The sequence below is a fragment of the Megalobrama amblycephala genome, linkage group LG16, assembly GCF_018812025.1.
Source record: "Megalobrama amblycephala isolate DHTTF-2021 linkage group LG16, ASM1881202v1, whole genome shotgun sequence".
NCBI classification, from domain to species: domain Eukaryota; kingdom Metazoa; phylum Chordata; class Actinopteri; order Cypriniformes; family Xenocyprididae; genus Megalobrama; species Megalobrama amblycephala.
Genome location: NC_063059.1, coordinates 6562523 through 6706701, shown reverse-complemented (window position 1 = coordinate 6706701; position 144179 = coordinate 6562523). Strand labels below are relative to the sequence as shown.

At 38.4% G+C, this 144179-nt stretch overlaps 5 protein-coding genes, 1 long non-coding RNA gene and 3 pseudogenes across 8 annotated transcripts; 1 reads left to right on the top strand and 8 right to left on the bottom strand.

Moving 5' to 3' along the window:
* Positions 1-15507: 15507 nt before the first annotated feature.
* On the bottom strand, positions 15508-18063 carry LOC125249106 (annotated as a pseudogene).
* A 19467-nt stretch (positions 18064-37530) lies between these two features.
* Positions 37531-59377, bottom strand: LOC125249496 (C3a anaphylatoxin chemotactic receptor-like). 2 transcript variants are annotated; one of them, XM_048161800.1, is made up of 2 exons: positions 58980-59377; positions 37531-38867 (listed from the first exon to the last, which is right to left on the bottom strand). In XM_048161800.1, the coding sequence occupies exons 1-2, from the start codon at positions 58981-58983 to the stop codon at positions 37981-37983; spliced, it is 891 nt and encodes a 296-aa protein (XP_048017757.1). In that variant the 5' UTR covers positions 58984-59377; the 3' UTR covers positions 37531-37980. The 2 variants fall into 2 exon arrangements, with proteins under 2 accessions (XP_048017757.1, XP_048017756.1); XM_048161799.1 differs by lacking the exon at positions 37531-38867 and adding an exon at positions 54870-56157 and having other exon boundaries at positions 58980-59304.
* Positions 59378-66381: 7004 nt separating this feature from the next.
* On the bottom strand, positions 66382-67426 carry LOC125249401 (annotated as a pseudogene).
* Positions 67427-83139: 15713 nt separating this feature from the next.
* LOC125249612 (C3a anaphylatoxin chemotactic receptor-like) lies at positions 83140-84117 on the bottom strand (the record flags this gene model as incomplete). The annotated part of the gene is made up of 1 exon (XM_048161931.1): positions 83140-84117. A coding segment is annotated over one exon (867 nt), but the record flags the coding sequence as incomplete, so codon positions are not given.
* Positions 84118-93912: 9795 nt separating this feature from the next.
* Positions 93913-97738, bottom strand: LOC125248222 (annotated as a pseudogene).
* Positions 97739-102578: 4840 nt separating this feature from the next.
* Positions 102579-112578, bottom strand: LOC125248759 (C3a anaphylatoxin chemotactic receptor-like). Its single transcript, XM_048160866.1, has 2 exons — positions 112044-112578; positions 102579-104387 (listed from the first exon to the last, which is right to left on the bottom strand). Exons 1-2 carry the CDS (start codon positions 112045-112047, stop codon positions 103510-103512), a joined length of 882 nt encoding a protein of 293 aa, XP_048016823.1. The 5' UTR covers positions 112048-112578; the 3' UTR covers positions 102579-103509.
* LOC125248760 lies at positions 105910-107348 on the top strand. Its single transcript, XR_007180365.1, has 2 exons — positions 105910-106123; positions 106197-107348. It is a non-coding gene; the product is annotated as an uncharacterized LOC125248760 (long non-coding RNA).
* A 2828-nt stretch (positions 112579-115406) lies between the features above and the next one.
* Positions 115407-134540, bottom strand: LOC125248758 (C3a anaphylatoxin chemotactic receptor-like). 2 transcript variants are annotated; one of them, XM_048160865.1, is made up of 2 exons: positions 134264-134540; positions 115407-117026 (listed from the first exon to the last, which is right to left on the bottom strand). In XM_048160865.1, exons 1-2 carry the CDS (start codon positions 134265-134267, stop codon positions 116023-116025), a joined length of 1008 nt encoding a protein of 335 aa, XP_048016822.1. In that variant the 5' UTR covers positions 134268-134540; the 3' UTR covers positions 115407-116022. The 2 variants fall into 2 exon arrangements, with proteins under 2 accessions (XP_048016822.1, XP_048016821.1); XM_048160864.1 differs by lacking the exon at positions 115407-117026 and adding an exon at positions 119194-120782 and having other exon boundaries at positions 134264-134533.
* Positions 134541-137420: 2880 nt separating this feature from the next.
* On the bottom strand, positions 137421-143577 carry LOC125248968 (C3a anaphylatoxin chemotactic receptor-like). The gene is made up of 2 exons (XM_048161140.1): positions 143324-143577; positions 137421-139376 (listed from the first exon to the last, which is right to left on the bottom strand). Exons 1-2 carry the CDS (start codon positions 143325-143327, stop codon positions 138442-138444), a joined length of 939 nt encoding a protein of 312 aa, XP_048017097.1. The 5' UTR covers positions 143328-143577; the 3' UTR covers positions 137421-138441.
* Between the last annotated feature and the right edge of the window lie 602 nt (positions 143578-144179).

Genomic DNA, 144179 nt, shown 5'->3' with positions numbered 1-144179 from the left:
GAAGGACAAATCGTTCAATGGAATAAGAATTGCATAACTAAATGTCTGTCACACTCCACTCCTCTCTTCATCAGAGCTATCCAGGCCGCCAAATCCCCGGAAACCATCAAACCCACTTCTGATCTCCAGCTACCTGACGAATACCAAGACCTATCCCTGGCTTTCAGTAAGGTACTCGCCTCTCAACTACCTCCTCATCGCTCTTACGACTGTGCTATCGATCTCATTCCAGGAGCGACACCTCACCAAGGGTCGTATATTCCCGCTATCACAGCCTGAATCTGAGGCCATGAAGAAGTATATAGAGGAAGAATTAGCCAAGGGATTCATCCGTCCATCTACGTCACCAGCATCTGCAGGGCTTCTTTTTTGTGAGTAAGAAGGACGGAGGTCTTTGTCCTTGTATTGATTACCATGGTCTGAATGATATAACTGTCAAGTTCCGTTATCCTCTGCCTCTATTGCCTGCAGCACTGGAACAGCTTCGCACAGCCAGATTCTTCACCAAACTCAATCTTCGCAGTGCTTATAATCTGATCCGCATCAGGGAGGGGGATGAGTGGAAGACCGCCTTCTCTACTGCAACTGGGCACTACGAAATATCTTGTTATGCCCTTCGGGCTAGTCAATAGTCTGTCTATTTTCCAAGCCTTCATTAATGATGTGTTCCGGGACATGCTTAACAGATTTGTCATTGTTTACATAGACGACATCCTGATTTACTCCGACAACATGGAGGAACACATCCAACAGGTCAGACAGGTTCTCCAAAGACTGATTCAATATCAACTGTCTGCCAAAGCTGAGAAATGTGAGTTCCACCAGACATCTACCTCATTCCTCGGATACATCATCAGTCCCGAGGGCGTCGCCATAGGATGAAAAGAAAGTCACCACCATTCTCAACTGACCACAACCCAAACTCTCAAAGAAATGCAGCGATTCCTGGGTTTCTCCAACTTCTATCGACGGTTTATCCGCAACTTCAGTACCATAGTACTGTCCACTCACCAGCATGGTCAAGAAGGGTCAGCACCAACTGAAATGGACTCCTGCGGCCATTAACGCATTCCAGCAACTTAAAGAACGCTTCACCTTAGGCACCCATCCTGCACCATCCAGATCCATCACTCCCGTTCCGTCGAAGTTGACGCATCCAGCACCGGTCTTGGGGCAGTTCTCTCACAAAGACAAGGTAACCCACCTAAACTGTACCCCTGTGCTTATTATTCCAGAAAACTCACAGCTGCAGAACGTAACTACGATGTCAGCGATCGGGAGCTGCTGGCCATGAAGGTGGCATTTGAGGAGTGGCGCCATTGGCTGGAGAGAGCCACACATCCATTTGTCGTTTTGACTGATCATAAAAATCTCGAATGCTTGCGTACTGCCAAGAGACTTAACCCCCGCCAGGCCCGTTGGTCCCTGTTCTTCTCTCGATTTGTCTTCACTGTAACCTACCGGTCTGGTTCTAAGAACGTCAAGGCGGATGCCTTATCTCGCCAGTTCGAAGGTGAGCAGAGTATTCAAAGCCCTGAAACGGTGTTACCTGCATCTCTCGTTGTTGCCCCCGTACAGTGGAATATCATGACGGAACTGGAGCAAGCTAACATGGAGATCGAAATCCCACCTGACTGTCCCCCGGAGAGAACCTTCGTGCCTCTGGCCCTTCGCAACCGGGTCCTGGAAATGGTTCACAACTCACCTGCATCCGGTCATCCAGGCATCACCGCAACCATCCAAATTCTGCAGAACCGCTGGTAACACTTTACTTGAAGGGGTGTGCATAAGACTGACATGACACCTTCATAATCATGACATGACATGTGTCATGAACATGAAGGAGGTTTTATGAATGTTTATGACAACTGTCATTAAGTGTCATTCACTCAATTATGTCATTTTTAATGCAAAGATGACATTGTTTGAGATGTCCGAGTTATGACAACTTGACATAAACCAATACATCGTAACCTGTCAGTGTCTTTGTCATGACAACTTAACATCATTTAGCTTTATCGGTTAACATTGCATTAAACTGTCATGTAGTTGGTTTTGACATGAGGCCATTATAATAGTGTCATAAATATGTATCTTGAGCTCAAGTACAGTGGTACAAATTGAACTTGTCATTAAAATGTCATTAAGTGACAATACTCTGACAAATAATTTTATATCAGCGTCATGACTATTTTTCATTTCATGTTTTTTTTGTTTTTGTTTTTTGTTTTTTTAAGTTTCCACCAACAGAAGGTCAGATAATAGACAATTTCAAATTTCGTAAAAAAGATGACACTGTTATAAAATAATGGTAACACTTTATTTTAGGGTCTTTTAACTAGTTGCTTATTACTATTAGCATTCATATGGCTAAAATATTGGCTGTTTATTAGTACTTATAAAGCACATATTAATGCCTTATTCTGCATGATCTTATTCTACATTCTTAATCCTACCCAATACCTAAACTTAACAATTAACTATAATAAGCAGTAAATTAAGAGTTTATTGAGGGAAAAGTCATAGTTAATCGTTTATATATGTGTTCCCTATACTGAAGTGTTACCAAAATAATGTAATGTAATGTTAACCCATAAAGCTAAGTAGTTTTTTAAGTTTGATAATTAATCTGCTATGTCATGTTTATGACAGGTTATGATGTTTTGCTAATGTCACGTTGTCATGACAAAGACACTGACAGGTTATGATGTGTTGGTTTATGTCAAGTTGTCGTAACAAAGAAATCTCAAACAATGTCATCTTTGCATTAAAAATGACATAATTGAGCGAATGACATTTAATGACAGTTGTCATAAACATGCATAAAACCTCCTTCATATTCATGACACGTGTCATGTCAAGATTATGAAGGTGTCATGTCAGTCTTATGCACACCCCTTCAAGTAAAGTGTTACCGAACCGCTTCTGGTGGCCTTCCTTACCCAAAGACACAACCCAATTTGTCAAGTCCTGCCAAGTCTGCAATGTAAATAAACCATCTCACCAACTCCCCGCTGGTCTACTGCATCCTCTACCACTTCCTCAATGTCCATGGTCACACATCGCTGTCGACTTTGTCATTGATGAATAAATCTTTTTTTTTTTTTTTTAATTTACAAAGCTTTCTGCATCCCCTATTCTAAAGTGTAAACAGTTCATCACTTGTAAATGTGTTACATATCATTTGTACACCTTTCTTACCTGTTACAAATGATTTGTATATGTATATAAGTCATTTATAACACTTTCTGCATCCCATATTCTAAAGTGTAAACTAGTCATCACTTATACATGTGTTACATATAATTTGTGGACCTTTCTTACCTGTTACAAATGATTTGTATATGTATACATGTAATTTATAATGCTTTCTGCATCTTCTAAAGTGTAAACCAGGGGTCTTCAAACTCGGTCCAAGAGGGCCACTGTCCTGCCGAGTTTAGCTCCAACTTGCTTCAATACTTCTGCCTGGAAGTTTCAAATATGCCTAGTTCGACCTTGATTAGCTGGTTCAGGTGTGTTTAATTGGGGTTGGAGGTAAACTCTGCAGGACAGCGGCCCTCCAGGACTAAGTTTGGAGATCCCTGATGTAAACTATTCATCACTTATAAATGTGTTACATATCATTTGCAGATCTTCCTGTTACACGGAGTTGAAGATCCACATGCAGGTTTTATTAAAATGAGCGTAGTCGTACAGGCAGAGGTCAAACACCAGCAAACAGATACAAGAGGGCAAGGCAAAAGAGTAATCCAAAACACAGGCAATGGTCAAGGTAGTCAACAAACAAGGAAAACAGTCCAGGGTCAAAACAAAGGCAAGGCAAGGCTAGGCAAGGCACGGACAAGAAAACATGGAGACAAGGTTGGATACAGGACTAAACAATACTCAGCAATGAGTGTGTGTGTGAGTGCAGCTTATAAAGGGTCACTGATGGGAAACAGGTGTGAGTGCATGATTGGTTCCTAGGTGAGGATTGTGGGAAATGTAGTCCAGAGTGAAGTGCCTGTGTGTGTGCACTGAAAAAGTCTTAATGGTGAACAGGTGACCTCTGGTGGGGAGTAGAAGGAAACAGCAGGTGCAGGATATGTGACAGGTATAAGGGGTGAATTAGGGGCTCAAAGATATCTATATAATAGTAAAATATATTTGCATAAAAATATAATTTTTATATAAAAATATATAATTTAAATGTCAGATTCGTATAGATTTTTATATCTTTTAACTGAAAGGTATACTTTGCATATTACAAATAAATGGTAAATTTACAAATTGCAGTTTGTACATAATTTATAAAGAAGATCTGCAAATGATATGTAACATTTATAAGTGATGAATAGATTACTCTTTAGAATAGGGGATGCAGAAAGCGTTATAAATGACTTGTATACATATACAAATAATTTGTAACAGGTGAGAAAGGTCTACAAATGATATGTAACACATTTACAAGTGATGAATAGTTTACACTTTAGAATAGGGGATGCAGAAAGCTTGCTTTGTAAATGATTTATTCATGAGTTTACACATCATCTATAACAGGTGTTGAACACTTTATAATGTGTACTGCAGTGTAAGTGCTGACTGGTGAGGGTATAGACAAGCTGTCTTCTCTGACACACATGGAGTGTTTAACTCTGTCCACCTGATGTGAGCTTCAGTGGAAGGTAAAACCAGTTCAGAGGTTCACTTCATCACTAGATCCTACATACTCCACACAGAACACAAGTCTGTGCTGGTGAGTGAAAGGATTTAATATAATCGTGGTTAGTAGATATGGGAAGAAGGAGGCACTGGAATCTGGAATCACTGTATGGTCCTCTCTCGTCCTTCATATATATATATATATATATATCGCGCCGTTCCCTCATATATATATATATATATATATATATATATATATACACAGTGGTGTGAAAAAGTGTTTGCCCCCTTCCTGATTTTTTTTATTTTTTTGCACGTTTGTCACACTTTGATGTTTCAGATCATCAAACAAATTTAAATATGAATCAAAGATAACACAAGTAAACACAAAAATGCAGTTTTTAAATGAAGGTTTTTATTATGAAGGGAAAATAAAATCCAAACCTACATGGCCCTGTGTGAAAAAGTGCTTGCCCCCCGCTGTTAAAACATAACTGTGGTTTATCACACCTAAGTTCAGTTTCTCTAGCCACACCCAGGCCTGATTACTGCCACACCTGTTGGTGAGTGAAAGGATTTAATATAATCGCAATCAAGAAATCACTTAAAAATCATCAAACAAATTTAAATATGGACCTGCCTGACAAAGTGAAGTAGACCAAACGATCCTCAAAAGCTACACATCACGTTGAGATCCAAAGAAATTCAGGAACAAATGAGAAAGAAAGTAATTGAGATCTATCAATCTGGAAAAAGGTTATAAAGCCATTTCTAAAGCTTTGGGACTCCAGCAAACCACAGTGAGAGCCATTATCCACAAATGGTGAAAACATGGAACAGTGGTAAACCTTCCCAGGAGTGTCAGGCCGACCAAAATTACCCCAAGAGTGCATCGACGACTCATCCAAGAGGTCACAAAAGACCCAACAACAACATCCAAAGAACTGCAGGCCTCATTTGCTTCAGTTAAGGTCAGTGTTCATGACTCCACCATAAGAAAGAGACTGGGCAAAAATGAGTTCCAAGACAAAAACCACTGCTGAGCAAAAAGAACATAAAGGCTTGTCTCAGTTTTGCCAGAAAACATCTTGATGATTCCCAAGACTTTTGGGAAAATACTTTGTGGACTGACGAGACAAAAGTTGAATGTTTACGTCTGGCGTAAAAGTAACGCAGCATTTCAGAAAAAGAACATCATACCAACAGTAAAATATGGTGGTGGTAGTGATGGTCTGGGGCTGTTTTGCTGCTTCAGGACCTGGAAGACTTGCTGTGATAAATGGAACCAGGAATTCTGCTGTCTACCAAAAAATCCTGAAGGACAATGTCCGGCCATCTGTTTGTGACCTCAGGCTGAAGCGAACTTGGGTTCTGCAGCAGGATGATGATCCAAAACACACCGGCAAGTCCACCTCTGAATGGCTGAAGAAAAACAAAAGTCCTGACCTCAATCCAATTGAGATGCTGTGGCATGACCTTAAAAAGGTGGTTCATGCTCGAAAACCCTCTAATGTGGCTGAATTACAACAATTCTGCAAAGATGAGTGGGCCAAAATTCCTCCACAGCGTTGTAACAGACTCATTGCAAGTTATCGCAAATGCTTGATTGCAGTTGTTGCTGCTAAGGGTGGCCCAACCAGTTATTAGGTTTAGGGGGCGAGCACTTTTTCACACAGGGCCATGTGCGTTTGGATTTTGTTTACCCTTCATAATAAAAACCTTCATTTGAAAACTGCATGTTGTGTTTTCTTAAATTCACATTTAAATTTATTTGATGATCTGAAACATTAAACTGTGACATGCAAAACATTTTTTATAAAAGGACGGGGGCAAGCACTTTTTCACACCACTGTATATATGGGGCTCTGTGGTTTAAGGCTTTCGAGGGGTGCATGTGTATGCAAAGACTACAAAATCGTATCATTTGACAAACTGTAAAATATAACAAGTTGAGAGAGCCCTCTGCTATGAACAATAAAATGCTGATCAAAATAATTCTATAGATGCTGGTAGTGTGCAAAGCTACATCTGATGTAAAAAAAAAAAAAAAATCTTTCTGTAGGCCTGTGCCTTCTCCTCTGTGTCAGTATCAAATATAAGAGTGATGATACCATTAAAGAAAAAATATAGTGATAATACAAAATACAGTGCTTGACATAAGCTTTGTTTTGTGCTTATCCTCTGGAAAACTAAATCGGTCATTTACTTGTCAGAGTAAAAAAAAAAGTAGTTTATCTGGGGAAAAAAATGGATTTTTTTGTGTGTGTTTATGTTGTAAATATAATTTATTCTGAAACAAGCAACATTCTTATCAGTGTTTTATCAGGAGTGACATTTAGATCTGCATATTTTTATTTACCCTGGGGGTATTTTATTAACCTTTATAAAGGGCACCCCCCCCCCATCTAATTAAATTTATGTTTCATCTTTTATTTCAAATTCTTACATTTGATAAATTAAAATAGTAAGACACTATAGGGCTGTTACCAAATTAAATAATTTACACTGAAAAAGTACAACTGCATTCAATAATGTTATGAGATTTTTGAATATACAAATAAGAAATGTTGGTGGGAAATTTATACTTTTAAACATGAAATTAAACCACCATTAGATGGCGGCAAGTGACCATCTTAATGAGTGAGCCACTGAGTCATTTATTCAAATGATTCATTCAAAAGGCTAAATCATTCAAGAATGAAGCAGTTGTTTATGATTGGGCCATTGAATCTTCACAGAACCGATTTGTTCAAAACGCTGAATCATTCAAAACATCTGAGCGTAGATGCGAGATGCGCTGGTTCTACTTTTTCTTTAAACTATTTTCACTGCTACAATAGAACAAAAAAGGGCAATATTGCACATAAAACATAAGTGATTAATATTAACTACTTGTTTATTGAACTGTTGAAATTAGTGTCAATTTCAATCGAGGTGATATTCAGGAATTCAGCACTTTTGGTCATTTGATGCTTAACTTTATCATATGTTGTAAATAGCTAGCTATAAAAACCCCACATATTGAATTTTTATTGCAACATGATAACTGAGTATCTTTGTGAGAGCAGAGCTCATTTGTTTTGAATTCTCCTCGAGGTTACATGAGCCTCAACAGCACAATATCAACGCCAGCAGCCCCGGATGGCCCCGGCACAATTTAACCCCTGTACATAAATGTGTGTGTGTGTGTGTGTAGTTATTATGTGTAATGTATATGTATATGTATATGTATATGTATGTATGTATGTGTATAAATAAATAAATAAATATATATATATATATATATATATATATATGTCACGTTCCCGTTCATTCCGGACTCCAATTCCCATAATCCTCCCTGCCAGTCACATGCACACACTCCACACCAATCAGTAATTGCCACATACAGCTGAAGCACATTATCTGGACTATTTAACCCTTTCGCACGTAAGTTTCAAATATTCTGGCTGACCCCCCAGCGTGAGTTTTTTAAGGCGACCGTTATTTAGAACGTATCACTTTATGGTTTCCATGGTGACGCGTCATTGCTTGTTACGTGACACACCGCAGCGCTGTATGACTGATGATCTGCTTTCATTTAATTTTTCCTTTTTTATTCAAAATATTCACAAATTTGTTAACTATAGCATGAAATATCTAATATTCCGATTGCCAAATATGTGCAAGTGAATGTGTTTTGCTGTTTAAACACCTTTATAACGATCGCGTTAGTTGAGCCATATGAGCGATGGGCGCCGCCATGTTAGTTTGCGCCGCGCAGAGAATCGGATCTGTTGGATTTACAACCCGTGAATTTATCCACTTCTCCCGAAATACATGAAAGTAAGTGTGCCGGTGAACTGGGGAAGAATAGAGTAAGCTTTTAAGTTACTTTCACAATGTGTATCTGATATGAATTAAACGTGTTGTCAAGTTATAATGGAAAGGGTTGTTATTTCCGCTTCTATAGACCTTATTTACCAGAGAAACAAGCGCGCCGCCATCTTTATAAAATTGTCTTTGAACTTCCGTTTTGCGGTAGCTCTGTACATTTCTATGGCATCGCTGTCAAAGAATAATTAGTTGGTTAAGTGGATTTACTTGTTGTAGAGTTAATGAAAGTTATCATGAGCATTGTTATGTTTAAAGCAGATGTCTTAACAAATGTCAGTAGATTGGGAAGATTTTAAAACGAGCAGTTCATTCATAAATGTAATATCGCTGTGGAAATACAAACCGGAAGTCAAAAGACAACAAGCGCAACGCTGAAAAGGGGCGGGGCTACATAAGGTCTATAGACATCATTGTGTATTTTACAAACTCTAAATATATTGTTTTGTTAGTACTCATGTGTATTTAAATGTCTGAAACCTGAAATGAACATTATTTGGTTGAAAACACTGCATATATGTGATATATTAAAAGCGCTGCGCGCGTCCGTCTCTGGTTTAGCGCCAGTTAAAGCGCGCACGCACATTTGAATTTGGCAGTTGATCACGTAATGCACTGAACGTTCTAATCACACCGGTGTGATCGTACGCTCCTGGGGCCAGCCAAGACTGATCACACCGGTGTGATCGTACGTGTTAAAGGGTTAAGATTCACTCACACACCACATCATTGCGAGGTCTTGTTTACTCCTGTGACAATTCTGAGCGTTTGTATCCTGTCTGCCTGTCTGTTATTGATCCTGCCTGTTTCCTGGTTATGATTCTCTGCCTTCTGCCTTTGGACTGTTTATTGTTATCTGGACTGTGATATCTGCCTGCCCTGATCTACTGCCCGTATCCTGACCACGATTCTGCCTAGCCCTTGCTGTTCCTGTTTGCCCCTGCCTAGACCCTGCCTGTACGACCTGTACGACCACCATTGAATCCCCCAAGAAATTTTTTTTTTTCTAAATCTGATTCATCACGTTCCGTTGGCAAAAAAAGCTTTGACAGATGCCAACAGTCTCTGACAGGGGTAACACACTGATCCGACAAAACCTGACGAAGTGTCTGTTGACGTCTGTTGGTGTTGTGTGAATTGGTCTTTAGATGCAATACAGAAAGCAAACAGATTTAATAAAGAAGACCAAATGCAATTCAGTCTAACATTACAATGCTGTCATTCAAGCAGTTATAGATTATAAATGCCGCTGCACACACAAAAAGTTTATTTAATACTGTCTTATTCTGTAATCTAACATTTGTGCTTAATTATGTAATGTCCAATTTTATAAATTTGAACAATAATATCCCCCTTTTACAAATAATTTTAAAAAGTAACAGAGAGAGAGAGAGCAAATTTTTAAACTGTATGGCAAGTGTATTCATTAGAACATTTACATACAGACTAAAGAATATTACAGTGGGTACGGAAAGTATTCAGACCCCCTTAAATTTTTCACTCTTTGTTATATTGCAGCCATTTGCTAAAATCATTTAAGTTCAATTTTTTTCCCTCATTAATGTACACACAGCACCCCATATTGACAGAAAAACACACACATACCGCTTAGAATTAAGGCCAAAAAGTTCTATCTTGGTTTTATCAGACCAGAGAATCTTTTTTCTCACCATCTTGGCAAAATCCATGTGGGCTTTCATGTGTCTTGCATTGTGGAGAGGCTTCCGTTGGGCCACTCTGCCATAAAGCCCCGACTGGTGGAGGGCTGCAGTGATGGTTGACTTTCTACAACTTTCCCCCATCTCCCGACTGTATCTCTGGAGCTCAGCCACAGTGATCTTTGGGTTCTTCTTTGCCTCTCTTACCAAGGCTCTTCTCCCCCGATAGCTCAGTTTGGCCAGACGGCCAGCTCTAGGAAGGGTTCTGGTCATCCCAAACGTCTTCCATTTAAGGATTATGGAGGCCACTGTGCTCTTACGGAACCTTAAGTGCAGCAGAATTTTTTATGTAACCTTGGCCAGATCTGTGCCTTGTCACAATTCTGTATCTGAGCTCTTCAGGCAGTTCCTTTGACATCATGATTGTCATTTGCTCTGACATGCACTGTGAGCTGTAAGGTCTTATATAGACAGGTGTGTGGCTTTCCTAATCAAGTCCAATCAGTATTATCAAACACAGCTGGACTCAAATGAAGGTGTAGAACCATCTCAAGGATGATCAGAAGAAATGGACAGCACCTGAGTTAAATATAAGAGTGTCACAGCAAAGGGTCTGAATACTTAGGACCATGTGATATTTCAGTTTTTCTTTTTTAATAAATCTGCAAAAATGTCAACAATTCTGTGTTTTTCTGTCAATATGGGGTGCTGTGTGTACATTAATGAGGGAAAAAAAATGAACTTAAATGATTTTAGCAAATGGCTGCAATATAACAAAGAGTGAAAAATTTAAGGGGGTCTGAATACTATCCGTACCCACTGTATATTATATTATTATTTGATTGGTTTAGCAGGCACTGTGTATTTTCTGTACCTTAAACATTTTACTACATTCTGAGAGGTGTTTAAAAAACTTGAATAATACACATATTCAGTTCTTACCAATTTTTTGAGCTGTTAATGCACCGGGAAAAGCCGAGTCTTGATCTTGGTATGTCTTCTCAGTGTTGCTGACAGATTGTTGGTTTTATACCAGACAGCAAACCCTGATACTACATTCATAGGCTGATTTGCTGTACTGATAAGGACCATTAACAGACTTGATGAAATGATTACAGATGTATATGGCATCACAGTAGGTATTGGGCATGTACATACAGAAGAGTCTTTCCTGCCACAGAATGTTCCTGTAAAGCATGGTGCTAGAATTCAATTGGAATGCATAAATTGATAAAAATGTATTTACCTTAGAGGCATTGTAAGTTGTTTTGGTGTGACAAACAGGAAACGAAACCCAAGTAAAACAACATCAACAGTCTGCACATAGAACATAACTATTACAAATAGGCCTACACAATACAATTACCAATTTCTGGTTGTTATTAAGGCATGCATGTCAGCTACTTATACATTTATGGCACAGTAAATATATAATTTTTGTTGTTGGCACATCAGCTTCCATCATCCATCCTCACAAAAAAAAAAAAAACAATACAGTTGTGATGTTTGGAGTTGAGACAGTGTTGTAGATCCAAATGCGAGCTTTATTAAAAGAGCATAGTCAAACAAGCAGAAAGTCAAACACCAGCAAACAGAATCAGGAGAGACAAGGCAAAGAGTAATCCAGAAAACAGGGAAATATCAGGGCAGGCAGCAAACAATCAAAATCCAGGAAACAGTCCAAAGTCAAAAATACAGGCAGGGCAAGAAACACGGGTACAAGGTTGAAAAACAAAGCACAATACAGGGCTAAACAATACTCAGCGATGTGTATGTTTGAGTGCAGCTTATAAAGTGTCACTGATGGGAAACAGGTGTGTGTGTGTGTGTGTGTGTGTGTGTGTGTGTGATTGGTTCCTTGATGGGGAATTGTGGGAAATGTAGTCCAGAGTGATGCATGACTGTGTATGCCATGAAAAGGTTACAATGGTGAACCGGGGACCTCTGGTGGGGAGTAGCAATAGCAGGCACAGGATACGTGACAGAGCTTCCAGATGCTCTAAAAACGGTATCATCCTGGAGGGTGGTGGAGCGGAGGAGGAACAGGGGGAGGGACGGAGGGCCAGGACCATGTGGTGGGAGAAGGACTGAAGGCTGAAGCAGGGCAGATTCATGGGCTGGAGCGAGCTCTGAAGTGAACTCCTGGAATGGTGCGGACCCTGGTGCGGACTTGGCAACTGGGGCTGACTCGGGCACCGGAGCGGACTCTGGAGACGACTCGGGCACTGGAGCAGCCATCTTGTCCGTAGACACTGGCGAAGTGGCCATCTTGTCAGTGTCTTGACTCTGGGCGATCAGCGGAGACGTGGCGTGACTCTGGGCGATCAGTGGAGACGTGGTCAGGCTAGGCTCTGGGAGGTCTGCTGAGACGTGGTGAGGCTCTGAGAGATGAATCTTCTGGCTACCAAGTACCACCAAGATGGGGCTAAAAAGTACCCACACTATTTGGGACTTGCTCACAAAGAGGCCTGCTAGGTCCTACTTATCCAATAGCAAGTCAATGCTATCTGCTATCTGCTGGGGGTTCACCCACAGGGAGGCCCCACCAAGGCCTGCTACCTGACAGCAAACCTCTACTAGCTGTAACATACCTGAAGTGCTGGGGACTCGCTCACAGGGAGGCCTGCTAAGGCCAGCTACCCAGAGTGTGCCTTGTTGCTACAACATCCACACTGATGGGGGCTCACCACAGAGAGGCCTGCCAAGGCCTTATATTACCTTATATTACCTGGGCCTGTGCCTACTACTCCAGGGGCCTCATTTATAAAATTTTGCGTATGCACAAAACAGGCCCTGAAAGTGCGTACGCCAGTTTCTACGCATAAGTTGTGATTTATAAAAACATTTATTTATAAAAAGAAACTTGACAGAAAAATTTGCACACCTCCATGCAAACTCTGACCCATGCGTACAAACATTTTGGAGCCAGAGCAGTTTGGCGACACCGATGGTGAGCTGAGGGACTGACGGCAGATGAAGGAAAACCACTTTAAATCCTCATTATCATAAGTCATAATCATAAATACAGTACATGTTCATGATAACAGTTTAAATAAATAAAGAATGATTTAAACTCGTATGGAAACTCATGTTTTCATTTTGATCTACACATTTACATTAATATTACACTTTATTGGCGATAAGCACTGAAATTACATTATGCAGTCATTACAGAGAAGTTAAACAAAAATTATATGAATGTAGTTAGCAGATGTACTACTTTTGATTACTTTTCCTGTGACACACTTCTTTAATGACAGCAAGGAGAGCTAGGAGCAAATAATCAAACTAAACTGCAGATGTTATGAGAAAATATTTCAGCGAGAACGATTATCAGTGATTAGGGCTGGGCGATATATATCGCATGCGATTGTCACGCGCATTTCGTCAGTAAAGCCGGTTCCCTGATTACCGCTAAATCGCCATCACCTGCTTTCAAATGGAGCGGCATTTAATAGACAGCCGTAGATCACTGACAAGCTACGCAATATCGCGTTCATTATCGAAGGCGATTCATCTGCGATAATGAACGCGATATTGTGTAGCTTGTCAGTGAACTACGGCTTTGTTTGTTTGTTTTTGTGAATTGTGGGGACATTCTATAGGCGTAATGGTTTTTATACTGTACAAACTGTATTTATATATACCCCTACAATACCCCTACCCCTAAACCTAACCATCACAGGAAACTGTGCACACTTTTACTTTCTCACAAAAACTCATTCTGTATGATATATAAGCCTTTTGAAAAGTGGGGACATGGGGTAATGTCCTCATAAGTCACCTCTTTTTGTAATACCTATGTCATACCCATCATTATACAAATTTGTGTCCTGATATGTCACAAAAACGTTTCTGAGCGAGTGTGTGTCTGTACTGTGTGTGTGCGTTTGAGAGAGAGAGCAGGAGAGAGTGTGTGCTTTCAGGACACAATAAAATGTATTTTCTGGCAAAAACCATGACAATAATTTGTTGTTTTCATCCTATTGTTTAGTAATATTTATTTGCTTGGTCAGTGTCATTGTGAGTTTTGTTTTTTGCTGCTGTAGGACCTATTCAAATAACTGAAATCCTTTGTGCAAAGTGATATGGAACTGCAAGACCTGCCTAGAACTACTTTAGCTGTGTGTTTCCCTGAAAATAATTGCACACCTTAAAACATTGGTCAACCAGTCAGATTCGAGCATTCAAGAGCCCCGTAGTATCAAGCTACTTTAACACCTTAAATGAATTGGTAAATGATCATTTAAATAATAACAAAAAGTCTATGTACAATACGAAATAATGTTAAATATGTATTTTAAATATTAAAATGTTCAATTCCTTAAAACATTTTTAGACTAGCAACCGAACCCAGACATAAATACACATTTAAATTCAAAGGCATTAAAATTTTAAATACACGAAAAAAAAAAAAAAAAAAAAAAAAAAAAAAAATATATATATATATATATATATATATATATATATGTATATAAATAAAGATAATTTATAATTTGAAGAAATTCTCACATTTCTGCTGTAACTCTTTGCTAAATGTTTAGGGGTGTTTAAGGAATAATGCAGATGAGATTCTTACTTTTGTCTTCAGCTTTGTGTTGTTAAACCCACGATAACTTCTTTGCACGCGCATTTCTTCCAGGGCTCATGAAGAAGAGCATCTGAACAGGACAAGTGTTTCTGTGAAGCCACCTTAATCTTTGTCCAGCTTTAGCTTTATACAAACAGCAAATTAGCAAAAAAAAAATTTGGTTTATTGTCTTCTTGTTACTGATAAGGGCCTTTTGTGTGGTGTCATCAGGAAACTTGATCATGTGATATAGCTATCAGGCATCACAGTGGACATTTGCCTACAGAAGAGGCCTAAGAAAGTCTTGCAGTGCAACATTTTCTGTCACATGATGCATATTTTATGGAAGAGCCAAAAAAAATAAAAAAAAATAAAAAAAATATATATAGTATATCCTTTCAAAAGGTACTGCGATTTAAGTATAATATGTACACTTTGGCTACAAATACATACCTTTAACATATATTAATATGCAGTGCCCAAGTTATACTATTAAGAATTAATATTATAAATATATATATTTGGAAAATATTTAGTTTCTATAACATTACATTTTATTTTTTTTTCCCCTGCTCATAACAGTACTGTGCAGGATTTTTTTGTTTGTTTGTTTGTTTATTTATTTGAAATTTTCTTTCTTTATTTAGTTTTTCTTTTTACGTATCCCAAGTTAAATTGCTTGCATTGTTAACATTATCTTTCTAATTTATCATAATTGCATAATTTGAATATGTACCAGAAATCCTACTATAGGTTATATTTATCATTTGATTCTTCTTCTTCTTCTTTTTTTTTTTATTATTATTTTTTGGTGAATGAAGCCCTTCAATAAGAATTTGCTAAGATACTGTGACAGCATAAAATATATCCATAACCAATACATATTTTGATACACTGATATACTGTTCATTTAATTCAGAATAAAGTTCAAACATAAATCAACATAACAAAATTTGCTGTTGGATTTTGTATTTATAAAAAGTTTCACAAGCTATATAATGTTCCCGTAATCATTAGAAGTGTTATAACACAAACATGAAATATGAAATTACTGTTTTTTAAAATCATAAATTGCTGACAAGTCTCAAGATAGAGATTAAATTGGTTGTTGTAATGGTGAGATTCATATGATTGTTACAATCATTTAGAGACTAACATTTTCCAACAATTCAATTGTGGTTTTGTTGTTCTGCTTGTCGTTTTGCATCTGCCTTACTCTAAAATGATCCTCAGAAAACGCCGTCTCCAGCACCAGCAGCAGAGACTGTTTCAGCTTCTTCTTATACTCATCACACATGAACACATAGAGAATGGGGTTCAGACAGCTGTTTAGAAGAATCAGATAGTCACTGAATGCTGTGCAAAATGCTTCATTGGCACTCCAGTTATTAATTTTTATTGCACAAAAACCGCAAACATGGTGTGGAAACCAACATATGTAAAAAGTCAGGATGATAGCGATAATGACCCGGTACGACCTGTGCTGCTTCCCTATTCTGAGGCGTTTGATTCGTACTCCAACAGCAATGTGTGAAGATGCAATGATCAGGAAGGGGACGAGAAAGCCCACAACAAATTCATATGTGACCTGAAACGTATCAGAAAACACATTCACGAAGGAAGGAATGCTGCAGCTGATGGATGAAACCCACACAATCATGCAGATGATCCTGGCTCTCAGTACAGTTCGGTTATTTTGAGACCAAACAACCATTGTTGTGCACAGACATCAGTCCAGACTGATGACTACAAGAAAAAAAATGCTAGCAAACAGGTTTAGTGTTGTTGTCATTGCGAGATATAGTAAGGAAAAGCACAATGAAAAGTAGCAAATGAAAATATATATGATTAAGGACAATATGATGATGAAGTCTGCAATCGCCAAGTTGAGAAACCAAATAGAGTTGACTGTCGTCTTCATTCTGCAGCCGGTCAGAAATATGACATGCCCATTTCCAATGAACCCAACTACAAATGTGGCAGTGAAAATACATATATAAAAGATCACAAAGCTTAAGCATCCAGGCTACATAGTGGTATAATTTGTTGTGCCTCCAGTCAAGTTTTCAGGTCAAAAGCTTGTGTTTTCTACACAATAAAAAAAGAAAGAGAAAACAGGGTTGCTGTTGAGGGCTGCTTTTGGGTCTGTATCGGATGCATCATCTTAACATTGTGGTGTTTCATGTGCAACATCATTTTTGCTGCAGTACCACACACCAAAATGCCTAAAATAAAACTTTTGCGTTGTTGTTTGCAAATGTCATATGCAAATATTTTGAAGCATCAACAAAATGAAACGCATCGACTGGAGTGAAAAAAAAATGCTTTCATTTTTGATAAGAAGGATATTTAACATAAAAAAATTTGATTTGTGAATCAAAGAAATGGCTAACTGACTGTGTTTTGAAAACATGCTAAATATTGAAAAATGCACTTATTAGCAGTTCTAAACTCAAGACTTTTTGAAGGAATAGTTCACCATAAAATGAAAATGTAGTCATTATTTACTCACCCTGGTATTGTTCTTTTTTTTTTTTTTTTTTTTTTTTTTTTTTAAGACAATTCTATCACTGAATGATCCCAAATCGAAATTGAATGAATTATTTTAATGAAAATCCTGACCTTGGCTGTTGGTCTTCCGTGCTTGATTGCTTATGTGAGACTCTGTTAGCGCCACAGTTCACTCCAACTTGCCCAGATAAAGCACATAAGTTGTAAGAGATCAAGATTAACTAAAACGCGACTTGAAATACAATCCATGTTTTCTCTGAGGTAAATATATCTGTATTATTTTATTTTATTTTATTTTATTTTATTTTATTTTATTTTATTATTTGATTGGTTTAAGTAGGCACTGTGCATTGACTGTATCTTAAACAGTTTTGCATTTACTACGTTCTGAGATTTGTTTAAAAAGAATAATACACATATTCAGTTCTTACCCATTTTTGAGCTGTTAATGAACTGGGACAAGCCGAGTCTTGATCTTGGTATGTCTTCTCAGTCTTGCTGACAGATTGTTGGTTTTATACCAGACAGCAAACCCGGATACTGCATCCATGGACTGACTTGCTGTACTGATAAGTGGCCATCAACAGACTTGATGAATGAAAAAAGAAAGGGAAAACAGGTGAGGGCTGCTTTTGGGTCTGTTTCGGATGCATCATCTTAACATTGTGGTTTTTCATGTGTAACATCATTTTTGCATGCAGTACCACACACCAAAATGCCTAAAATAAAACGTGTGTTGTTGTTTGCAAATGTCATATGCAAATATTTTGAAGCATCAACAAAATGAAATGCATCGACAGGAGTGAAAAGAAGGAGATTTAACATAAAAAAAACAGTACTTCACATTATTTCTGCTGTCTGATTTCATCTTTAAAGAAATATTTTGTCTTGTCATGTATGAGTCTGTTTATACATGAAACTTTTGGCATTATCATAACGCTTTATGTGGACATTACCATGGCAATCAGTCACTTCATCATCATTGATTTTTTTAGTGAGAAGAAATTACGAATTATGAATCAAAGAAATGAAATCACAAAATTGATAAAAAACATCAAGATTAACTAAAACATGACATGAAATACAATCCATGTACTTTTTTTCTCTGAGGTAAATATATCTGCTTTGTTCATCGCAACACAAATTTATTGCATTCACATCTGTCATTCTGAGTGTCGTATACCTCTGAACACTTGGAATATAGGGCATGTGTTACACAGGATAACTCTGTGATACTTTTGTGTCTTTTTTTAAAAGCTTGATGTTGGTCGCTATTCACTGTCATTATATGGACGAGCTCGAGCTGGACATTTTTTGAAAATTCTCTTTTTGTGGTCTAAAAAAGAAAGAAGGGCATACAGCATTAGAACAAAACCAGGGTGAGTAAATAATGACTTCATTTTCATTTTAGGGTGAACTTTCTCTTTAATGCTTTTGCTGTGTAATGGTGGAAAAGGCCAATTCACACTGCACTGACAGACGCAGATCAACGGCGACAGTCACCAAATTACAGCACGTCACTTATCAAACATTTTAATTCTGATTTACTGTATATAGCATGTTTAATCGGCGAAAACAAGCTCCGACAGATGGCAACAGACTCCGACAGGGATAACACACTGATCTGAGAAAACCCTACAGTGGGTTTGTCAGTGCAGTGTTAATTGGTCTTTAATTGGGCACTAATCAAATGAGTAACTATGACAACAAACTAAAGGCGGGAAACTGAACAAAGGGAAATGTGACAAATGAAACATAAACAGAACCCTGACAGCTGGCTGGTCCCCACTTAAATGGAAGACAATATGCCATGGAGTATCTATTTTTCCATCAATTACTATTCTTGTTGAAATCTTTCACACAACATTTGTTCATTACTTTACTAAATGCTTTTTCTTTCCCTAACAAAACCCAATTACTACACATAAAAAAAAAAAAAAAAAAAAAAAAAAACATTACACAGTTCAAAATCAGTTATTAAAAACAAATTTGGGGAGAAAAAAAAACAAACAAAAAAAACATTCTTTGGTTGAATCCACCCTTCTATAAAATTTGTAATCATTTTTAACTCGTCTTTGGTAATGATCTCTTTCCATTTAAAGGGGTGGTATAATGCCACTTTTACAAAATGTAAAATAAGTCTCTGATGTCCCCAGAGTGTGTATGTAAAGTTTTAGCTCAAAATACCCCACAGATCAGTTTTAAAGCATGTTAAATTTGTCACTTTTTGAGGGTGAACACACTAAGGGCTTTGGTATACTTTGAAAGATGCGCAGACACGACTGTGCACAAGACGTGTCCGGGCACGGAAAGTGAAGCATACCTGGGGCTTTCTGCTAACGCTCCCGCTGTGGCGGTACGCACGGGCTGTAATGGCAGTACGTAGGAAAGGAGACCAGAGGCCATTACACGATAGGCTGAGAGGTGCCGCACGTGATTAAGTTAGCCGTTACGCTTCCTCCAATGGTAAGAGATACAGACACTTTTATCTCCCTATAATATACAAACTCTGGCCGAGCTTGTCTTGTGCCTCAGTTTGTAAAAAAATAGCCAATTACCATCAAGTGTTTTACATTCAGCGTTTAGGATAGTTGGGAAAAGATACATCACAGGGGAGGCTATAGCCTCCCTTGGTATATCAACCAATCATCGTAGAGACGACTTCCGGTTAAGGCGCGGTGCTGAGTGGACGCGAATCGGAGCTCCGCAACAAATGATGATTAAAATCTAACAAACTGATTCCATTCTAAATTCGGATATATCCTAATGTGCCAAGATGCCACCAACACCGACTAAAACAACACAAAAACAAGTAAAATTGACCATATCTGGAGAGGCCGAGGCAGATGCTAAATCTACCGAAGCTAACATTGAAGAGGGAGCATCAAGTGCTAACCAAGAGTCATTCTCTGCAGTTCTTGAGGCCATCTATTCACTGAAATCTGAATTTACTGTGTGATTTGATGGATTACTGCAGGCAATCAACGGAGTGCAGTGTGATCTTAAAACCCTCACAACACGGGTAACAGATGCCGCAGATCGAATAAGCACACAAGAAGATAGCATCTCAGAGTTGCAAAAGCAAAATGCAAAGTTGAAAGCGGCCGTTGAATCTCTCTCAATAAAAGTAGATGATCTGGATCACAGTCACTGTTTGAATCTATGATTAATTTTTACGATTTCCAGAAAAAAAGGAGGGGAAAGATATGTGTGCTTCCTTAGAGAAATTACTACCTGAGATCCTCAGTCCAGAAAACTTTCCTGGCCCCCTTGTAATTGAGAGAGCTCATCGAATTGGCAGACTCTGCGAAGATCGGTCTGACTTCCCTCCAAGAGCCGTGATAATGAAATTCCTAAACCACACTGACAAAGTCAGTACCCTGAAGGCAGCACTAGCAAAAGGCACAGTGATGTTGGACAAAAATAAGCTTATGTTCTTTTCTGACGTCTCAGCTAAACTGCACAAGAAACGGAAACGATTCGACACAGTGAAGGACCTTCGCAATCTCAATATTCCCGAACTGCGCTATGGCATCTTGCATCGGTGCGTGACATATAAGGGAAAGTGCCACTTGTTCAACAGCCCTCCAGATGCTCAGAGGTTTCTGCAAGATCTCAAAGATAATGCACAGCAGGATGTGTAGGAAAATATTTCCTCTTGGGATCAGTTTCATGAACATAAGCAATCTACTGGTTTTATTACTGGTAAGCTATTTTTTTTTTTTTTTCGTGATGTTGGGTTGACATTTCTGTCTGTTGCAGGACCTGCCCAGCGATCAGGCAGGTTGTTCCTCACCGAGGAAAGTTCACGGGTAGACTGGCAAAGTGCCGTAATCAGGCTGTTTCAAGAAGACCTTTGGAAGTGTTCAACTGGGGAGGGGAAGAGGAGTAATGGTATTTCATTTAGTAAAATTCGGCTGTATTGTTTTTTTTTTTTTTTCCTATGCATTTTCTCCTTTACAATAATTGTCTGTATACTTTAGCATTCTTTGCAAGAACAGTTATATATTGTATATATGCAATAATGGTTTCCCTATCTGATATTCAATTTACTTCCTGGAAAGTGAGAGGTCTAAATAAAATTGTAAAGTTAAAGCAAGTGATGAATAGACAGACAAATGAAACCTAAAATAATGTTCCTTCAGGAAACTCACTTAGTTCCGGAGGATGTAATTAGGGTAAGGAAGAAAGGGCCAGGACAAGTGTTTTCAGCCTGCTTTAATTTGCATTCTAGAGGGGTTCTCACACTTATAAATCCATACCTTTACAAATAGTTAACACAATCATGCACAGATTGGGGAGGTATATAATTGTCCAAGTTGAGATTCTATCTGTTAGACTGAATTTAGTGAATGTTTATGGGCCTAATGTGGATAATCCTGTTTTTTACAGAAATCTATTTTTAATATTGGCTGAACTGCAAGGAGATTTTGTTATAGGAGGAGATTTTAATTGTGCTCTATGTCCATAACTAGACAGATCAACTAAAACAGATCTCTTTCATTTACAAACCAGAATAGAGTTAAATTAGTATGTGCAAGATTTCAATTTAATAGATATATGGAGAAACAAAAACCCGGACAGTTTGACTTATTCATGTTACTCTAGTACATATAAAACATTTTCTCATATTGATTACTTTCTTTTATCTACTGATCTAACGTCCAAAGTTAGAGCCCCCAAGATGGCGCTTGCATATAACTTGGTTGAGAGATCCTGAATTTTTGGAGTTCATTGATAAACAGATATATTATTATTTTGAAATAAATACTAATCAAACATAAGCAGTTACAAACTGAAAGAGCCATAAATTCCATTCAGATAAAGGAGGGTGAGGTAACATTTGATCAAACTGAGATCAATGTGGTCTGAATACTTAGAGAGTGCCACAGAGAAACAAAAGGTTTTCCTGGATGCTGCGGACTTTGGGTCAACAGATTTGAGCTTCATGGTTTCCCTTGAAGATGACCTGAAGTCTGACAAACTGTCTGAGACCATTATCAGCATGAATGAAGGGAAGACCCCAGGGCCAGATGGCATACCAATAAGTTATATAAAATTTTCCATCATAAATTAATTCATCCTCTTTTGGAAATGTACCAAGAGTCACTAGAGAATGGGACTTTGCCTCCCTCTTTGAATACAGCGGTAATTACTTTGTTGCTAAATCCTGGGAAGTCACCAACAGACTGTGGCTCATATAGACCAATTTCTCTCTTGAATAATGATTTAAAGATTCTTTGAAAAGCTCTAGCAAAAAGACTAGAAATACATCTGCCCAAGCTCATTCATATTGATCAAAAAGACTTTGTTTGGGGGAGGCATGGTTTTCATAATATTCGTAGAGTACTTAATATATTACATGTGAAATCTAATACTCACGATAACGCACTTCTGTCATCAGACGTTGAAAAAGAGTTTGACAGAATTAAGTGGCAGTACCTGTTCAGAGTTATGGAAAGGATGGGGTTTGGGTATAAGTTTATGAAATGGGTCAGAATTTTGTATGCTAACCCTTTAGCTGAGATATTAACAAATGGAATAACGTCTGCCCCTTTCAGACTCTACAGAGGTACATGCCAGGGATGTCCGCTCTCTCCCTTACGTTTTACCCTAGCAATTGAACCATTTGCTATGGCAAGCCGTAATCATACGTATATTTCAGGCATTACAATTGGACCCTCAGAACACCATATTTCATTATATGTAGATTATATAATTATATTCTCTTCCAATTTAAAACAGCCTATCCCAGCATTGCTAAATTTGATTAAAACATTTGGTGAATTCTTGGGGTATAATATTAATAATTCTAAATCTGTGTTGCTATTCCTCCACAAAGCAAAAAGGCTTCTCCCCCCCAGTTCAGTCACCCTTTACAATCTCACAAGAAGGTTTTACTTATCTTGGAAACAAAATTACACCAACTGTTAATTGATTTTGGGTTAAAATATTGAATATCACAAGCCACTGTTGGATTGCACCCATATTATTTGCTGAGGGAATTTACAAGTGTGGTCACCATCATTGTTTACATTCCTCCATCAGGGAACACGGAAGCTGCATGTGATGGCATCCTTTCTGTGACATTGAATATTCAAACAAAATATCCTGGTGCCTTCATTTTGATCACAGGTGATTTCAATCATATATCATAAGGGAGACATGTGAAAAAAGAACACAGTGAAAAACAGACAGACATGTGACATTACTCCCCCCTCCTGGAAGGCACAACCTCGCTCCAGAAAGAGTCCAACCAGAGAGGGAGGCGGGCACCCTGGAGGTCGTGGGCAGGTGCATATGGGTAGGATGCCTCTAGGGTGGTACCGACTGTTCAGGGGGCCATGGCAGATCGGGGCAGTTCAGGGGGCCATGGCGGATCAGGACATTCGGGGCGCCATGGCGGTGTGGCCTCCGTGGCCTCGGCCACTCTGGCTACGGGTATATGGACTCTGGGATTGGAGCAGCGTCTGGAGCAGACTCAGGGACTGGAGCGGTCACTAGACTCTGGTCAGGGGCTGAAGCCATTACTGAACTCTGGTCACAGGCTGAAGTCGACACTGGAGCAGATTCAGGGGTTGGAGAAAACATTGAAGCATACTCAGGGGCAGGATAAGACACTGGAGCAGATTCAGGGGCTGGAGAAAACACTGAAGCGAACTCAGGGGCTGGAACCATCTCTGGGCTCCAGGACATCCCCTCATACTCCACTAAAAGGCCTAAAGGCACAAGTGAGGTGGCCAACTTGACTGAGGGTTCAGGCGTGGCGGCGGCCATCTTGACCGAGGGCTCAGGGATGGCGGCCATCTTGTAACGAGGCTCAGGAATAGCGGCCCTCTTGCAACGAGGCTCTGGGATGGCAGCCCTAATGCGAAGAGGCTCTGGGATGTACTCTGGGGCTGGAGTGAACTCTGGAGTGGCTATGATGGTCCCGATGTTAACACTCTGGAGTCAGGAAACGCCCCGGCGCATTTTGCAGGTTTTTTTCACATTGCAGCAAAACAGACTTAAAATACTCTGTAATTTTTTGTCATAGAGACATAAGTAATATATCAATTGAAACTATAGAATGTCTTCTTTTATTTGTGCACACTCAGAGTAAAAACAAAATGTTGTGCTTTTTGCAAAATAAATAAAACTAACATGATGCGTGATCTGTCGTCTCCCTCTGAACGAAGTTCAATCTGATAGTTCTCAGAAAATGAACTGTAACTAAGTTAATACTAATGACACAAAAATTAGATTTATGTCTAAAGAAACATTGAAATGTCAGGTTTTAAATCATGTAAGTCAAATCGAAAACAAAAATTCTCTGTTTATGTAATCTGTATGAAAAAAGACACGTCAAATGTCCGTGAGTCAGCTTAGTGAGTCACACGCCCACACTAATTCGCCCACGCCCACAGAGCGAACGCTATTCAGACGCAAATTCTGAGGCAATACATGTATACATCGTCGCAATCATGTATTTATTATCTTCAAAAGTGTTTATCTGCATGTTATAGCCATGATTATAGCGATCTCTGGAAGCCTCTGTTAGTTCCTGGAATGTCACATGGTATGCCTGTTCTTCACTGAGTCATTTTTGGACTAAATGTGCACAGAGTGCCCTCCGGCTACAAGTATGAATCGAAAACACCTTATCCAGCACTCATAGTGATGACAATTTAATAAATATTACTCCTCTGTATGGAAAATTGACATAAACATATGAGAATCCATCAATATTTCTCCAAATGTGCATGCTTTTAAGCCAAAAGCCTATATGAAATGCAATAGAGGTAACATGAATGTTCAAACGCTTTGCATCTGTTACATTCACCGTCTTGTCCTGGTTGTCATTGACTATCAAGTGCTCCTCTTTCACTCACAGCTGTTTGTCATTAGTATTGTGTATTTAAGTTCCTCCCTGTCTTCAGTCTAGCGTCCGGTATTGTTGTATGTTACATGTGTTTATGCTCCTTGCCTATTCCTTGTGATTAAACTACGTTATCTTCCTTGAACCTGCCTTCCTCATCTTCCCTGGAGCTACAACTGTAACAGCACCACAGAAATACATTATATTTTTATGTATATTAAATTAGAAAACCATTATTTTAAATTGTAATCATATTTCATTGTATTGCTGTTTTTTCTGTATGTTTGATATACAGCATGATGAGCTTGAGGCTTCTTTTAAAAACATTATAATAGTAATGCGTCCAATCTTTTGACCGGTACTGTAATTTAAACTATAATAGACCAATACAAAATTTTCTTCACATGATGTGCAATAATACGTGCATGCATGAGATCACAAAAATCATGTTTTGTTTTTTTTTGTCAGGAGTGGACATTACATTAACTTTAATACAATAGCTGATGTGATCCTGTTATCAGCATGTTCACAGAGGGTATTTTCACATAGCCTACCTTCACATAGCTTACCTGACTGAAAGGGCTCATTCTGTGACTGGGAGGACAGGTCATCTTCAGCACATTCCATTGGGTTTGGACAAAAGAACATAGCGAAAAACAGACAGACATGTGACAGTCACTCTGTACTGAAGCAATCTATTCATGTCACGGCTCATTAGTGGGACATTCAGACGTTCGGCTCATTCTGAGAAAATAAACCATTTTTATTCCATGATTTATTAGAGATATAATTCTAGTTATTATCTCACATTTCAATATAAATTTGATGTTTATTGACCAGTATTTTTTTTTTTTTAACTGTTTAAGACATAAAATGTCTCTTTGAGCAATCAATTGTAAGATAGCATTTATGTTGTCTCAAATTCAAGTTTGTTTATTTATAAAGCACATTATAAAGTGCTGTACAATTTTAAACAGTTTTGACAAGATAAAAGAAAACAAAAACTAATTAATAAGATAAAAATAAAACATGCAGCTAAGCCATAAACAACTAAAATGCCCTATATAACTAAGGCAACATCATAAGCTAAAGAGAATAAATGAGTCTTCAAGCTAGATTTAAATGTGTCCAATGTGGGAGAGGATCTCACATCAACTGGAAACACATGTATCTATGTATGTTTTACTGAATATTATAACACAAAATGATGCTTTTAGTTAAACCATAATAAACAAGAGTAGGCTACTTTACTTTTACATTTTTTTTTTTTTTTTTTTTTTTTTTTTTGCTGTCTACTTAAATTACAGGCTGGTAGTTTTGAGCCAGATCACATGAAAATGCGTATCAATAGTACGAGTGTGTAATCTCGTAGAATATATACGCCAAAACTCATTTTGGCGTGCTTATGGTACGCAGTTTTTCGCGTGCATATGATACGCACTTTATGGCGTATTATACATACGAAACCCCCAACCCCCAACCCCCATCCTAACCAAGAGCGTGTCATATACACGCCATAAAGTGCGTATTATATGCACGCGAAAAACAGCGTACCATAAGCACGCCAAAATGAGTTTTGGCGAATATATTCTACGAGATTACACACTCGTACTATTGATACGCATTCTCATGTGATCGTGTTGTAGTTTTAAAGGCTTTGTCAGCAAAATTTGTTACACAATTCACATGCAACATTAAGACCACAAAACAGAACACTGAGCAGTAATGCTGCAACTCAAAATATTATTTTCCTGCTAGTTTTGCATTTAAGCAAATTATGCAGAATGATCACAATTTTTTAACAACTCTTGACTTGTGACCGATATATCGTCAACGATAATATCGTAATTGTTGCAGTTGTATATATAGTATATATAATATGTATATATTATATAGTGCAGTTGTTTCAACCTGCGTTTTCAAGTTGAAACAACAATTATATTGGTCATTTAACATTTATCCTAGTTGAGGACAAAAAAAAAATATATATATTTTTTCTTGTTGTCTGGACAATCTATAAAAGTGTGTTTATGTCCACAAATAAAATAAAAAGCTTGAAATAACTAAATCACTAAATTATTTTTATTGTGTAGTAATAATTAATAAATGTTAATTTTTTATGTTAAAAATAATTTATTGTTTTGTTTTTTTTTCCTCATGGGATTTATTTAAACAATGTTGTAAAGCAAAGGCAAACATATCATAAATTTCAGTTCTAGGTAAAAGGTAAAAGAAACATTAGTTCAGAATGATGGTCCTATTGATTGTTTGAGGTATTGGGAAACCCATGGAAATTAAATATAAATACCTTCATGGTACAGGCAAGGGAAGAGGAGCCGAGGATCTCATTTGCAGCAGATTTGGTAAAAAAAAAAAAAAACAACATGATATGTTTACAAACATAAAGACAAAACAGGACCAAAAAAAAAAAAATGCTGACTTTAAACACATGGTTAAATGAGGATGCAAACAAGACTCAATAAGTAACCATATGCCAACTAACAACAAGAGCAAAGGGAACAGAAACTAAACACAGGAAGGAAACGGAACCCAAGTCCACACATAGAACATAACTGTTACAAATAGGCTTACATAATACAATTGCCAATTAGTTAATAAGGCATGCATGTCAGCTATTTATACATTTATAGCACAGTAAATCTATAATTTCCTTTGTTGTTGTTGTTGGCGGCTGTCACGGTCACTATCTGTTTCACCGTCCCTGAACTCCATTTCCCAGCATCCCTCCTCATCCACACCTGCACCCAGTCAGCTCATCATCTTCTCGTTACACGGATTCCCTGCACCTGCACATCATTAGCACTTCCAATAAATACTCACTTCTCTTGCACTCCCTTGTTTGGTCTCGTCAACGTCAACTTCTATTACAAGCTCCACGACCCTCTTACCTGTGAGCCACTTACCTGTTGTTCCTGCGTTCACTACTTGTTCTCCACCGCTCAAGATCTCCACCGTCTCCACACTCCGCTGTTCCCTCTGGATCCCCTGGAAAAGACAAACGGGCAATCTCTACCAGATAAGCCCCATATGACTTTGACATTCCCTGCCTGCTTAAGCCGAGTTCAGACTGCACGATTTTCAAAGTAGTCGGGTCACTGTTCTTTTCACACTGCATGACTATCGTGGCCAGCATTCAGTCGCTGCTGTGTTCAAACTGCACGATGGATCGGCGACAGAAGGTTTCACACTGCATGACTTTACAATAGGAAGAATCGCCGACAACTCTGTCTGGCACGCAAACTACGTTTCACAACCAAACACACGCGAGACATGACAAGGAAACAACGCGATATCATGCGTGCAAGACCGGAGTTCTCACGTGAGACTGGCCCTGCGTCTCATTCAGCTCCCTAGCTCCCTAGGTCGTGAATCAGTATATAATGAAAGTGAATGTGGCTGATACTCTGATCAGTGCCCTGACTACTGAACTAGGGAGCTGATTGAGACACACGGTGGGATTATTATTAAAAATAGTAGCCCGCAAGAAGCTTGAAATACGAATTGCCTGTGCGTTGATTTGCAGTGAAAACAACAAAAAGAAAAGAAGAATATGGAGGAGGAAATGTTTGGGCAGACTGTGGATTGTGTGTTCTGCAACGAGAGTTGGAGCTAAATGCATAACTTTTCAATATGCTTCTGTTGCAGATGGTCAAGCAAATGTTTGTGCTTTGTTTTTGTTTGATAGAATTGTAATGTTTATGTGTACAAAGCCATGCTTGCTGATATTGTGGTCTATAACTCCTCCCCGAACTCCCCGCTGCTCTGTATCTTGCTCTCTCATTGGCTGTCAGTCATTGCCGATGTAGTTTTCAGTCAGAACACTTTTCACACAGCAGGATTTTGAATCGCCGACAGGTCCAGATATTTAGCATGCCAAATATCTCACGGGTGTCGGCGACTCGTCGGCGATTCTCTCAGATCCCGTCTTTGCTCATTCACACTGCGTGATTGTCACTCGTGTGAACGAGCACCGATTTGCCTGTGATTTCGGGCATTTGTCGGCGATTTCTCAAAACCTGTCGGCGAGCCAAAATCGGGGCTAAAATCGTGCAGTCTGAACTCGGCTTTACCTGTTGTTGTTCAATAAACCTGCTGTTGTGTACATCACTTACCTCTGTGTCCCGTGTCTATGTGCTGACAGCGGCACATCAGCTTCCATCATCCGTTCTCACAAACAAAAACAATACAGTATTTTGTCTACACAGCTTCTTTATACGTTAAATTACATTAAATTTCCTTTTTTGTTAATGTAATTTAATAAATGTAATTGGATTCTGTGAATGTTTCATTTAACCCTCAAGTGTCAAAGCTTGGGTCATTTCTATTCCTGCTCCACTCTGTGAAATTTGCGTTTGTATTGGGAATGGTGCAAGAGGAGAGCCAAGTGTAGAGGGTATGCATCGACGTTACTTTCCCGCCGAAAACGCGCTCTCTCAGCTGGACTGAGTGGCAAAAGAACCTGCTGATTGACTGGATTTAACAGGGGAAACTGCGAAAACGCGAGTAAAACTAACGAATTACACTAAAGGTTGGAATTGAATGTGTTCCTTACAACTTGTCAAATAAACCTAATCCATGGATATTGACATGCAGCCTGGAGTGTTTCCTGACATTTATATGTGCCCGATTTCGACGGCGGGGAGACACATAAAGCAAATCTGCCTGTGAATATTTTATATAGGCTAACTACAATATCGGTAGGTTTAAATCCACGTACTCACTTATATCAATGTTATCATCATATTGTCCAGCCCTAAAACATATAGTTTTATAGTATAGTTTTTGTCAGTGTTGTTTATTTAACACTTAACACCCAATTATGCAGAATATAAGATGGAAAATAATTAATTGATGAGTTGTCAAACTAATATATAATAATACAATATACGGTATGATTTTACCTCAAAATGCAACAATTTGACACAAAATGATAACTAAAACATGTTTCTCTGCCTGGAATCGAGCTGTTTCTGTGAAATGCAGTGATCCATTTGCTTTTTTCCCTGTTGCTTTCTGCAGTTTTTAAATGTATACCTCAGGGTTTGTGTCAAATATTTGTACAGTCAGTCAAGCTCTTTCACGTTTTGATGTGTTTTGTGTGTTTTTCGCGACATTCACGGCGAAAACCAATGCTGCTGTTCAAGGGGCTCGCACACCGGACGCGAAGCTCATCACCGCGACACGTCTTTCAAATTCGAACGCATTGTTTTATATTTTCTGAGTCGTAGCTGGGCGCCGCGGACAGGCGTCGAATGTCGCCGCCGGTGTGCGTACACTTATAGTTCTAAAACAATGCGTTCGAATTTGACGTGGCGAGGCGCTGAGCTTCGCGTCCGGTGTGCGAGCCCCTTCAGTCTTTTGCCACTCAGTGGCCGTGACCGCAGTCGTAACGGTCGACGGTGACAGCTCGTCTGATGGGTTTGTCGCATCCATTTCATGCAACAACACTTCAATGAATTCGTGAACAGAAAAGGGAAGCCAGCAGAAGAAGAAGGCTAGGATTACAGCCAGGATAATACGGAAGGGTTTTAGTTTATTGTTTTTCTGGAGGCGCTTAACTCGTACTCCGATTACCACATATGAAGCAGAGATTATGATGAACAGGAGGAGAAAACCCATCACAAAACGGTACACTACCAGCCTCTTGTATGTTTCTAGTTTCTGAATGTCAGTCATGCACCATGTTTGTTGTGCAGAAAGGGAAAACATTTTTCGAGAGATGACTAAAGGCAGGCTGCAAGTGACTGATGCTAACCAAATAAGCAGGCAAAATTATCTTCACTTTCAGCACTGTTCGTTTGGTCCTGACCACACCACCAGCCAGGTGGACAGGTAGCAGTCCAATGTGCTTTTCATTTTCAGGCCTGTGATGTACATGACCAGTCCATTGCCAACAACACCAAACACACATTATACAGTGGAGGAAAATCTTGATTTTCCTTAAGGAATTCACAGTGACATCTGCATTTCTGGTTGATGCAGTGGCGTAGCCAGAATTTTATTTTTGGGGGGGGGGCCATCTAAAAATGAGGGGGCCGCTATATTTTATATATATATGACACTAATAATGACTACAATGACACTAATAATTCTTAATTTCTAAAAGAAATGCAAAATCAATCGGTAGTTATTAATAGAATAACGAGACACAAACCTTTACATTCAATCGCGTTTGGTCCCATTTATTTTTGATCACAGTGCATTCTACATATACAAACTTTTATTCTCAAAGTGCGCACATTTGTAGAAATACACGTTTACCTCAGATTTCATTAGATAGAATTTATAGAACATGTACGCAGAGTTTCATAATTACAGAGGTAGTTTGTTAGGGGGGTACGGGGGCATGCTCCCCCGAGAAAATTTAGATTTCCTTGGTGTACATATGTGCAGTTTTAAGACGTTAAGACCAACAAAATGGATAACAATAGCTTTAAAACCATGTCAACAAATACATGACGCAGCTTTAATCGCATGTTTGGCAATTTCATTTTCAAACGACGGTCATTGCTCGTAGTTTCTATTGCGCTTTATTTAAGCTATAATAAAGTAATTACGCAACGCGCGCCGGCGCGTTTGCGCATGCAATTCTTGAGTGCGCGCCACGAGCACAGTATAATGACTGATTTGACAGTTTTACCGACATAGCCTGACAACATCTCATCGGACCGCAGTTCACTGTTGTTCAACTGAAGCTCCCTCGTCATCACCTAACGTACCTTTTCTGCGCTCGTTTGACTTGCGCCTGGCGCTGAGGTGAAGTCGGAATGCGCCTCTGAAAAATGTCCCGTTTGTTGTGTCGTAAAGAAACAGTTATATATAAACGCATCGTTTTACTTGGCGATGTTTTAAAAAAACGATTTTTATTTTTGGTATTTTATATGCTCTGTTGGTGGTTTGTGGAGTAGCATCACCCGGGAGGGATATTTTTTTTATCCCCACCAGGGATAAAAATAATTCAGCAGAGGCAGGGATACATAGACCAGACCATAAACCATTTATAAATTAATTTTAAACAATAAAACATTTTGTCATAACCTAAAGTAAATTATCCCTACATATTGTTTTGTTTGATTGTGTAATTTGCTTTTTGAATCGTGTAAAAACGTTATTTCTATTCTAAAAACTACAGATTATCCAGACTCATAACCATTTTGATTACACTCATGCTGATATTACTATTTGATGATCAGTAGTGGTTCGCTAAATATAATAATTCAATAAGCATTTAGGCTACAATAAACACTTAACTTTAAATATATAACTTTAAAAATATAAATTAAATAGATAATAAAAATATCTAGATAGCTGGCTGACTAATGATATAATTTGTACATGGAGTTATTATATAAAAAGATACTTAATTTCTTTACAATTTATAGGTGTTATTTTAACAGTCAGTTATGTAAGTTTGATGATTAATAGCTTCTAGCAACATTAAATCCAGGAGAGAAGACAATTCTAGAGAAAAAGCATGTTTGATTTACATATAACAAAGTTTGAGCGCGCACAGCCACACACGCAATATCTGCGCTAGAGAGAATAACGCCACGGAAACTGCCTCAAATTAACTATAATGGCGAGAAGAAAGCTGTGTGCGCTGCAGTCAGAGGTTCTTGATTTTCTTGAAAAACGACTTTTTATTGGTTAAAACGAATGGAGAGTTAGGAGCCCGAGCACCCACCGGATTTCACTGCATTGAGATGCGCGTCCTGGAAACGGGAAGCCTCAGGTGCCGCTTCACATTGCCACTCACCGCATAATAACGAACTCTCACGCGCAAAGATATAACAGCAGAGGCTACGTGCAACACGTGAAATAATCAAACCAATAAGTCTAAAAACAGCTGTTGCATTTTACCGCGCAGCATATGCATCAGTGTAACAAATCAACATAAAAATTAAAAAAATCGCTCAGAAATCTGGGGGGGCCTGCATGATAATGAGGGGGCCTAGGCCCCCTCAGGCCCCCCGTGGCTACGCCACTGGGTTGATGCTGTCATATTGGATGGGGCTACAGTTTGGTCTGAAGTAAAAAGAAAAAAAACAATGGCTAGAAACAAAACAAGTATGCAGGTTCATTGTTTATCTAGCCTATTTCATTAGAAATGCAGAGAATTGCAACAGAATATTTCAAAATGTTGAAACTGCTATATCATTTTGGCAAGAACAACAGCTGTTGGCCAACTTACTCGTTTTGACAATTTTTATTCTGAAAAAGAGGCTGAAGAAAATATACACACAAATTAACCAAAATATTTGTAGCTAAACTCTATGTAAAAGAGCATTTTTAACATTTAAAGCTGAACTGAAATACTTTTCAACATACATAGAGTGATGTTTAAGGACTGTTAAAGGAACAAATTATAGTTCACCTAATTCATCTGGAACATAACATTTAAACCAAAACCTTAAGTGAGCCTTAAGTGAAAAGGTTATTAATCTTACCAGTTTTCTCAGTAAAAAAAAGTAAATAAGTCAGTACATGCAATATGCATTAATTCATGCTTAACTAATGCACAGATAATCATGTTTTAATGTATGACTCATGAAGAAATAAACCATCAATTAATGATTACTGCATCAGCAACTAATAAAGTTTATATATGATTAATAGATTAAGTAATATATGAATTGTTATTAATTAAATGTGTCATATTGTATTAATTCCTTAATAACATATTTTATTAACTAATAATGTAAGTTAATGTGTTAATTACCACAATGGGTTGAAGCCATGTACTTCAACTTCCAGTTGTCTGCTTTAATTAATCATTAGCTAATGATTTGCAAATGTATCCTTATGTTAAGACTTTACTTATTGAGACACATGACTATTAACTAATTGTTAATTGTTAAAAGTAATATGTCATTATGGTTTTGACATCTACACTAAGCCATGGATTTCAATTTCCAACTATCTAAAACTGTGATTCCACTGTAGATGAACTGCTGCATCCAGAACCTTGTTGTTCATGGCGTATGAATATGTCAGGTTGCTTGAGGTCAAGGATTCAAAGGCAGAACACTGAGAACATACTGTCAGGCACTGCTATTTCGTAACACTGTGTCATAACATTATGACACATTTTCAAATCATTAATGATTAATTAAAGCAGACACCTGGAAGTTGAAGTACATGGCTTCAAACCATTGTGGTAATTAACATATTATTAGTTAATAAAATATGTTATTAAGGAATTCATACATTATTACACATTTAATTAATAATAATTCATATATTACTTAATCTATTAATCATCTAATTCATCTAATTAATCAATTAGTTCTTTCATGAGTCATAAATTAACACATGATTATCTGTGCATTAGTTAAGCATGATTTAATGCATATTAGTGCACCTGTATTTATAAAGTGTTACCCATGTTTCTTATCATCCTCTAAAACTCTATTAAATATCCTTTTAAGGCTAAGAGAGGAGGGGACACTATTTTTGATTATACTCACTGGAAACTCAGAAGTTCCAATTGCATATTCAATTGCATAATCTGAAGTCTGTCCAAGGTCACTCTGTAATGAAACAGTCTAGTACTGTCACAACTCATTAGTGGGACATTCAGACGTTCGACTCATTCTTAGGAAATAAACCATGTTTATGCCATGATTTATTAGAGATATAATTGTTATTATCTTACATTTCGATATAAGTTTGATGTTTATTGATCTGTATTTATTTTGTACTACTTAAAGGTACCCTAGAACACTATTTCACAAGATGTAATATAAGTCTAAGGTGTCCTCAGAATGTGTCTGTGAAGTTTCAGCTCAAAATACCCCATAGATTTTTTATTATACCATGTTTTAACTGCCTATTTTGGGGTGGGATTAAAAATGCGCCAATTCTGTTCATGTACACCTTCAAGTGCTCATGCTCCCTGCCACCAAGCTCATGACTCCCAATAAACATTGCATAAATAATAGAATAAATTCACCACAGCAATCAAGCCGGGATGTAATAAGTTCATGGATCACTACTTCTAGGTCTTTCTTTGAAAGGAACTGTTTTAATTTGACGATGGACCGGAGATGAAAAAAGCTTCCTTTGACAACAGAATTTATCTGCTTATCGAATAATAAGTCAGGGTAACACTGTTTTGCAGTATCAAAGACAGGGAGCCTAATTGGTTTTCAATAGCCTCAGATTTGTCCCCATTTAGCTTCAGGAAATTTTCAGACAACCACATTTTAACTTCCTCCAGGCAAGAAATAAAATTTAAAATAGAATTTCCATTGCTGGATTTGACAGAAAGATAAAATTGTGTATTGTCAGCAGTGACAGGAGACATCATATTTCTGAAAGATAGAGCCAAGAGGAAGCATGTATAAAGAAAAGCAGAAGAGCCTTGTGGAACACTGGAGAGCTTGTTAATACGCTTTATTGGACCACTTCAGTCTACAAGGAATGAATATCTTCAGGACTGATTTTCTAAAAGCGTTGTTTTGTTGTCCTCGTTTATTAACGAGATGGTTGTGTCGTTCGTCTTGAGACCCTGTGATTATGAGAGGGCAGAACAAGTGGAAGGGCGAGATGATCGGAAATCCAGATGTTCTTTGGCAAAGGCTGTCTCCAACACAAGCAAAACCTGATAAGTTAAGAGTACTCAATTATTGTAGAAACCGATTACCTCGAAAAAATTTAAGCAACTCAATTCTTTTAAGTAACAAATTATACATAAATAAATCAAACTGAATTTATAAATTTTACTTTTAGTGTTTCAGCCCACTGTACTCAAAACTATTGTTTTCCACACGTAATGTTTCTTATTTTTCAATTATTTTGATGCAGTGGTTGTAAAACCCAATAATGTCAGGGATCTGTGAGGGAGGACTCAAACGCTGGATGAGTGTTACAGGTTTATTGACAAGACTTAAGACAAGATATTGAGGGTGAGGTGGTGAACACAGTCCATACAGTAGGAAGGGTGAGGCACAATGACAAGCACGCTGAGGGAACGGCCACTGAGATCAGCCCAGGTAGTAAACAGGCCGGTGAGCATTGGCAGGTGTGCAGTATGTGGCCCAAAGATGTAGCAGGAGCCAGACAGGATCAAACAGCACACGTAGTTAGATCCATGAGACACGATCAGGCACTGAACCGGTCTTGCTGCTTGGCAGGGCGAGAGAGTGGCCACAGGGATGCTCACCCTGCAGGACAGGGGGAGACCAGAGACACAGAACCAGGACTTGACAAGACAGGTGGTTAGATGGTTTGGAACAAGGAATGACAACAAGGACAAAATATATACAAGAAACTCCTACACAAATGCTATGAGCAGGGGTGTAGTTTGTGGGGGGGATGGGGGGAGGTAACCCCCCCAATATTCAAAGCCATCAGTTGCAACCCCCCCAATACAATACAACCATACCAATGTTCAACCCCCCCAAAGTTGAAACCAAATCTACGCCCTTGGCTATGAGCTTAGATGAACAAAAGACTAGTATACAGGCACGAAGGTTTAACAAACTGGCAAAGACATGAGGGAAAGAGTGCACAATATAAAGGAGGCAAAGAACATGAGGAACAGGTGACAACACTTAGACTAACGAGGACTCAACAAGAAAGGGAGCAGGGAACATAGGGAACAGGTGAGAACACTCATAACAAACGAGGACGGAACAATGACTAAACAAGAGGAGGTGGTGACAGCAAACAAGGTGGGAACAGAGGAGCACATGGCAGACACAAACACAGACAAAGCCATGTGCTCAGACACAACATAAACAAAGACACATTAAACAAAAACAAAACAAACAAGGCTGTCAGGGCAGAACCCAGACAAATAAATTCAGAAATTCAAAAATTATTTAATACTACACAAATCTAATCTTTACAGATAAGTGATAGTTAGCAACATCATGCTAGTATATGCTAATGTAATCATCAAAGAGAATATCACTTTTTACTTGCATGAACTGCAGTATTTATAGTCTTGACATTTCACAGCCCATTCTCGACCTAACTACAGGCACTACTCTTCACCATGATGGTAACCTTACAAAACTTCAACATCACAGAAACATCTTTACATACCAAAATAACAGAACATTAATAACACATCTTCCCCTTTATTAATCTTGTGCAAAAACACACAAAATAACACTCAATTCCAACATTTATTCCCCCTTAAGGCAGGAACACACCAAGCCGACGGCTGTCTGTCAAGGCAGTTTTTGTTCGTACACTAAGTTTCTCAGTGTGTTCTGCATTGTCGGTTAAAGTCGGTCCTCGTCTGCTTTTTTTCCGGCCAATTCGACATGTTGAATCGGTGTTGGAGCTCGTCGGTCCGTCAGGCCATCTGATCATTCTGATTGGCTGTTCAGCTACTGCCACCTGCTGGTACGGAAAGGCATTTCTTCTTATGCAGGCACAGAACAGACATGCTACTTGGCCGTCGGCTGTCGAGCGTCGGTTTGATGTGTCAAGGCAACTTTGGACACAGATGCTGCCGACGTAAGCCAACCCCACAGTCTGCTTTGGTCACCACTAGTTTGTTGGCGTTGACTTGGTGTGTTCCTGCCTTTACAGAGTGTGACGCAAAGCATGCTGGGAACTTGAAATCGGCTGCAACTGTAATGTTGAATGGACTCTTCTGATAACTTTGGTTACGTCAGTAACATCAGCAACGATGTGTCATGGATGATGTCACTTTATATCGCTCAGTAAACTTAAAAAATAATAAATAAGGACAAGGGTTTACTCAAAAATGTTGAGCTACACAAAAATAAAACTAAACTCCTCATTCAGAAAATGTAATTGTTTTAAGTTGCATCAGTGATTTAACAGAAATTAATTACAGCATACTCGATCTTTATAAGTTAGTAGTACTATCTGGGTTTACAGTGCAGCAGAGACTGTTTCAGCTTCTTCCTAAACTCATCACACATGAGCACGTAGAGAATGGGGTTCAGACAGCTGTTGAGATGAACCAGGCAGTTTACAAAAGGCCCTATGTCATCTATTACTTGTTTAAAGTCACTCCACTCATTCTCATGGGCAATTACAGTACACAGCTGTTGAACATGAAAAGGAAACCAGCATATGAAAAAGGCCATGATCACAGATATAATGACCCAGAATGACTTATGCTTCTTTCCTCCTTTGAGACATTTGGCCCACACTCCAATAGCAATGTATGAAGATGCAATGATCAGGAAGGGGATGAGAAAACCCACCATAAACCTATAAATGACCAGAGACTTGAAGGTGACTTGACTTAAATTATAAATGCATTTTTTATCCTTTTCCAAGCGGCTGATGACAAAGGGAATGCTGCAGAGGATGGATAAAACCCACACAAGTGCACAGATGATCCTGGCTTTGACCAGAGTTTGCTTGTTTTGAGCCCAAAAAATCACCCAAGTGAACAGGCAACCTTCGAGACTGATAGTGGTCAGCAAAAAGATGCTGGCAAACATGTTTTGCACCGTCACAAAGCTCACAAACTTGCACATGAAGTCACCAAAGTGCCAAACCATCTTGTTAAAGGCAGTAATAATGTAGAAGATGATGACTAAGGTGAAGATTAAGTCAGCAATTGCCAAGTTGAGAAACCAAATGGAGTTGATGGTCGTCTTCATTTTGTAGCCAGTCACAAATATGACGAGCCCATTTCCAACGATACCCAGAGTGAAGACGACAAAATATATGAATATATTGAAGATTTCAATGCTTGATAAGGGTCCTGGCATGGTTGTTGCATTGGTTGCATTATCTGCACAAAAAAAAGGGAAAGATAAACTCAATCTATTAGAATTATTCATTCAGAAATCCAACTCATTCAGTTCACAAATTCAACTCAGCAATTCAATTGTTAACAGCTCACTGGAGTTGGAAATGGAAATGGAATGATTTTCTTGAATTATATGTCTTTAAAATCATTTTTGGATAGTTATTACAGCTCTGATTTTTCAGTAGGAATCTAATTGTTGTTGTTCAAATTAGAACCTTAGTTACCAGTCCATTGTTAATCATGTTCAAGACTGGGCTAAATCATGTTTAATGCATAATCTAAATGCATAATATAAATATTGTTTTTATACAACAGTTCAAAAAACAAAACGTTCATATGAGTGAGTTATATTTTAGATTGCCTGTTTTTGCTCCATTTTGGCAATGTAAATTGTTCGAAACAAGCTACGGGACTGTTTTGCGTCTCTGAGCAACACACGGGAGATGGTCTGGCTGAAGACAGTAGGTTACAGATGCACTCTCAGACATGCAGTCAGTCTCAGGCTTTGCGCTTTTTGCTGTGACGTCACCGGCACTCACACACATAACTCGTTGGGTCACAGAATTTGGCACAACACCGGAAATAAGCTGACAGAAATCAAAAATAGATTAAGTTACCTTTACAAACAAAGGCTAGCTCATTCAATATGAGCGCTGCCTGGTAACACTTACAATACAATAAGGGTAGCCTGCTTGAATAAACATATAGCCTACTAATAGGCCTACCTGAATTAATACTTCATTCAGCATGAACTAATGATTTTTGAAAGCATGAACTAATCATGTGAACCACCTGTGCTGGGTTGCATCAACAGACGAGATGATGATAGTCAGAGATTGTCAAAAGCATCAAATTTAGTCAATATTGAGAGGATTTGGCATTTCCAATTAATGTAGACCTGTTACATTATTCTAGTCTATTGTTATAACTATTAGGTAAGGCTACTTTTATTATTAAATTAATATTATAATAAATTTGCCCCGCAATAATTTCACAGCGCATCGCCGCATAAACTTACATGCTGTAAAGATAATAATTTTCATATAATAAATTATTTGTCAGAGCGTGCAGATGAATACTAAATGCTGTCATGTTATCTTGCATTTGTGAATGCAATTGTGTGAGGCACTTCAGGGAGGGAATTAGCCTATATCAAACCACTTTAATGACAGACTTTGCTCAGGCATTACAGAATGACCAAAACAGCATTTCAGATGCTGTGCAATGAGATCGGTCATGCCATGCCATCGAAAAGCATCAAGGAATTTATTCGGTTCAAGTGTTTCCATTGTAATTTATGCGCATGTTTTCATGTCGCATAAAAAAAAAATCTCCTACTCAATTGAGCACATAATTTTTTTCATGCACATTTTTAGAATTATGCGCATCTTGGCATTTCCATCCAGCGTTTTTATAATGCGATATCCCAAAATGAGCATAATCATGGATGGAAACAGCCGAATATTGGCTATTTCCATGATGCACATCAAAAAAGACTGTGACTTTGTGACGGGACGGCATCTGAAATGCTGTTTTGGTCATTCTGTAACGACTGAGCAAAGTCTGTCGTTATTGTTTGTCAGCGATGAAGATCTTTATTAGATGAGCTGCGGATGTCTGTGAACAATAGACCCTTTTCACATGACGTCACACAGCTTCCGTTTGGACTCGAAGCAGTGGATTGCGGGTGTGCCTCATACGTCCTGAAAAGTGAAGCTGTGGGCTCTTTGATTGCACCCTGGTGGCTGGATGCAGTACAGGTCATAAACCTCGCCCTCTTCATGCAAACATTGCGGGATTTGAGTCAAAACAAAAAAATAAATTACGCTTCAAATAAAATTTTCAGAAAGATGGTTTTGGTCATTCAAGTTCATAGTTGTTATCATGCTGATATATATTCAATTGTTCGTTTTTGATCCATCTGAGTTAGTGTAGTTAGCCTACTTTATTGAGTATTTCCATTTTATGCAACTGTACACATTTATTAATAGTAAATTAATAATTAATACATTTAAGATCATCATATTTGCAGTGAACAATATATTTCAGACCTCGTGGAGTAATAGTAATAATAGTATCAGTCCACAAGATCTGAATTGAAATAGGCTAAAATTTTGTACGTTTTAATGGATCACGCTACAAACATAATGATCTTATAATACATGATGCATTGCTGTGTCCGTTATCGCATAATTTCCACTTTTGGACACTTTTGCTTTAACAGACATTAGACAACACTGCAAAATCAAGCTGTTATATTCATATATTTATTGTCCAACATTCCCAATTTTTCTGATGCATGTCCTTAATTTTAATTTCATATGTTGGTAATAATTCAGTGTTTATGAGTGTTACGTACAGAAGGGGACGGAGACACAGGTATAACGTTAATGATCTTTTATTGAACAACCAGATGTGATAGCAGAGTGCAGGTAAGTGAATGCAGGTAAAGTTCGTGGCAGATGATATTCTTGTAACTGATACTTGTCTTGTTTTTCCCAGGGAACGTGGATGGCAGGCAGACGTGGAGCAGACGAGACACAGAGACACTCACAGAAGACAAGGAGAACACTAGGGATCTTGGTGAACGCTGGAGACAGGTAAGTAGTCGTTAGAGGAGTCCTTGAGGTAAGCATAGCAGGTAGGTATGCGTTAACGAGACCGTACAGTGACTGAATGCCTGTGAGTGTATTCTTGTTAGTGTATATTCTTTGTTACAATGGAAGGAAGTGGCGTCGCGGAGTCCATCTTTTTTTACAGTCTATGGTGGATACTCACTTCTGTCAGCATAGTGGAATATAGCGTCGCTTGAATGACGTGCACCCAGTAGTTGTACATATGCCACAAACGTGGTTAGAGGATGACTGTAGTCGCCTAATTTCATGTAAATTCAAGGCGAGGTGTTTGGCAGATCTCAAAGGAACTTACTGATCAGAGAGATTTGCTGCTTGAAATCGGAGGAGTTGAATACGGAGCACTGAATCCATACACTTTCTGCTGCCTGTAGTAACTTGCAAACTTTGCTGTCTTTATTGCAGATGAAGCTGTTTATATGTATTTGTCAGTACTATTTGTGAAATAAACGCATGTTTCCGACATTTACGTGCAGAAAAAAAACAACAACTTAATTCAATGCTTAATGTACTAGGCTACTTATTTCAGTGCCTGTATGTACAATGAAGATCAACATAAGCTTATTATTTTTAAATATCAAAAAAGTCTAATTTTCAGTTTTATTTAGATAAATATGACATACATAATAAAAATTGTGTTTAATACCCTGACAGCAACATAATGTCGGTCCAGATCCGGCCCATCTGATCCGTGTGTAATCCATATGTACCAGATATGGGCCGGATCTGGGCCACACTATGTTGCTGTCTGGGTATAATACTATTTCTACATGAAGACTGTTAATGTTGTAAAAACTGACTCCTGTACATGGCATTTTTGTCATCATTCATCTCTTCATTGCAGAACAAGACTGTCACATACAAAAATATATAGAGGATTTACAACAGTACTCATTGTTAAAGCAGCATTAAATTAATTAAATCAAATTATTTCTCCATTGAATAACATTAAATGAACGAATACTTCTGTTTTGTATTTTCAATACACTTCTTACAAATTATGCAAACTGTATTGCACCAGTTCAGTTTAAATTGGTATGATGTAAAATGATCTAAAATCTTCACACTATTAATTCTTCAGAGTATTATGTGGATGTGCTACTTTCAGGTGTCCATTACTCCATCTCACAAGAACAATATCGTTATCATAGCCTACCAATTTCTAAAAATAAAGATTAAAACAAATTTTGTTTTTAAAGACAATATTCTTGTTATTCCAAATAGGCTAACAGATTTGTGTGGACACACAATCATTGTGATAAAACTCTGACAGCAATTCAAGGACACAACATTGCTAAAGTTTCCACTCGAGGAAACCCTAAGCAAGGCAGTTACAGAAAGGAAATAACGTTACCAAAAGAATCCGATCATGTAAATTCTTGACATGAACAATTTGCATTTAAAGTTATTAAAGCATTTTCCCGAGAAGTCTCCAGCACAAAGGTAAGACGGAATAACAGATCCACTGCTTTGCGGATAGTTAGGAAGTTAACTGACATCATTGTGAAAAGGGCCTATTCCACAGGTAGCTATTGATTTCATTTGATTTCAAATACAGCCAATAATAGCTGACATTTCACAACCAAACTTATTATTACACCACGATAACAAAGTATGTAGCATTTCTTCACCGTTTTTATGGACATATATATCATAATTTACACATTAAGTAAGCAACCATTGTTCAGAGAGTATGAAATGAACACTCGCTTGTGCAGTGGCGGCGCCAGTGGCCTGTTCGTCTTGAAAATTAATGCCTCTGTGAAGGTACAGTTAACCAGTTTACACGTGCCTGCAGAAATATACATTTGATTACATTTTGGAGAACAGACGAAAGAAGATCCTTTAATGTGTATTTGATCATTCTGTGTTTGTTGCAAATATATGTAATTATGATAATAATTTAAATATCTATCTAAAAAATAACATGCTATTGTATTGCTGTAGCTATACACACACACACACACACACACACACACACACACACACACACACACACACACACATTATAGGTCTATAGTAGGGTGAATTGCCCTAAAGTGGGACACTGCATAATGTGGGACACCTAAGGTTTAGTGTTTGTAGGTCCCGCATAAATACATGAATGTCAGTGAAACTATAGGTTCCCTTTCGATACTTCACTCGTACTGCGTATGGGGGAAAGGTCTCCTTTTTCCCCGTTACTGAAGCCTTTTTCAATAACGCAGTGTAACTGCATCGTCATTGGTTCACTCATAGACAAGTTGTTGAACCAATGACGGCGCGGCATAGCTGCGCGACCTATGGCGACAGAGCGCGTGAATATTCCCGCCGAAATGGGCGGGGTTTAGGGCTATATAAGCGGGCGTTTCGCCATAGGATTTTAGTTCTCTCTCCTTCAGCGACGACTTCACATCGCTCCTCGCTGATCTCCGCCTGAAGCCTTCGCCGCCTGGAAGAAGCTCGCCTGGAAAGAAGCTCTCGGCGCCGTCGAAGAGGCTCCCGCAGCGGACTGCTGAGCTCGCCGAGGAAGAAGCGCCGGCGCCCTCGTCGACTGCCGCCTCGAGCGCCGTCTCGAGCCGCCCGCTTCCCGCTTCCGGCCGCCTGCCAGCCCGTCTCCTGCCGCCATCCGGCGCGCCTAAAAGAGCGATTTTCCCGCGGTTTATTGCCGCTCTAAAAGAGCTTTCCAACAGCGGTTTTCACTGCTCTAGCGGCCCTCGCCGCTCTAAAAGAGCCCCTCAAACGCCGTTTTCACGGCGGCGGCGTTGTTACAAATGCCGCGCCACTCATGTGGCACATGCAGAGCCCCTCTGCATGACGACGACGGTCACGGTGAGTGCGTCGGCTGCCTGGGCAGACCCCATGCAGAGGCCGCGCTCACTGGGACCTCGTGTTCTCACTGTGAGAACATGAGTCTCGCCTCTCTGCGCTCGCGGATCGCCTTCTTCAGTGAAGGCGATCTCGCCGCTCGCGCCCTCCCATCTTCCTCCCGCGAGCCGGCTAGGAAGAGACGGCAGGGCAGAGCGGCCCAGCGCACGGAGTTGGATGATGTCACGCCGGCTTCCCAGCGTGCCTCACCCTCTCCCCCGAGAGAGCAGTCCCCCGTCCTGTTCTCCCGCCCTGAGCTGCGTCCCTCGGCAGATGCGAGCGACCTCATCTCTTTTGGCGGTTCTGAGGACGAGCCGCTTGATGACGTCATGTCTCTCGCGGCCTCTGAATCCGAAGGTTGGGCCGGTGATTCTGACCCCGCCCGCCTTCCCTCGCTGGAGCCCATTGACTGCAAGCCGGGTATGGATGCCGAGCTCTTCCGCATCCTTTCGAAAGCAGTAGAGGTTTTGGACCTCGAATGGGCTCCGCCAGTGGAGCCATCACGGAGCAGGCTCGATGAGTGGTTCCTGCCGGGTTCCCGCCAGGCCCCTCGTCAACGCGCCGCACCGTTTTTCCCAGAGGTTCACAACGAGCTGACGAAGTCGTGGCGCGCCCTGTATTCTGCCCGCCTATGTACTACGCATTATTCAGCTCTCACCTCTGTGGATGGCTCTGAAGAGAAGGGTTACGAGCATCTACTGCCCCTGGACGAAGCGGTGGCGGCTCACCTCTGTCCCCCCACGGCTGTGGGTTGGAAAACTAAGAGGGCCCTTCCATCCAAGCCCTGCAGGACCACTTCTGCCCTGGCTGGCAGAGCATATACGTCCGCGGGCCAGGCTGCCTCAGCGCTGCATGCCATGGCTATTCTCCAGGTGTTTCAAGCGAAGCTCCTCCGTTCTCTGGATGAGTCCGGCGTTGATGCACCTGCCTTCCGTGACCTCCGCAGCGCCACTGACTTAGCCCTGCGTGCCACAAAGGCCACAGCTCAGGCCATTGGACGATCCATGGCCAGCCTGGTCGTGCTTGAGCGCCATTTGTGGCTCAACCTGACCGAGATTAAGGAGATGGACAAGACGGCCTTTTTGGATGCCCCGGTCTCTCCTTCTGGTCTCTTCGGGCCAGCAGTAGAGGGCTTTACGGAGCGTTTTACTGCAGCACAAAAGTCGTCTCAGGCTATGCGACACTTCCTGCCTAAACGCCCTAGCTCCACGTCTGCTTCCAGCCGCCCCAAGTCTGCGCCGGCTCAGCAGAACAAACCTGCCCCCTCTACCTCTCAGGCAGCACCACCCAAGGAACAGCGCCATTGTAAGCGCTCCTCCTTCCCGAGGCAACGTCAGGGACCCCGGCCTAAGATTACGCTGGACCCGACGCCTCCTAAGCCCTCCTGATATTTCAGGAAGGAAGAGGATGGGGCAAAGTCTCGCCACAGCCGGACCACCCCAAAAGCTCTTTCGTTCCACCCCCCCTCCGCCTCGTTCAGCTCCGGGCGTGGGAGATGTTCAGTGTTGTGCTAACTGGGCCCAGTGCTGCGTCCATGCAAAACGCTATTCTTATGGCGAACACTATGAATATTCTACCTTCTCTAAGAAAGAGCGAAGTTCCTCTTCCACTCTCTCCGGTGCACGGGGCCCCGATTGGCGGCCCGTCACCCGATACCATTCAGCCCCTTGTCACGCGGGCCGAGGCCTGGCGGGCCATCCCCGGAGTGTCAAGCTGGGTTCTGGGAACCATAAGTCGAGGCTACTCACTTCAGTTCGCCCGAAGGCCCCCGCGCTTCAGCGGGGTGCTTCAGACTTCAGTCAACACGGATGACGTTCATATCCTCCGAGCCGAAGTCACGTCTCTTCTGAGGAAAGGAGCTATAGAAATAGTCTCCCCCTCAGAGAGCAATTCGGGGTTCTACAGCCGTTATTTTCTAGTTCCCAAAAAAGATGGCGGTCTCAGACCCATCTTAGACCTCAGGCTCTTGAACCTCTCCCTCATGAGACGGAAGTTCAAGATGCTAACGCTGAAGCAGATCCTCGCGCAGGTTTGCCCCGGGGACTGGTTCTGCTCGCTGGACCTGAAAGATGCATACTTTCACATCCAGATAGCCCCCCATCACAGGCGATTCTTGAGATTCGTGTTCGAGGGTGTGGCTTACCAATATACGGTCCTTCCATTCGGACTGTCCCTAGCTCCTCGCACTTTTACCAAGTGCATGAACGCGGCGCTTTCCCCACTAAGACAGATGGGAATCCGGGTTCTCAATTACCTCAACGACTGGCTCATCCTAGCCCAGTCACGAGCCGAGCTGGAGCATCACAGATCCGTGTTACTCAGCCACTTGGAGTGCCTGGGTCTCAGGGTCAACTTTGCCAAGAGCTCACTGCTCCCCAACCAGCGTATAACGTTCCTGGGTGCAGTGTTCGACTCAGTCTGTATGATGGCTGTAGTATCTCCAGAGCGCGCTCTGGCCATTCAGCAGCTCGCGGCATCGGTCAGGAACAGAGCCTATTTCCCTCTGAAGTTTTTCCAGAGGATGCTAGGGCTGATGGCTTCCGCCTCCCCGGTTCTGCAGCTCGGCCTTCTTCGGATGCGGCCTCTGCAGTACTGGTTGAAGTTCCGGGTCCCTTCTCACGCCTGGCGGCATGGCCGCCTGCGTCTCAGGGTCAATCAGGCCTGTTTGGCAGCTCTGAAACCCTGGATGAACCCTGTATGGTTCAGCCAAGGGGTACCCCTACAGGCGGTGTCCAGAAGGACAGTGCTCTCAACGGATGCGTCCAACACAGGTTGGGGCGCTCTTTGCGAGGGCAGACCGGCCTTCGGCTCGTGGTCTCACGAAGAATGCCATCTGCACATCAACTGCCTTGAGATGTTGGCAGTGATTCGAGCCCTTCATGCATTCCAGGCACACCTGACAGGGCGCCACGTCTTAGTCCAGTCGGACAGCATGACAGTGGTGTCATACATAAATCACCAGGGCGGTCTTTCGTCCAGCCGCTTATGCGCTCTGGCGAAGCATCTTCTGGAATGGGCATCACCGAGGTTTCAGTCGCTCAGGGCGAGTCACATAACCGGGAGAACAAACTTGGGAGCAGACATGCTATCTCGGAGCAATGTCCCCTCAGACGAGTGGATGCTCCACCCCCAGACGGTTCTCATGTTCCCATGTCTGGCCCAGCACCCTCCTTTACGCTTTTCCCCCGATCGCTCTGATTCCACAGGTCATCAGACGAATCAGGGAAGACAAGCACAGAGTCCTCCTGGTGGCCCCGCTCTGGAGGAGCCAAGTTTGGTCCTCAGAGCTGTTCAGGCTTTCCACAAAAGCTCTGTGGCCGATCCCCCTGAGACGGGACCTCCTCTCTCAGGCGAACAGGACGATTTGGCATCCCCAGCCAGAACTCTGGGCTCTGCACCTCTGGTCCCTCGACGGGAGCCTGCTAACCTCCCCGGGGACGTGCTGAATACCATTTCTCAGGCGAGAGCTCCGTCCATGAGACGCCTCTACGCCCAGAAATGGTCGGTCTTTGTTGACTGGTGTTCTACACGCAACATAGACCCAGTGGAGTGTGACGTATCTCCGATACTGTCTTTTCTCCAGGAGTGTTTGAATCTGGGTCGCACCCCTTCAACGCTCAAAGTTTACGTAGCAGCCATTGCAGCGTTTCACGCTCCTATCGCTGGCCAGTCGGTGGGACGAAACAACCTTGTGGTGCGTTTCTTGAGAGGTTCTAGGCGATTAAATCCTCCTCGTCCTCTCACTGTTCCCACCTGGGACCTCTCTTTGGTCCTCAGAGCTCTTAAAGGGCCTCCCTTTGAACCACTGCGTTTAGCTGACATCAGGCCCCTGACGCTCAAAACCGCTCTGCTACTTGCACTAGCATCGGTTAAGCGAGTTGGTGACTTGCAGGCCCTCTCCGTGAGCCCTGCATGCCTTGAGTTCGGGCCCAACGATTCCAAAGTCGTTTTGAAACCTAGGCATGGCTACGTCCCTAAGGTGTTCTCGACTCCATTCAGAGCACAGGTTATTTCCCTCTCAGCGCTTCCTCCCTCGTCGGACGAGCGAGAGCTGGAACTACTCTGCCCTGTCAGGGCATTAAGGACCTACGTTGATCGATCACAGCCTTTTCGGCAATCTGATCAGCTCTTTATCTGCTTTGGTGGCCGCACTAAGGGGTCTTCAGTCTCAAAGCAACGTCTTTCGCGTTGGATAGTCGACGCTATTGCTCTTTGTTACTCCTCTATGGGCCTCGACTGCCCCATAGGAGTTAGAGCTCACTCTACTAGAGGAATGGCTTCCTCTTGGGCCTGGTCTAGTGGAGTTCCGATTAAAGACATCTGTGAGGCGGCCGGCTGGTCCTCGCCATCCACTTTTGTCAGATTTTATCATTTGGACGTCCCGACCTTACAAGCTTGGGTCCTCTCGGTATGATCCAGCGGCCTCTATCGAGCTCCGCTTCATGCCACTCTGGGAGTTAACTCCCTTTGTGTAGTGTAACGAGGGTTCGACGGCTCCGGCCTTCTCACTTGTCCTCTGGTTCCCTCACGGTGCCCAAGACAAGTCCAGTCGTTCCCTGCCGTGGCACGGCGCGGTTGAATTCGTTCCCCATACGCAGTACGAGTGAAGTATCGAAAGGGAACGTACTCGGTTACTAACGTAACCTCGGTTCCGTGAGATACGGAACTAGTACTGCGTTACATGCCGTGCCACGAGGCTGCGGCTTCAGTGTCTTCGCTTCAGTCGAATGACCTGAAATCCTATGGCGAAACGCCCGCTTATATAGCCCTAAACCCCGCCCATTTCGGCGGGAATATTCGCGCGCTCTGTCGCCATAGGTCGCGCAGCTATGCCACGCCGTCATTGGTTCAACAACTTGTCTATGAGTGAACCAATGACGATGCAGTTACACTGCGTTATTGAAAAAGGCTTCAGTAACGGGGAAAAAGGAGACCTTTCCCCCATACGCAGTACTTGTTCCGTATCTCAGGGAACCGAGGTAATTGTTATTGTAATGGTTATTTACAGTGTTTTAGTGTTGTTGTGCAATAATAGAATGATTGTGTGTGTTTGTTGTTTAGTAAAATAAAAAACATTATGCCAAATAAACATTTATGCAGTTCGCAGCATATTTATGAATTTTTACTCAATGTTAAATCTAGCCTAAAGTTTGTTCAAGGTTTTTTTTTATTTATTTTTTTGCAGGTTACAAGATTTTATATTTTGCCTTCAAATAAGCCTAGGCTATATGTTGAAGAGAACATTGAAGAATTCTGACTGCATTTAATTATTTTCTATATATTACATAACATAGCCTATGAAAATAGTTGCCTAATGTCTTTACAATAAATGCATCAAAACTATCATGTTGTATTATTTTTCTGATGATGTTCAATTATCAATCAATCCATCCATAACCAAGATAATTACTAACTTAAGAAGATTTTTACTATTCTGCATGAATCAATTGATTTTGGCCTTTTATCGTAGACTTTGGCCTTTTCATAGACCTTTTATTATTATGATTATTATTATTACCATCATTATCATTATTATTATCATTATTCTTATTATTATCATCATAGATTTTGGCCTTTTATCATAGAATTTTCAGTGTCCCACATTAGGGATACAACTGTCCCACATTAGGAAACACCAAATTGTTTTAGACGACTTGCACTAAGAGCACTAATATGTCTATAATTTCTTTTATGAATGTGTTATCTCCATTTTATCTTTTGATTTGATTAGGAGACATCCTGGGGTTTTTAAAATGGTATTGTGTGTGAATTTAATGTTTTGGCTACAAATTGCAATATGTCACAGAAGTCTGAAATGCAAAAAATGTCCCACATTAGGGCAATTCACCCTATATATAGTTACAAAGTAACTAGTAGTCTAACTAGGTACTTGAGTGTTTTTTTCACTGGATACCTTTTTACTCTTACTTAAGTAACTATTATGATTATTACCTTCACTTTTACTTTGAGTAAATATTTCTAGTTGTACTTTTACTTGAGTTGCCTACAGTTTTTGGATACTCTACCCATGTCTGATTCTGAAGTGTCAAATAAAAAATAAAACGCATCGACAGGAGTGGAAAAAAATGCTTTCTTTTTTGATAAACTGACAAGAAATAGGGACATTTAACATAAAAACAGTATTTCACATCATTTCTGCTGCCTGATTTCATCTTTAAAGAAATATTTTGTCTTGTCATGTATGAGGAGTTTGTTAAAACTATTGAAGAAAAAAACTTTGGGTATTATCCTAAAGCTTTATGTGACCATCAGTATTCCGAATTGTGACAGACATGATCATGATTGAATTGTGAATCAAAGCAATGAAGTCACAAAATTGGCTAATTGACTGAGTTTTGAAAACATGATAAATATTGAAAAATGCTCTTATTAGCAGTTCTTAAACTCAATTTTTAAAGGAACAGTTCACCATTAAATGAAAATATTTGTCATTATTTACTCACCCTTGTGTTCTAATATGCACTTCTTACTTTTTTGGATCACAAAAGGAGAATTAAAAAAATAACAATGTCCCACTCACATTCATCCATAATGACAGTAAATAGCGACCAGCATCAAGCTTTTTAAAAAAGATACAAAAGTATCACAGAATGATCCTAAGCAACACGTGCTATACACAAGTTTTCGGGGGTATTTGATAAAAAAACAAATCAATTGTTTTGGGGTGAAAATTGAAATTTAATGTATTATTTTAATGAAAATCCTGACCTTGGCTGTTGGTCTTCCGTGCTCGACTGTGTGTTTGTGAGGCTCTGTTAGCACCATAGTTCACTCCAACTCGCCCAGATAAAGCACATAAGTTGTGAGAAATCAAGATGAGCTAAAACTTGACATGAAATACAATCCATGTACTTGTTTTCTCTGAGGTAAATATATCTGTTGTGTTCGTTGCAACAAAAAATTATCACATTCACATCTGTCAACTGTCATTCTGACTGTCATTTCACCAAATTACATCGTATACCCCTGAACACTTTGCACAGGATCATTCTGCTACTTTGTGTTTTTTTAAAAGTTTGATGCTGGTCGCTATTTACTGCCATTATATGGACAAGCTCGAGCTGGACATTTTTTGAAATTCTCCTTTTGTGGTCTCAAAAAGAAAGAAGGGCATACAGCATTAGAACAACACCAGGGTGAGTAAATAATGACTAAATTTTAATTTTAGGGTGAACTTTCTCTTGAATGCTTTTGCAGTGTAATGGTGGAAAAGGCCAATTCACACTGCACTGACAGACGCAGATCAGTGGCGACAGTCATCAAATTACAGCACGTCAAAAGCAAAAGCATTCGAAGAGCTTTCTTGAAATGAAAATGAAAATGAAGTCATTATTTACTCACCCTGGTGTTGTTCTAATGCTGTATGCCCTTCTTTCTTTTTGAGACCACAAAAGGAGAATTTTCAAAAAATGTCTATATATAGACATTTATATATATATAAATACACACACACACACACACACACATATATATATATATATATATATATATACACACACACAAAGAGTCAAACTAAAATTTATGCAGACACCTACATTTCATTCATTACTTCAGTTTACTCACTATAGTTTAAAAAATGGTAATAAAATATGACAGTAGTTAAACTGTGTCAGAAAATATTAATCTTAATTATGTCAGATAACACTTGAGCAAAACATGGTCAGGTCAATGTGTCTGAATATTTTTTGGTCTTTGGTTTTTATCAATTTTACTGGTAGTCCACTGTATGAAGAATTTTTGGGTATAATATGTGACAGTTTATTTTGCTATCCTCACTTACATAAATGAACTATAGTGTCCGGCACCCACTAGTAAAAATATCAAAAACAAAAACGTCTGAAAAACTTTTGGTTTGACTGTGTGTGTGTGTATATATATATATATATATATATATATATATATATATATATATATATACATTTTTAAATTGTGGCAAATGTATTCATGATGAGATACATTTACATAGAATAGTTTACATTTTATTATATTATATTATATTGATTTGATTGGTTTAAGCAGGCACTGTGCATTGACTGTATCTTAAACAGTTTTGCATTTACTACACTATGAGAGGCGTTTAAAAAATATGTCATGTGAGTAAAACAAATATTCAGTTCTTACCCATTTTTGAGTTGTTAATGCAGGGAAAAGCCGAGTCTTGATCTTGGTATGTCTTAGTCTTGCTGACAGAGACAGCAAACCCTGCACTACATTGATTTGCTTTACTGATAGGCCTTCAGCTGACTTGATGATATGATTATAGATGTACAGCAGAGTCTTTCCTGCCACAGAATGTTCCTGTAGCTCATGGTGCTAGAATTCAATTTAATTGTATAAACTGATAAAAATGTATATACCTTAAATGTTTTGGATAACAGTGCCAATGTGAATTGGATCATACAATTATGTTTCAGTGATTAAAACTGAAGTGACATAAATAGTAGGTTATGTTTGGTCTGAAGTAAAAATGAAACATTAATGACTAGAAACACACAAAGACAAGTGGCTACATGTTAATTGTTTATCAAGATATTTCATTAGCAAAGACATTTCATTGAATTTGCTGTAATTCTAAGAACCACAGGTGGATATACCATGCAAAAACTGCAACAGTTTTAATAGATAATAATTTTAGCAGTTCCAGAGAAAAGCCGGGAGCAACTCCCCCTCGGGTCACGCAAGGCTGTCAGTGACAGCATTCCCTACGGCCAACAGCCCAAGCTGAGCCTAAAAGAGGCCTCCCGCAAAAAGCCTTCCAAGGCTGCTCAAGGCATCTGGGACCAGCATTCCATGGAAAGTGGTCCATTAAAGGGAATGTGGCCAGGAAACTGAAAGGAACCCTGGCCAGTCACTAGAGGGGAATGAAGTCACTCTCAGCACCACCAAGGTGGCCATACTAATCTAGCAGAAGCCAAACATAGTCTAGGCCAGCCCTGTCTGATACACAGAATCTCCAAAGTTCATTCTTCAGAGAAGAGAGCAAGTAAGAGCGACTGCAAAAGAGCAGTGAGCAACCCACACACAGAGATGGGCATCCCGGAGAGCAGAACTCAGCTGAGCGCTATAGACCCTCGTATTGAGGGGAGTATAATCTGCTCATCCTAGGATCTACTCAGTGTCTGATTAAAGCACTGAGGAGGCCGTGCGCTAGAAAAACCCTGGTACAGGGGAGCACAAACTAGCCTAAGGGCTGGTCTCAACGGGAGACTTCATAGAAGTCTACGACCAATGACCAGCTTAGGGAGCTAAGCACAATTAGTCAACCCAAAGGGAAGTACGAAGCTCAACCTAACAGACAGACCATACTGTAGGCACATAGTCATGGAGGCCGGAAAAAGGGCCTACAACATAACTAAAGTTCTTACAAATTAACTAAATATCCCACAGAAACTCAACACATAAGGTGGTATTCCAGGGTGGCCCGTAAGGCCATGCACCTGAAAACACAGCATGCTGGAAGCACGACCAACCAAGTGTTTAAGTATTGTGAGTGGACTTAAGTTTTTTGTTTTTTCAATAACCACGCATAAAAGTTATTCCTTCAAAAACACAAACATGTACATACATGTTCCTCACATATTATTGTAGCCTAGTTTGTGCTGAATACAGTGTAATGACACATTAATACGTTTATGAACAACTGAAAAAAGCACATATGTCAGGGCATGTCAAAACTTCTCCAGGGCACTGAAAATCCTCAGACCCCTGAGGGTTAAACTCCAACAGGAAAAAGAATAACTGTTGGTTTCGTATTTGTAGGAAAGATGACCAAGTAAATTGTGAATAATTTGTGTTTATTTAATAGCTGTGGTGGTGGTTATGGCATATATCTCAGACTATACTTTCACCTGGCATCCTTCCATTCCATACAGTAATCTGTTTCATTTTCGGAAGGTGCGATGATGGGAATACGCGTGTCATCAATGCGTCCAACCACACTGGAAATCCTCAAGATATCCAGCAAGATGTTATTAACTGAACATCAATTATCAGATTAGCCTCATTTAAACCAATTTCTATGCCACTGACCTGCAATCCTGAGAAACTCATCTTTGATGGGTTTGTTCCCAACAACACAACAATTCTCAGAAAGAATGTGAGAACGAGGCATACTTTCCTTACCGCTCAGCATACAACGGCCTTTAATGTGATTTTAGACCTATAGAAAACTGCCACACATGTTTTCATGACTTTCAAAAAGAGGAAAAAAATATAGAGAATCTGATAACAGAAGAGAGAAAGATGTCGATTTTACCATCACTTCCACATTGTATTCACGGCAGCATTAACTATTTTTTTGTAATTTGATGAAAAGGTAATATAATACAAAGTACAGTGTTAAAAATGTACATAATACTAACTTAAAAAAAATAAATATAAAAAACGTGGCTGGATTTACAATGCTCATGACCGTTAAAACATCATCACAGTCTGTGAAAAGGGTCCATTGCCACAAATTGGTTGCAATGAGGAGAAACAGATCTAAATGCAGCAGTCTGTATTTTATTAACAAAAGAAACACTGAATAACAAACTTGAACAAAGTGAAGCAGAACTTACAATGAACTGAAAGAAAAACAGGGCTAAAATAGGCAGAACAAACCAATCAAAGAATCATGAAACACCATGTGACCACTTAATCAAACAGTTTGTAACCTATAAAGACTAACAGAAACAAGAGAAAACTGAGGCACAGAACTGAAATATAATACAATCCCATCCAAATTGCTGTTTTAAAAAAAAAACAGTGGTTAATGGTGAGATATATGGTTATAGTGGTCACAATCATTTAGAAACTGTTTTTCTACATATCTAACGATTCAAAGGTGCTTTTCGTGTTCTGCTCATCCTTTTGTATCTGCCTTCCTCTAAAGATCAGATGTTCTTCAGAAAACGCCGTCTCCAACACCAGCAGCAGAGACTTTTTCAGCTTCTTCTTATATTCATCACACATGAACACATAGAGAATGGGGTTCAGACAGCTGTTTAGAAAAACCAGATAGATACTCAAATGCTCAAATAAGTCAAATGCTGTCAGAAATACTTCTTCATCACTGGCACCCCAGTTATCCATTTTTATTACAATAAAAATGCAAACATGGTATGGAAACCAACATACAAAAAAAGTCAGGATGATAGCGATAATGACCCGGTACGACCTGTGCTGCTTCTCCGTTTTGAGTCGTTTGATTCGTACTCCAACAGCAATGTGTGAAGATGCAATGATCAGGAAGGGGATGAGAAAGCCCACTAAAAATTCATATGTGACCAGAAATGTAGTAGGAAACTCATTCACGAAGGAAGGGATGCTGCAGCTGATGGATAAAACCCACACAATCACGCAGATGATCCTGGCTCTCAGTACAGTTCGGTTATTTTGAGCCCAAACAACCATTGTTGTGCACAGACATCGGTCCAGACTGATGACTACAAGAAAAAAAATGCTAGCAAACAGGTTTAGTGTTACCATCATGGAGATAACATACCCTAAGGATGAAAAGTTGACAATAAAAGGAAGTATCATCATGGATATCATCATGGATAATATGAAGATGAAGTCTGCAATCGCCAAGTTGAGAAACCAAATAGAGTTGACTGTCGTCTTCATTCTGCAGCCGGTCAGAAATATGACAAGCCCATTTCCAATGAAACCAACAATGAAGGTGGGAATGGAAATGCATATTAAAAAGATCGTAAAGCAATTCATAGGCTGTATAGTGGTATTGTTTGTTGTGCCTCCGGTAAAGTTTTCATGTCCAAAACTTGTGTTTTCTACACAATGAAAAAAAGAAAGAGAAAACAGTTGAGGGCTGCTTTTGGGTCTGTTTTTGATGCATCATCTTAACATTTTGGTGTTTCATGTGCAACATAATTTTTGCATGCAGTTTCACACACCAAAATGCACCTAAAATAAAACTTTTTTGTTGTTGTTCTTAAATCTTGATCAAAGCAAATATTCTGAAGCAACAAAATGAAACACACCGACAGAAGAGGAAAAACAAAAAATGTACAGTACTACAGTACTTCACATAATTTATGCTGTCTGATTTAATCTTTAAAGATATGTTTTGTCTTGTCATGTATGAAGAGTCTGTTTATAATTTTGAATAAGAAACTTTTAGCATTTTCCTCACGCTTTGCCATTATTGTGGCAATAAGTCATTAATGTGGAAATCAGTCACTTCATCACTTAATTTTTAGTGGGAAGATAACAAATTATGAAAAATGAGTGAATTGTGAATCAAAGCAATGTCACAAAAATGGCTAATTGACGGAGTTTTGAAAACATGCTAAAATGCACTTAAATTAGCAGTACTAAATTACAGTTGTTTACAGACGTTAGAACACATTTCTCAATACTTGGGTCACTTTTGCAAAACTCTTCACACAGTGAGCACAACAGAAGTCTATGTGGGCTAAACTGAGGATCAATTATCATTGCTTTGGCACAAAATGCATTCAATGACTACATCTCTCAAATTTCATGAATTCTTTTCTCACTCAGACACAACAACTGCCAAAACTCTTTGTACGTACAGGCCAGTTTGCACATGCTTACATACTGTTTTCAAAACTGTTAAACTTATGTTCAAAACAATAACATAATACAAAACTGAATAAGACAGCAATTTGCTACATTTCTACAGTAATATTGTAATGAAATATATGCTGAATCTAAAAAATCAAATACTATCAAAGCAATTAGATGAAACTGAACACCTACACAAGCATTCGTTTTTCAATTTCATTATCATCCATTCAAAGAGGACAACTTCAGAATAATTTTATACTGTTATGTAAACAAGGTTCATGTAACAAACTGCAGTGAATTATAAACAACAGACAGTGTTATTCTTGTTTTGTTAAGAAATTTTACAAAAGAAAACTGTGTGAAGAGTTTTGAAAAAGTGGCCTAAGTATTGAGAAATGTGTCCTAACGATTGTAAAAAACTGTAACTCATTATTTACTCACCCTGGTGTTATTCGAATGTCGAATGCCCTTTTTCCCTTTCGGATCACAAATGGTGAATTTAAAAAAACAAAACAAACAAAACAAAACAAAAAAAAACAACAACTGTGTAATGGCAGTGAATAGCAACCAGCATCAAGCTTTTATAAAAAGCTTGCACATTATGTAATACTTTTGTGTATATTTAAAAAAAACTAGACACTGTCATTATGGATGAGCGCGAACTGGACATGTTTTGAAAATTCTCCTTTTGTAGTCCAAAAAAGAAAGAATGGCATGCAGTATTAGAACAACACCAGGGTGAGTAAATAATAACTTAATTTCATTTTAGGGTGAACTATCCCTTTAATGTTTTTACAGTGTAATTATGGAAAAAGACCAATTCACACTGCACTGACAGACACAGACCAACGGCGACAGTCACCAGATTACAGCACCTCACTTATCAAACATTCTAATTTCGATTCAGTGTGTTCAGTCAGCGAAAACAAGCACCGATAGATGGCAACAGATTCTGATGGGTAACACACTGATCCGACAAAACCCGACAAAGTGTCTGTTGATGTCTGTTGGTGTTGTGTGAATTGATCTTTAGATGCAATACAGAAAGCAAACACATTGAATATAGAAGACCAAATGCAGTTCGGTCTAACATTACAATGCTGTCATTCCAGCAGTTATAGATTATATTTTTTAAATGCAGCTGCATGCACAAAAAGTTTATTTACTTTTACTTTTATTTGTTTTACACATTTTTCTTGTGTAAAACAAGGACACATCTCTGTTTATAATTCACTGCAATATATGTTACTGGAATGAATCAGACATTATGCAGAATTCATCAATATTTTATGTTGTCTCCTTTTGTAATGAAATTGAAAGCATAGCACCTACAATGAGAATCAGCTGTGGCTGGTCCAACTGTCCAATTGTTTTTATAGCATTTAATTTCAAGATTTAAAATATATTTCATTAAAATATTACTGTAGGAATGTAGCAAATTGCTGTCTTATTCAGTTTTGTATTATGTTATTGTTTTGAACATAAGTTTAACAGTTTTGAAAACAGTATGTAAGCATGTGCAAATTGGTGTATGTACAAAGAGTTTTGGCAGTTGTTGTGTCTGAGTGAGAAAAGAATTCATGAAATTTGAGAGATGTAATCATTGAATGCATTTTGTGCCAAAGCAATGATAACTTGATCCTCAGTTTAGCCCACATAGACTTCTGTTGTGCTCACTGTGTGAAGAGTTTTGCAAAAGTGACCTAAGTATTGAGAAATGTGTGTAATAATTTCCTATTCTGTAATTTAACATTTGTGCTTAATTATGTATTGTCCATTGTCCAGTTGTATTAATGTGAAAAATAATATCCCCATTTTATAAATTATTTAAAAAAGTAACAGAGAGAGAGAGAGAGAGAGAGCAAATTTTTAAACTGTATGGCAAATGTATTCATGAGATACATTTAAATACAGACTAAAGAATATTATATTATATTATATTATATTATATTATATTATATTATATTATATTATATTATCACTGTGGATTTTCTTTATCTTAAGCATTTTACTACGTTCTGAGAGGCGTTTAAAAAGCATAATACACATATTCAGTTCTTACCCATTTTTGAGCTGTTAATGAACTGGGACAAGCCGAGTCTTGATCTTGGTATGTCTTCTCGGTCTTCCTGACAGATGGTTTTATACCAGACAGCAAACCCTGCACTACATCTATAGGCTGATTTGCTGTTACTGATAGTGGCCTTCAGTAGACTTGATGAAATGATTACAAAAGTGTGGCATCACAGTGGGAAGTGGGCATGTACAGCAAAACCTTTCCTGCAACAGAATGTTCCTGTAGCTCAAGCATAGAGCATGGTGCTAGAATTCAATTTAATTGTATGAACTGACAAAACATGTATATCCCTTACATATTTTGGATAACAGTGCCAATGTGAATTGAATTATAAAATTATGTTTCAGTGTTTGAACTGAAGTAAAAATGAAACATTAATGACTAGAAACACACAAAGACAAGTGTGCATGTTCATTGTTTATCAACATATTTCATTAGCAAGAATTGCTGAAGTTTGCCATCATTCTAAGAACCACAGGTGGCTATCACTCTAAAAAACGATGGTTCTTTACAATAATAAGAACCGTATGGTCCTGAAGAACCCTTTATATGCTAAAATGGTTCTTCGTGTTAGAGTTTTGGGGTCTTTATTCCCTCATTTTTGTTTTTCAAATCTGTAACTGTCAAAGCCACATCATGGGTTTCTGGAGCTCAGCCACAGACTGTACAATTCTCAACAGGTAAATTATTTCTTTCTTAAAATCTCTGTAAATTTTAACTTTCAAATTATAACTGGTTTCCTACCAATCATGTCATTTTTCTTTTTTATTATTTTAACAGAACATGTAGGTGTGACCAGCTCTGTTCAATCAAACAAACAAGGAAACAAACAAAAGATCATTAAAGCTATCCCGTGACTTTTCCTTTAAACATTGTAAAGGGCTCATACTGTCAATTCAGTTCAATACTTTTAGCCTTCATAAACATAATTATCTATTACTCCCCACAACCTCATCATCTGTAAAGAGAAACAGCCATTCACTCATACCAAAATGATGGAGTTAAAGACATCACCAAGGATTGTGAAGATATTTCACTGGAACTTGGTCTTCATTAGGCATACATCTATTTTGTTTTTCTATTTTGTGTTTTTTGTTCAATGTCAATCGTCATTTATTAATATATTCAGCTAATAACTGTTGTTAGAGCACTTCCATTTTTGCTACGATTTCACAAGTCAATAAAAAATAAAAGTACGTAACTGACACATGCTGTTTTAATTTTTTTTATTTTGTATTTTTTTGGTAAAACCCTATTAGAGACTACAAGACATTATAAGATCAGGTCAATCAATCAATCAATCAATCAATCAATCAATTAATCAAGATACTAATATTAATAATATATATACACTCTAAAAAATGCTGGGTTAAAAACAACCCAAGTTGGGTTGAAAATGGACAAACCCAGCGATTGGGTTGTTTTAACCCAACTGTTGTTTGCCCAACCTGCTGGGTAGTTTTACTTAACTCAACTATTGTTTAAAAATTACAGTATTGCTTACTTAAAATGAACCCAAAATATCTTGAAAATTAACGTTTATTAATATGTTTAATAAATGAACATTTTAATTTCATTTTAGATTCATTTTAAGTAAGCCATATAGTCATTTTCAAACAATAGTTGAGTTAAATAAAACTACCCAGCAGATTGGGCAAACATTTAACCCAACAGTTGGGTTAAAACAACCCAATCGCTGGGTTTGTCCATTTTCAACCCAACTTGGGTTGTTTTTAACCCAGCATTTTTTAGAGTGTAGATACTAATATAATAATATTAATGAAAATAAACAACTGTTAAAAACTTGAGGTCTTTCAAAGCATGGTTCTTTATGGAACCTTATGAAAAGGGTTCTATTTAGCAGACAGGACTAAGGTGAACACAATCAATTAACTAATGAGTAACTATAGAAACCATCTTGTCATGAGCCAGGTTTGATTGTTTCTTTGTTTTTTTCCCTTCTCTGTTCATCCTTGCTGATTTGTTGCAGCTGTTCATCATTTCTGCCTGCGTTCGCGCTTTGGTGTCCGCACCTGTTCTGTGTCTGTGTTGATTGTTCAGGCTTATTTCTCCTTGCTGTCTGTTCATGTCCTGTGTCGGGTAATTGTCTCAGTGTCTCACTGTTAGTGTGCCGTTTGATTGCAGTATCTCTCTGCTGCCGTTATAACTCTAATGACTGTGTGAGAGTGTGTGTGTGTGTGTGTTATCAGTCTGAGTCCCAGCCCCAGTACCTGAACTCGTGGTCCATGTCTGTCTGAGACTTCTGTCTGCAGGCCTGGTTCCTTCCATCCACCAGCCTTAGTCTTCTTCCATCTACCTCCTGAGACTTTTCCAGATCGACCACCGAGCCTTTGTGAACTGGGGCTTCCTTCAGGGAACGAACTGTTGCTATTTCTTCTGTTCTCCAGCTGCAGCGTGCTGTGTGACGACGCCTGGCAGTCTGTTTACGTTAAATGTTGTTTGAAGACTCTGAATAAATTCTGTTAACAAGCTCCTTTTGCCTCTGGGTCTTCTGCTGTCACATAACACATGCAACGACAAGAACAGGAACAGGTCGAGAAATGGAACAGGAACTAAACAGGAAACAGAACCCAAGGAAAAACAACATAGAGTCCACACATAGATCATAACTGTTACAAATAGGCCTACACAATATAATTACCAATTTGTGGTTGTTATTAAGGCATGCAATTTCAGCTATTTATACATTTATGGCACAGCAAATCTATAATTTTTTTGTTGTTGGCACATCAGCTTCCATCATCCAATCTCACAAAAAACAATACTGTATTTTGTCTATACAGCTTCTTTATACATTAAATTACATTACAATTTCCTTTTTTGTTAATGTAATTTAATAAATGTAAATACAGGATTCTGTGAATGTTTCATTTAACCCTCAAGTTTTGAAGATTGGGACATTTCTATTCCTGTTCCACTCTGTTAATTCAAATTTGCGTTTGGATTGGGAATGTTGTGAGAGGAGAGCCAGGTGTTCCTCTGCGAATGCACTCTCAAACACCATCACTAAAGACTGCTTGAGCTTTTTCTGAAAATCTTCACACATGAATACGTTCAAGAAGGGATTCAGGCAGCTCAGCTGTTCAAGTAAGGCAAGACTGATTATGAAGAGCCCTATCTGGTCGAAAACCTCCTTGAAGCTGGTCAGCTCGTCTGATGGGTTTTGTCACATTCATTTCTCGCAACCACACTTCAAGGAATTTGTGAACATAAAAGGGAAGCCAGTAGAAGGAGGCGGCCAGGATTACAGCCAGGATAATATGGAAGGGTTTTAGTTTATTGTTATTAGTTTACGTAGGCGCTTGGACATCGGTACTTTTCATTTTCAGATCTGTGTACATGATGAGTCCATTGCCAACAACACCAATCACACAATGGAGGAAAATATTGATGTTCCTTAAGGAATTCACTGTGACCAGCCTGCATTGCTATGGTTGATGCTAGTTTCATGAATTGCCATGAATGCTCTGCAGTTTGGTCTGAAGTAAAAAAAAAAAAAAAAAAAAAAAAAAAAAGAAGAACAATGGCTATTGACAGATGGTACTGATATGCATGTTCATTGTTTATCTATCCTATTTCATTAGCAATGTGGAGAATTGCAACAGGATATTTCAAAATGTTGTTCATTGAAACTGCTATATCATTCTGGTAAGAACAACAGCTCTAGGCCAACTTACTTACAGCGTGGGTCTAACCTTACACAATGATTGCAAAATGTGTCAAAGATTTTACGCACATTTTTATTTACAAGATATAAGCTTTATATTTTGCCATCAAAACAAATATACGTGCAATTTAACATGCAATTGTCAATCTTGAACTTTAACTTACACTACATTACAATATTTTTTCCACAATGGTTCATAGTCATAAACTTCCAAGCATGACATTATTTGAAGCAAAACAAACAAAACAGCTTCTGTGAAAATAAGCCACTACATTACAATATTTTCCACAGTGGTTCACAGCCATGAACTTGTTGCTCAGATTTTCTGGTCCGTGCTCTGCAATTGTCATCTAAGCAGTGGCTTTTCTGAATCCACGACCTAACATAAAGTCTTGGAGAAAATTTTTTTTCTAGTGGAGGGCCAACACACTTGATAAAGAGAAGGGCTGAAAGGCTTTGAAGCTCTAGGCTTGATCTCGCTGTGTTATTTTAAAATGTTCATTTGGCTAAAGCCACACTCACACTCCGCTGTGGAAACAACCAGTGTGTGTATTGTCTGCAAGAGGGGTTTCAGCCCTTTGGGTGGTGTGCATTTGCCAATGCTCTTAACATTTTTAATGAATTCCCTCATGTCTCTCTGAATTTTCTTGAGAGGTGGGTTGTGGGTGGAGTACCCCTACAGGCGGTGTCGAGAAGGACGGTGCTCTCGACAGATGCGTCCAACACAGGTTGGGGCACTCTTTGCGAGGGCAGACCGGCCTTCGGCTCGTGGTCTCACGAGGAAAGCCATTTGCACATCAACTGCCTCGAGATGCTGGCAGTGATCCGAGCCCTCCATGCGTTTCAGGCACACCTGACGGGACGCCACGTCTTAGTCCAGTTGGACAGCATGACAGTGGTGTCATACATAAATTACCAGGGCGGTCTTTCGTCCAGCCGCTTATGCGCTCTGGCGAAGCGTCTTCTGGAGTGGGCATTACCGCAGTTCCAGTCCCTCAAAGCGACTCACATATCTGGGAGAACGAACATGAGAGCAGATATGCTATCTCGGAGCAACGTCCCCAGACTAGTGGATGCTCCACCCCCAGACGGTTCTCACAATCTGGGAGTTCTTCGGGAAGGCAGAGGTAGACCTCTTCGCCTCAGAAGACAACTCTCACTGCCCAATTTATTTCTCGAAAGGAGGAAGATGCGCTGGTCCACGTCTGGCCCAGCACCCTCCTTTACGCATTTCCCCCGATCACTCTGATCCCTCAGGTCATCAGACGAATCGGGGAAGACAAGCACAGAGTCCTCCTAGTGGCCCCGCTCTGGAGGAGCCAAGTCTGGTCCTCAGAGCTGTTCAGGCTTTCCACAAAAGCTCCGTGGCCGATCCCCCTGAGACGGGACCTCCTCTCTCAGGCGAACAGGATGATCTGGCATCCTCAGCCAGAACTCTGGGCTCTGCACCTCTGGTACCTCGATGAGATCCTGCTAACCTCCCAGGGGACGTGCTAAATACCATCTCTCAGGCGAAAGCCCCGTCCATGAGACGTCTCTACGCCCAGAAATGGTCGGCCTTTGTTGACTGGTGCTCCGCACGCAACATAGACCCAGTGGAGTGTGATGTATCACCGATACTGTCTTTCCTCCAGGAGCGTTTAGATATGGGTCGCACCCCTTCAACGCTCAAAGTTTACGTAGCAGCCATCGCAATGTTTTACGCTCCTATCGCTGGCCAGTCTGTGGGACGAAACAGCCTTGTGGTGCATTTCTTGAGAGGTTCTAGGCGATTGAATCCACCTCGTCCTATCACCATTCCCACCTGGGACCTCTCTTTGGTCCTCAGAGCTCTCAAAGGGTCACCCTTTGAACCACTGCGTTCAGCTGACCTCAGGCTCCTGACGCTCAAAACTGCTCTGCTACTTGCACTAGCATCGGTCAAGCGTGTTGGCGACTTGCAGGCCCTCTCTGTGAGCCCTGCATGCCTTGAGTTCGGGCCCAACAACTCTAAAGTCCTTTTGAAACCTAGGCATGGCTATGTCCATATGGTGTTCTCAACTCCGTTCAGAGCTCAGGTCAGTTCCGTCTCAGTGCTTCCTCCCTCGTCGGACGAGCGAGAGCTGGAATTACTCTGCCCTGTCAGGGCATTGAGGACCTACGTTGAGCGAGATACGGAACGAGTACTGCGATACATGCCGTGCCACGAGGCTGCGGCTTCAGCGTTGTCGCTTCAGTCGAAATGACCTGAAATCCTATGGCGAAATGACTGCTTATATAGCCCTAAACCCCGCCCTTTTCGGCGGGAATTTTTGCACGCCTTGTCGCCATAGGCCGTGCAGCTATGCCGCGCCGTCATTGGTTCACTCATAGACAAGTTGTTGAACCAATGACGGCGCGGCATAGCTGCACGGCCTATGGCGACAAGGCGTGCAAAAATTCTAACAATTGAATTGTTAGAAAATGTTAATCTCTCAATGATTGTGACACCATATCAATCTCACCATTGCAATAACCAATGGAGTCCTTATCTTGAAACTTGTCAACAACTTATGATTTAAGAAAACGTACTCGGTTACTAATGTAACCTCAGTTACACTGCGTTATTGAAAAAGGCTTCAGTAACGGGGAAAAAGGAGACCTTTCCCCATACGCAGTACTCGTTCCATATCTCAGGGAACTGAGGTTACATTAGTAACCGAGTACATTTTCTTAATAACCCTCTACTGCACACATGTTGATGGCACATGAAAAAAAAATATTCCACATAATTTTTTGGTTCTTTTGGGAACATTTTATTGATTAAAAAAAAAAATCCCCCCACCCTCCCCCAAACGTAAAATATTTTTTCGTTGCCTCAGGGCAACGTTGTGCGACAATGGTACAGAGTCATAGAGAAAATCATCATCAAAATCAATTTTTTATTTTTTTTTTAAATTCAAGAAATCATTAAGTAAAAAGGGAAAAACACTTGAAAGACATTGATGTATTGAATTTGATACATGCATAGGTCTTGTATCATGTAGTGTGCTATGCAATATAATGTACTTCACGAGATAAGATTTCACTCCGTACGAAACTTCAAAAAGCAGTTCATCTCTGCTGTGACATAGTGGTGTATGTTACAATTTTTGCACATCACTTTGGGTGTTCCTGCACCCCCAGGAACCTTGTATCTTCCCTTCCTATAATACATTGTTGCCAATGAGAGGTACTGTCTAAAACCTCTTCAAAAAGTACCCCTTATCGCACAACGTTGCCCTGAGGCAACGAAAAGAAAAACTGAATTTCTGAACATGCAAAATAAAAAAAAATAAAATTTAAAACTTGACAAAAGGCTTCTCTACACCTTCAAACACACACAAGATTACTAAAGCAAATAATATTGCCTTCTTCTCACACCATGTGCTCCTGTGACCATGTGTCAGAACAGGATGTCCCACCTTTAAATGGTGCTTGATATTGACTCCAACACCTTACTGAACTGTTATTTGGTACTTTCTCGACCTTTCTAATCGGTTGATATCATTTAAAGAAATATTTTCTAAACATAGGGCTTAAGAAAACTTTCCGTTGCCTGAGGGCAACGCTGTGCTGTAGAGGGTTAAATCATAAGTTGTTGACAAGTTTCAAGATAAGGACTCCATTGGTTATTGCAATGGTGAGATTCATATGGTGTCACAATCATTGAGAGATTAACATTTTCTAACAATTCAATTGTGGATTTGTTGTTCTGCTCATCCTTTTGCATCTGCCTTACTCTAAAATGATCTTATGCAAACACCGTCTCCAGCACTAGCAGCAGAGACTGTTTCAGCTTCTTCTTATACTCATCACACATGAACACATAGAGAATGGGGTTCAGACAGCTGTTTAGAAAAATCAGATAGATACTGAACACCAATGCTGTCCAAAATACTTCATAGCAGGCACTCCTGTTCATTCTTAGTGCACAAAAGCAGCAAACACAGTATGGAAACCAACATATGAAAAAAGTCAGAATGATAGCGATAATGACCTGGTACGACCTGAACTGCTTCCCCATTCTGAGGCGTTTGATTCGTACTCCAACAGCAATGTGTGAAGATGTAATAATCAGGAAGGGGATGAGAAAGCCCACTAAAAAATATACATGTGACCAGAAATGTAGGAGGAAAAACATTCATGAAGAAAGGGATGTTGCAGCTGATGGATAAAACCCACACAATCATGCAGATGATCCTGGCTCTAAATACAGTTTGGTTATTTTGAGCCCAAACAACCATCCATGTGCACAGTCATCGGTCCAGACTAATAACTACAAGAAAAAAAAAAAAAATGCTAGCAAACAAATTCAGCATTAATGTGATCTCAAAAACATAAGATGTTAAGTAACTCAACCACTGGCTAAAGAAAAAAGGAATGATGAATGATAACATGAAGATGAAGTCTGCAATTGCCAAGTTGAGAAACCATCTTGAGAAACCATCATCTTCATTCTGCAGCCAGTCAGAAATATGACAAGCCCATTTCCAATGAACCCAACTACAAACGTGGCAGTGAAAATACATATTAAAAAGATTTGATAGCTTGAGCCCATAGGCTGCAAAGTAGTATGTTTTGGTGTGCCTCGGGTCACGTTTTCAGGTCCAAAACTTGTGGCTTCTACACAACGAAAAAAGAAAGAATGAGAAAACACATGGTGATATCTGCTTTTGAGTCTGTTTTGGATGCATCATCCTAACATTGTTGTGTTTCATATGCTACATAATTTTTGCATGCCGTTTCACACACCAAAATGCCTAAAATATTTTTTTTTGTTGTTGTTCTCAAATATCATATGCAAATAATCTGAACCATCAACTAAATGAAATACATCGACGGCAATTTTTAAAAAAAAAAGCTTTCTTTTTTGATAAACTAACAAGCAATAAGGGTATTTAACATAAAAACGTATTTCACATAATTTCTGCTGTCTTATTTCTTTAAAGATATGTTTTGAATTTGTTTTGTTTTGTTTTGTTTTGTTTTGTTTTGTTTTGTTTTGTTTTGTTTTGTTTTGTTTTGTTTTGTTTTGTATGAGGAGTCTGTTTATACTATTGAACAAGAAACTTTTGGAAACTTTATATGACCATTATGGTAGCAATCAGTCATTAATGTGGAAATCAGTAATATGAATTGTGACAGACATGATCATGATTGAACTGTGAATCAAAGCAATGAAGTCACAAAACTTACTGAGATTTGAAAACATGCTAAATATTGAAAAATGAACTTACTTATTAGCAGTGAACTTGATTTTCCTGCTAAGACAAAAGCTAAGATCAAGCACCCTGCAATAAAGCAATAAAACTCAAAGAGTTTTCTTTGAGAAAATCTCAAAGAAATAGGACACCGCCTTGCCCAAACTCTCCTCACTCAGCTCCCACCCCCTTCCTTCCTTCCTTTCCCTTTAATTCAAGTCACTAAAAGTTCTCCAAGAATGCATATTCTACGTATGATGTATCTTGTGTATCTCTCTTTCATATTTGGTATCATTTTAAATGTCTCAGTGTGATTGGTAAAATGGTTTCAATTTCACAGCTGTCACTTATGTTATGAAAAAGATTAAGGGAGATTAAAATTAAAATTAAGGAGAATTCTGTCCTCCTTTTGGGTGGTGTCTTTTCAAGATATCTGATAACCCACTCCTCTCCCCCCAAAACAGGTGTTGGTGTAGTAAATATTTACAATCCTTTTGTTCTGGTCTGGGTATTTAAGGGAAAGTGCAAAACAGCCAGGGGGTATCTTCTGTAGGCAGAAACCACCCATGCAGTGATGGGTGCATGTCTGAAGACACTCACACACCACTGTGTGTATATGCATTTCTTACTCTTAGAATTATCTTTGAGCAATTGAGGTTATGTATTTATTATTTCTGAATTGGCTTCTAATTATCTAACTATGTAAATGGCATGATACCTTTCTACCTGGCAAATAAATGTTATTCTTGATTTATTCTTAAATCATGATTTCTATAGTAGATTTTCAAGTTTGGTATTACTGCAAATCAGAATAGATCATATGGGAAGGCTCAATGAAAGGAGTATGGGGCACATCATTTGAGACCTTTTCGATTTCTGTCTATCACTGACTTAGTAAGTTGCAGTTTCCGTAAATATACAAACTATGCTTTTTGTTATAAGTGAGCAGAGCGCAACCATCTTAAAGGTAGATATTTACCCTGCATCCTCTGTCTAAGAAGCAACTAGCATGTTTGTGATCGTGTGAAGTACATAGTCGGTTGATGTAACTTCCTGTGCAATACCGAGTCCATAATGAACGAATAATTGAAAATATAAGGTAATCAGAATAATCAAAAATCTAGAGTAATACATAACCAATGTTTAATTTCGAATTGAAAACACTATATAAGAGTAATATTCATTTGAAATTGAAGTCAGATTAAACGAGCAGATAAAGTAAAATTGAAACTAAATTCTAAAAATTAAGTGAACTTCATAGGGGCGCTGAAAAGACATACACACATTTTACCTTCACCCAGGCCATCGGAATCCATCATTGGGCTGATGGGTTGTCCTTACAGCAGTACTAAACTCAAGACTTTTTAAAGGCATAGTTCACCATAAAAGTTAAAATTTTGTCATTATTTATTCACCCTGGTGTTGTTTTAATGCTGTATGCCCTTCTTTCTTTTTTGATCACAAAAGGAGAATTTGAGTCTCACTCGCGTTCATCTATATAATGACAGTAAATAGCGACTAGCATCAAGCTTTATAAAAAAGACACACATGTAATGCCTTAAAGACATACGTAAAGACCTTGAATTGGATCCTGTAATACACTGGTAACCAGCCTAATGAGGACAACAACGGAGTAACATGATCAGTCTTCTTAGCCTTTATAAGCATGTAAGTTGGAGACATGCAACATAAGTCTGACAGGTTCCAGAAAAAAATAACATTACAGTAATCTATCCGGGAGAAGATAAAAGCATGGATAAATTTTTCTAAGTCGTTAGTTGACAGGATTGATTTTAACTTAGCTACCCAGGTAAAAAAGAAGTGCATTTCTATAATGTACTTAAAGTGCTCTATTTTCATGCACCAATTTTGTACTTGATATACTAAAAAATATATGAAAAAATATGAACTAAAATATGAACTAAAATGTGCTTTTAATATACTATCTCTGTATTTAAAAATGTATTTATATACTACTTATAGTACATTTGAACCCACAGTGTACTACAAGTGGTAAATAAATATATTTTTTTAAATACAGAGATAGTATGTTAAAAGCACATTTTAGTTCTTATTTCATGCTGTCTCAAAATAGCACAGTTAAGTACACTTAGATGTTCTTAAGATGATCTTAAGTAGTACTAAAGAAGAATTTTTAGTATATTAAGTACAAAATTAGTGCACGAAAATAATCTTAATTGGCAATTGAATGAACAATCACTCAGCGCTGAGGGAGAGTATAAAGTCTCATTTTTATTTAGCAGGAGAAGTGATTATATAGAAAGAGTACAAGGGGTGTAGTATAGGTTTAACCAATGAGAGAGAGAATACATCATATAGCTCAAGGTATAGGAATGTGATACATATAGAAAAACAAGTCTAAATATGGTCAGGTACCCAGGCTTTCCTGGGGATCCCAAAGACCTTCTCTTATACTTGCAATACAAAAGCAGGGACCATTCCCTGTCTCCCATTCAATCCTAGCAGAGCCTTGTTCCTTATATGGAAATGGTTCCGGTACATAAAGAAAACCATATGTTATAACATACAGGTTCTGGTCATATAATTAGAATATCATCAAAAAGTTGATTTATTTCACTAATTCATTCATTACACACAGACTGATATATTTCAAATGTTTATTTCTTTTAATTTTGATGATTATAACTGACAACTAAGGAAAATCACAAATTCAGTATCTCAGAAAATTAGAATATTGTGAAAAGGTTCAATATTGAAGACAACTCAAAACACCTGCAAAGGCATTTAAATGGTCTCTCAGTCTAGTTCTGTAGGCTACACAATCATGGGGAAGACTGCTGACTTGACAGTTGTCCAAAAGACGACCATTGACATCTTGCACAAGGAGGGCAAGACACTAAAAGGTCATTGCAAAAGAGGCTGGCTGTTTACAGAGCTCTGTGTCCAAGCACATTAATAGAGAAGCAAAGGGAAGGAAAAGATGTAGTAGAAAAAAAGTGTACAAGCAAAAGCTGCCAGTACCTGGTTTAAGGACCATGGTTATCCCTGTTCTTAATTGGCCAGCAAACTCGCCTGACCTTAACCCCATAGAAAATCTATGGGGTATTGTGAAGAGGAAGATGCGATATGCCAGACCCAACAATGCAGAAGAGCTGAAGGCCACTATCAGAGCAACCTGGGCTCTCATAACACCTGAGCAGTGCCATAGACTGATCAACTCCATGCCACGCCGCATTGCTGCAGTAATTCAGGCAAAAGGAGCCCCAACTAAGTACTGAGTGCTGTACATGCTCTTACTTTTCATGTTCATACTTTTCAGTTGTCCAAGATTTCTAAAAATCCTTTCTTTGTATTGGTCTTAAGTAATATTCAAATTTTCTGAGATACTGAATTTGGGATTTTCCTTAGTTGTCAGTTATAATCATCAAAATTAAAAGAAATAAACATTTGAAATATATCAGTCTGTGTGTAATGAATGAATATAATATACAAGTTTCACTTTTTGAATGGAATTAGTGAAATAAATCAACTTCTTGATGATATTCTAATTATATGACCAGCACCTGTAGCATACAGCTTCAACAGAGGAAAAAAGACCCTCTGTCCACTTTTCTTCAATGCTTAGACCAACATAAAATCTATCAGAATAGAAACAGACAAAGACATATGTGCTCATTATTTAAAAATATATTTCATTAGCAATAAAAAAGGGATGCCAGCAGAAGACGGAGGCCAGTATTACAGCAAGGATAATATGGAAGGGTTTTAGTTTTTTTTTTTTCGTAGGCGCTTAACTCGTACTCTGATCTCCACATATGAAGCGTAGATTATGACGAAGAGATATTCAGAATAATTTCTTTCAGGACTGTTCGTTTGGTCCTGGCCCACACCACCACCCAGGTGGACTGATCGCTGTCAGCAGGAAAGTGCTGGCAAACATATTCACCAGGCTGCTCAAGAAGCAGAAGAATGAAAATAATCAAAAAACAGGAAGTCTGCTACCACCAGGTTCAGAAACCAGATGGTATTGATGGTGCTTTTAATTTTGAGGCCTGTGATGTACATGACCAATCCATTGCCAACAACACCGAACACATTACACAGTGGAGGAAAATATTGATTTTCCTAGAGGAATTCACCGTGACATCTGCATTGCTTGTTTATGCCGTCATATTGGATGGTGCTAAAGTTTGATCTGAAGTAAAAAGAAAAAACAATGGCTAGAAACAAAACAAGTATGCAGGTTCATTGTTTATCTAGCCTATTTCATTAGAAATGCAGAGAATGGCAACAGGATATTTCAAAATGTTGTTCATTGAAACTGCTATATCATTCTGGTAAGAACAACAGCTCTAGGCCAACTTACTCATTTTGACAATTTTGTGTTTTGTTTTTAAGAGGCTGAAAAAAAAAGACAATAATATTAACAAATATATTTTTATCTAAACTCTATATGTAAAAGCACTTTTTATAACATTTAAAGCTGAACTGAAATAATTTTAACGTACATAGGGTGCTTCCCATGATGTTTAAAGACTATTGAAGGAACAAATTATAGTCCACTTAATTCATCTGGAAAGCATCAAGGAAGTAAATGTGAGAAAACTAAAGATACTTCAAGAAATACAAAAAAATACTTAGTGTAAATGAATAAAAAACATAATGCAGAAACCGTAAAAATGCTAAAAATTTAAACTAAAAAGAGCCTTAAGTGAAAAGGTTATTAAGCTTACCAGATTTCTCTGTAAATAATAAGTAAATAATAAGTGAGTATGTGTTTCTTTACCTATCCTCTAACACTCAATTAAATATCCTTTTAAGGCTAAGTGTTACGTTGTTGGTGTGGTAGAGATGAGACATACACGGACTTCCACAAAATAGGGTATTTAATCAACAAAGGAGAGACAGAACAACCATACACACTTTAACAATAAGAACCGACAAGGGAGTGCAGGGAGTGATTCCATTATAAAGGGTGAGTAGATGATCAGGAACAGGTGCAGGTAATCCATGCTGATGGGGAGAAGACGAGGAAGTAGGTGCAGTTGAGGACACAAGGAGGATGATGGGAAATGGAGTCCATGAATGAAGGGAACTGTGACACTAAGAGAGGAGGGGGTGCTCTTTTTGTTAATATTCACCTGTAAACTCAGAAATTCCAATTGACCCTTCACAAAGACCAGCCTCCCATAGATACTGTTGCTTTGTCCAACAAGCCATGGCGCTGTCACGCCACACGCAGTGAAAAATACATTGCAGAGACAAGAGGACACTGACAACACATCAACAGACAAGACAGAGCTACTTATATTAATCAAAGTCCCAGCTTTCAAGTTGTGTAATTTAAGAAATTCGAACAATAAAAACCATTTTGTGGCTCTTTAATGTGTCGTGACAGATTGCTGTAACGCCTCAGATCAAACGGCTCGTGAACCAATCATCTCTTCCTACTAGTTAATTTAAAGCATCAAATAAACATGAATGAACATGATAAGAAATGTTGTTTCAAAGACGTAAATACACACCATTTTTCAAGTGGCGAAGGGTCAATTGCATATTCAGTTGCGTAATCTGAAGACCTTTGTCACTCTGTAATGAACCAGTCTAGTACTGTCACAACTCATTAGTGGGGCATTCATACGTTTGGCTCATTCTTAGGAAATAAACCATTTTTATGGCATGATTTATTAGAAATATAATTCTAGTTATTATTTCACATTTCAATATTAATTTGATGTTTATTGACCTGTATTATTATTATTATTATTTTTAACTATTTAAAGAACACTAGAACACTATTTCACAAGATGTAATATAAGTCTAAGGTGTCCCCTGAGTGTGTCTGTAAATTTTCAGCTCAAAATACCGCATAGATTTTTTATTATACCATGTTTTAACTGCCTATTTTGGGGTGGGAGCTCTAACTCCCAATAAACATTGCATAAACAATAGAATAAGTTCACACAGCAAATCTAACTTTCAAAATGGATTTTTACAAAGTGTTTGTGATGCAGCATATCAGGTATGGTAATTATTTTTATGGATTTTTACATTTGATTCTGAATGAGTTTGATAATGCTGTGCTAATGGGGCTAAAGCTACAATGTTGGAGAGATTTATAAAGAATGAAGTTGTGTTTATGAACTATACAGACTGCAAGTGTTTAAAAATGAAAATAATGACATGGCTCTGGTCTCCGTAATACAGTAAGAAACAATCATAACTTTAACCACATTTAACAGTACATTTCAACATGCTAACAAAAAAAACTTTCTAAAAATTCATTTAGAAAGAATTTACAAATATCACTAAATATATTTTCTGATGAATATATTAATAAGCCGTTTTTTTTGTAGATTTTACTACAGAAACACACATCAAACTTGATGATTTATAGTGCTTATGGTTCAGGGTTACATTACAATAATAGAACCCCCATATAATATAGCCTGTGTTGGAGCTGCCCTTTAAAATATTATTAGTTGTATGTATATATATATATATATATATATATATATATATATATATATATATATATGAGCAATATCACACGAGTAGCCGTGCGATATGGCTGTATATCAGATTCGTCTGTAGGCACGAGGCCGCAGGCCGAGTGCCGTAGGTAATCACAGCGTGCTGATATACAGCCATATCGCACGGCTACGAGTGTGATATTGCGTTTATACAACAGTTCGACAGCACGAGTGTGTAAATAAATAAGAACAACAACGGAGTGTCTTTAAAACCATCCTTTGTGCAGCACTACTTCCTTCCGCCACGGATTCATATCTCATGTTGACAGTTGAACCAAGTCTCCGTTACTAACTCTAAAACGTCACTTTAGAACTAGTAACGAAGGAACGTTGAGTCGCTTCATTGAAACACATTGAATTTTGTACAGTATTAGAGAGAGAGAGAGAGAGAGAGAGAGAGTAGGCTATTACCTGTGTCTGGTATATTGCATTACATTCATTCTTCAAGTCGATGTCCATAATATTATATCCTTTATACAAGTCCGTTTGAATGTCCGCTGAGGAAAGCGATCTTTGTATTTGTCCTTTTTTACAGCTTTGGGAATCCATTACACCACAGCGCTAAAACAACTTCCTTTTGCAAAAGTTCCTTTCAATTTAAAAGTCTCTTGTGCTTCACTGACTCATTCTCCTGTAAAGTGTTGCCGCCATCTAATGGCGTATTAATATAATGTTCACTCAATCCATATTACTTAATGGACATATTTATATAAAATAATATTTATTGAACAACAAATAAGCACAATTGTACAGTTCAGTCAAACATAAAGCACTAGTTATTAAAAAAAAAAAAAAAAAAATAGGTCACCGTTTATGCTGGTATGTGGGTTTTACAAATATTTAACGAATGAAAAGGATTTTAAAGAGCTTGTGACAAAACCTCCTAACTCCATTGGATCCTCAAACTGTCAATCAAACCTCATTAATCTGCCTCACCTCATGAATGAAGTGCGCATGCAGTTTGGACATCTCCTCTGTGCAATGCAAAGGTAAATAAAGATCTGATGTTTGAAAAAAAATTGTAAAGCGTTTTCTTTACTCAAAAAAACCATATGTTTATAAAGTTCAATGCTTTACGTATTTGAAGAGCAGAGAAGAGTCTGATATGTCCCGTCTAGTTCTAGCCAATATGCTATATAAGGATGTAACGTAACGTTTATTATTATCAAATTTAATATAGCACAATTCGACTTGCTCTGGAACAAATAATAGATTAATAAGACCAAAGATTGCCCGTTCTATGTACTCAAATTGAATTATGTCTCATGTTTAACCACTATAAGAGCCAGCGGCAAATCCCCGAGGCACTGGCCGAGATTAAGCTGTTCTCGGCGGTTACAGAAGCACTGAACGGCCGCTGACGCACTCGAGCTCGCATCTCCGAAAACGTCAAAACAAATTGTAAAATAGGCGCTGTTATTAAATATGAGTCACATATTTCAGGTCTAAACAACAAAATTCTCGCCTAAAAAACTATTAAAACTACAGTTCGTGGTACAAGAAGTAGTATTTGTAAAAATTACGGTTGATTTGATCGCCCGCCATGAAGGTCACTTCAAGCGGAGTGATACAAACGGTGAAAAGGCAGTAGGAGTGCTGTTATCACTGAAATATCGCATGGCTATCAGCCAATCAGATTCGAGAACCAGACAGAACTGTTGTATAAATATATATATATATATATATATATATATATATATATATATATATATATATATATATATATATATGGTAGGTTTATAGCCCAGAACACACCAAGTCAACGGTCGGCCGTTGGGCAGTTTTTGTTCTTTGGCTGACTACGTTTTCTCAGTGTGTTCCGCACCATTGGCTGAAGTTGGTCCTCGTCAGCTTTTTTTCAGCCGATTCGACATGAACAAGTGGAAGGGCGAGATGATCAGAAAGGCAGATGTTCTTTAACAAAGGCTGTCTCCAGCACAAGCACACTGTAAAACCTGATAAGTTAAGAGTACTCAAAATTATTGTAGAAACCGATTACCTCAAAAAACTTAAGTAAAGGAACTCAAATCTTTTACATAAAGAATAATTATAAATTAAAGCTGCAAGCAGCAATGAAAGGGCCCTCCCACCCAGGCTCACCGCCACCAGTTGGTCTTAGGAAAACTGTGAACAGTGTGTGACATGCATGTAAGCAAGTAAATACAGGAGAATTATGGCCAAGTCATTTCAAAGTGCCACACTTCCTTCTGCCAACAGGTGGCGCTTTGACTATAACTGAATATTGCGATACAGGCTAGGACTATTATCAAACAATTGAAGATTGGAGCAGATTGGACATTGTATGCCTGAGTTACAACAACATCCTGTTTCGTGCACGATTCCATGATTTAACGTGTTTCTAGTATGTTTGTTATTTTATGGCATGTTTAAATGTGTTTCTGAGAACGAATTACAGTGTAAAGCATGCCATTTCCAGTTGCCAGCAGGTGGCACTATGACTAACTGAATATTGGCATATATATGTCTTCAGACCAGGACTCTTATCACATACGTGAAGTTATCGGTTTCCAATTATCTAATGACAGTAGTTGTTTCTTGGGTTTAGGCAGCAAGGTTATTAATCCTATTTTCACTGAAGGCGATAAAGTCTCTTTCTGAATACATTCTAAAAATGCATTAAATAACAATTCCCATATATCCTTCCAAAAATGTTCTAAAGGACAACTTGTTCACTCCTGCATACTAGAACAAAGTTGAGTTCATAACAGTTACATTATTCATCTATGCCTGTTTCTTTTCTATCTTTGAATGTCAGGGGGTTAAAAAATAGTGTTAAGCGTAAAGCTATTTTTATTTTTTTTTTTTCAGGGAACAAAAAGCAAATTGCGTCTTCTTACAAGATACTCATTCTGTTTTGAATGATGAAAACTTTTGGAAAATACAGTGGGGTGATTTAGCCTTGTTTGCACATGGATCTTCACATTCTGCTGGAGTGATGTTATTATTTAACAGATTTGAAGGCTCTGTAATTGTTCCTGAAGGGGACAAAGAAGGTCACTGGTTAATGGTAGCGGTGGAAATATATGACATATGTTATATATTTGTTACAGTTGGTGTATGTTTAGAGAGATGAGGCATACTCGGAGATCCACAAGATGGGCCTTTAATAATAATCAAGGAGCGAAAGCACATACACACATAAACATGAACGAGAACGGACCATGAGTGAAGGCAAACACAAGGTAAAAATACATGTGACTAACAAAGGAACTAAACAAGGTGATGGGATGATCACCAGGAGGAGCCAGGCGAAACCGTAGGTGCAGGCTGGACGACGTCTGACCATGTCAGAGCCTGTGGGACGAGGGAGCCCGGTGGAGTCTTGAGGCTGAGGGTATCCGGTGGAGCCAAGGGAGGGAGGAGCCACGGTGAAGGCGAAGCGTCGACAGGCCGCGGTGGAGTGTTGGACTCGAAGGCTGGAGGCGGAGCCAGGAGAACCTCAGTCCACGGTGACACTGGTGGCCTGAAGCATCGAATCGGATCCATGCGTTTACGTGATGGAGTTGATGAGAGGCTGAAGGGTACCAGGGGAGGCAGAGATGATGAGATGGTTTGAGGAGGCGGGAGAGGGAGGTTGGGAGGGAACACAGGGCTGGACAGAACCTGCAGGGGCATGGACAGTTCTGACAGTTCTGAGCTGGACGGGACCAGCGGGGAGACAGACAGTTCTGAGCTGGACGGGACCAGCGGGGAGACAGACAGTTCTGAGCTGGACGGGACCAGCGGGGAAACAAGACAAGGGGAATTTACCTCCACAAAACACATCCAATAAATCCAGAAAAGCTTCTGTGGACATGACGATGCCATCCACCGTGGTGATGTTGTGGTCGGGGCTCTCTTCCCAGCCCTCGAACTCCACTAACACTCCCTCGACGGCACACGATGTAACGGGCTCACGCACCTGGTCAGACACACCTAGCGGTTCACACTCCGGGGCGACGACTCCTTCCGTCCTCTCTTCAGGTTCGGTCTCAATCGTCCCGGCAGGTCGATCTCCACGGTCTGCGGTGGGCTCTCGTTTCTCCATCGTGCACGTAGTTGATGGCGCATGGTTGGTCTCTGGATGTGGCGTGGCTGTCTCGGCGCCGGCTGGAGCGGCTAGCTCTACATTTTTCTTCTTCCTCCTTCTTCTGGACCCAGCGGAGGTAGGTGGGTCCAGCAGGACACAGGGGAACAATTCACTGGAGGGGTATGTGGAGGAAGACAGAGCTTGACAAACTGGCCAGGCCGCCCGTGTTTCCGGGAGGACTGGACGAGAGTCACACTTATAATCCTGAACCTCTTCAACAAAGAATTTGGAGCCATTTAAATACAAAATTAAATTAATAGTATAATTTAAGGAAACATAATCGTCAGGTTCATCAAAGCAGATTGTGTTCTTGTCCAATCCGTCCAGAAACAGGGCGATCAAACGAGCATCTGACCAGTTTGTCAAATAAGCTAGCTCTACAAACTCCTCCACATACCTCTCCAGCGAACGTCCCACCTGAAAGAGCCCAATGAGATGCTCCGCTGCCGACATTGGTGAGGGAGGCATGGGAGAAGCTGCAGCCTCAGGGATGAGGAACAAACCCATAGTGTTGTTGGATCTCCAGCGGTATTGGTCCGTTCTTCTGTTACAGTTGGTGTATGTTTAGAGAGATGAGGCGTACTCGGAGATCCACAAGATGGGTCTTTAATAATAATCAAGGAGCGAAAGCACATACACACATAAACATGAACAAGAACGGACCCTGAGTGAAGGCAAACACAAGGTAAAAATACATGTGACTAACAAAGGAACTAAACAAGGTGATGGGATGATTAACGAGACACAGGTGGATCAAATGAACTAATCAGACGGACTGGGGAAAAACTAGGTCACAGGACACAGTACATGTAACAATATTATTATGTATTTACGGTTATAATAACAAAGTGGCCAACAGAGAAATGTTAGAGAAGTTGGGTAATTTGGTTAACGAATGGAAAGTAATCTACAAGTCAGATAATGTGATAATGGGAGGAGACTTTAATATAGCCCCTGATTCATGGTTAGACCAAAAACCCCAAAGAAGTTCACATTCTGTATATAATGATACTATATTGAATTTATGTACTTTAACAAATGTGGTTGATTATTGGAGGGTATCTAATCCAAACAGCATTCATCACTAGATTATTGGCTTATTTCTAGTGAATTATGTAATAATGTCTTAAATTGTATCATTTCAGTTTCCCCACTTACGGATCATTGTATGATTACTCTGTCCGTATCAATTTCAAAGAAATCTCAGATCTCTCCTAATATTTGGAAGTTCAATAACGATTTGTTAAAAAATGACAACTTTTGTCAAAAGGTGAATTCTCTCATCGAGGAGATTGAAAAGCTTGATATGTCTTGCATGAATAAATGGGAATGGTTCAAATTTAAGGTCAAACAAATAGCCATTGATACAGGAAAGCTCTTATCAGTGATGAGAAAACAAAAACAAAAGGAATTGATTGGGAATTTATTGGCAGTTAATACACAAGTATCACCAGAAAACACAGAAAAACTACAAGTCTTGCAATCTCAATTATATGAGTTGAATTCAGAAAAAGCAAATGGAGCTTATGTCCGTTCAAGAGCCCGGTGTATTTTTTATAAAGGAGAAAAAAATTCATCATATTGTTTCGGCCTTGAAAAACAAAGACAAAAAAAGAAAAAAATTACTAAGCTTAAGATTAATGATACTATAATTGAAGATCAAAAAGAAATTCAAAATGAAATTTGGCTTTTCTATCGTAACATTTACAAATCTAAATACAAAAAGGCGGATTGTGATTCTTTATTTGAAAATATTAGAGATAATATAAAAAAATTAAACGAAGAAGATTAAATTTTAATTGACAATGAGTGGACTTCAGCGGAAATGGATGGCATTAAAACAAATGAAAACTGGCAAATCACCAGGTAACGATGGTTTGTCAATAGAATTTTTAAAACATTTTTGGAAGGATATATGGGAATTGTTATTTAATGCATTTTTAGAATGTATTCAGAAAGAGAGTTTATCGCCTTCAGTGAAAATAGGATTAATAACCTTGCTGCCTAAACCAAGAAACAACTACTGTCATTAGATAATTGGAAACCGATAACTCTATTATGCACCGACTATAAATTACTTGCCTTGGTATATGCTAATCGTTTAAAAATGTACTTGGTAAACTTGTAGAGGAGTTTCAATCAGCATTCATTAAGGGAAGATATATCCAAAATCATATTAGACTAGTACTGGATATGATTGATTATAATTCAATGATACAATCAGATAGTCTTATTTAATTTATAGATTTATTTAAAGCATTCGATACCATGGAACATGAATTTATATTTACAACACTTAAAACGTTTGGTTTTGGGGAAGGGTTTTGCAAGGTTATTAAAATGTTATATAATAATATTTATAGCTATATATCCCTCAATCCTGGAATGACTCCTAGAATTGAGATCTTATGTGGAATCAGACAGGGTTGTCCAATTTCCCCCAAATTGTTTATACTTTGTACTTAAATGTTAGCCTATACCTAATTGTCAACCATCCTCAATTAAAAGGTATAACCATTTTTGATTATGAGTATCGAATTAGCCAATTTGTTGATGACACAGTAATTTTTTAAAAGACAAATCTATAATTGAGAAAGCCTTAAACATTATTTCAGTTTTTTTCAGGAGCATCTGGCCTATGCTTAAATCTAAAAAAATGTGAACTGTTACCTCTGTATTCATGTGATGAGGAAAGTATAGAATCCATTCCGGTTAAATCTGAAGTGAAATACCTTGGTTTAACAATATCTAAAGATTCAAAATCAAGAGAATTATTAAACATAGAGGACAGAATCGATAGTATGAAAAAGTTTCTTAATCACTGGCTTATGAGAGATCTTTCCATTATAGGCAGAATCCTTTTGACAAAAGCAGAAGGCATATCTAAACAAATCTACCTATCTTATTCTATCTTATTTGTTTCCCCTCAACTAATTAAAAATGTTAACTCTGTAATGTTTAATTTTATATGGAAAAACAAAACTCATTATATAAAAAAATCCCAGATGATTAAAGAGTATAAAAATGGAGGTCTGAAAGCCACTGAATTTGAATCAATGATTGGAGTCCTCAAACTGAATTGGATAAAATCATATTTAACACAGCCTAATTCAATGTGGTTTCATATACCAAAGTGTTTATTCAAAAGAGTCGGAGGACTAGAATTTTTGATGAAATGTGATTTTGAGATTTCTAAATTGCCTATTAAGCTTTCAAATTTCCACAAGCAGATATTGCAATACTGGAAAATGATATTTACTCACAACTTCACACCACATTGTTCCACCCTGTGGAATAATAGGACCATCACGATAAATAGGAAGACATTATTCAAACAAGAGTGGTATGAGAAAGAAGTTTTATATGTGGCTGATTTGATTGATGAAGCTGGTTAGTTTATTCAGTATAATTCATTTATGGAGAAATTTGCGCTAAAATGTTCTTTTAGAGAATTCAATAGTGTGTGTGTAGAGCAATCCCTCTCTCACTGAAACAGCTAATATAAAACACCCTTACATATTCGAATGTATCTGTTAAATTGCCTGAGTTGAAGATTGGAGAAGTGTACATTGCAGATGAAAAAGTGTAATAACAAAGTAATAGCATACGTTAATGTAACCATCAAAGAGACAATATGTGATCTTGTGTCCTTGTGTTCTTGCTCTACGTCATCATCAACCGTTGAACTTTAATTCCAATACTCAAGAACGTAAGAACAGAGGACGCATGAAAGTACCAGATTTGTTCTTGGTATCGACAAAGTCACTGGAAGGCAAGCTTGCAGCTTTTAGCCAGAAAAAGCATAACGGCTAATGCTAAATCTCCGCCTCTGGTGGTACACAGGGAAGGAGACAGGGAAGCCTGCATTTTTTTTATTGGAATATAAAAAAGAATCTTAACATTGACAAAGCATGTAACACAAAGGCTACTCATTTTCATAAATACATGTGGTAAAATAAAAAGAGATAAAATTATGTGAAAACAATATCTATAAAAATATGAAAGAAATCTTTTAATAGGTTATGACATTTGTTTGTGATGTTATGTTGCATTTATTGTGTATTAGCCTCTTATAAGATGCTGGGACTGTCAGTTGAGCAACAAGATCGCAGCACATCTCAATTCTCAAATGATGCATTCTCTGTCCTCACGTCCTTCAGAGTCAGCTGGCACGACTGGACTCCATGAGAACGCAAGTCCATTCTCTGTGTTCTTGAAATTGAGAAACAGCCCATCACTATTTATTTGCATTTACTGTTAATCAACATGCAATATTTATAGTCTTGAAATTTCACAGCCCATTCACTCTACAGGCACTACTCTTCTACATTATGGTAACCCTAAAAAACTTCAACATCACAGAAACAACTTTACATACCAAAATAACAGAACATTAAACAATAAGACACCTTCCCCTGTATTAATCTTGTACAAAAACACACAAAATAACACTCAATTCCAACATTTATTCTCCCTTACAGAGTGTGACACAAAGCATGCTGGGAATTTGAAATCTGTTGCAACTCAGTTTAATATTGAATGGACTCTTCTGATAACGTCTGTAACATCAACAATGGCATATCATGGATGACGTCACTTTATATCACTCAGTAAACGTAAAAAATAATTAAAGTATAAGGGTTTACTCAAAAATGTTGTGCTACACAAAAATAAAACTAAACTCCTCGTTCAGAAAATGTAATTGTTTTAAGTTGCATCAATGATTTAACAGACTTTAATCAATCTTTATAAGTTAGTAGTACTATCCGGGTTTACAGTGCAGCAGAGACTGTTTCAGCTTCTTCTTAAACTCCTCACACATGAACACATAGAGAATGGGGTTCAGACAGCTGCTGAGATGAACTAGGCAGTTTACAAAAGGTCCTATGTAAATTATTACAAAAAAAAATTCATTCCACTCATTCTCGAGTGCAATTACAGTACACAGCTGGTGAACATGAAAAGGAAACCAGCATAAGAATAAGGCCATGATCACAGATATAATGACCCCAAAAGACTTAAGTTTCTTTCCTCTTTTGAGACGTTTGGCCCGCACTCCGATAGCAATGAATGAAGATACAATGATCAGGAAAGGGATGAGAAAACCTACCATAAACCTGTATATGACCAGAGACTTGAAGGGTTCTAAATTATAAATGCATTGTTTATGCATTACCAAACGGTTGATGACAAAGGGAATGCTGCAGAGGATGGATAAAACCCACACAAGTGCACAGATGATCCTGGCTTTGACCAAAGTTGACCAAGTGAACAGGTATCCATCAAGACTGATAGCAGTGAGCAAAAAGATGCTGACAAACATTTTTAGCACCGCCACAAAGCTGACAAACTTGCACATGAAGTCACCAAAGTGCCAAACCATCCTGTTAAAGGCAATAACAATGTAGAAGATGATTATGAAGTTGAAGATGAAGTCTGCAATCGCCAGGTTGAGAAACCAAATGGAGTTGACGGTCGTCTTCATTTTGTAGCCAGTCACAAATATGATGAGCCCATTTCCAACGATACCCAGAGCGAAGGTGACAAAATATATGAATATATTGAAGATTTCAATGCTTGATAAAGGTTCTGTCTGGGTTGTTGCATTAGTCACATTCTCTGCACAAAGAAAAGAGAAAGTTTATTCAGAAATCCAACTCATTCAGTTCACAAATTCTGACTCAGCTGACTCAGCAATCCAGTTTTTAATAGCTCACTGGAGTTGGAAATGGGAATGGAAGGATTTTCTTGAATTATGTCTTTAAAATCATTTTTGGATCATTATTATAGCTGTCACAGTTCCAGTCATTCCCGGACTCCATTTCCCATAATCCTCCCTGCCAATCACCTGCACTCACTCCACCAATCAGCAATCACTCACACCCAGCTGCAGCTCATTACCTGGACTATTTAAGCCGCTCACATCCTCACACTCAGGTCAAGGTCTTGTATTACTACGGTTTGCATTTCTGAGCGTTTGTCATTGTGTTTGCCTGCCTGTTGGTAACCCAGTCTGTTTCCTGTCTACAATTCTCTGCTGCCTACCCTTTGGACTATTTGCTCTGTCTTGGACTTATGTTTGATATCTGCCTGCCCTGATCTCCTGCCTGTTCTACGACTACGATTCTGTCTGCTCTCTGCTGTACCTGTCTGCTGTTGTTTGCCTATCTTACTTTGAACACTGTCTAATAAAGCCTGCTCATGGATCCCACGTCGAGTGACTACTCGTTACAACAGCTCTGATTTTTCAGTATGAATCTTATTATTGTTGTTCAAATTAGAACCTTAGTTACCAGTCCATTGTTAATCATGTTCAAGATTGGGCTAAATCATGTTTAATGCATAATCTAAATGCATAATATAAATATTGATTTTATACAACAGTTCAAAAAACAAGAAGTTCATATTGAGTGACTTATATTTTAGACAGAATATTGCCTGTTTTTGCTCCATTTCGCCAATGTAAATTGTTCGAAACAAGCTACGGGACTGTTTTGCATCTCTGAGCAACACATGTGAGATGTGTCTAGGTGAAGACAGTAGGTTACAGATGCACTCTCAGACATGCAGTCAGTCTCAGGCTTTGCGCTTTTTGCTGTGACGTCACACACATAACTCGTTGGATCACAGAATTTGGCACAACACCGGAAATAAGCTGACAGAAAACGAAAATAGATTAATTTACCTTTACAAACAAAGGCTAGCTCATTTAATATGAGCGCTGCCTGGTAACACTTTACAATAAGGGTAGCCTGCTTGAATAAACATATAGGCCTACCTGAATTAATACTTCATTCAGCATTAACTAATGAATTTTGAAAGCATGAACTAATCATGTTAACCACCTGTGCTGGGTTGTGTCAACAGACGAGACAATGATCATGTATGGACAATAGTCAGAGATTGTGAAAAACATCAAACATAGTCAATATTAAGAGGATTTGGCATTTCCAATTAATGTAGACCTGTTACATTCTTCTAGTCTATTGTTATAACTATTAGGTAAGGCTACCTTTATAATTAAATTAATACTATTATAATAAATTTGCCCCGCAAAAATTTCTAAGCGCATCACCGCATAACTGATGTGCTGTGAAGATAATAATTTTCATATAATAAATTATTTGTGCCTCAGAGCACGCAGATGAAACAATACTAAATTATCTTGCATTCGTGAATGCAATCGTGTGAGACGCTTCAGGGAGGTAATGGACTATATGCACGGAGAGTTTTTTAGAACTTCCGCAATAATATAAGCCAGCTCGAAAACTTCCTGTGAGATGTCATTTGCTGGTGTGTTGAGCATCAGTAGTGTAATACTTAGTTTATAATCAGAATATAGTCACTTAAATGGCAAAGCATTAATTTAGTTATTCAAATGTAAGAAAGCATAAAAAATAAAGGGGCACAACCTAATGCTTTTTGACTTTCTCAGTTTGTGTAAATCTACTTAGGGTTCAGAGAATTTCTTTTGTTCCATATTAATTTCACACATGTCTGGTACAAATGTGTGGCATTGTTTCAATAATACAGTGTATACTTTTTGATTCATTTACCCCGAAAGAAGGGAAGTGACATGTGACAACATGCCCCACAGGTGGGGCACGTTGTAATATGACCATATGATAGCTAAAAATTTTATCTGACTTAATTAAAAAAATATACATGACAAACTAAAATATTTTGTCAATAAAATACAATAATTATTTTTTTCATATAAAATAATAGCAATTTTTTAGAAATTCAAATTTAAATAATTTTGTAGTTTGACAATGAACATTCTGCAAAACACACCTATACAGCAATACATGCAAACAGATGAAGAAATATATTCAGACATTCAGAAAAACAGAGCTGAACAAAACAGCTCTCATAGAACACAAGACATAGATGAGCTTGTTCTGGTACAAACGCTGAACGTTTCTTGAAATAATATTTTCTGGATGTTCAGGACTTCAGGTTCTTCCTCCCAGTCTTTATTCATCTTTTTTTCCATAGTTTATCAACAGAAATTCATAAAAGTCGATTATGCCAGTTGTATCGTAACTGTATAGAATAGTATAGCTCTAATAGCGGGGCACATAGTACCGCAGTGTTACAACGAACCCTATCTGCACAACTGGAATTAAACCTGGTTAGTGTCTTCTAATAGTTAGTGAAGCATTAAAAAACTACCCGACCTGCTAAACAAGAGATTGGAGATTAAAATAATATCAGTTTTGTCTAATTTTAAAGTGAACCGGAAGTTGCAAATGACTTTTCTCCAGTGTTGCGACGTATTTCCAAGTAAAACGGAAAATTGAATAGAGGGCAGTTTTACTTTAGTGCTCCTCCTCTCCATATCTCGCTCATAGCAGACACATGGTTGCAGAGAAGTGGTTTACGCGTTTTCAACCCAAGCCGTCAAACTGACGGAAGTAACTTTTCCGATTTTGATTAAAGATTACCGCGACAAACAATTTTTTTCTGTGTATTAACTTGCATGGATTAATTGTTTACCACAAGACTAGTAATATGCACTAACAAAGTAAATAAGGTTAATTTTGATTTCATGTGTACTTGAAGGTATTATTAACAGGATGGCTTGTAAAATATAGATGAAAAATTAGCTTAAGTAAGAAACTTACTTTTATATTGTTAAATAAATGTTCAGTGATATATTCCAAAGATTGTTAAATTTTGGCGCATTTTTTCTATATTGTCGATATGGCAACTAGTAAATACCATCCCTGCGTTCCAATGTCCATACTATCCATCCTAAATAGTATGTGAGATTAAAATAAGTGTGTACCAAAGCATAGTATGTTGAAAAGAGTATGGATGGTCTACTATTTCCGGTAGATTTTCGAAGTGTGCACACTATAGACCTTATGTAGCCCCACCCCTTTTCAGCGCTGCGCTCGTTGTCTTTTGACTTCCGGTTTGTATTTCCACAGCGATCTTACATTTATGAATGAACTGCTCGTTTTAAAATCCTCCGGGTCTACTGACATTTGTTAAGACATCTGCTTTAAATATAACAATGATCATGATAACTTTCATTAACTCTACAACAAGTAAATCCACTTAACCAACTAATTATTCTTTAACAACGATGCCATAGAAATGTACAGAGCTAGTTCAAAGACAATTTTATAAAGATGGCGGCGCGCTTGTTTCTCTGGTAAATAAGGTCTATAAAGGCTAATATTTTCCACAACCCATTGCGCTTTGGACAAGGATTCAGTTCAGAACTACAAACATACTTAACGTCTGTTAAAGATCACTTCATCTGGAAAGCATCTGCTGTTTACAAACATCTGATAGACGTCTTTAAGATGTCAGTTTTACATACATTCTAAATCATAAACATCTTAAAGACGTCTATTTGACATCTGATAGGAAACGTCCTATAGACATATTGCAGATGTGCTAACACTCTAAAAAATACATCTTCCAGACGTAAACACACACATCAAATAGACATCTCAGAGATGTACGTGTTCTATCAGGGATGGTGGATATGCGCGATCGACACTGAGGTTTGAGTGACTAATAATCAGTTCAACCTGATAGAAAATATATAATGGTATCCGTGTTATTTTTCATCTGCAAATACCAATGTGGACTTTTATAAATATCCGAATGGCCATTAACTTTTAAATGCATCATTATGCATTAATATGAGGAGAGCTCTCCACATGAAAAACCCGCGACTGCAGGCCAGTTTACGGTGACAGGATGCGACAGAGTGAAAAGACGCGATTGCATGACGTGATAGTATGTCCCAAAGCTTGTATACTCTTTTGCTACACACTCAAAAGTAAGTACTTTTTGTTCACAGAAAGAGTACATACATTTAGGGCGTAGTATAAGTAGGCGAATTGGGACGCAGCACAAGTTTCTTCATGGTACCGTGTGCGGAAGTATTTAAACCACGTGTGTTACAACTAACCCCGTGTTAGTTTGTGCCCCGCATTCCCCTACAGTGTTCCTCGGCTAAATTCAATTCGACCATCAGTTTTCACACTTTTATGTGAAAAAAGCTTCAAAAATTAAATATTTATTGTGCACTTTAGTTAGATTAATTAAATAAAATGTGTGTTTTTACAAGTGTGCTGAAATCATTGATCTTGTGCTGCACTGACTGACAACTGCTGTTATTACAAAGGGAAAGTGCGGGCTTTCTGTGTCATTCATTCACAATAAAAGTTATTGTTTTTCTTAAGGTTTTGTGAGTACTTCATACTTCACATTAACAAAATGTATTTTTAAACGTAGTTATTTTATAATGTTTAATATTTAGTCAAAAACGAAGTGAAAAACGATTAGAGGAAATGGCTGATATATGCTCAAATAAATGCCACTTTGCCGCCACCTGCTGGTTAAAGTGGTAATTATTGTCTTTTTTTATTTTTAAATAAGTGTTTTCTATCAAATGTTGAATTTCCTACATTTTTAAATGTTCGGTTTTACAAAGGGGACAATCTCAGAAGGATGAACAAATAATGTTTGTTGTCATCACATTAAAAATAACATTTGAAGTGCTGGGGAAAAAAAAATGCTTGTGCATGTCTAAAGCCCCGTTCACACCACCAGCGACTTTTTCGCTGCATGTCGCTAGTCTCCATACTGTGAAGTCGCTTGTGGGCGTTCCTAGTGCTGTCGCTCTAATATCATTGGTAGACTGCACGTCTGATCATATCTATAGAAAATGCAATCACAAATGATATATAAAACTAAGAAATCGTTCTAATTTGACAAGGAATTAGGTTTAAAATAATTAAAAGTAACATTCTGCTGTTGTAGAGTGTTGTGACTGCAGAGCTCTGTGCATTAAATCATTAACTAGATTAACGATCGGTCTATCAACAAATTAAACTCACTCATACTGTCAAAAAATACTAAAACGTCATTTGAATTTGACAAATAATCAATTTTCTTGTCCCTAATAATCAACACAATGCAAGGGAAACTGCAATATGAACTGCAGCAGTGCTAAACTGCTCAGAGCATCATATAATTAACAACACAAAATGTATGAATCAAACTCACAATACTGCCGACAGTTTCTTTTCCACGCATCATTTTATTATATCCATGTATGTACATTCAAATCATATAAAAAAGTGAAATCGCTCCGGAACTATTCGTGTCTTTCTTGCCTGCACTCGAGATGGTGACGTGAGCTCCAGAGAGCTCCACTCCTATTGGTTGTCGCTCGCGAAATTCGCTCCTGATTTGTATAAAGTTGCAATATCTGAACTTTTGTCGCCTGTCTCCCGTCGCTTGACACGCCTACATTCTGTCGCCAACGGTAACTATCGCTCTTGTCGCCGGAAGTCGCCAGCGCTCCATTGAAATGAATGGGATCCTGTCGCTTTGTCGCTGCGTGTTCCAGGCAACCCGTAACCTGTGTTTTTCCAAACTTCTACCCAAAGTGCACTGGAACAGCAGTCAAACCCATGATTTCCCACCAGTGAACTCGTACTAGATCGATGTACTCCCAGTTACAGGTCCTAGTGTCACATAGCCCACGAAACATGGCAGCCCCTACGGCGGCGTTTATGCAAGTGCACAGTAAAATAACGTAAAATAAAAGGTATAACAGCTTCTCATGCCTTCTCTTTTCCTCCTCCATTTCCCTCAAATAAGCAAGGAGTAAGCACCTTTGGCGAGCATAAGCCCTGTACGGTCCGCCATGCTGGTTTGTTTATACTCAGGCAGTTTGGCTTGACTTACCTGGAACGCTACAAAGTTGTGAGTCGTGATTTGAAGTCGTGACTTACGGACTCAAAAACCTGCCTGGAACGCAGCATAATTACAGACACAGTGTTTTTAAACAGTCCCAATAGCTTTGTCTTTATTGCAATCAATTAAACTGGTTTATTGGCAAATTAGGTAAATGTGATAACTGCATTAAAATATTAATACAACAATAAAAAGTCAACCATTGATGGTTTTGTGTCGATGTGCAGCGACTACAGAATGAACAGCTAACAGTTCACCGGAAATGCCCGAGCTGGCTTAACGATCAACCAGGAAGTAACCGCGCATATAATCCATTAGCCTATACCAAACCATTTTAATGACAGACTTTGCTCAGGCATTACAGAATGACCAAAACAGCATTTCAGATACTGTGCAACGAGATCAGTCATGCCATCAAGTCACATGTCTTTTTTGATGTGCATCAGGGAATTTATTTGGTGTTTCTATTGTAATTTATGTGCATGTTTTTGTGTCGCATAAAAACAAAAATACCCTACTCAATTGAGCACATACGTTTTTTGTTTGTTTGTTTATTCATTTTTTTATGAGCATTTTTAGAATTATGTGTATTTTGCTGTTTCCATCCAGCGTTTTTAATGCTATATCCCAAAATGAGCATAAACATGTGGATGGAAACAAAAAAGACTGTGACTTTGTGATGGGACGGCATCTGATATGCTGTTTTGGTCATTCTGTAACGACTGAGCAAAGTTATTGTTTGCCTGCGATGAAGATTTGTATTAGATGAACTGCGTATGCTGTCTGTGAGCAATTCCACAGGTATCGATTTTATTTGATTTCCAATACAGCAAAAAATAGCAGACATTTTACAACCAAACAGATTACTTCGCCATGATAACAAAGTATGTAGCAAGTCTTTACTGTTTTTTATGGACATATATATCTTAATTTACACATTAAATAAGCTACGATTGTTCAGAGAGTATGAAATGAACACACACTTGCGCAGTGGCAGTGCCGGTGACCTGTTCGTCTTGAAAATCAACGTCTTTGTGAAGGTACAGTTAACCAGTTTACATGCGGCTGCAGAAAATTTGATTACATTTTGGAGAACAGACGGAAGAAGATCTTTTAATGTGTATTTGATGATTGTGTGTTCAGATGTTTAGCTGTATATGTTATTATTAGACAAGGACATGCAATGATATTTGGGCTACAAATGCCAGAAATAATGCTTGTCTCTTCTGTGTTTGTTGCAAAGATATGTAATTATGATAATAATTTAAATATCCATCTAAAAAATAACATGCTATTGTATTGTTGTAGCTATACACACACACACACACATTATAGGCCTATAGTATATATAGTTACAAAGTAACTAGCTACTTGAGTAGTTCTACTGGATACTTTTTTACTCTTACTCAAGTAACTATTACGATTATTACTTTCACTTTTACTTTGAGTAAATATTTCTAGTTGTACTTTTACTTGAGTTGCCTACAGTTTTTGGATACTCTACCCACGTCTGATTCTGAAGTGTCAAAAAAAATGAAACGAATCGACATGAGTGGAAAAAAATGCTTCTTTATTTGATCAATTGACAAGCGATTTTACATTTAACTAAAAAACAGTATTTTACATAATTTCTGCTGTCTGATTTCATCTTTAAAGATATATTTTGTCTTGTCATGTATGAGGAGTCTGTTAAAACTATTGAAGAAATAAACTTTTGGTATTATCCTAAAACTTTGTGACCATTACACTGGCAATCAGTCAATAATGTGGAAATCAGTATTCCGAATTGTGACAAACATGATCATGATTGAATTGTGAATCAAAGCAATGAAGTCACAAAATTGGCTAACTGACTGAGTTTTGAAAACATGATAAATATTGAAAAATGCTCTTATCAACTGTTCTAAACTCAATAGTAGAGATAGTTCACCATTAAATGAAAATGTTTGTCATTATTTACTCACCCTGGTGTTGTTTTAATATGCCCATCTTTCTTTTTTGGATCACAAAAGGAGAATAATAAAAAATAAGTAATGTCCCACTCACGTTCATCCATAATGTTTGTGAGGCTCTGTTAGCACCATAGTTCACTCCAACTCACCCAGATAAAGCACATAAGTTGTGAAAATCAAGATTAACTAAAACGCGACATGAAATACAATCCATGTACTTTTTTTCCTCTGAGGTAAATATATCTGTTGTGTTCGTTGCAACAAAAAAATATCACATTTCACATCTGTCAACTGTCATTCTGACTATCATTTCACCAAATGACATCTTAACACTTTGCACAGGATCATTCTGCTACTTTTGTGTGTTTTTAAAATCTTGATGCTGGTCACTATGTACTGCCATTATATGGATGAGTGCGAGCTGGACATTTTTTGAAAATTCTCCTTTTGTGGTCTCAAAAAGAAAGAAGGGCATACAGCATTAGAACAACACCAGGGTGAGTAAATAATGACGTGATTTCCATTTGAGGGTGAACTTTCTCTTTAATGTTTTTGCAGTGTAATGGTGGAAAAGGCCAATTCACACTGCACTGACAGACGCAGATCAATGGCAACAGTCACCAAATTACAGCATGTCAAAAGCAAAAGCATTCAAGAGAAAGTTCACACTAAATGAAAATTAAGTCATTATTTACTCACCCTGGTGTTAATACTGTATGCCATTCTTTGATTTTCAGACCACAAAAGGAGAATTTTCAAAAAAAAAAAAAAAAAAAAAAAAAAAATATATATATATATATATATATATATATATATATATATATATATTAGTCAAACAAATTTATTCAGATAAAATAAGACAAGATCTCAGAGATAAACTGTGTCAGAAAATATTAATCTTAATTATGTCAGACAACTCTTAAGCAAAACATGGTCAGGTCAAAGCGTCTGAATATTTTTTTGATCTTTGGGTTTTATCAATTTTACTGGTAGTCCACTGTATGAAGAATTTTTGGGTATAATATGTCACAGTTTAGTTTATTTTGCTATCCTCACCTACATCCTGAGAGGCATTTTAAAAAATATATATGTCATGTGAATAAAACATATATTCAGTTCTTACCCATTTTTGAGCTGTTAATGCACTGGGAAAAGCCGAGTCTTGATCTTGGTATGTCTTCTCAGGGTTGTTGACAGATTGTTGGTATCAGACAGCAAACCCTGATACTTGATTAGCTTTACTGGCCTTCAGCAGACTTGATGAAATGATTACAGATGTATATGGCATCACTGTGGGTAGTGGGCATGTACCTACAGCAGAGTCTTTCCTGCCACAGAATGTTCCTGTAGCTCATGGTGCTAGAATTAAATTTAATTGTATGAACTGATAAACATGTATATACCTTAAATGTTTTGGATAACAGTGCCAATGTGAATTGGATCATACAATTCTGTTTCAGTGATTAAACTGAAGTGAAAAAAATAGTAGGTTATGTTTGGTCTGAAGTAAAAATGAAACATTAATGAAACACACAAAGACAAGTGGCTACATGTTAATTGTTTATCAAGATATTTCATTAACAAAGACATTTCATTAAATTTGCTGTAATTCTAAGAACCACAGGTGGATATACCATGCAAAAACGGCAACAATTCATCTAATTTAGATAATTTTATCTCATTGGTTTTAAACAATTATTAATTAAAATGAACTTTCCTGAGGAGGTGAAGGTGTTTGTTGCCTAATCATCACCACGAGGACAGGAAACAGACTGGTTGGAGACCGAATAGTCTGCTTCAGTCTCGTTCCCGTGATACATGGAAGTTAAAGCCCATGGGAAATATAGTGCAGTTTTCAAGCTGAAACAACAATTATATTGGTCATTTAACTTTTATCCTAGTTGAGGACAAAAAATCTTATTTTTTCTTGTTGTCTGGACAATCTATAAAAGTGTGTTTATGTCCACAAAAAAAAAAAAAAAGTTTGAAATAACTAAATAATTTTACTGTGTAGTAATTAATAATTAATAAATGTTAAATTTTTTAAGTTAAAGGATTAGTCCAGTTTTAAATACACTTTTCCTGATAAATTTACTCACTCCCATGTCATCCAAGATGTTCATGTCTTTCTGTCGTCAGTCGAAAAGAAATTAAGGTTTTTGAGGAAAACATTCCAGGATTTTTCTCCTTACAGTGGATTTCAATGGCTACCAACAGGTTGAAGGTCAAAATTACAGTTTCAGTGCAGCTTCAAGGGCTTTGAACGATCCCAGATGAGAAATAAGGGTATTCTCTAACGAATCGACCGGTCATTTTCGAAAAAAATACAACCGTTTATGCTTTATAAACAAAATATCACCTTGAACGTACTTTCCGCTTCCGCATTCTTCATAACGCTTACGCTGAATGTCCTACACCTTCCCTATTCAAGTTACGGAAAAAAACGAAACTGGCGCCGCGTTCGTTCCGTAAGTAGAATAGGGAAGGCGTAGTACATTCAGCGTAAGCGTTATGAAGAATGCGGAAGCGGAAAGTACGTTCAATGCGATATTTTGTTTATAAAGCATAAACGGTTGTATTTTTTTTGAAAATGACTGATCGATTCACTAGATAAGACTCTTATTTCTCATCTGGGATCGTTCAAAGCTCTTGAAGCTGCACTGAAACTGTAAATTTGACCTTCAATCTGTTGGTAGCCATTGAAATCCACTGTAAGGAGAATAATCCTGGAATGTTTTCCTCAAAAACCTTCATTTCTTTTCGACTGACGAAAGAAAGACATGAACATCTTGGATGACAGGGGGGTGAGTAAATTTATCAGGAAAAGTGTATTTAAAAGTGGACTAATCCTTTAAAAATAGTTTATTGTTTTTTTGTTTTTTTTCCTCATGGGATTTATTTAAACAATGTTGTAAAGCAAAGGCAAACATATCGTACATTTCAGTTCATTATAGGTAAAAGAAACATTAGTTCAGAATGATGGGCCTATTGATTGTTTGAGGTATTGGGAAACCCATGGAAATGAAATACAAATACCTTCATGGTACAGGCAAGGGAAGAGGAGCTGAGGATCTCATTTGCAGCAGATTTAGTAAAAAAAAAAATCAACATGATAGGTTTACAAACATAAAGACATAACAGGACCCAAAAAAAAATGCTGACTTTCAACACATGGTTAAATGAGGATGCAAACAAGACTCAATAAGTAACCATATGCTAACTAACAACAAGAGCAAAGGGAACAGAAACTAAACACAGGAAGGAAACAGAACCCAAGTCCACACATAGAACATAACTGTTACAAATAGGCTTACATAATACAATTGCCAATTAGTTAATAAGGCATGCATGTCAGCTATTTATACATTTCTAGTAAATCTATAATTTCCTTTGTTGTTGTTGTTGGCGGCTGTCACGGTCACTATCTGTTTCACCGTCCCTGAACTCCATTTCCCAGCATCCCTCCTCATCCACACCTGCACCCAGTCAGCTCATCATCTTCTCGTTACACGGATTCCTGCACCTGCACATCATTAGCACTTCCAATAAATACTCACTTCTCCTGCACTCCCTTGTTTGGTCTCGTCAACGTCAACTTCTATTACAAGCTCCACGACCCTCTTACCTGTGATCCACTTACCTGTTGTTCCTGCGTTCACTCCTTGTTCTCCACCGCTCAAGATCTCCACCGTCTCCACACTCCGCTGTTAACCTCTGGATCCCCTGGAAAAGACAAACGGGCAATCTCTACCAGATAAGCCCCATATGACTTTCACATTCCCTGCCTGCTTACCTGTTGTTGTTCAATAAACCTGCTGTTGTGTACATCACTTACCTCTGTGTCCCGTGTCTATGTGCTGACAGCGGCACATCAGCTTCCATCATCCGTTCTCATAATCAAACAAACAAACAAACAAAAACAATACTGTATTTTGTCTACACAGCTTCTTTATATGTTAAACTACATTACATTTTCCTTTTTTGTAAATCGTTAGCCTCATAGCATAATTGCCTAAGTCATTCATTTTCAAATGATACTTAGGCAATTATGCTATGAGGCTAACGAAATGTAATTTAATAAATGTAAATATTGGACTCTGTGAATGTTTCATTTAACCCTCAAGTGTCGAAGATTGGATCATTTCTATTCCTGTTCCACTCTGTGAATGAGATTTGCATTTGGATTGGGAATGTTGCACGAGGAGAGCCAGGTGTTCCTCTGCGAATGCACTCTCAAACACCATCACTAAAGACTGCTTGAGCTTTTTCTGAAAATCTTCACACATGAATACGTTCAAGAAGGGATTCAGGCAGCTCAGCTGTTTAAGTTGGCAAGACCGATTATGAAGAGCCCTATCTGGTCGAAAACCTTGAAGCTGGTCAGCTCGTCTGATGGGTTTGTCGCATTCATTTCATGCAACCACACTTCAAGGAATTTGTGAACATAAAAGGGAAGCCAGCAGAAGTCGGAGGCCAGGATTACAGCCAGGATAATACGGAAGGGTTTTAGTTTGGTGTTTTTCCGGAGGCGCTTATTCTGATTGCCACATATGAAGCAGAGATTATGATGAACAGGAGGAGAAAAACCCACCACAAAACACTACACTACCAGCCTCTTGTTTGTTTCAAGTTTCTGAATGTCATTTATGCACTTTGTTTGTTGTGCAGAAATGGAAAGCATTTTCAGATAGATGAATAAAGGCAGGCTGCAAGCCACTGACGCTAACCAAATGAGGAGGCAAATTATCCTTGCTTTCAGGACTGTTCATTTGGTCCTGACCACACCACCACCCAGGTGAACAGGTAGCAGTCCAAACTGATCGCTGTCAGCAGGAAGGTGCTTGCAAACATATTCAACACGGTCACCAGGCTGCTCAAGAAGCACATTGTCACAAAGACGAACTCTGTGATTCCCTCCTCTGGCCATCAGAGGGCGCCATCACCAGCATACTGACACTCACACATTCACTCACACGCACTACATTTCCCACAAGCCCCGTACCTTGGCGCTAATTGTCACATCCAGCTGCCGCGCATTATCTGGACTATTTTAGCCACTCTAAACCCCACTATGATTGCAAGGTCTTGTATTGCTACGGTGTGCATTTCTGAGCATTTGCTATTCTGATTGTCTGCCTGTTATTGACCCAGTTTGTTCCCTGTTTACGATTCTCTGCTGCCTGCCCTTGGACTGTTTATTGTTTATTGGATTTGTGATTGATATCTGCCTGCCCTGATCTCCTGCCTGTATTACGACCATGATTCTGCCTGTTCTCTGCCATACCTGTTTGCCTCTGTTTGACCCCTGCCTGTTTGACCACAAACTCTATAAATAAAAGCCTGCTTATGGATCCCACTTTGTGTGATGACTCGTTACACACATAGAGTCACCAAAAGGCACCAGTCGAACCAGTCAAACTCACGGTATTCGTAAATTATATTAAAGATCAGGAAGAATGAAAATAGGAAGTCTGCTAAAGCCAGGTTCAGAAACCAGATGGTATTGACAGTGCTTTTCATTTTCAGGCCTGTGATGTAGATGACCAGTCCATTGCCAACAACACCAAACACACATTATACAATGGAGGAAAATATTGGTTTTCCTTAAGGAATTCACTGTGACATCTGCATTTCTGGTTGATGCTGTCATATTGGATGGGGCTACGGTTTGGTCTGAAGTAAAAAGAAAAAACAATGGCTAGAAACAAAACAAGTATGCAGGTTCATTGTTTATCTAGCCTATTTCATTAGAAATGCAGAGAATTGCAACAGGATATTTCAAAATGTTGAAACTGCTATATCATTTTGGTAAGAACAACAGCTGTAGGCCAACTTACTCATTTTGACAATTTTTATACTGAAAAAGAGGCTGAAAAAAATACACAGAAAAAATATTAACCAAAATATTTTTAGTTAAACTCTATATGTAAAAGAGCATTTTTAACATTTAAAGCTGAACTGAAATACTTTTCAACATACATAGAGTCCTTCAGGTGATGTTTAAGGACTGTTAAAGGAACAAATTATAGTCCACTTAATTCATTTGGACCATAATGCAGAAACCGTAAAAATGCTTAACATTTAAACTAAAACCTCAAGTGAGCCTTAAGTGAAAAGGTTATTAATCTAACCAGTTTTCTCAGTAAAAAAAAAAAAAGTAAATAATAAGTCAGTACATGCAATATGCATTAATTCATGCTTAATTGATGCACAGATAATCATGTTTTAATGTATGACTCATGAAGAAGTAAACCATCAATTAATGATTACTGCATCAGCAACTAATATAGTTTCTATATGATTAATAGATTAAGTAATATATGAATTGTTATTAATTAAATGTGTCATAATGTATTAATTCCTTAATAACATATTTTATAATAGTGTAAGTTAATGTGTTAATTACCACAGTGGGTTGAAGCCATGTACTTCAACTCCCAGTTGTCTGCTTTAATTAATCAATTAGCTAATGATTTGCAAATGTATCCTTATGTTAAGACTTTACTTGTTGAGGCACATGACTATTAACTAAATTACTAAATTGTTCATTGTTAAAAGTAATATGTCATTATGGTTTTGACATCTACACTAAGCCATGGATTTCAATTTCCAACTATCTAAAACTGTGATTCCACTGTAGATGAACTGCTGCATCCAGAACCTTGTTGTTCATGGCGTATGGATATGTCAAGTTGCTTGAGGTCAAGGATTCAAAGGCAGAATACTGAGAACATACATCCGGCCACTGCTATTTCGTAACACTGTGTCATAACATTATGATATATTTTTAAATCATTAGTTAATGATTAATTAAAGCAGACACATTAACTATTAATTATTAGATAATAAAATATGTTATTAAGGAATTAATACATTATTACACATTTAATTAAAAATAATGCATATATTACTCAATCTATTAATCATCTAAATTAATCTAATTAATCAATTAGTTCTTCATGAGTCTTACATTAACACATGATTATCTGTGCATTAGTTAAGCATGAATTAATGCATATTAGTGCACCTGTATTGTAAAGTGTTATGTTTCTTATCATCCTCTAACACTCAATTAAATATCATTTTAAGGCTAAGAGGGGAGGGGACACTATTTTTGCTTATACTCAATGGAAACTTAGAAATTCCACTTGCATATTCAATTGCATAATCTGAAGTCTGTCCAAGGTCACTCTGTAATGAAACAGTCTAGTACTGTCACAACTCATTAGTGGTACATTCAGACGTTCGGCTCATTCTTAGGAAATAAACCATTTTTATGCAATGATTTATTACAGATATAATTGTTATTATCTTACATTTCGATATAAATTTGATGTTTATTGACCTGTATTTATTTTGTACTATTTAATGGTACCCTAGAACACTATTTCACAAGATGTAACATAAGTCTAAGGTGTCCTCAGAATGTGTCTGTGAAGTTTCAGCTCAAAATACCCCATAGTGTCACAGATCCCTTGTTCCCCGGACTTCATTTCCCATGTTCCTCCTGTCCTCCACACCTGCACTCACTTCCCTCGTCATCTCCCCATCATCACAGACCATCATCACCTGGACTCCCTCGTCAGCACTCCCTATTTATATGGACTTACTCCCTTCACTCCTTGTCTGTTCTTATTTGTTATACAGCAACGACACGTAACAGAAGAACAGACCAATACCGTTGGATTTCCACAAGCATAGATGGGATTATTTCTTCATCCTGTGGCTTTGTCTCCCCCACAGCCTCTCATGCCTACATCAGTGGCGGAACGGCTCGCCAGTCTCTTCCAGGTAGGACGTTCACTGGAGAGGTATGTGGAGGAGTTTGTAGAGCTTGCTTTTCTGACTAACTGGTCAGATGCACGTTTGATCGCCCTGTTTCTGGACGGACTGGACGCGGACACTATCCGTTTTGATGAACCTGAAGATTCTTTTCCCTTGAGCGAAACCATTAATCTAATTTTGTATTTAAACGGATCTAATTTCTTTGTTGATGAGGTTCAGGATATGTGTCCATCTCGTCCAGTCCCTCCAGAAACACAGGTGGCCAGGCCAGTTAGTCAGTCTCCTTCTTCCTCTGCATACCCCTCCAGTGAACTCCTTTCCTGTACTACTCACGAGCCGCCAAGGGATGCAGCCTGGCTTATAGACTTTTGGGCTGAGCCAGTTTCTCCAATCTATTTCGAGCCCTCTGCTCCAGCAGCCGCCGCCGAGCCCTCTGCTCCAGCCGCCGAGCCCTCTGCTCCAGTAGCTGCCAACGAGCCAGTATCTCCAGTCTCAGCCGCCGAGCCCTCCGCTCCTGCCTCAGCCGCCGAGCCAGCCGCTCCATGCTCCTTCACCGAACCAGCCGCTCCATGCGCCGCCAAGCCAGCTCCATGCTCCTCCGCCCACAAATCCACTACATTCCTTGGACTCCTCATAATTATCCTAAACCTCCCCAAGTATTTTTTTTGGGGGGGCCAAGTACCCGTGGGTGGGGTACATGTGGGCACCACACATGTGGGTAGGGCTTCGCCATGGCCGCCCAAAGCTCCTGACCCGCCATGGCCGCCCACGGCACCTGACCCGCCGTGGCTGCCCACTGCACCTGACCCGCCGTGGCCGCCCGCTGCACCTGACCCGCCATGGCTGCCCGCTGCACCTGACCCGCCGTGGCGGCCCACGTCTCCTGACCCGCCGAGGCGGCCCACGTCTCCTGACCCGCCGAGGCGGCCCATGTCTCCTGACCCACCTTGGCTCATGGACCCACCCTGGAGACCTCCACTCCAACCCATGCCTCTCCCTGCACCGGCATGAGGTCTCCAGGGCGCCCACCCCCCTCCCCGGTGTTTCATCTACGGCGTGAGGCCACGCCTACCGGGAGGGGGGGGTAATGTCACAGATCCCTTGTTCCCGGGACTTCATTTCCCATGTTCCTCCTGTCCTCCACACCTGCACTCACTTCCCTCGTCATTTCCCCATCATCACAGACCATCATCACCTGGACTAGCTCGTTAGCACTCCCTATTTATATGGACTCACTCCCGTCACTCCTTGTCTGTTCTTATTTGTTATTTGATGTGTTTGGTTGCTGTTTCTCTCCGTTGTGTCAATAAATGCCCATTGTTTGTGGAAGTCCATGAACGTCTCTTCTCTACAGCAACGACACGTAACACATAGATTTTTTTTATTATACCATGTTTTAACTGCCTGTTTTGAGGTGGGATTAAAAATGCGCCAATTGTGTTCGTGTACACCTTTAAGTGCTCATGCTCCCTGCCACCAAGCTCATGACTCCCAATAAACATTGCATAAATAATAGAATAAGTTCACCACAGCAATCAAGCCGGGATGTAATAAGTTCATGGATCAATACTTCTAGGTCTTTCTTTGAAAGGAAATGTTTTAATTTGACGATGGACCGGAGATGAAAGAAGCTTCCTTTGACAAAATTTATCTGCTTATCGAATAATAAGTCAGTGTGACACTGTTTTGCAGTATCAAAGACAGGGAGCCTAATTGGTTTTCAATATTAATGACACGCAATGAAGATCCAAAAGCAATAGCCTCAGTTTTGTCCCCATTTAGCTTTAGGAAATTTTCAGACAACCATATTTTAACTTCCTCCAGGCAATAAATAAAATTTAAAATAGAATTTCCATTGCTGGACTTGACAGGAAGATAAAATTGTGTATTGTCAGCAGTGATAGGAGACATCATATTTCTGAAAGATAGAGCCAAGAGAAAGCATGTATAAAGAAAAGCAGAAGAGCCTTGTAGAACACCGGAGAGCTTGTTAATATGCTTTATTGGACCACTTCAGTCTACAAGGAATGAATATCTTCAGGACTGATTTTCTAAAAGCTTGTTTTGTTGTCCTCGTTTGTTGATGAGATGGTTGTGTCATTTGTCTTGAGACCCTGTGATTATGAGAGGCCAGAACAAGTGGAAGGGCGAGATGATCGGAAATCCAGAAGTTCTTTGGCAAAGGCTGTCTCCAGCACAAGCAAAACCCGCTAAGTTAAGAGTACTCAAAATTATTGTAGAAACCGATTACCTCAAAAAATGTAAGTAAAGCAACTCAAATCTTTTAAGTAAAGTATAATTATACATAATTAAGTCAAACTGAAATTATAAATTTTACTTTTATTTAATGTTTCAGCCCACAGTACTCAAAACTATTGTTTTTCATACGTGATGTTTCTTATTTTTCAATTATGTTGATGCAGTGGTTGTAAAACCCAATACATTTAGAATACTCAAAACATTTAAATAAACAACTCAAAAATATTTTATACTACACAAATGAAATAATTACAGTTTAATTAAAATATTGAATATACTAACACCTAATTTTTACAAATAAGTGATAGTTAGCAACATCACGCTAGTATATGCTAATGTAATCATCAAAGAGACTTTCACTTTTTACTTGCATGAACTGCAGTATTTTTAATCTTGACATTTCACAGCCCATTCTCGACCTAACTACAGGCACTACTCTTCACCATGATGGTAATCTTAAAAAACTTGAACATCACAGAAACACCTTTACATACCAAAATTACAGAACATTAAACAATAAGACATCTTCCCCTGTTATAATCTTGTGCAAAAACACACAAAATAACACTCAATTCCAACATTTATTCCCCCTTAAGGCAGGAACACACCAAGCCGACGGGTGTCTGTCGGGCAGTTTTTGTTCGTACACTAAGTTTCTCAGTGTGTTCCGCATCGTCGGCTGAAGTTGGTCCTCATCTGCTTTTTTTCGGCCGATTTGAAATGTTTAATCAGCATTGGAGCTTGTCGGTCCGTCGGGCCATCTGATCATTCTGATTGGCTGTTCAGCTACTGCCACCTGCTGGTACGGAAAGGCATTTCTTCTTATGCAGGCACAGAACAGACATGCTACTTGGCCGTCGGCTGTCGAGCGTCGGTTTGGTGTGTCAAGGCAACTTTGGACACAGACGCTGCCGACGTAAGCCAACTCCACAGTCTGCTTTGGTCACCACTAGTTTGTTGGCTTCAGCTTGGTGTGTTCCTGCCTTTACAGAGTGTGACGCAAAGCATGCTGGGAACTTGAAATCTGCTGCAACTCAGTTTAATGTTGAATGGACTTTTCTGATATTGTCGGTTATGTCGGTAACATCAGCAACAGCATGTCATGGATGATGTGACTTTATATCGCTCAGTGAACTTAAAAAAATAATAAATAAGGACAAGGGTTTACTCAAAAATGTTGAGCTACACAAAAATAAAACTAAACTCCTCGTTCAAAAAATGTAATTGTTTTAAGTTGGATCATTGATTTAACAGACTTTAATTACAGCATACTCGATCTTTATAAGTTAGTAGTACTATCTGGGTTTACAGTGCAGCAGAGACTGTTTCAGCTTCTTCCTAATCTCCTCACACATGAACACATAGAGAATAGGGTTCAGACAGCTGTTGAGGTGAACCAGGCAGTTTACGAAAGGTCCTATGTCATCTATTACTTGTTTAAAGTCACTCCACTTATTCTCGAGTGCAATTACAGTACACAGTTGTTGAACATGAAAAGGAAACCAGCATATGAAAAAGGCCATGATCACAGATATAATGACCCAGAATGACTTAAGCTTCTTTCCTCCATTGAGACGTTTGGCCCGCACTCCGATAGCAATGTATGAAGATGCAATGATCAGGAAGGGGATGAGAAAACCCACCATAAACCTGTATATGACCAGAGACTTGAAGGGTTCTACATTATAAATGCATTTTTTATCTTTTTCCAAGCGGTTGATGACAAAGGGAATGCTGCAGAGGATGGATAAAACCCACACGAGTGCACAGATGATCCTGGCTTTGACCAGAGTTTGCTTGTTTTGTGCCCATAAAATCACCCAAGTGAACAGGCAACCGTCGAGACTGATAGCGGTCAGCAAAAAGATGCTGGCAAACATGTTTTGCACTGTCACAAAGCTCACAAACTTGCACATGAAGTCACCAAAGTGCCAAACCATCTTGTTAAAGGCAGTAATAATGTAGAAGATGATGACTAAGGTGAAGATGAAATCAGCAATCGCTAAGTTGAGAAACCAAATGGAGTTGACGGTCGTCTTCATTTTGTAGCCAGTCACAAATATGATGAGCCCATTTCCAATGATACCCAGAGTGAAGACGACAAAATATATGAATATATTGAAGATATCAATGCTTGATAAGGGTTCTGGCTGGGTTGCATTGGTCACATTTTCTGCACAAAGAAAAGAGATAGAAAAACTGAATCTATTAGAATAATTCATTCAGAAATCCAACTCATTCAGTTCACAAATTCAACTCACTGACTTAGCAATCCAGTTGTTAACATCTCACTGGAGTTGGAAATGGGAATGGAATGATTTTCTTGAATTATATGTCTTTAAAATAATTTTTAAAGTAGTTATTACAGCTCTGATTTTTCAGTAGGAATCTAATTATTGTTGTTCAAATTAGAACCTTAGTTACCAGTCCATTGTTAATCATGTTCAAGATTAGGCTAAATCATGTTTAATGCATAATCTAAATGCATAATATAAATATTGTTTATATACAACAGTTCAAAAAACAAAACGTACATATGAGTGAGTTATATTTTAGATTGCCTGTTTTTGCTCCATTTTGGCAATGTAAATTGTTCGAAACAAGCTACGGGACTGTTTTGCGTCTCTGAGCAACACATGTGAGATGTGTCTAGGTGAAGACAGTAGGTTACAGATGCACTCTCAGACATGCAGTCAGTCTCAAGTTTTGCGCTTTTTGCTGTGACGTCACCCACACTCACACACATAACTCGTTGGGTCACAGAATTTGGCACAACACCGGAAATAAGCTGACAGAAATCGAAAATAGATTAAGTTACCTTTACAAACAAAGGCTAGCTCATTCAATATGAGCGCTGCCTGGTAACACTTTACAATAAGGGTAGCCTGCTTGAATAAACATATAGCCTACTAATAGGCCTACCTGAATTAATACTTCATTCAGCATGAACTAATGATTTTTGAAAGCATGAACTAATCATGTTAACCACCTGTGCTGGCTTGCGTCAACAGACAAGATGACAATAGTCAGAGATTATCAAAAGCATCAAATATAGTCAATATTAAGAGGATTTGGCACTTCCAATTAATGTAGACCTGTTACATTATTCTAGTCTATTGTTATAACTATTAGGTAAGGCTACTTTTATTATTAAATTAATATTATAATAAATTTGCCCGCAATAATTTCACAGCAAATCACCGCATAAACTGACATGCTGTGAAGATAATAATTTTCGGTAACACTTTAGAATACTGATCCTTCATTAATGAATAACTACACAGGAACACATTAATAATACATTATTAACACTCTAGTAACTACTATTAACTAAAGGCCTTGGTAACCCACTAGTAATGACTGAAGTATTACCAAATACTTAAGAAGGAATTACTAATTATTTGGATCAGTATTCTAAAGTGGAAAACATGATAACTCTCTAGTAACTACTGAAGTCATTGTAAACTTTTGATGTTTTTGTACAGTAATTCCTTATGATATATTTGGTAACACTTGAGTAATTACTACTGGGTTACCATGATCTTCACTTTAGAATACTGATCCAAATAAGAAGTAGTTACTTTAGAGTTATATAGTAACTCTTGAGTTATTACTATCCAGTACTTTACAAAAACCTCAAAAGTTTACAATGACTTCAGTAGTTACTAGAGAGTCATCATGCTTTTCCTTTTAGAATACTGATCCAAATGTGATAGAATTAACGTGAGTCGTCCTGTTGGATTGGGTTGGTTATGCTCATTGATTGTCCTATCACTGTGCAGGTATGTTTGGTGATGTTGGTTAACTGTTAGTAGTGCGCTGTTTCATATTAGTATTATCTTTGTTTAGAGCTGAAGCTTGGGACAAACCTTGCGGCTGGTGCTTGGTTGACGTGGGTTCTTTTTGCAGGTAAGTGAAACCGCTGTATACATTTGTTTAGTGCAAGATGACGTTTGTAAGGGCTGCGTCTATTTGTTTGTAGTTTCAATACATGCGGTTTCCTGACGCTACAGACTTGTTGTCTCCCGTTGTGTGCTGTATTACCATTGACGTGAGCTCACGGATGCACGCATACGGTATGTGGTTTTAAAGTTTGTTAGTGTTTATTTATAAAAGAGTGTGTTTTATGTTATTGTTAATTGTATTATAGATTGCGTTGCTGCGTATCAGCGGTTCCTTGTTCTCCCCTGTGCACGTATTTTACGCGGATTGATAGAACGAGCCCGCAGCTTTCTGGTTCACCGGTGCACTTAATGGTAACGTGTGCTAGACATCTGATTCAACCGATTTACAGTGGTATGTGTTGGAAGTGATAATAAGCTGGCACTTGGGTTGGGCTGTCTGATCTGTCTTTATATTTTAAATTCACAGGTAGACTCGCGCCTATAGGCCATTAAATCTCGTGCTGTCGGGGCTTCGTGGGAATTATCATCCAGGGGCGCTGTTGCTTTGCCTGTCATTTCGTACATTTGTGGTGTTTTTCTTTGGTTTTGTTGTTTTTGTTGTATGTTTGGTTGTAAAATGTTTATTCTTATTTCTTTTGTTTAATGTTCTTGGTTAATTTATTTTGTTGGTACAACCTTCTTATAATTCTTTATTGTATATTAAGTTTATTTTGTGTATAAAAGAGGGATTTAATATCCTTCTCCTTTCTTTTTGTTTGTTTCATTATATTGTGATTTGGTATTTATGGGTGAAAGGCATGATTAAGGGTTAAAAGTGCCTTCACATCCCTTGCATTGACGTGCTAGATGTGGTGTGTTCGTGAATTTACCAGTGATTTTGTTGTGACTATCCTCAAGTGTAACACACTATCTCTTTGTTACAGGAGCTGAGTGCTGAAGGTGGGTGGATTTTGGTGGTGGTGTTGCTTCACAAGTGCTGTGTGCAGTGGTGTGTGTGGGTGTGTGTGTGAGTGAGAGTGTTTCCACACAGGTGTAACCAAATTGTGCTGTGCTGTGGAGGCCTATTAGTGCCCTTACTCCCTCCTGTTGTGCCTCGGCTCCTGTACTTATTCCTTTGCGGTGTCTGAGAATGCAGGTCACCCATATTGCATTTTATTGAGTTTATTCATTTTTGTTTTCTATTGTTGCTTCAGATATTTTATCTTTAATAAAATTTCATAATTGTTTTACCCACGTCTTCTGCCATTTCTTGCACACGAACCTGTGTTGCCCAAGGGCAAGTTATTATCTCTGGCAAAGTGCCAGAGTGGCGTAGTCGCTTCATCGTTTATTCCATCAGTCCTCTGTGTCCTGCCACACAAATAATTAGTAATTCCTTCTGAAAGATTTGGTAATACTTCAGTCATTACTAGTGGATTACCATGACCTTCACTTTAGAATTAATTGTACATTATGCATTATTCTCAGTAATTATGAACATGTATATAGTAGTTCTTAGTAGTTCTCTGGGAGGTATGAAAAAAACAGTAGTTACTGATTAGCTAATAGTGAACTACCACCTTCAACTGAGCACTATTACTTACTAATTCATTAATCAGAGTTCATTGTTAGTTAATAGTAGTTACTAGAGTGATAATAATGCATTACTCATTTCTTCCTGTGTAGTTATTCATTAATGAAGGATCAGTATTCTAAAGTGTTACTTAATTTTCCATATAATAAATTATTTGTGCCTCAGAGCAAGCAGATAAATGCTCATGAATAACATGAATGCTGTCTTGCATTTATGAATGCAATTGTGTGAGGCACTTCAGGGAGGGAATTAGCCTATATCAAATCACTTTAACGACAGACTTTGCTCAGGCATTACAGAATGACCAAAACAGCATTTCAGATGCTGTGCAACAAGATCAGTCATGCCATGCCATCGAAAAGTCACATGTCTTTTTTGATGCGCATCTAGGAATTTATTTGGTACAAGTGTTTCCATTGTAATTTATGCGCATGTTTTCATGTCGCATAAAAAAAAAAAAAAAAAAAAAAAAAAAAAAAAATATATATATATATATATATATATATATATATATATATATATATATATATATATATATATATATATATATCCTACTCAATTGAGCACATACAGGGTTTTTTTTAATGCACATTTTTAGAATTATGCGCATCTTGGCATTTCCATCCAGCGTTTTTTAATGCGATATCCCAAAATGAGCATAATCATGGATGGAAACAGCCGAATATTGGCTATTTCATGATGCACATCAAAAAAGACTGTGATTTTGTGACGGGACGGCATCTGAAATGCTGTTTTGGTCATTCTGTAACGACTGAGCAAAACCTGTCATTATTGTTTGTCAGCGATGAAGATCTTTATTAGATGAGCTGCGGATGTCTGTGAACAATAGACCCTTTTCACATGATGTCACACAGCTTCCTTTTGGACTTGAAGCAGTGGATTGCGGGTGTGCCTCATACGTCCTGAAAAGTGAAGCTGCGGGCTCTTTGAATTCCCCCTGGTGACTGGATGCAGTACAGGTCATAAACCTCGCCCTCTTCATGCAAACGAACAGGATTGAAGTCAAAACAAACAACAAAAAAATAATAATAATAACGCTTCAATTAAAATTTTCAGAAAGATGGTTTGGGTCATTTAAGGTAGTTGTTATCACGCTGATATATATTCAATTGTTCGTTTTTGTGATTTTAGCTAGCAATTTGGTGCTATAGTTACGGGGCATGTCGTTATGATTGACAGTTGTGATTGACAGCTTGTCTGAGGACTGTTGTTTCTAGTGGCATATTATATTGAGTTTATCTACTGAATTTTACATTGTGTATAATTTATTTATTGCGTAACATGATAATGCCCATCATCGTACGTTTTACATTCTGTTCATTACAATGGAAGGAAGCGGCGTCACGTCGTCCATCTTTTTTTACAGTCTATGGTGGATACTCACTTCCGACATAGTGGAATACTAGTGTTGCTCGAATGAAGTGCACCCAATAGTTGTACATATGCCACAAATGTGGTTAGAGGATGACTGTAGTCTCCTAATTTCATGTAAATTCAAGTCGAGGTGTTTGGCAGATCTCAAACGAACTTACTGATCAGAGAGATTTGCTGCTTAAAGTCGGAGGAGGAGTTGAATACGGAGCACTGAAGCCATACACTTTCTGCTGCCTGTATCAGGCTAACTTGCAAACAGCAAACTTGCTGTCTTTATTGCAGATGAAGCTGTTTATATGTATTTGGCAGTACTATTTGTGAAATAAACCCACGTTTCCAACATTTACGTGCAGAAAAAAAAGTTTAATTCAATGCTTAATGTAATAGCCTACTTATTTCAGTGCCTGTATGTAAAATGAAGATCAACATAAGCTTATTCTTTTTAAATATCAAAAAGTCTATTTGTTCAGTTTTATTTTGATAAATATGACATTACATAATAAAATTTGTGTTTAATATAATACTATTTCTACATGAAGACTGTTAATTTTGTAAAAACTGATTCCTGTACATGGCATTTTTACCATAGTAAAAAAACATTGTCATCAGTACTCATTGTTATAGCATTATATGAACGAAATCAAATAATTTCTCCAGGGAATAACATTAAATGAACACATACTTCCGTTTTGTATTTTCAATACACTTCTTACAAATGATACAATCTTAATTTAAAGTAATTAAAGCATTTTCCCAAGACGTCGCCAGCGCGAAGGTAAGACGGAACAACAGATCCACTGCTTTGCGGATAGGCAGGAGTTAACTGATGTCATTGTGAAAAGGGCCTATTCAAACAGATTATTACGGCACGATAAAGTATGTAAAATTTCTTCACTGTTTTTATGGACATATCTTAATTTACACATTAAATAAGCTACTATTGTTCAAATAGTATGACATGAACACACTCGGTTGTGCAGTGGCGGCACCGGCGACCTGTTCCTCTTGAAAATTAACGCCTTTGAGTAGACAAAGTTAACCAGTTTACAAGCGTCTGCAGAAATATACATTTGGTTACATTTTGGAGAACAGATGAAAGAAGATCCTTTGATGTATTTGATCATTGTGGTTTCAGATGTTCAGCGGTTAGCTGTATGTTAATATTATACAAAGAGGACATGCAATGCTATTTGGGCTACAAATGCCAGAAATAATGCTTGTCTCTTCTGTGTTTGTTGCAAAGATATGTAATTATGATAATAATTTAAATATCTATCTAAAAAATAACATGCTATTGTATTGTTGTATACATACACATTATAGGCCTATAGTATATATAGTTACTAAGTAACTAGCTACTTGAGTAGTTCTTTCACTGGATACTTTTTTACTCTTACTCAAGTAACTATTACGATTATTACTTGTACTTTTACTTGAGTTGCCTACAGTTTTTGGATACTCTACCCACGTCTGATTCTGAAGCGTCAACAAAATGAAACGCATCGACAGGAGGGAAAAAAATGCTTTCATTTTTTGATAAACTGACAAACAAAAAGGACATTTAACATAAAAACAGTATTTCACGTCATTTCTGCTGTCTGATTTAATTTTTAAATATATATTTTGTCTTGTCATGTATGAGGAGTTTGTTAAAACTGTTGAAGAAAAAAACTTTGGGTATTATCCTAAAGCTTTATGTGACCATTACGGTAGCAATCAGTCAATAATGTGGAAATCAGTATTACGAATTGTGGCAGACATGATCATGATTGAATTGTGAATCAAAGCAATGAAGTCTCAAAATTGGCTAACTGACTGAGTTTTGAAAACATGATAAATATTGAAAAATGCTCTTTTGTTCATTGCAACAAAAAATTATCGCATTCACATCTGTCAAATGTCATTCTGACTGTCATTTCACCAAACGGCAACCCATGAACACTTTGCACAGGATAATTATGATACTTTTGTGTCTTTTTTTAAAAGTTTGATGCTGGTCGCTATTCACTGCCATTATATGGACGAAGCTCGAGCTGGACATTTTTTTTGAAAATTCTCCTTTTGTGGTCTGAAAAAGAAAGAAGGGCATACAACATTAAAACAACACCAGGGTGAGTAAATAGTGACTTCATTTTCATTTTAGGGTGAACTTTTTCTTTAATGCTTTTGCATTGTAATGGTGGAAAAGGCCAATTCACACTGCACTGACAGACGCAGATCAGTGGCGACAGTCACCAAATTACAGCACGTCAAAAGCAAAAGCAAAAGCATTCAAGAGAAAGTTCACCCTAAAAATGAAGTCATTATTTACTCACCCTGGTTTTGTTCTAATGCTGTATGCCATTCTTTCTTTCTCAGACCACAAAAGGAGAATTTTCAAAAAAATCTCTCTCTCTTTCTCTCTCTCTTTCTATATATATTACAAATATATATATATATATATATATATATATATATATATTTTTTTTTTTTTTTTTTTTTTGGTCTTTGGTTTTTATAAATTGTACTGGTAGTCCACTGTATGAAGAGTTTTTGGGTATAATATGTCACAGTTTACTTTATTTTGCTATTTTCACTTACATAAATGAACTATAGTGTCCAGCACCCACTAGTAAAAATATATCAAAAATATCAAAAACATCTGAATAATTTTTGATTTGACTGTATATATATATATATATATATATATATATATATATATATATATATATATATATATATATATATATATACAATTTTAAATTGTCACATTTCCATAGAACAGTTTAAATGTTATTATATTATATTATATTATATTATATTATATATTATATTATATTATATTATATTATATTGATTTGATTGGTTTAAGCAGACACTGTGCATTTACTGTATCTTAAACAGTTTTGCATTTACTACACCCTGAGAGATGTTTAAAAAATATGTCATGTAAATAAAACACATATTCAGTTCTTACCCATTTTTGAGCTGTTAATGCAGGGAAAAGCTGAGTCTTGATCTTGGTATGTCTTCTCAGTCTTGCTGACAGAGACAGAAAAGCCTGCACTACATTGATTTGCTTTACTGATAGGCCTTCAGCTGACTTGATGAAATGATTATAGATGTACAGCAGAGTCTTTCCTGTCACAGAATGTTCCTGTAGCTCATGGTGCTAGAATTCAAATTTAATTGTATGAACTGATAAAATATGTATTTCCCTTAAATGTTTTAGATAACAGAGCCAATGTGAATTGAATTATACATTTACACTGGTGTCAAAAGTATTCACATTCATTACTCAGGTAGAAGATACTAGGGTTTAAAAATACTTCTGTAGAAGGTGAAGTATCAACTCAAGCTTTTCACTCAAGTAAAAGTGTAAAAGTACTGGTTTCAAAACTACTTAAAGTATAAAAGTAAAAGTAATGTAAGGAAAAAATGCCATCAAGGACAAAAGCTTAGGCCGCGCCACAGGGGCCTATTGTGCACTACCCCACCTCCTCAAAAAAACTTTTTTCTAAAGGCCGTAATTACTATAATGTTATATTAAAATGGTAATGTTGAAAAATTTGGGATGCACTAGGCTACCTGTTTCAGTCCGCATATATGCCCATTGAAAATGAACGCATTTTAGTACAATGCAAATACATTAAAGAACCATATATGTGGAGCGGAAGATATGATGACTATTTGCCTGTAAGTATTGTAATTGTGCAAAAAGTCAAACTTCAGAGGCACGTCATCAATAACATTTATTGGAATGTAAATGTACATCCAAGCTTAGCTGTAGGAATCTGTGAGGGCAACGGACAAGAAAATTGGTGTACCCAGGGCAGGCTTAGTAACAATCAGTGCTTAACATTAACACCCGCCAACCCGCCAAACACGGGTAGATAACAGCTGTGATGGGTAAGACCGCCACTCCTACTTGCCACTTTGGTGGGTTGAATTTAATTTCAGCTTACAACCATATGATCGTTAAAGATCGTTATATCAAAAATTACAATTCTTTATCGATTAACTTGTTGTGAAGGCGGGATAGGCGGAATCGCGCTGAATGACACACAACAGAAGCGCCCTCTTGCTCTCTCTGTTGCGCTCGCGATCGGTTCTCCTTGCGCCTGAATAGTCAAATACACGCAAACACAGATGTCAAAATGTACATACTTCTGCTATATCCAGTGTTGGGTGTAACGAGTTACAAAGTTAGTATAGCCTACTTATCACAACATTGTCAATCGCGTCGTCAAATGCTAATTTATTCAAACGTCTCTCTACCGAACTACCTACTGTAGCTTAAAGGGATAGTTCACCCAAAAATGAAAATTTGATGTTTATCTGCTTACCCCCAGCGCATCCAAGATGTAGGTGACTTTGTTTCTTCAGTAGAACACAAATGATGATTGTAAACTCCAACCATTGCCGTCTGTCAGTCAAATAATGTCAATGGGAACTCTATCAATAAGAGTCAAGTAAACACGCACACACAAATCCAAATGAAACCCTGTGGCCGTTAACTTGTACTCTGATCGCCACATACGAAGTGGAGATTATGACGAACGGGTGGACAAAAAATATATAAGATATACAACCAGCCTCTTGTGTTTCTTCCTGAATGTTATTTATGCACCATGTTTGTTGTGCAGAAATGGAAAGCGTTTTCCGAGAGATGACTTAATGCAGGCTGCAAGCGACTGACGCTAACCAAATACGGAAGCAAATTATTTTTGCTTTCAGGACTGTTCGTTTGGTCCTGACCGTATCACCACCCAGGTGGACAGGCAGCAGTCCAAACTGATCAACAGGAAGGTGCTGGCAAACATATTCAACACGGTGACCAGGCTGCTCAAGAAGCATATAGAGTCACCAAAAGGCCAGTCGAACTCACGGTATTCGTAAATTAAATTAAAGATCAGGAAGAATGAAAATAGGAAATCTGCATCTACATCTGCATTACTGGTTGATGCCGTCATTAGATGGGGCTAGAAACACACAAAAAAACAAGTATGCAGGTTCATTGTTTATCTAGCCTATTTCATTAGAAATGCAGAGAATTGCAACAGAATATTTCAAAATTTTGTTCATTGAAACTGCTATATCATTTTGAGCAACAGCTGTAGGCCAACTTACTCATTTTGACATTTTTTGTTGTAAAAAAAAGTATACTCTGTAAAAGAGTATAGAGTTTTATCCAAACTCTATATGTAAAAGAGTATTTTTGAATACATTTGAGTACATTTGAAGCTGAATTAAAATAATTTTCAACATGCATAGGGTGCTTCATGTGATGTTTATTAAGGACTGTTGAAGGAACAAATTATTGTCCACTTAATTAATCTGGAAAACATCAAGGAAGTAAATGCGAGAAAACTAAAGAAAATGTTTAAGAAACCAAAAAAATACTTAGTGTAAATGAATTAAAAAAATGCAGAAACTGTAAAACATGCTAAAAATGTACACTAAAAAAAATAGCCTTAAGTGAAAAGGTTAATAATCTTACCAGTTCTCTCTGTAAATAATAAGTAATGCGAGTTGATTGGAAACTGGTCAGTACATGTTTCTTTACTTATCATCCCCTAACACTCAGTTAAATATCCTTGTAAGGGTAAAAAAGGAGGGGGACGCTCTTTTTGCATAAAGATTGCATATTCAATTGCATAATACTTTCTGAAATTTGTCAAGGTCACTCTGTAATGAAACAGTCTAGTCCACGGCTCATTGGTGGGACAATCAGGTGTTCGGCTCATTCTTAGGAAATAAATAATTTTTATGCCATGGGTCTCCATTAGTTACTAGAGATATAATTCTACTTAATATCTTACATTTCAAATTTGATGTTTATTGGCCTGTATTTTTTATTAAACTATTTAAGATATATAAAATGTCTCCTTGAGCAATCAATTGTTAGATAGCATTTATTTTGTTGTCTGGTTTCTACTTTCTTTCAACACCTGCTTTATAGTATTCACCATAAGAGGAATTGTATTTGGGTAATGCAATGTGGTGTTGATTTTACTACAGAAACAAAGGTCAGACTTGATGATTTATAGTGCTTATGGTTCAGGGTTGGTAAACACTGCTCTTGCACAAGGAACTCGGGTTTCTCCAATCATTGTATAACTCATGGAAAATAATTAGCTTTGATCATGTGATGATGGATGGATGGATTTATGCTTATTTATTTTATTTATTCTTCATATTACAATAATAGAGCCCATATAATATAGCCAGTGTTGGAGATGCCCTGTAAAACATAATTAGTTGCCATAGTAAAATCATGGTAGGTTTAACATTGTGAGTTTTATGTTATGCCTAAAAATAAAAGTAAATGTAAACAGAATTTAGCATAAAAAATTTTATTAAAAAAAAAAAAAAAGAAAACAAGAAAACAAAGAAAAACAAGTTTAGAGAAAGAATGTTTCAGTAGGAATTTCTTCAGATTTGGTGAATGAATAAACATTAGCAAAATATATAGTAGCACTAAATTAACAGAAGCCTATTACAAATGTGGCTCAATGTGAATACAATTAAAATCAATTAAAAAGGTAAAAAAAAAAAAAAAGTATGTTGAAAATATTTTTCAGTTTCCCCAAAGCCACTTAAACATACAATAAACACACAATAAAACATTTGTATGTTTTCCACAAGAAGCATAAACAATACAAAACATTTTAGCATCCCAACCACTATAGATGCAACAACACAGTGACTCAATCAATGGTGTAAGTTTGGGGCGGGATTATCTGTTTGTCTAGCCAGTGCAAAACGGGATGTGTTCTCCTGTCTGAAAAGTCATTTTAATGGCACATAAATTACATCTTTAGATTTTCTTCAGAACAAATATGGCTTTGAACCTCTACTGATCTCACATGGGAGCAAAGTGGAGAGCTTGTTAATACGCTATATCGGACCACTTCAGTCTAATATAAGGAATGAATATCTTCAGGACTGATCTTCTAAAAGCTTGTTTTGTTGTCCTCGTTTGTTGACGAGATGGTTGTGTCATTCGTCTTGAGACCTTGTGATTCTGAGAGGCCAGAACAAGTGGAAGGGCGAGATGATCGGAAATCCAGATGTTCTTCAGCGAATGCCGTCTCCAGCACCAGCAGCAGAGACTGTTTCAGCTTCTTCTTAAACTCCTCACACATGAACACATAGAGAATGGGGTTCAGACAGCTGTTGAGATGAACCAGGCAGTTTACGAAAGGTCCTATGGCTTTTAAAAAGTTACTCCACTCATTCTCATGGGCAATTACAGTACACAGCTGTTGAACATGAAAAGGAAACCAGCATATGAAAAAGGCCATGATCACAGATATAATGACCCTAAAAGGCTTAAGCTTCTTTCCTCTTTTGAGACGTTTGGCCCGCACTCCGATAGCAATGTATGAAGATGCAATGATCAGAAAGGGAATGAGAAAACCCACCATGAACCTGTATATGACCAGAGACTTGAAGGGTTCTACATTATAAATGCATTTTTTATCTTTTTCCAAGCGGTAAATGACAAAGGGAATGCTGCAGAGGATGGATAAAACCCACACGAGTGCACAGATGATCCTGGCTTTGACCAGAGTTCGTTTGTTTTGAGCCCAAACAATCACCCATGTAGACATGCATCGGTCGAGACTGATAGCGGTCAGCAGAAAGATGCTGGCAAACATGTTTAGCACCGCCACAAAGCTGACAATCTTGCACATGAAGTCACCGAAGTGCCAATCCATCTTGTTAAAGGCGGTAACAATGTAAAGGATGATCACTAAGATGAAGATGAAGTCAGCAATCGCCAAGTTGAGAAACCAAATGGAGTTGACGGTCGTCTTCATTTTGTAGCCAGTCACAAATATGACGAGCCCATTTCCAACGATACCCAGAGCGAAGGTGACAAAATATATGAATATATTGAAGATTTCAATGCTTGATAAGGCTCCTGACTGAGTTGTTGCATTGGTCACATTATCTGCACAAAGAAAAGAGATAGAAAAACTGAATCTATTAGAATGATTCATTCAGAAATCCAACTCATTCAGTTCACAAATTGAACTCACTGACTCAATCTGGTTGCGACAATTAACAGCTCACTGGAGTTGGAATGGAATGATTCTCAGTTCCACATAAAGCTGTTGTATGTTTTTAAAATAATGTTTAGATAGTTATTACAGCTCTGATTTTTCAGTATGAATCTTATTATTGTTGTTTAAATCAGAACCTTACCAGTCCATTGTTAATCATGCTTTAGGCTAAATCATGTTTAATGTATAATCAAATGTTATTTATCTGAATTATAGAGAATAAATGTTTACAAATTCAGATGTTATGATTACAAGGAGTTGCTCATTCTTACCATGATGCCAACAGGCATCATGTCCTGTTCTCTATTTTATGTATAAAATGCATGATGTATGTAAGTTTTACTGAGTATTTTAACATAAAATGATGCTTTTACTTAAAGTGTAAGAATAAACAAGAATACTTTTAACCCAACACAGCATTTTTTTTTTTTTTTTTTTTTTTTTTTGCTGCCTACAGCTTAAATTATGTCTGGTAGGTTTAAAGACTTTGTCAGCAAAATTTGTTGCACAATTCACATGCAACATTAAGACCACAAAACTGAACACTGACAAAGTTGCAATTAAAAAAAAATATTATTTTCCTGACTCAATAATGCTTTCAGCTAGTTTTGCATTTAAGCAAATACATTTTGCATTAAGCAGTAACAGTTGCAAATGATGCAGTATGACCATGGCTTTTTTTTTTTTAACCTCTATTGACTTACATGACACGTATTGCACATGTGACTGCAGTCTCAAAAACTCTAGCCAGAGTTGCAAAATATATTTTTATATTTTGTTTGTTATTTTATCTTATAATAGTGGTTTACATTGAGAAACAACAGCAGGTGTGGTTATGTCCACACACACACACACACACACACACACACACACACACACACACACACACACACACACAAAAAATAATAATAATAATAATTTGAAATAAATAAATCACTAAATTATTTTTACTGTGTAGTCATTAATATTTAATAAATATTGCCTTTAATTTTTTTATGTTAAAAAAATATGGAATTTATTCAAACAAATGCAAACATATCATACATTTCAGTTCATTATAGGTAACACATTAGTTCAGAATGATGGGCCTTTTGATTGTCTGGGGTCTTGAGAAAATAGGGCTGCCCCCAATAGTAGACTAACGATTAAATGAGGCTTGGTCGAGCAAGATTTTATTAGTTGGTTAGTCGCAGAAAAAAAAAAAGAAAAAGAAAAAAAGAAAAATCACAGGAAGTGGCGAAGTCACGCAGTCCGCGAGAGACAGATTGTTAACGGCAGGAAATCCAAACATTCGCATATCTTTCATCATTCATCTACCTCAAATATGGCTTATCACTTGAAAATTGTAAGTAGTAGCAACTTTACAAGTCCGCTCGCTCTATAAGCCTAGACCTATATAAATGTGCGCTATTATTAGGTGCATATACAAGTGTCTGTCTGGAGAGCGCGCTTATTGCATGACATGGAGGCACCGGTGCGATCACTTTTGCATTTTAAAATGCTCCATCATTTTATTCATACAGATAAGAGACGATTTTCATTATACACTTTTGCCGGTGTGCCGTGGAAAGCTTTATGCTTGAGCGCATTAGGCTATGTTTTATATATGTTCAATTAAAAGCTCGTTATTAGGATTCATGGCTTATTAATATAAACGCGCGATTAGTCGCTTAATGGCTTAAATGAACAACTTCTAGTCGAATAGAAAAACCTTTAGTCGGGGGCAGCAGTAATACAAATACCACCATGGTACAGGCAAGGTTAGAGGAGCTGAGGATCTCAATTGCAGCAGATTTAAGGTTTCTCCATTCACAGTGTAAGTCATGGAAAACACTTGGTTCTGATCATGTGGTGATGGATGGATGGATGGAGGGATGGAGGGATTTATGCTGTATTTTATTTATTCTTCATATTACAATAATAGAGCCCATATAGCCAGTGTTGAAACTGCCCTTCAAAACATAGGTTGCCATAGTAAAATCATGATAGGTTTAACACTGTGACTTTTGTGTTATGTTTAAAAATAAAAGTCAGTATTTAGCATAAAAGACCGTATTTAGCATAAAAATATCCTTTTTATTTATACAAACAATTGAGGAAGATTACAGACAGAATGTTTCAGACAGAATTTCTTCAGTTTTGGTGATTGAATAAACATTAGCAAAATATATATAGTAGCACTAAATTAACAGTAGCCTATTACAAATGTGGCTTAATGTCAATAAAAATGAAATACGGCAAAAAGCTAAAACTAAAATAAAAAATGTTGAAATTAATTTTTTAATGTTTAACTATTTCCCCAAAGCCACTTAAACATACAATAAACACACAATAAAACATTTGAATGTTTCCCACAAAAAGCATACAAAATACAAAACATTTTTGCAATCACTATAGATGCAACAACACAATGAGTCAACCAATGGTGTGAGTTTGTCCAACCAATGCAAAATAGGGGGTGCGTTCTGCTATCTGAAAAATCAATGGCACATAAATTACATCCTTTGATTTTCTTCAGAACAAATATGGCTTTGAATCTGATCTAGCATGGAAGCAAAGTGGAGAGCATAATACGCTATATCGAACCACTTCGGTCTAATACAAGGAATGAATATCTTCAGGACCAATCTTCTAAAAGCTTGTTTTGTTGTCCTCGTTTGTTGACGAGATGGTTGTGTCGTTCATCTTGAGACCTTGTGATTCTGAGAGGCCAGAACAAGTGGAAGTGCGAGATGATCGATAAGGCAGATGTTCATCAGCGAACGCCGTCTCCAGCACCAGCAGCAGAGACTGTTTAAGCTTCTTCTTAAACTCCTCACACATGAACACATATAGAATAGGGTTCAGACAGCTGTTGAGATGAACCAGGCAGTTTACAAAAGGTCCTATGTCATTTATTACATTTAAAAATTCACTCCACTTATTCTCGATTGCAATTACAGTACACAGCTGTTGAACATGAAAAGGAAACCAGCATAAGAAAAAGGCCATGATCACAGCTATAATGACCCGGAAAGGCTTAAGCTTCTTTCCTCTTTTGAGACGTTTGGCCCGCACTCCGATAGCAATGTATGAAGATGCAATGATCAGGAAGGGGATGAGAAAACCCACCATTAGCCTGTATATGACCAGAGACTTGAAGATACTGAAGGTATTATAAGTGCATCGGTTATGTTTTTCCAAGCGGTTGATGACAAAGGGAATGCTGCAGAAGATGGATAAAACCCACACAAGTGCACAAATGATCCTGGCTTTGACCAGAGTTCGTTTGTTTTGAGCCCAAACAATCACCCATGTAGACATGCATCGGTCAAGACTGATAGCGGTCAGCAGAAAAATGCTGGCAAACATGTTTAGCACCGTCACAAAGCTCACAAACTTGCACATGAAGTCACCAAAGTGCCAAACCATCTTGTTAAAGGCAGTAATAATGTAAAGGATGATCACTAAGATGAAGATGAAGTCAGCAATCGCCAAGTTGAGAAACCAAATGGAGTTGACGGTCGTCTTCATTTTGTAGCCAGTCACAAATATGACGAGCCCATTTCCAACGATACCCAGAGCGAAGGTGACAAAATATATGAATATATTGAAGATTTCAATGCTTGATAAGGGTTCTGGCTGGGTTGCATTGGTCACATTTTCTGCACAAAGAAAAGAGATAGAAAAACTGGATCTATTAGAATGATTGATTCAGAAATCCAACTCAGTCAGTTCACAAATTCAACTCACTGACTCGATCTGATTGAGACACTTAACACCTCACTGCAGTTGGAATGGAATGATTTTCAGTTCCACATAAAGTTGTTGTATGTCTTTAAAATAATTTTTGGGTAGTTATTACAGCTCTGATTTTTCAGTATGAATCTTATTATTGTTGTTTAAATTGGAACCTTAGTAACCAGTCCATTGTTAATCATGCTCAAGATTAGGCTAAATCATGTTTAATGCATAATCTAATTTTATTTATTATGGAGAATAAATATTTGCAAATTCAGAGCTTATGATGCAAGGAGTTGCTCATTCTTATCGTCTGCTTGTCACATAAGTCTCAACACAGAGAAACTCTTTCACCTAGATATCATCACATAGAGACTGTGTCTGTACCCAAATTAATAAATACAAAAAAATCCCAAACCCATTTGAGGGTAAAAATTTGATTGATGTTAAAAAATAAAATAAAAAATAGATATAAATCTGATGAACAAATGATAAAGCTCAGTTTGCTTAATATTAGATCCCTTTCTTGTAAATGATAAAGCACTTACTGTAAATGATATTGTTACGTATCTGAAGTGTAACATTGTTTTGTGTAAGTGTTCTCTCTCTTTTTCTCACTCTCCCTCTGTGCTCTGTGTTAATTGTTATGTGAACAGGTGCAGCTGTGTCTGTGGGTGGAGTCGCGAATCGTTTGCTGGATAAAAACCTTGAGGGAAGACTGCTTGACGGGTTCCCTCTCCTGCTTCCTGTTGTAGAACCAGCAAGTGTGCGTGACGCTGCTGGACTAGCCTTTAAACTATATTCTGGTGTGAAGAATGAATTGTTAGCGGTATAGGCTGGTAACTGTTCAACTGCCCTTTCCTTGACCATTTGCTAGTGGAAGGCCCTTTTTGTTTGGTTATTCTTTTTCTCCTGTTTATTCTGTTAGTAGGGAGGTAAGTCTATGTTTTTCTTTTGTTATCTTTGTTCTAGGGAAGATCTTTAAAAATAGGTAGCTCTTTATCTTTTGTTTGTTATTTTGGCCGACCCACGGACTTCAAGCCACTCTTTAAATCTGTTTAAGAAATAAACAATCTTCCTCTCTGACTTAACTGATGATTTTGTGGTGTTTGTGGGAGCAGGAGACGGGACTCCGGGCGGCACATGTCACAATGTGTCGCTCTTTGTGTTACGGCTTCGTTTGTGTTTATGGAGTTCGTAACAATATTATCACAGACAATAATCTAGATGTGCTGTGTTTAACAGATCCCCCCCCAATAGAGTAATACTGCACATTTTAGAGTGGCCTTTTATTGTGGCCAGCCTAAGGCACACCTGTGCAATAATCATGCTGTCTAATCAGCATCTTGATATGCCACACCAGTGAGGTTGATGGATTATCTCGGCAAAGGATAAGTGCTCACTAACAGAGTTGTGAACAATATTTCAGAGAAATAGGCTTTTTGTGTACATAGAAAAAGTCTTAGATCTTTGAGTTCAGCTCATGAAAAATGGGGGCAAAATCAAAAGTGTTGCGGTTATAATTTTGTTCAGTGTACATTTAGCCAAGGCCACAAAACCGCCACCCTGCCACAAATATGGTAGAACTGTCACTTCTACCACTAAAGATTGCTTTATAAATAATCTTCCTGATCAGTTTTATCTCCTTAGCATACAAGATAGCTTAGAAGAACTCAATGTGGCAACAGAAAGTATTTAATCTCTCTTTTCCAGCACTTTAGACTCAGTTGCTTCTTTGCGCTTAAAGAAGATTAAGGAAATTAGTCCAACAGCGTGGTAAAACGAGCACACTTGGGCCCTTAAGAAAGCAGCCAGAAAAATGGAGTGCAGTTGGAAGAAAACAAAACTAGTGGTTTTTCGCATTTCGTGGAAAGAACACATTTTTCCGTACAGAAACACCTTAAAAACTGTTAGATCTACTTATTTTTCAAATTTTCAAAGAAGAAAACACATACAACCCTAGGTATTTATTTGATACAGTGGCTAAATTAACAAGAAATAAAGCTTCAGCTTCGAATATTTCCGAACAGCACAGCAATAATGACTTTATGAACTTCGTTACTTGCAAGATTGGTAATATTAGAGAGAAAATTATAACCATGCAACCGTCTACTACAGTATCACATCAGACTGTGCATTTTAGTGTCCCTGAAAAAAAAAAAAAAATAATAATCATTCATTCACTGCTATAGGAGATGAAGAATTGCCTAAACTCATTAAATCATCAAAATGATCATGTATGTTAGACTCTATACCGACTAAGCTATTGAAAGAGATGTTTCCAGAGGTCATAGATCCTCTTCTTAATAACCGTTAACCCTTTGACGCGTACGATCACACCGGTGTGATCAGTCTTGGCTGGTCCCTGGAGCGTACGATCACACCGGTGTGATTAGAATGTTCAGCGCCTCACGAGATCAACTGCTAAATTCAAATGTGCGTGCGCCCTTTAGCTGGCGCTAACCAGAGACGGACGCGTGCAGCGCTTTTCATATATTACATATATGCAGTGTTTTCAACCAAATAATGTTTATTTTAGGTTTCACACATTTAAATACACATGAGTACTAACAAAACAATATATTTAGAGTTTGTAAAATACACACTGATGTCTATAAAAGCAGAAAACAACCCTTTCCATTAATAATTAGATGACACGTTTTATTCATATCAGATACACATTGTGTAAGTAACTTTAAAGCTTACTCTATTCTTCCCCAGTTCACTGGCTCACTTACTTTCATGTATTTTGGGAGAAGTGGATGAATTTACGTGTTGTAAATCCAACAGATCCAATTCTCTGTGTGGCACAAACTAGCCCATCGCGCATGTAGCTCAACTAACACGATCGTTATAAAGGTGTTTAAACAGCAAAACACATCCACTTGCACATATTTGAAAATCGGAATATCAGATATTTCATGCTATAGTTAACAAATTTGTGAATATTTTGAATAAAAAAGGAAAATTAAGTAAAAGCAGATCATCTGTGGTGTGTTATGTGACAAGCGATGATGCGTCACCATGGAAACAATAAAGTGATACGTTCTAAATAACGGTCTCCTTAAAAAAACTCACGCTGGGGGGTCAGCCAGAATATTTTAAACTTACGTGTGAAAGGGTTAATTCATCTTTATCACTAGGATACATACCTGAAACTTTTAAGCTGGCTATTATTAAACCTCTTATTAAAAAACAAATTTAGACCATACCATAGTACTAAGACTGCTCTCATTAGAGTTACAAATGATTTGCTATTATCATCAGATCGTGGTTGTATCTCTCTATTAGTGTTACTGGATCTTAGAGCTGTATTAGACACTATCGACCACAACATTCTTTTAAACAGACTCGAAAATTATGTTGGCATAGGTGGGATTGCATTGGCATGGTTCAAATCATACTTATCTGACTATTATCAGTTTGTAATAGTAAATGAAGAGATGTTTTCGATCACAAGTTCAATATGGAGTACCGCAAGGCTAAGTACTAGGACCGTTGCTTTTCATTCTGTACATGCTACCCATGGGAGATATAATTAGGAAGCATGGCGTTAGTTTTCATTGTTATGCTGATGATACTCAGCTCTATATGTGACCCGTCACGGAAACCAGGGACACAAGTCGGCCGCACAACTATTGAGCAAACTGAGAAAGAAGCGTTTTTTTTTTCAAAATTGGTGATTTTCGTTTTTTTGCAGAATCTGTTAGTTGAGATCATGAAGAAGCATGTCCGTGTTTTAGATAGCAGTATTGGTATATTTTAAAGCGTATATTTTGAGGTTGAAATCGGCTTGTTTTTCTGGGATTCTATCTTGCAGTAGGGGTGTGTCATTGTCTGTGTGTATTCATACTGGATAGGCCGGCTTTTGTTTCTTTTTTTATTGCCGCCGCCCTCCAAGGGAAGCGTGGCTACTTATTTATGCAGCGCTCTGGCCGGCTCTAGTTGATATCAAAATTTAATGAAGATGGACCGCAAAGAATATCGCAGACGAGCTGATCCGTGGCCGTTACACCGAAAATGTTTTGAAGTACAACATACGGCTGGATTCTTTAGCTGCGGAAAAAGAGTGGCAGGACATGTTTCTTATGGGGTGAGTTTCCATAAACATCAAAGTTTGTCGTTTTGTGTTCATTAGGCTACACGTTACCTCATGTGTCTTTTGTTATTAGCTAGCTCAGGCCTGTGGTTTTAATTGTAATCGTTAGCATCGTATAACTTGCCAAAAACCCCCATTACTATAATGGGCTTTTAGATGGTAATGTTAGCATCTGCTATTAATTTGAATAACGCTTCAACTGCTTGAATTGACTGGTGTGAATGATTTAGCTCATGTAAACCTTACTATTCTTGAATTGAATGTGACGCTAATAATTTTAGCCAGTTACTACTTAATATTCTTAACAAGGATTTACTAATGTAATAGTAAATGTATCAGATTAAATTCCTATGTAAGTAAAAGTATAAAGTATCCGTAGCCATAAAATGTGCGTTATAAGCCAAAAGTAAAAGTATTTATTGAAGAGTTTAATGTACAGGATTTTTTTAATCCTTTGACTCAAACCACGTCTAACCACTAACTGAGGTCTAAACCAGGACTATACGGTTATCACAGAATCCTGTTCAAAAAGTCCTAATGTCAAAAAAGATAAATTACTGACATTTACAATGCACATTATCCTTTATTATTAATAGTATGCGGTCCGATTTTTCCAGTTGCATCTGTCGTTGTTATGCAACCATGCAGCTTTACAGGGGGCATGGCTTATCTAAATGAGATGTAAATGAGCCCTTTTGTCACTCCCAGCAGGTGAGAACAGGTGAGAAGTGCAAAATCATTAGAGGTCATTTTCTGGGCTTAAAGCTTTTTTGAGTGCCTACCTTCAAATGGCCACAACTTCTCCAAATATTATCAGATTTCCATCTGTTACACATCGTTGGAAAGCTTGGAGACTACACTTTCAGAATCTGTGAATAACTCGAAATGCCACAGAACCGACTTGTGTCCCTACTTTCCGTGACTGGTCACATATTTCTTCACACCCTGACAAAACTTACCAATTCACAAAATTAACGGAATGCATAGCTGATATAAAAAAATTGGATGACCAGTAATTTCCTACCACTAAATTCAGAAGATTCTAATTATTGGACCAAAAACTTCTGCACATAATAACCTAGAATACTGTTTAACACTTGACGACTGCTCTGTTAAGTCTTCTTCATTAGTTAGGAACCTAGGTGTGCTCTTTGATACCAATCTCTCATTTGAAAGCCACAGTTCTAGCATTTGCAAAAACCGCATTCTTCCATCTTAAAAATATATCTAAACTACGACAATGACATATGCTCTCAATGACAAATGCGGAACAGTTAGTTAACGCGTTCATGACCTCAAGGCTAGATTACTGTAACGCTCTACTGGGCGGTTGTTCTGCTGGCTTGATAAATAAACTACAGCTGGTCCAAAACACAGAAGCTAGAGTTCTTAATAGAACCAGAAAGTATGACCATATTAGCCCAGTTCTGTCAACACTGCATTGGTTCCCTATTAAATATTGTATAGATTTTAAAATCTTGCTAATTACTTACAACGCACTAAATGGTTTAGCTTCCCAGTACCTGAGTGCACTCTTAATGCATTATAGTCCTTAATGTGTATTGCGATCTCAGAATTATGGCCAGTTGACAATACCTAGAATATCAAAATCAACTGCAGGCAGTAGATCATTTTCCTTTTTAGCATCTAACCTCTGGAACAATCTTGTCTGGGAGTGGCCTCCCCACCCCTCAGTATAAAGGGAGCCACACAATGTCACTAAGACATTCAAAAACCTCTTCTCGTTTCACACCAGAAACCTACGAGCTCCTGGGCGAACGACTGGCCACCATGCCGTTTTTCACCTGACTTCGATTGCAAAGATTGTTCGTTAATACGATGGCTGCAGCAATGCAGACTGTTCTGGATAGTGAGGGAGATGCTGTGCGACTTTGTTCATGTGGGAACAAAATTTCATGCAAGGACACACACCAGGTCTGCTCTGCATATCTTGGGCTTAAACATGCCCAATTGGCGATCGTCAGGCCCCGGTTCCTGTGAACACTGCGTGCGCTTCACTATTAAAAGCCTTCGTCGCAGGCTAGCATGCCAAGCTAGCCTGTCAGGACAGGATCCCCTCATATTACCTAGCCCCGTTCCATCTACCACTCCGCAGATACCCATTCCTATAGAGCTGCCCACCATGGCAGTTTTATCTTGGGGTGAACAGCTCGATGTTTGCGTTCCTCTGCCCAATGTGCTCAGCACGGACGATGAGGAGGACGTGCTCGATTTCGAGGAAGAGGGACAATCGGATTACCTCCTCTCTGAGGAAGAGGAGGATTTCGAGGATTCCCCTTTCCTTCCCCTGCTCACTCGGCATTACCCCTCGCTGCGGCGGGATCCACGAAAGATGTGAGCGGGGCACCATCCCCGCTTCTCAGTGTTAATCTTGCAGATCGTAGTGAGAGTAAGAGGCTGTTGAGGGCGAAACAGGCAGCACGGCAGCTCCTTCCTGTTTCCAGAGCTCCTGGAAGAAGTTGCGGTAACCTGGAAGGACAAACCGTTCACCAGCAAATTGCCCATGAAGGGAGAATCCACTCTCGATGTGGAGGGAATGGAGAAAGAAGGGTTCTCCGAATGCCCCCCGTAAAGCCATTAGTTGCCGCGCACTTGCACCCAAAGCACACGGCGGCTGCAAATCCAACGTTGCCATCCAAAGCGGACCGTTGGTCTCTCTGTCAGGGCTCTGAATGCAATCTCTATGCTGACTGCGTACCAAGCGGAATTGCAGGACGAAGCATCGGCCACGCCAGGACAGACGCATTGGGAAGAGATCTGTGTAGTTCTGATCTTTCTCGGCGTCTTCAGAGATGTGCGGTTCAAGCCGCGGGCAAGGCCATGGCCACAATGGTCATCCAAGAGAGAGGACGTTGGCTTAATTTGGCGAATCTCTCTGACAGGGAAAAGAAGCCATCCTGGATGCACTGGTGGTCACAGAGAGCATTTTTGGCTTGGCTCTGACACTGATGCAAAAAAGATGCGAGGAAAAGAAAAGGGATGATGAGGCTTTGCAGCTCTGTATGCCTAGAAAGATGCAGGCTGCACCCCCTCCGCCACCTCGGCAGACCTTCGCACAAGTTACGGCCCGCCCACCCCCCAGCTATCGCATTCCTAGACGGCAGAGACTGAATGTGAATGCAGCGGGTCACAGTGGAGTCCCGGAACAGAGACCTGCCTGGCCTAGAAAGAACTTCCCGCCTGCTACAGTCAGACGGTCCAGCCAGCTCCTCAACCTCATCCTCACTCCCACGCTCAGGGAGCGAGGAGGAAGAAGGCGGCAGTTTGATGTTGTCTTCCAAGGGGAAAGGAGCCCACAGCCCTCCTGTTCGTGAGCTCCCGACCCCCAGATGTTCAGCGTTCGACAAGGGACGAGTTTCGAAGTTCCCAGATGAAAACGGAGCCCGGTTGGGCCAGGGGAAGCACAGCAGTGAGAAGGACAAGAGATGGTGCAGTGGTGCACACCCACCCACAAGTCACAAGCATTTTTCATGTTCAAAATCATCAATTCAATAAAGTTTTCACTGTACTCCCAGAACCTGTTGCAAGACATAATTCCCCCAAAAATGTTGCAAAACATATTAACAGAACACAGTATAACATCACCTCGGGGAGTTGTTGCTCCTTTAGAGGTGATGAGACGCTTAAACTCTGTCCAAGCGCTAAGTTCCCACGTACGCACAGTACAGACCCTGAACTCGTCCACCACTCAGCCACGCGATGGCGCCAGAATGCTGCAAATAAACAGTTGGCGAGAATGCACTCAGTCCCGCTGGGTATTAAAGACAATACAATTCAGGTACAGACTGCAGTTTGCCACTTCCCCCCTGCACTTCAAAGGGATAATTCATTCTGAGGTGCAGGGAGACTTAAAGCATGTTCTTCAGGAGTAAATTTCCTCTCTGTTGAACAAAAAGGCGATAAGAGTGGTCCCAACCGAACAGAGCCACAGTGGGTTTTACTTCAGATACTTCCTCGTCCCAAAGAAAGGGACTCAAGCACTTCATCCCATATTAGATCTGCATGCACTGAACAAATACTTAAGGAAGTACAAGTTCAGGATGCTCACTCATTCTACACTCCTGAAATTAGCGCACAAGGGCGATTGGTTTATGTTGATCGACCTAAAAGACGCATATTTTCACATAAAGATATATCCACCCCACAGGAAATTCCTGAGGTTTGCTTTCCTTGGCGTGGCATACGAATATCTGGTTCTACCATTTGGCTTGTCTCTCAGCCCCCGAGTGTTTGTAAAATGTACAATACCGGCCCTGACCCGCTCAGGGAGAAAGGCATTCATATCGCTACTTACATAGACGACTGGCTGGTGACAGCTCAGTCAGAGCGAGAAGCGAAAGAACACACAGCTATGCTTCTGGAACATATACAGAAACTGGGTTTGAAATTAAACATCGAAAAAAGTGTTTTGATTCCCACGCAGTCTATAACATATCTGGGGCTGTCACTGAACTCTGTGACGTTGAAAGCGTGACTGTCGGAAGACAGGGTGAGAAAATTCACTCATTGCATGACAGATTTTCAGAGGGGACACAGTGTTTCCTTCCGCACATGCCTCAGACTATTAGGACTGATGGCCTCAGCCCTGATAGTTATTCCCTTAGGCAGACTGTTCATGAGAGAGCTTCAGTGCTGGGTAACGTCTCTGGGGCTGGACCCGATACGTCACTCCCGGAGGAGAGTGAGAGTGACATCAGAGGCAGTCTTGGCACTGCGCCAGTGGAGACACCTGAACTTTCTGATTCAAGGGGTTCCCATGGGTGTGGTTTGAACCAGAAAAGTCATAACAACGGACTCGTCGTTGTCCGGTTGGGGGGCATTCATCTGCTGTCCAGGGCAATCCCCTCTATGGGCAGTGGAAATTGAACAGGGAGGTGGTCGAACAGATTTGGAGCATATACGGCAGGGCGACAGTGGATCTGTTCGTGTCCCACGACAATGCTCAGTGTCCTCTGTTTTTCTCCCTGAAAGACCAGAGCGCGCCTCTGGGAATAGATGCGCTGGCGCACGAATGGCCTCGCACTCTCCTTTACGCGTTCCCACCGATAGCATTAATATTCCCAACACTTTACAGAGTGAGGGAGGAGGGATTGACATTAATATTAATAGCTCCGAGGTGGCCAGGGAAATATTGGCTAGCGGAGATCATACATATGCTGTACGAGGACCCGTGGCCTGCGCAGAGACCTTTTGTCACAAGCAGAGGGGGAGATTTTTCATCCTCATCCAGAACGCCTGGCACTATGGGCCTTTGCTTCATCAGAACAGCAAAAGTTGAATGCGTTGTGCACAGTGCGTGCTTTGCACATTTATACACAAAGAACCAGAGGGTTCAGGGAGAGTGATCAGCTTTTCATATCTTAGACAAAACCTCGTACGGGGAAGCCGATTACTAAGCAACATTTATCGCATTGGATAGTGAAAGCAATTTCATTGGCATATTCCAGTAAGGGTCTTGTAACCCCTCCTGGGTTACATGCACACTCGACAAGGGGAATGTCATCTTCGTGGGGCTCTATTTAAAGGAGTCACGATACAGGATATTTGTGAAGCGGCGAGTTGGTCTTCACTGCATACATTTGCAAGGCTTTATAAACTGGATGTTACAGCTCAAACTTTAGCACATGCAGTTTTGAGTGTAGGAATGTGAGTCACGAGTCGTGACTCATTCAAATCTACATTGTGTTTAAATGTGCTTTATAAATAAATGTTGTTGTTGTTGTGCAGTGATTATGGTTGGCAGGAGACTTCGAGGCAGGCTATCTGGCAATACGGGAGTTAGGATATCCCACAGTGAGTCACGAAACATATGCTTGAAAGAGAACAATATGTTACTTGCGTAACCCTGGTTCTCTGATAGCATTAAGTGAGGTGTCTCACCAGATCACCCTCCTTGCTGTGCAAAGCGAGGAAGAGGTGTGCTTGTTTTGAATGTCTTAGTGACGTTGTGTCGCTCCCTTTATACTGAGGGGTGGGGAGGCCACTCCCAGACACAACATCAAGTCTGCCAGCCAATTGGGGCTGGCGTAATGTAATAGGGCTTCTGAGGAATACGCGGAAGGGGCGTATCCCTCAGTGAGACACCTCACTTAATGCTATCAGAGAACCGGGGTTACGCAAGTAACCTATTGTTTTCACATCCCTTAAAGGATTGTTAGGCTGCAGAAATTAGGTCAGCCGGAACCAGGGAACACTTCCTATAACACCAGATGTACTTGTTACATCAAAAGAAGAGTGGCATCTACGCTAATATTAGTCTCTCTGTTTATCCCGAGGTTCACCGTAGTCAGTTGGATCCGGGCCGTATCCAGATCAGATGGAGGACCTGTGTCTAGACTAGGGCTGCCCTCGACTAAAGATTTTTCTAGTCGACCAGTAGTCGTTCATTTAAGCCATTAGTCGACTAATCGCGCATTTATATTAATAAGCCATAAATCATAATAATGAGCCTTTAATCTTATGTATACATAGCCTAATCAGTGCTCAAACACATGCATAAAGCTTGCCACAGTGCACCGGCAAACGTAACGATTATGAATGTGTCGTGAAAAAACAGCAAGGAGACTGTTTAAACATTTTAATAATTTATTGATAATGTTTTCTGTGTTTTCGGCTGCAGAGATTAAGTCAACAATGCTGACTCATCTCTCATCTCCGCAGTAGTGGACGCGCCTATATGCAAGTTTCATATGGATTACATAATCTGAGAATATTTATTTTCCATTTGAATTGGCTCGTTTAAAAGTAGACATTCCAAGCTATAGATATATTTCTTGTGTCTGTGAGGAAAGCAGCCTATACGATGAGTTTCGGTTCATGCTTGTTACGAGCTCAAGTTCACCGAGACCGAGATCAGAAAACGCATCCTGATTGCTTTCATTGTTTTACAAAAGCACAACGTTTTGCTGTTATTGTGAGTTTACAGAAATAAAAGTAGACCCTTTACATTTTGCATTACTCTTATCTATGACCAAAAATGACGGAGTATTTTAAGTTAAGTGCAGTGATCACACCGGCGCCTCCATGTCATGCAGTAAACACGCTCTCCACACAAACACTTGGATATGTGCCAAATAATAGCGCACATTTATCTATAGGCAAACATTAAAGAGAATGGACTAAAGTTGCGACTTACATGTTTCAAGTGATAAGCCATATTTGAGGTCGATAAATGATAGGTGAATGTTTGGATTTCCTGCAGTTAATGATTTGTGCCTCTAGGACTGCGTGACCTTGCCACTTCCTGTGGAGATTTTTTTTTCTGCGACTAACCGATTAATAAAATCTTGGTCGACCAAGCTTCTTCAAGTTGACTAACGGTTAGTCGACTATTAGGGGGCAGCCCTAGTCTAGACACAATGACAACACAGTCCTGAAGTCCCTTGTGATGGCATCACTGACATGACAGCCAGTGGCACAGATTCCCAACAAACCATGTCATAACAGCGTGATGAATACGATCTTCAACTAGATGTTATTGGATGTTATTTTACTGACAAATGACAAGAGCACATTATTGTGACGCGAGAGCACATCAATGCAATGCGCGAGCGCAAATCTCTCTCGCACAAAACTGGATGCGCGCTCTCAAATATACAGTGCTCTCTTATGAACTGCCTCTCCTCTCACTCAGATATTGCTTCTGCACACTCAAACTTTGTTCTGCGCACTCGTGAATCTCTTGCTCTTGCAGAAATTAATTTGCTTCTGGATTAAACAAGATCATGGTCCGATCATCATTCCCTAAATACTTAAAATGTGGAGATCAAATATAGCACCTATAGTGAATTTCTTTTGAAGTCTGGTAAAACATAACATACGAAAAATACTTCGGCTATAAGCTCTTATGTATGCACGATTAATCAAAAGAATGCGATCTTATTCTTAAATGACAACAATTCTGTTATGTCTATTAAACCTTTGAAATTACGTTCTGAAATATTGAAGTGGGTGTGAGGGGTTATGAATTCATGTCTAAAAGGAATTACTGTCTTCAGAAAAGTTTTGATTATTATTATTTTCCTCTACCTTAGAATAAGGTTCAGTATAAGGTAATTCAGCTTTGTTTACAGCGGTAACCAAGGAAACGCTCTATCACTGCTGTTCCATAAGCGCCACCTGCTGTCAGAGAGTGAATTTGCGTCTCATTCAGCCTAGGGGGCTGTATGAGCTTTAGAGGGCTTGTTTCAAGCTTCATTTTGTGTGTGTGTGTAGCATATAATTTCACAAAGATAAAGTCAGACCATTCTGTTTTTGCTTTAAATCTTGAAATTAAATCTTAGATTAGAGTTCAAATGAAAAACATCTACTCATGCAACATGTGTAGCATCTTTGTTTGGATTGTGATTAAAAAGCAGTGGTTCCCTCTAATTTGAAATGGCTATGTATTTTTGTTTACTATAATAATATTAATAATAAATATCTGCAACCAGTATCAGATATAATTTGCTTGTAAAAAAAAATAAAAATAAAAAAATAAACCAGAATGTAAATTGGCCACGAAAAAAAAATACTAAATACAAACTGGGCTGTCTTTTTCTATCAAGTAGATCTTGTCTTTCATAAAGGTCGAAGTCAGGGATCTTGCATGGGCTTAAAAAGGTTGGTGACCACTGGTTTAAAGGCTTTGTCAACAAAATCTGTTGCACAATTCACATGCAATATTAAGACCACAAAACTGAACACTGAAAATATAAAGTTGCAACTCAAAAATATTATTTTATAGTTCTCAACTCAATAATGCATTCAGCTAGTTTTGCATTTAAGCAAATACATTTTGCATTAAGCAGTAACAGTTGCAAATGATGCAGTATGACTGTGGCTTTTTTAACCACTATTGACTTACATGACACGTATTGCGCATGTGACTTAAGTCTCAAAAACTCTAGCCAGAGATGCAGTATATGTTTTATATCTTGCTTGTTATTTGATCTTAAAATAGTGGTTTACATTGAGAAACAACAGCAGGGATGGATGAGATCTCTTTTAGATTTTTTTTGGATTAGAGTTTAAGCTTTTAACTGAAGTCGCTTTGCTACTTTAATCTTGATCAAATCAAGAATCAAAAGAAGTCAAGATAATGAATCCAACCAAAGGGGTGGAGGAATAAAAATGCATGTCATTTTGAAAAGGCATTTCAGCATAAATAATCTGCCCACATCACCCAGTTCTTTTCACAGGGAATTGATATCATCTCAATAACACACAAATGTGCTTGCAATATTATAATATGTGTATCAAACATAGTCATAGCCACATGAATATTGCGTAGATGTAGATTCTTACCCATTTTCAGTCCTTTCCTTCTGTTGTTCTTGCAGGTGTGTTATCAAAGCTCACAACAACGTCTTCACATGAACAATTGGTGGTTGTTTCCCCTTTATTTGTATGAAAGAGAAAGTGGGGTGGAGTGATGATGCATCAAGGGAACTATGCTTCCGTAGAAAACTATTTTGAATATCTGCTTTCAAAGCTTAAAGTTACAGTCTTCCATGGAAACCCAAAATAGAACCACATTATTTATTAACAACATAATCCAGAAGAAACAAACAAACAAACAAACAAAATCAAAATATTTATAACAACTGCAACTAAGAATGAAGGGCAGAGCAGATAATTATAGTTCTGCACTGGTGTTTTGAGTATGATTATATAATACTATGTTAAAAAAAAAAAAAAAAAAAAAAAAAGCAACATTCTGTTGATAATATAGTTTATCTTTCTTCTTGAGCATTTAAAGCAGTACAAAGGGCACCATCTAGAGGCCGTTAACTTCTTCCTTCATAAACAAACCTTTCTGTGGCTTATATATATAAAATAAAACATTTCTTTCCTCTCTATTCTAACCTGTTTTTACTTTTTACAACAATTTTACAACATTATTATGCTAATGCTAGGATGAATCACTTGTTGTACTGCTCATTTGTAATTCGCTTTAGCTAAAAGCATCTGCTAAATGAATAAATGTGAACTTATCAAAAGGGCAAACCTTTTAAGCCATTCAGACTGGTTTATCTTTATCTCCAAAACGGACAAAAAGACCATAAAAGTAGTCCATGTGGTTCATGCACTGTAAATAGTCTTCTTGATAGCATTGTGTGAAGAACAGACTTGTGCGCTATTGGACTTTTTGTGTATTGATATAAGTAAAAACGTAATTTGCATACTGCAGAAACTTATACGGGAAGTTTTTCATGGGAATATGGAGAACAATGTGTTGCAATCTGTTCTAGAAAGAGGATTGAATTGCAAGCACAGCTGTCAGAAAACATGACACTAATTGTCATGACAAAATTGTAATGATGCAGCAAGAATGAAGGGTATCAACGTGTGTGAAAAGCAAAACTGTAATGGATATACTGTTTTAAGAAATCAGTATTTCACATCATTCCACTCAGAAAAAAAGTAGCCATGCACTTGGGTTTATTTACATGCAATTTAAACAGTACATTTAAAAGATTTACATTTTTACATTTATCAAGTAATTTAATAAATACTCCAAAATATCTAATAAAACCTTAGACTCTTACCCCCTTTTTGTCTGGCAGAATGCTCCTTCATTTGATACAGTGAGAAAGTGCTGGATGACAAAAGGGATGTTTAATATTAAACATCATCTTTTATTTTGTTATTATGTAAAAATATCCAGTGTTCAAACAAACTGCTCTCCTATAACACAGTTTGGTACATCCCTGACTCATCCCTGAAATCTTTCAAAAGAGAACCATTTCACCGTGAACTAGAATAAAATTAGTAATGTCAGTCATTTCTAGTTTCCTCATCAGTATAAATACACAGGTTTTGCATTTTTAGCCATAAAGGAATGACTACAACAGGTTCCAAGGAAGAAAACTGAATAGTTTTGAAGTTGTGATGCACGAAAGGGAAATTTGTTTTTTCATGTTTACATAAAACGTTACCAAACTATTTCTGATTTTCTTTTTCTTTTATTTTCTTGATTTTTAATGTACTTACACTGTAAAGCCTTATAAGTTACGGTAACTCAAACCATTTGAGGAAACCAATTGCCTTAAACCATTTAAGTTTTACAACCAATAAGCATGAGTTCTGTAAACTCATATACATTGAGTTAAATTCACTTATATGTTAGTGTTGGTTTAGTCAATCATTAGAGTAAACTCAACTTAAATATTTTAAGTTTATTTCATTAATTTAGTTTGAATTCAGGTAACAAATCTTACAAAGTCTTAACAACTATATGGTTACTTAAATGGTTTGAGGAAACCGATTGTCGTAAATGGTTTAAGTTCATCAAACTCAAAGTAATAAATACGTAAGACTAAGCAAACCTAACATTGGCAAAAAATGTTGACAGAACAGGAGCACTGTAAAACTCAATAAGTTCAGAATACTCAAAATATTTAAGTAAAGTAAAATTTTTGTGACAAGTGGGGCGGGGCAGAGCCGTGGAAGAAGAGCAAGGCCAGTGTGGTGCACAGGTGTCTCTCATTAACAATCACATCACTCGCATCATTTCATTTAATTAATTTCACTGTTCGGTTTTACAGTGTCAAAAGTACTGATCAAACTGTTTATTATTTATTCTAGCAAGTACTAGTCATTAGTCAGCAATAATAAGAAAGATTAGCACAGTCAATTAATATATATTGATCTGCAAATAAGCAAACCTTTTTTATTTTATTACAAAAACGTATTTGTCACAGACACGTCAGGTTCCACCTCACTCCCTTACCCACGCACTCAATCACCAGCATACTGATCACCGCCACCTGTAACTCATCAGCACCAGTACAAAGCCACCACACTCACACACACTCACTGTCTGGTCTCGTTTGCACTACTACACATGTATGCTTACCTTAAGGACTCCAAACGCCATACTTACCTGCTCCAGTCGTCTCCTCCATCTCCTTCGTCTCCCGTTCTCCCTGTGTGCTTACCTGCCTGTGTGTGTGAGTGTCTCCGCCAGCTTCAACCATCTCATCTCTTCATCTGCATCTGCAAGACAATAATCAGGACAGTATCATATTCCCTTCATCTCTCCAGAACTCTTTTCCTGCTTACCATAACCCTGTGCTCTGCTTATTGTAAATAAAACTCACCTGGATTGTTTATACCTCTGCCTCCGTGTCTCTGTTGTAACAGTATTATACATAATACTTATTAATTATACACATTCACAGCTGATTTACTTCACAAATAACTGACAGTCAGGACCTAAATATGACTTTCATTTACAAATTTGCCCTTTTTGTGCCATTCAAGATCAATGCGCAAATAGCAGCATAAACAACAGAACATGAGGATTCACACATTGTCACATCACATACCTGCACAGATTCTGCGAACAGAGAAAAACAGACTAAAATTATATATAAGGAATAAATGGGCCTAAATGCAAAATGCATTTCACTTAAATAACAAGATGAACAAAATGAAAGAAAAATAGTGCAACAAGTAATATATGCCAGTTTTAGTTTATTTTTTTGACATGCTCCACAAACAAGTTCACAGAAAGAACACCGAGACATATCCTGTTTGTTTTCTTTATTTTACAAAAGCACAATGTTTTGTTTTAATTGTGAGGACCCTTTATAGTTTCAAATGACGCCTTACACCACCATAATGAGGGAGTGTTTTAAATTGTTTCCGCTGTTATAATGAGACAAAATCATTTGGCATTGTGCCGATTTGTGTCGTGGAAGTCTCACTGCTACAGTCCAGTGATGAAATATGCATTTCCTGGAATTGGGAAGCCTCAGGTGTCGCTTCCCTCACTGTCTCCTCGTGGAAAGGAGAAGTAGGCTCAGATGTAGATGCCACTTTTCCCCCTTCCTCCTTCCATGTTGTTAGGCTAATGAACGTGTAAAGATAATGACAGCGTATAGGCACAACACATGACATAATCAAACCAATAACAGCCATAGCATTTTACTGTGCTGCATTGGTCAATCTATCAATTAGGCTAACAAATTAAAAATTCCATAATTTTTTATTTTAAGCAATCAGAATCCCCCCCTCCCCCCAGGCCCCATCATGGCTCCGCTACTGGAATGTAATGAAGTAAAAGTAAAATTTTCCCAAAATAATAACACTCTGATAAAGTACAGATAGTCTACTTAAAGTAGGCTGTACGGTAATAAAGTTAAACTACTTTCTAGAACAGGTTATGATACACCACAAGTATTTTTATATTGAAAATCCCTTTTTCTTATGCATGAAATGAAATGCAGATAAAGTGAGGTTGATGTCACATTAAAATAGCCAACCCCCCCCCAAAACAATTGCTATGGAGTAAATTGAGTCGCAGTTTATGTATCACGCAGTTTATGGCTGTTTATAAGTTGAACCTCATGTGGTCATAAAAAAGGTGTCCATCAAGACAGAAAAGTGGAGTTGCAAATATCTAGATACTTATATACACTTGTTTGGTTATCTTGTCAACTGTCAGGCAGAAAGATGGTGATATATTTTGTTTGCTTTTAGACTCTGAAGTCCAGATGATCTTCAGCAAACACCGTCTCCAGCACCAGCAGCAGAGACTGTTTAAGCTTCTTCTTAAACTCCTCACACATGAACACATAGAGAATGGGATTCAGACAGCTGTTTAGAAGAGCCAGGCAGTTAATTACAGCTTCTGTTTTTAAAAGAACCTCTTTAGCAGACCCTCTTAACTGATTATCTTCTGCATTTATGTTATAAAATTTGTATACATGAAAAGGAAGCCAGCATATGAAAAATGCCAGGACCACAGCTATAATGACCCGGTAAGACCTGAGCTGATTCTCCTTTTTGAGACGTTTGACTCGCACACCGATAGCTATATATGAAGATGCAATGATCAGGAAGGGGATGACAAAGCCTGTTATGAACATAAATGTGACAAAAGACTTGTATTGTGTAGAAGTTTTATAGATTTCTTCACTCTCCACTGCTGAATGTTTGATGACTGCAGGGATGCAGCAGCTGATGGATAAAACCCACACAATCATGCAGATGATTCTGGCTTTGAATACGGTTCGATTATTGTGAGACCACACAACCATCCATGTGCACAGGCATCGGTCCAGACTGATAGTCGTCAGCAGAAAAATGCTAGCCAATGAGTTTAGGTAAATCATGAAACAGAGAAACGTGCACTTGAAGTCATTCAAGTGCCAAAACATGCGGCCTATGTGTGAAATGGTGCCTATGATTAGAGTTAAGGAGAAGATGAAGTCTGCAATCGCCAAGTTGAGGAACCAAATGGAGTTGACTATTGTCTTCATTTTGTAGCCAGTCACAAATATCACAAGTCCATTTCCAATGAGACCTATAGCAGGGATGGCAATGTAAATGCATATCATGAAGATGTTAAAGCCTGAGGAGATCTCTGTCTGCACTGTAGAATTGTCCGTAGTGACAGGAATAGTGCTTGCTACACAAAAAAAAAAAAAAAAAAGAAAAAAAGAAAAGAAAAAAAATACAGTGAGTTTTTGTTTCGGGAATCTGAACAGTAAAATCTTAAAATGGAAAATTAAATAAACTGATGAGAGTGTTTAACTCTATGCTTTGTCATCCTGGGGTAGAAAATGTTTTGCATGTGAAATGTGGCATGATAACAGGATTACATTACATTTTTTAAAATTGCATTGGCACAGTTTTCACAAGCAATACACTTTTATGAACAGGCCCATAAAAGTGGTAGGCCTAGATCGGCAGCCCAATGTTTTTTCAATTGACACTGGGCTGCTGGCCCAAAACACTTTAGTCAAAATTATGACATAGGCTAGTTTTTTTTTCCTTCTGACAGACGCGGCCCATGAAACACGTAGCTCAGCAGCCCATTGGTTGTTTTCTTGATTGACACTGGACTGGCCCAATTATATCTTTGAACAGCACCATCTATGGGATTTCTGCCTGCACGCAGTTTCGGTGTGATCATGGAGAAGAAACGTAAAGGACGTGCAGAGAAGCTGCGTGAGAGAAAAAAACAGGCTCTACAGGCAGACGCTGCCAAATGTGTCAAATTGACACAAATGTTTTCGGCAGTAGCAGGACCTTCACCAGCTCCCGTGGCTGATGAAAGTGGTGGTGGTGTCGGCGACAGTGGCATTAACAGTGTTAATGAGGAGGAGACTCAAGAGAAGAGGGACAGAGATGAGGGAGTGAGGGCAGGGACGGATTATGGGTTGTGTGGGCCCCTGGGCAAAACGTTTGCGAGCCCCCCCCCTTAAAAAACAAAAACAAAAAAAAAACGCCAGCATTGTCTGGGATAGCTAGTTGTTACGTCATCATGCCACTTGTGGGTCCAAACTAGTGCGGCGTACGCGTACCGTGTTGTAAAAGCAGAATGATGTTGACAAAACTATCTTTTGCCGCTTTTTACCTCAGAAAAAGTGAAAAGAAGGTGGCTTAAGTTGATACAGTAAGTTGGATCTCAAATTATAATCAGTACAGCCTAATGCCATTACCTCACATTAATGTTAGCACCAGGTTACCCATCATCTCTGTTTATAGAGACAGGTAGCAAAGTAGCACAACCAGATCGTACCATAACAAACATTATTTGTTTGAATTATCCAGAATGTGCTAGTTCGAAATAGAAATGGAAATGTCTATAAAAGTGAACCAAAATGCCATGTACCTGTTATAATCTGCAATTGTTGCTTTGCAGCTTTCCCAAAGAAGACAATTACATCCTCGTAGCTAGGGGGCAGTCATATCATAGGCTCCCATGCACCCATTTCCCTTTAAAGTTCCTATAGCAGGGCCGGGGGCCCCCTGAAAGCACCACCACCACAACCACCACAATTCAAGGGCCCTTGGCAGCCAAACGCCCTCCCTATAGGGTCAGGGGCCCTTGTAGGCAGAGGATCAAAGAATGTAGGCCCTCTAAAATAGACAAACGAAAATACATTGTTGATAAGCGTTGCAAATTGTTTTGGGCTAGGGGCCCCACGGGCCCCCTGCACCCCTAGGGCCCCTGGGTGAGGGTAGAACCTGCGGTAAGCCTTGATAAAAATGGGCCAAAAACAAGTGGTGGACAAACTGTTGATGATAACACTACAACAATAAAAGAAGTAGGCAGGCTATACACTGTATGATTGCAGTTTGGCTAAGTGTGCGGGTGTAGAAAGCCATAACGTCAGTGTTAAAAAAAGGTCGGAGCAGCTAGTTAACAAGAATCAGTTGACCTTTAAGCTAGTTGTTTTACATCTTCCCGGCTAAGTAAAATAATTTTTATATATTATGATGATGATCCGTTGTATTATTGTGAAAACATTGCAATTAAAGCACATTATATATATATATATAATTTCATTACTGAATAGGCCCTGTGCTTTAATTTGAAGAGGCCTTTCATGAGTTTTTGTCTGCCAATGCAGATAGAAAAGCTACAATTCTGATTAAGAAAGTCTGCATAACGTGCAACATCAAATTGACACAAATGTTTATATATAGAAATATGAAGGGAAGATGTAGTGTGCTCTCCCTGCCATTGGGGGGAGCTGTCTGTTGTGTGTCTTTGGGGGAGTTGCCCCTTCCTTACCCCCACAGTCTTATTTCCTTTATTTTTGATAAATTGTTTTGCATTTCTTATATTATTCACGTTTACTATGTTCCATGAGTATATTTTTTCTATTTTATGTTGTGTTTAAGGTTTATTTGTGTATTTTATGGTTTTATTGTTCCCATTTTGAATACATCTAGCATTTCTTTTTGTCTGTCACATGTTGTAGTTTATCTTTTCTGAGTTCACTATTGAGTTAGCTGTGGTTTTAACTTTGTTGTTTCCCATTATGGATTCTTGTGTATTGTAATTTTGGCAACATTTTGGCTTAACATAAATAATAATAGTATTCTGTTCTTTGTAAATCTGCGAATGAGACCCAATATCTTTAAATGTCTTAACTTACCCAATGTCTTAACTTACTTGTCTGCACTGTTAATGCCCTGTGGTTGTTGTCTAGTTTATAAGGACTCATAGGTGGCAACTAACCATACACTACCATTAAAAAGTTTTTAATACTAGAAATTAATACTTTTAATTCAGCAAAGATGCATTAAATTGATCAAAACTGAGAGTAACGACATTCACAAGAGAGCTTACGACTAATGTACATAAATAATAATGACCTTTTTAGGTTCACAGGGCTCTTTTTGACTTTTCTGAGTTTAAAATTTATTCAACACCACTTTGCTTGGAAAACAGTGATCATCAGATTAATCCTTTCTCATGTCAGTTTATAAACTGCTACTTTTATCAATCACTGATCAATCTTTTACCATCCTTCTCTCTCTCTCTCTCTCTCTCTCTCTCTCTCTCTCTCTCTCTCTCTCTCTCTCTCTCTCTCTCTGTCACACACACACACACACACACACACAGACAAGATGTACAAGGAGTTCACCTGCATCATTTTTGATTGGGTAAGTTTTCAATTTATTCAATTTATACCACTTTTTTGAAGTACAGTATTTAATGTGTCAACTCTCACTGATTCTTGCTTACACATTACATGACGTTAGTAGTTTTAAAGAGTAGGAGTTGGTATACATATTCATATTCATATTGTTAAATCATATTCATATTCATTCATATTGTTAAAAGTAATAACCTGAAAGAAGATCATATTGTTGTGTTTCGGTAATTAAACCAAATGTTCTCATTACATATCACAACGATCTTGTGAATGAAAATATGTACAACTAGAATTAAAGCATGAGATCAGGTTTTGATAGAATGACTAGCTGTGTTACACGTGTGATCAGTTTGGATTTTTGTACCAAGAGTTTTGAAAATGTACACCATACTTGTGAAAATAGTACTAAATTGAATTTAAAAAACTGTAAAGGAGAATTTTTTCTTTTTTTCTTTTTTTTTGCCCTAAATATTACAACCGCATGTACTGTTTTCATATTTTGAGGTGGAAAGTCTGGGTCTAAGACAGAATATATAGTAGTCAACATTTGAAGTGGATCAAAACCTTTCATCAAAGTTGTCCTAAAACCTTCTTCTTAGGACAACTTAGTTCTTAGGACAACTTTGATGAACTTTTTTGATCCACTTCAAATGTTAAGTACTGTATATGTCTATATATATAAATATATATAAGAAAGAAAGAAAGATTCCATCTACTGTGATCATCAATTAAAAAAATAATAAATAAACCAATCCTAGGACATGTAATTAAGGACACACACACACACACACACACACACACATATATATATATATATATATATATATATATATATATATATATATATATATATATATATATATATATATATATAAATCTTTTGGAAATCTATCTAATCAGAGAATGATAATATTATCTCCTCATATGCTCTCAACAGGCAATGTACATATTAAATACTTACCCATTTTCTGTATGGCTTCAGTCCCATAAAAACCTCTTTGCAAGTTCTGTTTATTGTTGAAAATCAACAACTGATGATAAGTTCCCCTTTACTTCTCTTAAAGAGTGATGGTGGGATGGTGTAGGAAGAGAAACATGCTTCTACATAAATCTATTTTTATCGATTACACACTTTCTATTTCTGCAGTTATTAGTTATAGTTAAGGAACATGTTCAAATGATCTATCCAATCAGCACGAGAGGAGGCTTATATATACGTAGCCGACTCACCTGTATGTTCCTCGACGGTTTTTGGAATCCCTCCAACCTCACTCTTGGCTGGTTCCTATCACAGCAGGAATACAGGGGCAGTACTCTTGGATCGGTCCAAAATGATTATTTGTATGTGTGAACTCGTGAACCAAGAAAAAACTGGACATTTTGAACATGACATTCAGAAATAATGTTTTCATAACTTAATGGGAACATTTGCAAAATGTTTTTAGAACATATTTTTATCTGATATTCGCAAGATGCTGCAAAAGCTGCGAGATGTGGGCATCCATCTATGATTAAGGGAGACCGGGTATGGTTGTAACATGGGGAGAAGTTTTAACACCACCAAATCCACCAATCAGGGATAAGCTAGGAGTCCTATGATCATTTCATTATTTAGCAACTTCCTCCCAGAACCCATAAGAATGTTTGTCAAGGCTGTAAATAGGTACATGCAAGAACTAGAGCTGACAGTTTTTTGACCTACACTACACTATACTGCTTACTTTGGAATCACAGTTTTGTTTTTAAGTTTTCACCCTTTTGTTACAATAAAAGTCAAGTCTTGTTCAAAGAGGTTGTAGCATCAAAGATACTTTGCT